We start from the raw sequence: 121,037 nt of genomic DNA on the forward strand, positions 1-121,037 counted from the left end.
TGCGTGGAAGCAACCAGGCTGGGAGCCTGCCTTTCAGCCTGGCAAAGGGTATTTATACCCGAAAGCTTGCAAGGAAGAATTTTCCCAATTATTTGAGTTGGTCTAATAAAAGAGATCGGATTTACCCAAAGAACCTTGTCCGCCTATGTCCTTAGACCAACCCTGCTACAACCCACACCCCTGTATCTCCCTCCTCACAGTCCTTGCAGCACCCTTCATAAGAGCTCAGGGTGCACAGACACCCTGCTGAGGATCAGAGATGGTGCTTGGGGAGTGCCCAGGCAGGGCTGAGGGTGCCTGGCGCAGCCCAGCTAGGCCCCGGCCCGCAGCTGCTTCCCCCTCCCTAGCTCTCCATTCCCCCTTCTCCGGGCTTCTTGCCCGCACCCAAGATGGCTCCGGGCGAGCCCAGCGCCAAGACTGGGCATTCTGCCCACACCCAAGATGGAGGCCAGCTCGGTACAGTTCTAGCGGCGAACGGCGCCGACTCGCCCCTCCTCATAGGCTGAGCCTGGCCCCGCCTCCACCCCTCCACCCTTCCTATTGGCGGCGGGGAGGCCCTGCCGCGCTGCGATTGGCTGCAGAACGGTCGTTGCCGTTTTTCCCTCCGCTCTGGACTGCCCCCTCTCCCCCCGTTTTTTTTTTCTTGAGGGGAGCCGCGGGGGAGGCTAGGGGGGCGCACTCCCCCGCTGTCTCAGCCAGGCAGCGGCGGCGATGCGGGGGCCCCTGGCACAGCCGGGCCGCGGCTGAGCGGCGCGGATCGGTACGTCCCGCACGAGCCCGGGATCCGCCCGGGGGGAGGTACGAGGCCCCAACTGTCCCGGGGCGCCCGGCGGGGGGAGGGGCGGCGGTGCCCACCGGGGCCTGCAGCTCCCCCTGGCCCGGGCTGCCTCGCCCGCCGGCGCGCTTCAATGGGAGACCGCGGCGCTCGGGCCTCGGGGCAGTTTGGGGAGCAGCGCGGGGGTCTGTGAGGGGCTTGGAAACCTCTTCCCGTATTGGGGCGGTGGGGAAAGGGGGATGCGGCAGCCTCAAGGAGGTGGCAGCTGGCAGGCTCCTGGCAACCATGGCAGCGCCTCCCTTACGGGAATCCTGGCCCTGAGGCAGGGGTGCACCAGGGTGGCCCGCAGCCAGGTGAGGTTGGAGGAGGAGTGCTGGGGGATGGCCCTGGGGGAGGGTTGGCAGGATTGTGGTAATTTTTTTCTTATTATTATGATGATTATCATTATGTCTGGCAAAGGGGGGGCTTGATGCTAAAAGTTTGCCCGGGACCGCTAGGTACAGTGCCGCTTCTGAGGAGGGGATGGGATACTAGCCTGGGAAAGGAGCTGCTTGGCTGGCAGGGCCTGGTTCAGGTGAGGTAGGCTGGGCTGGGCTTGGCCTCTGGGCCACTAAAGCAGTCCTGATGCAGGCAGGGCCCCGGGGCGGGGGAGGTTGTGGCGTGGAGAGGGTTTGGGTGACATTGTTTCAAAACAAAGAAATGCAAACGTTTCCTGAGAACTGTGCGTTTTGTTGCTGGGTCTCCTTTTCAGTTGATGTCTAGTAGCCAGAAGATGGATGAAGGTGAAAAGGGAAAAACCTGGGAGCTTTTTCATGGGTTTTGAATGTTATGCAGGAGACCCAAACTGAACTGTCCTCTTATGGGCTGCACAGGTTTTGGACTCTTACAAAAATCTTGGAGCTATTTAAGTCCCCTGGGTGTTTAATCATCATTAATGACATTTGTGTAGTGTTGAGTTTTTTAAAATACCAACTAAAGGAAACGAGACGGTTTTGGGGCACTTTTCTGGTATTCACCCTGTGCTACTCTTCTATAGTTACATGTTGGATAGTAAAATGTTTTACTTGAGTTTTAGTGCATTATAATTTGAAATGTAGTATCGACAGTTGTTTCATTGTAAAAATCCACTAATGTGATCGGACTTCAAGTCAGCATTCATAAATGTGTAGAGAAACAGTTTCAGACTTCCTTTACCTTTTCAGGAAGCTAGCATTAATTCAAACTTTAGTCATCAAAATGGACAGTGGAATACTAAAAATACAGATAGGACCCGATACCAGGTTGAAGTCTGTCCAGGGACTGGAGTCTGCTAGCATGACACTTATTGCAGGATCAGCACCTTAATGTAGCTTAAGGAAAGCATTTTTTTTTTTTTAATCTCTAAAGAAGTTCATAGTATGATGACATGATTCCTGCTTTCCCTTCTTATAGAACTGGATTTATGCCAATGCAAAAACTATGCATCCAGAAACAGTATTTACTCATGCAAAAGAGCCTTCATAGTTCCATTTTTCTCCCTGATGCATAATGTTGTTTGCAAGTAAATTAGAAGGTTGCCAAAATGCCTGATTCTCCTAAGCGTAGGGGTGAACTGTCCTTTCAGAAATCAGTGATTGGTTGGGAAGTTGGTTGGGGCTATGATACTAGGCCCTGTCCATAAAATGTAATTTGTCGTTTTCATTTGGGAGGGACTCCTAAATTTTCTCTTTAATTTAATTCGTAGTATATTTAACAGGGCAACTACAGCAGGGGTGTCAAACTCACCTGGGGCCCTGTGCCCAAAAAATACTGTTGGGGTAGTGGATTATTCTAGTGAGGGCTTTCTACTGTTCAAATGTTCTGCTGCTCAAAGTTTAATGCCAAGCTTTGTTAGCTGTAACATCCAAATTTGGTGAGGTTGCCACAATTGGGAGCAAAGAGAGGCAGCCTCCAGTTTGATATTCAGGTGTTCATAGGTTTTAAAGGAAATTGGAATAGACTTGGACTCTGGGTAATAACATGCATTGTCTGATGTGCTTTCCTATGATTTATGATTGACAGCTAGTGGGTTGCATATCAAGCAGCCTGTAGTTTGTGGATGCCTCTGTGTCAACCCAGGGTAGAATGCAAAGAATAGAACACTGAAACAATCTTGGGGCCCAGCATACTGAATTGCTGAAATTCTCTTCTTGGTATTTTCTGATGTTTTGCATCTGCTTTTAGTTTTAGGAATGTAGTAAAAGTTGCAGCCCCTACACAGCATCTCATGAAGTAAGCTACTGCTTACAGAAGCTTATGCATCTCTGATTTGGTCTATAAGGTGAAAATCTACTCTGCCTTCTGCAGGAATGTTGTAGCAATACAGCCAGCTGGCATACAGGGTAGTGTACAATTGTTTTGTGTGACTTCATACACCCATGAGTATTGAAATGATGACTCTTTCAGTCTTTGGAGAGTTGCATTGTGTTTCACTATAATCGGCCTTCTAATGGCTGCAAACATAGCCAAGAAAGAGAGCTAATGGGGTTAGGAAAAAACTCTTTTCTACATCCAAGTTACTTCATAATTGCAAGTTATGGCATTTTAAAAAAAAATGTCTTCTAAACTCTGATACTTTTCACTCTTGGAGACAGGATACTAAAATAGATGCCTATAGGTGCTTATCAGTATTCATACGGCAATTCCTGTTTTTCTAATGAATGAATAGTACAGTGATGTACTGTTCATCTGCCTGTTGTTCTGATCTTATTCATTCTATTTTAATTTTATTTGAGGTTCCTATTATATATGCTAGTAGGAAGAGTATGCAATTGGGAGATGCCAGCAGTTACCGTGTACTAGTAAGAGGTGTAGCCATAAACTAACTTGGTCTGTTGTGTTGTAATACTGAGTACCTAGAGCCATTGAAACTCATTGAATTAATTTGTACAAATTCATATAGTTTTCATATAACATATTTTACTCTCTAAATGTATTTCTCTTCATTCCATTTTAATTAAACTAGTGAATGATCTAAGTGGGAAAGGAAAATGTCAAGTCTAAAAGGTGATATTTGTAGTTCTTCATTGGAAAGTTTACAGTCACTTGAGTTTATATATCTGAAAAGTAATTTTGGGGAATAAATAAAACCAATTGACATTTGGTTTGACAACTTTATCAAACTACTAACAATTTCTTTCATAAAATAGGATGAATGGTTTCTTTAATTTCTATATAATATCCCAGTTGCTATACAGATGTTTGAGTTGGGTTATTCCCCTTCCTCTGCTCAAGGCCTTGTAGTGCTAGGCAATGGGAGGAAGTACTTAGAATATGTAGAGGGCATACACTTCAAAATAGTCTCAGAATGTGATGAATTAAAATGCAAGGCTCCCGTTATGATGTATGGAATATGGAAAGAAGCCTCACCTAGTACAAGAAACTGAGGTGTAATATGGTGGTAGGTTGCTTGCTGTACATATTGTGTTGTGTTAAGTAATGATATTGGGAACTTAATGGGAGGCCTTCATTATTGAATACTGGCATTTCATGTAGTAAGCTTCTTTAAAAGCCATAAAAGCAAATTGATAGTTTCAAGGATATCTATTTGAATAAAAAGAGCATTTTGACTTTTGCCTTTTTCCAAGGAGTATACTGGCAACTTCTTAAACACTGTCAGTATGGTATTTTAATTTTAAGGTCAGTTAAAATATAATTTTTCTTTTTATACTGAAAAAAAAAATTATATGAAGTTCATAAAATGGCTACTTCAAATAGAATTGCATCTACATTCCCAACCTTCTAATGAGACTTTAAAGTATAAATAACTGAATATTGTCCTAAAATTATATTTTGATATGTGGCTTCAAGTACCAGGCAGCTTGCTTTTAGGTTTTTGAGCTACTTCTAATTTAAAATATTATATTTGAAATTTAGCCTTCTGGAACTTTTATCATTTGTCAGCTTGTGTAAATTAATAATGACAACTCTGAATATTTTTCACCAACTTGTTTAGCTGTTTTCTGAGTTAAATGGAGAAGAAAAAATGTGCACATTCTGGACATAAATTAGACATACTCTGTTAAATTTTTCAACAAAATGAAATTTTAAGAGTAGATTTTAGAGATTAATTCATACATTAACAGGTATTAATGCATACTTCTTCCAAAAAGGCTTAAGTCATTGAATACACAGTTTAGCTTCAGAAAATATGAAATGACTTGCCTAGTTTCACAGTTGAAGGATTATCCAGTTGCTTTTGGGGGGGGGGGTTTGAAGACCAAAATAAGAAAATGTGTAGTATCAATTTGCTGTTTCTGGCTGTTTCTGTTGGAGATTTTGGCTAGAAAGTTGGAGTTGTTTTACATAATCTGTGCTAGTTTGTATGGTGCATATTTCCCTGAAGACCTTCCTATTTTTTTAAAAATAATTCATTTTAAGGATTAAATCCATAGGTTTTATCTGCATTTTGGAATTTATCCACACTTTGTTAAAATAGTTCACATGCAAAGGGTTCTTCTGTACATGGGGTTGTCTCTAAATTCTCAGAGAACAGTAATATTCATTTCAGTGCTTTTATTTAGCCATGATTGCTAAACTGTTCCAACGTAAAGATTGGGATAACAGCAAAACAATTTTTGGGTCTGCCTTTTAAAGACAGCTTTGAAGCTTTTGCTGAGTAAGAATAGGGGGACTTCCCAACTAAGAATGCAAACTATTATGGAGCATCTCATGTCTGTACTGTAGATCAGTATTTCCCAACTGGCGTGCTGTGGCGCACTGATGTGCTGTCAGGCATGTCCAGGTGTGCCACAGCATTTTGGGCTGTAACCACGCCCTCTGCCTGCTGCGGACACAAACAGTATAGTGCCGCTTCTCAGGAGGGGAGGGGATACTAACTTGGGAAATCGCATGTAATTGTATAAGTGGTGAAATATGCATCAGCGCACAGAAAATGGTGGCAGTGCAGTTTTGAACTAAAACATCTTTGAGGTGTTTTAGTTCAAAAGTGCACCGCCTCCATTTTCTCAGTGCTGATGCTCATTTTGCCACTTATGCAACCGCACACACCGCAGCACCAGCAGCTTTTAAAAGGGCCTGGTGCTGTGGCACAAACATGTATACAAATGCCCATGTAGTCTGGGCCTGCCTCTCCTATTTCACCGTGTTTCACCTTACCAGCTGAGGTGCTCAAACTTCATTTGAACTTTTGGGACTTCAAAATAGATAGTTGGTAAAGGATCACCAGTTTGAGAGTTTGCTTGCTTTGCTGATTGGGCAAAATAATATCATGAACTTCAAGGCAGGGTACAAAATGGCTCTGTCCAACCTGTAGGCCATGGGTTACATGTGGCCCACAAGTGGTTAAATTGTGGCCCATGGGTCTAGTTGGTGTGGCTGCCAGAGCTGGTGCATTGATGCATCTCTGGAACCAAGAAGTGAACATTGCCACCATTTGTCCCTCCACCCTTCTTGTCCTCTGCTGAAGTCAGGAACTTTGGTTACTGTTGGAGACTAAAAATCAGTGGTAGGGGGAAAAAAGGGTGGGGAGCGGCAGTAACGTTCACGACAGGGGTTTTGGAGCCTGACTCTGGCAGCTGCATCATCAGGCTGGTGTCATGCTGTCAGAGTTGGGGTGTCTAGTGTGCAGGGCCAAAAGAGTTGGACACCCCTGTGTAAAGTGGACTTAATTACTTGAGAGTTTTATCGAAGAACTTCTTATCCAGTTGGGTGCACAATAGCTTTTGGCTATTGGGTTGTTTTTATGCTTCCTGTTACTGCAAGCAGTAACTTCCTGAAAGTGACACTTTTAATCTGTGTTTTCTGGGACACTACCCAGTATGTACATAACTTAAAAATTCTCAAATATTTTATATTAAATGTGCAAGGTGAATCAGTATATTGGGTGAAATACAAGTTTATTGATTTTATAAATCTCTTATTGCTTACTTAATTTTTCCCCTGGAATAAGCAGCAATATAATGGACAACCTGTCACTTCTCCCACCATTTTGTCTCATTTGCTAAATTTTTACATATATATCAGTTAGAATTTTATTTTAACAATCCAGCAAATTGGTAAGAAAGTATCTAGAGGGATGGAATAAATTTACTTTTGTGGGCTACGGACTTTGGTATTAGTTATGGTAAAATTTTAGATTGGTGTTACTTTGATATGGGGAGGATAAACCAAGCCCTATAGATCCCAGTGTAGATTTGTTTTAAGCACTATTGGATGAATGAACTGTAAGGTGGATAGAAGACTGACTGGATCATCGGGCCCGGAGGGTAGTAGTCATTGGCTTAATGTCTACTAGTTGGCAGTCAGCATCAAGTGAAGTGCCCTAGGGCTTGTTCCTGTGGCCAGTTTTGTTCAGTATCTTCATCATGGACCTGGAAGATGGATTGGAGTGCACCTTCAGCAAATTTTGCAGATGACACCAAGCTGGGGGGGGGGGGGGGGGAGGGGGGGTTAGTAGATACACCGGAAGGTAGGGGTAGGATTTAGAGGAACCTAGACAAATTGGAGGATTGGACCAAAAGAAATCTCATGAGGTTCAACAAGGACAAGTATGAATTCCTGCACTTAGGATGGAACAATTCCATGCACCGGTATGGTCTGGGGACCTACTGGCTAAGCAGCAGCTCTTCAGAAAAAGACCTGGGGCTTACAGTGGACGGTAAGCTGGATATGAGCCCACAGTGTGCCCTTGCTGCAATGAAGGCTAATGGCATACTGGACTGTATCAGTAGAGGCGTTGCCAGCAGATCAAGAGAAATGGTTATTCCCCTTTATTCAGCACTGGTGAGGCCACATCTAGAGTACTGTGCCCAGTTTTGGGCCCCCCACTATAGAAAGGATGTGGACACATTGGAGAGAGTCCAACAGAGGACAATGAAAATGGTTAGGGGGCTGGGGAACATTACTTCTGAGGACAGGCTGTGGTAACTGGGCTTATTTAGTCTGGAAAAGGGAAGACTGAGAGTGGGATTTAATAGCAGCCTTCAACTACCTGGCAGGTAGTTCCAAAGACAATGGAGCTGGACTGTTCTCAGTGGTGACAGATGACAGAACAAGGAACAATGGCCTCAATTTGCACCAAGGGAAGTTTAGGTTGGATATTAGGAAAAACTCTCTCGCTAGGAGGGTAGTAAAGCTCTGGAACAGGTTACTCAGAGAGGTGGTGGAATCTCTTATCTTTGGACCCAGCTAGACAAAGCCGTAGCTGGAATGATTTAGCTGCGGATGGTCCTGCTTTGAACAGGGTTGGACTAGATGACCTCCTGAAGTCCCTTCCAACCCTAATTTTCTATGATTCTGTGATTGAGACTGACCCTGGTAGGCATCTATGTCCAACTCAGATTGAAGGCCCTTGCTAGGTTAAGATCTGTGTCCAGAGAGCTTGACTTCAGGAGGTGATTGCCTGACATGAAGCCAAAAAGTCTGGTCATTCAATAACCCTGGATATTAATTAGAAGTTAGCTGCCACATCTTGCATTCCCATCATGGGTCCCACTAAGATTACAGGATTTGTAATCCCACCACATCCGTAGTTCAGGGCTGTGGTTGGCAATTTTTAATAAGCCACAGACTGGAACAACCTGGTTTAGGTGCGACTCAGGCTAGGTGGCTTCGATGGGGAAGCAGGGTGGGTTTCCCCATACTCACACTGAGACAGATGGCAGCAGCATGGGCACAGCTCCCAGCTGCTTCCACCCCTTTTCCCTCCCCCTGCCCGCCACAAGTCCTGGGCAGCCTGTGGGCACAGTTTCCAGCTGGTGGGGAGTTGTGCCAGGGCTGTGGAGCTGCAAAATGTGTCCATGTTGCCACTGCTTCTTTCCACTCACTCATCCTCCTGCCTGCCTCCCAGTTGCAGCATGGGCACAGCTGGAAGCTGCACTGCCCTGACACAGCTTTGCCCCAGTGTGAATGCAGGCAGAGGAGCTGTTTCAGGGCTATCCAGCCAGTGACCCATGCCACTGCCACATCTCCCTGCTCCTCTCCCTCCCCTCCCAGCTGCTGAATGAGCACAGCTTTCAGCCTGTAAGGAGCTGTGTCAGGGCCATACAGCTTCCAGCTGTGCCTGTGCTGCAGCTGGGAAGGGAAGCAGGGGAGCAGAGAGAAACAATGACCACACAGATGCAGTTTGCAGCTCCGCAGCCCAATGCAACCCACCCCCACTGGTTGGAAGCTGAGCCCACACACAGGGAGTGGGGTAGGGTTAGGAGAAGCATCAGTGGCTTGGGTGCAGGCCAGATTCATAGATGTTAGGGTCGGAAGGGACCTCAATAGATCATCGAGTCCGAACCCCTGCATAGGCAGGAAAGAGTGCTGGGTCTAGATGACCCCAGCTAGATGCATATCCAACCTCCTCTTGAAGACCCCCAGGGTAGGGGAGAGCACCACCTCCCTTGGGAGCCCGTTCCAGACCTTGGCCACTCGAACTGTGAAGAAGTTCTTCCTAATGTCCAGTCTAAATCTGCTCTCTGCTAGCGTGTGGCCATTATTTCTTGTAACCCCTGGGGGCGCCTTGGTGAATAAATACTCACCAGTTCCCTTCTGTGCCCCCGTTACTGACCCCTTCAGTTTTAGGAGAGGAGCTTCTGAAAGATTATATTTATTTTGTAGCTGTATTTTCTGATTTCTGGTGCTATTAAACTGTGAGCAGGGCAGGTGCTTGAGAAATTCCACAGTTGAATATGTAGTTTGTGATAAGAAATAAGGATTGACACTGTTCCTGCACAGCTTTTTAAAAAATTTATTTATATATATTTTTTCATGATGTTACTACTAGCAGCTTATCTGACCACCCCTCTATCTTAAGCCTGACAAACTCTGCAGGGAGAAATAGCATTGCTAATCCTCTGGGTTTGTCAGCAGGGCCTTTACTGCATGTTTTTGCAGAGCTTACACCTCCACACAAGACATCCTTTGTTTTGGGAAGGCAAAATGAAGAAGAAAAAAAACCTCATTCCAGAGTCATGGCTGAATTTTGTCCACATGGGAGAAGGGGCAGTTTTTGCTCTTCAGTGTCACTTGATTTCCCTTTTCTGCTTAGCCAAAAGCTGCTTTCAATTTGGCAGCAGCTGTAACTGTTTGAAACTTGTAGCTTAGTGATTCTCCATAGAGGGACTGTGGCATCCTTAGGTGTCATGAGATCCTCTCAAGGGTTCTGCGGGGTGCTGAACAGTGCTAATGTTGTGAGGGATGCAGATATAAATCACAAGCTAGACCCAGAGTTTTCACGTAGGAATCCATAGCGTTAAACACATTCTGACCCGTTGTGGCCTTTCTGAGCTCTTTGCAATAAAAGAATTGCTCTATTATTTTTCTGTATATTAAAAAAAAAAAAAAAGTGTGAAAACAAAGAGCTGGAATTTTCCAAAGGGGACAAGTCTGTTGAGGGGTGCCTCCAGTCTACAAATATTGAGAACCACTGTTCTAGCTTTTAACTGAGCACCAGACTCTGCCTCTCCTCCATGTGGCCAGCCCTGGCAGCCATTTTTGTACGCTGTGCCTCCATTCTGGTGCAGCAGTCACCTTCTTTGCTTAAAATAAAACCCCTCCCCAAACTTTGGATGGCTAATTTTGGGGGGAATGATGCATGGGGTGTCCAAGTAAATATGGTAGTTTGTTGCCTTGTTTAAAAATAATTTTCAGAGTCATCTCAGAAATTGAAAGGGGTTGAGAGGATTCTTTTGGGCATGATAAAGTGCTGGGGTGCTATTCCAAAGTTCCACTGTTCATAACTGTTTACCAAAATATGGTGCTAAATAGGGATGCACTGATAAAGATTTTCTTGGCCATTACCAATAGCCACTTATTAACCAGGCGTACTGGCTGATACCAATCCGATAACCAGCTTACAGGAATGCAGCGTGGAGAACAGTGCCCTGTAGGTAAGTCTGTGGAGGGGAAGAGGCAAGGTGGGGGGGCAGCACAAGGCCCCTATGGTGAGGGAAGGAGTGGGGCAGAAGCTGGGGCTGGTGGTGCTGCCCAGCCAGGGCAGTGAATGGGACCTGGGACCAGGGTGGGGAGCGGGGCAGCACCACGGGCAGCTTGCCAAGGGGATCAGCGTTCCAGTGGTTAAGAATGGTGGTGGGAGCGCTTGAACTAAAGTTCAGCAATTTTTAATCACAGGGATGCTTTTAACCAGAGCTGAGCAGGGCAAGGGCAGATGTGGGCTGCCTGCTGTGGGCTTGAGGCTCTCCGCCCTGCTGCCTTTGCCTTGTAGAACCTGTGCTGGCCACGCATCCCCTGCGTATCAGGCAGGTACAGCTTGCTGCCCCCACTGCTACTAGGCAGGCAGGGGATACGCAGCCAGTGCAGGGCTCCCGAGGGAAAGGCAGCAGTGTGGACAGTTTTGAATGAATCCACCCCACGCACAAATCTGGGGGGGGGGGGGCGCACGTGGTTCCCCCCCCATGCCTCCCCTGGGGAGGTGCATGCAACAGTGGGGAGTTGTCCCCTCCAACACACACCCCCTAGCTGAGCCACCTGTGGCTCCATCCTGCTCCCCACCCTGACCTTGGGTCCCATTCACTGCCGTAGCTGGGCATCTCCCCCCCAACAGCCCCTGCTCCACTCCCTCACTGTGGGGGCCCCGATCTCCTCCTCTGCCCCCATGCCCCTTCCCTCCTCGATGCCTCTTCCCCTTCACAGCTACTGAGCACACTACCCACCTTCATTCCTGGCTGCATGCACGTGTGCAACTGTGTGCATGCACGTGGCATCCGGGGGACCCCCACCAGAAGGCATATTATATTAATTGGTTAACATTATCAGCCACACCAGCCAAAAAACATTGATAGCCAATAATGTTAATTTTCCTTTTATTGGTGCCTATCTGATATGGCATCAATATATTGGTGTACCTGTAGTGTTAGATATTCCTCCCAGTTTCGAACAGCTAGACTTAGACAGCCTCTCAACAGAGGGTCTAGAGGAGCAAACATCCCTTAGAGGAGCAAACATCCCTTAGAATATTGCTGGCTCCAAACAGATCTCAGGTTTTGTAATGTAGGAGTTTTTTCAGTTTAGTCTGGATTTTCTTCAAGTAACTTGGTTAACAACAAAGTCAATTTCTCCCCCATGCTGTGGACCTTTTTGAATAGAAGAAAAGAATGTACAGCCTTCTAAGAAGTCAGACCTGTAAGTTAGCCTTTTACTTTCCATTACAAGTTTTAAGTGAACATCAGGTAACGCCTGTTGCCAGACCTTCAGTTCTTTCTTTACAGCTAATACTGAAAACTAAAGCTTCCTGAGATTTTACTTGTCTATCTAAACCATTCATTCATTTGCTTGTGGAAAACTTGTTTTAGCAAGACTTTAATGTTAGGCTTGGTTCTAAGGTTCTTAATGTTTTTACTGATTTGCTAAAAAGTGCCATTCTGATTATACAATTTATGGACAAGGTGTCTGCGTTGGGTTGCAAATTTTCTGAAATTTTAGCAAAATTTGGGTCAGATGTTGCATGCTAAAGGATTCAATGGAGGCCGTTTTAGTTTACAGAGAGCACTGAAACAGATTGACCAGAAATGCAGCTCAATTTTATTTATTTATTTTTTAATTTTATGGCAGGATAATTTTAAATTGAAGTAATTTGTAATGTTTACAATCTCCCTAAAGGGGGAGTGATTCTCATTATTTGGTAAGACTGTTAAAACATGTTGATTTGTGACTACTAAATATTGCCTGTACTCTAAGTTTATACTGCTTCCTGCTAGCTAAGAGTACAAACTATATCTAGTCTGCCTATGTCCTTAGACCAGCATGGCTGCAAACTATATCTATGCACTTATTCTATCAATTATGTAACCTAATGTATATTATACATATTTTTTTAATTTTATTTCTGTTAGGTGGTGAATGCATTTACTTGTGACTTGTCAAATTAATTTGGAAAGAAATTAGAATTCCATGCAAATGTACAAAAAGTGCATTTTTAAAATTGTTCTTGGTGAAAAGGCCTTAAGTGTGCCACATATATAGGAGGAAAGGTAAGTGTATCAAAACACTTCTTGCATTTAGGACTCATTCATTAGGCAAAGGAAGGATCATCTGTTGCTGAGGGCCAGAAACAACCTATTCAATCACTGTCAGGATTTTAGAACTAGTTGACTTCATTTTCTTATGCTTTTTTTTTCCTTTTTCTTCCATGCTTTGGAAGAGAAAAGTAAGCATTTATGCTTCTGCCATAATTGGTTTCTCAACTTTGAACTACCTGAATAAACTGAAATGATGAAAATATTTTCTTTGAACCCACAAAAAAAAAATGGTGCTGCTGTCAAAACCTGTGCACTTCAAACTCTGGTTCCAAGTATTCATTCAGACCCCTTCTACACATTACAGATATTGCACATCTAACTGGTTAATTGAACAATTAACTGAGTCCAGCTATATGTGCAGAGCAGCAATCACACCATGGAAAGGTCTAACCAGTTATAGACTCAAAATTGTGTACTATATAGCTTGTTGCTATCCTGCTCTAACTTGTACATGTGCAGCTGGGAGACCTGTCAGTTGACAGGGTTTCCAGCTGTTGGGGTACGGTCAGGGCTGGGAGTCTTACTGCTGAAGGGACTCACAGTCCTGGCAGCTGTGGACTCCGGGTTCAGCAGTACTCCGTGATTGCCAGTCCCGCAGCTGCATTGTTCAAAAACCTATTGTTTTTCAGCAGGCCAATGCATTTTAAGAATAAATTGCATGTTTTTTAGGGTTCAAAATATTCTGTAATTGAATAATCAGTAAATACTAAGGAGGCATCTTTTCATATCGTAAAAAAAGTCTGATAGGCTGCAGGTTGCTTGAGTGTTTATAAGAAGAAGCTTCAGATTATGGCCAGGACAGATTAGCATGCAAATTTAATCTAGGCATTTGTTATTTTTAGGAAGGAAAAAAATTGATTATCCCTTTGAAAGGAATTTGAACCTACTGCTATTGAAAAAAGTCTTGCTTTGGAATTGGGTGGTAATGAGCAGTGGTAAGATTAATGTAAACATTGAAGGGCTTTATTTCTTTGAAAATTACTGGGATCAGATTCTTTATAGTAATGATAAGCTAACCATCAGTCCTCCAATATGAATTTTATTCTTCTCTTACAGAACGTCTGTCTGCGTCGTTCATCTTGTTAACTTCCCAATTTTTATTTTCCTTAAATGGTCCAGGAAATGCATGAGTGGCGCTCGGCCCAGGAATGCATGCAGTAGTGAGGAGCCTCCCCACTCCCCAGATGAGCTGTCCATGGCTCCATCCTGCTCCCCCCACATTCCTGCCCTGGCCCTGGGCCCAATGTACCAGCCCAGCTGGGCAGCGTTCCCAGCTCCAGCCCAGCCCCAACACTACCTCTGCCCCCACTCTCCATGGGTACTTCAGTCTGCCCCCCTCCCCCCCATAGACTTACCTGGAGGGAACCGTGGGAGCTGCTGTCCACGCTGCCTGGCTACCACATGCATGTGTTGCCTCCAGCCCCAAGTAGCCCCTTGTGTGCTAGAATTCTGTCAGCCTGCGAGGAAAACCTGCCATTTTTCCGCTTTTTATTGTTGCAGTCCCAAATGGGGTGTGACCTCAAGGTTGGGAACAGTTGCTTTATGCTCTCACTGGGCCCTTTATCCTAAGCCCACAGTATCAGACCTGGCCTCTGGGCTCCAGCCTCCCTGCCTGTGGGCCCCTGATCCTTTCAGTCCCTGGTTGTGGTCACTTATGGACCTTTGACCCTTCCTGGGCCCTGACCCAGCTCCTGGACCAGCTGGGACCACCCAGATTCCCCAGCCCTGGGGGTATCTGTCTAAAGCTCCTCTTAGGCTACAGGCTCTCTGAGTAGGCCTTGAGCAGGGCTTAAGGCTAAACCACCAGTGTGTCAACCACCAGTTGTCAATTAACTTCACAACAAAATGCCTACGCCCTCTGGCAGACATCCAAACCTTCTAGGGGCTTAAAAAAGGGAGCCCCCGCCTGCACATGCAGGCCTTTCTCTGCCACCGGAAGCTTTCTTTTGCAGTCACTTTTTCAGTTTCACAGTGACTTCAGGAACTCTGTTGCCCAGAGCTCCTTTTTTCCTGGCTGCCAGGGCTATGCTGTCTGACCAGCTGAAGCCCTGGGCTTGTAATATGTCCAATCAGAGCTGACCCTAGAGGTGTGCGCCCCAGGCTGTGCGGGGCGGGGAGCAGCCAGAGTGTGGAGCTGGTAGTGCATGGTGGCCAGCAGGGCCTGTACGGCACTGCCTGCAGGGCCCCCCAAAGTGTAGGGCCCAGGGCAGTCACCCCGATTTGCTCTACTTCCCGCCCCCCCCGGATGGCTCTGGCTTCAATCCTGCCCTCTACTGGTCGGGTCCAGTTATCTCTCTTGCCACCTGCAAGCTGCCTCCAGCTGCTTGCCCTCTTAAAGGAGCAGATGTACCCCGGCATCCTGCTACAGTGGATCTAAGAGAAGTTATTGCAGGGGGGTGAATTTTGACTTAAAAGAATTCCTAGGCTAGCACTTAGAAAATATTAATAGCAGTGGATTTGTGAAAGCTCTTTTATCCTTTAAAGCAAAGAAACTGTTGAATTACTTTGAAGAAATGTAGGTGTTCTAGTATTAGGGTATAACAATATGTGCATTCCTAGAGCAGTTAATTTTTCCTCCCCTCTGAATTTAGAATGCAGAAAGGCTTATTGGATGGACCTTTTTTCTACTTCTAGGTAGAATTTCTTGCTCTGGTACTTTTTCTAGTGTGCAGCTAAAAGTTTTAAGAGGTGCCTTTTCCTCAAGGGAAAACTGTTTTGCTGTTTTTCAGGTCTTGCAGAAAGTTTTCTTGGATGTCCCCTTTATAATTGCATTCCGTTATTTGTAGTTGCACCAGTCCTAAAGGTTGATGTAAATTTAAAAGTTTTGTTGGCACAACTATGTTAGTTATGAGTCTACAAGGGAAGGAGGGGAGGAGTCTCACTCTTAACAGCCGTGACAGCAGAAATCCTAGTATAGATGTAACTGCATGAACAAAAGAATTTTTCCCCACCTTCTGATATTGTTTGTTGAATATAGTAAGCTGAGTTTAAGCTACGCTGGTTAAAAAAAAGTAGTTGCAGATGTGAGGTGAATCTCTAATGGAGCATTTTTCTAGTAAAGGTCTACTAGTATGGCTATACTAGCAAACTTTTAAGCATACAGAGGCCCTAAAAAATGTCCTAATCTCTCTTGATATATACACCTTCAGTTTTGTAGACAGTTTTACAACATTTTCCTACCCATCACTAATTTCTTATTAACCTTTCATACTAAATTTATGGTTTAATGTGGATATGTAGTACAAGATTGGGGTTTCATCTTGCTATGATTATTTTTTTAAAATAAATGTGGCATGGTTTTTTGGAAGCTGTTGACAATTGTTGTCAGACCGAAGGGATACTGTGTATTCCATGATCCATTACGACTAGATTAGTAGTTATCATCTCAAGTGTAAAGCCTCCCATTTTCTAAACTTTGTATGGTTGCAATGTATTGCCACAGGTAGAGCTTTTCAGGGAACTGTCTGTCAGACCCTGGTATCTTGCCTTTGTTCAAAGAAGCAGGAGGACTAGGGCTTTCCTGTTGGTATCGGTCTTCCATTGTGTGTGTTTTTTTTTTGTCTTTTTTTCACAGTGCCATCTTTGAGAGAGGTATTTGAAGAGAGACCTTGGCAGTATACCAGGACCAGCTGTGAACAAAAGGGCTTTTATGCAGGGCCCATTTATACAAAAGTAAATCATGAGGTTTTTTTTGTTTTGAAATGATGGCTTTGCAAAGTTGTGTAGCTTTTAGTTCCCAGCCTGGTGCTCCAGGCCAAAGTAATATTACATTGAATTCATCCTTGCTGCTGTATGACAGGTGAAAACCTTGACTTATCTGCATGGATATTCAGGAGGAAACCAGGTTTTGGAAGTGGGCCTTGGTTGTGCTTTTAAATCTGAACTGCAGGACAAACCATCAACCCTTTTAGATTGCCAGTGTAAAAAGCTCTTTTTGTCCCACTTGTCTAAGGAGCCTTGTTGTACTTGGTATCTTGAACTCCTACCTTCTCTGGTTCTGTCAGCCTTCATTTTTTTGAGGATTCTCAGCTGCACTATTATCTATTACTCTATTTTTTCACATAGGATGCAATAGAGTGGTGCTACCCTAGGTAATGGCAGTGGACCTTTACTTTTGTTTGGACAGAATAGTCTCACTAGCCTTCATTTTTATGACACCTGCTGATTTGTTGTTGCTATCCATGTGGTAGAGTAACTTAACATGTACTGCCATCCTGTGTGTACTCAGTGGACCAGTGGTTTTCAAACTGTCCTGGGGAACCCTGGGGTTTTGTGATGGGCCATCAAGGTTTCTGCAAAGAGATTGGGGTGTAACGGTGGGAGGCACTGTGCTGCCATTGCTGGGCTGAGGCACATGGCTCCATGTTGGCTCACACAGCCAGCAGAACCAGGGCTAGGGATTTCACAGCAAAATTTACATGAAAGGGTTCCATGATTTTAGGAAGTTTGAAAACCACTGCAGTAGACCATCAAAATATGTGGAATCCACATCTACAAGTCCCAAAACATTGGCAATCTCTTCTCTGTCACATTAGAAATAAACCATTTTGCTTTCCCTTTCAGAAGTGTTCACAGTCTGTTGTGTTATCTTTCATACAATCCCAAGAGCTAGGCCCATCTCTAGTCAGCCTGTGCCTTCAGTCAGATTTTTTTCAAACTAGTAATTTTGTACTTTCTGCCTTGCTGCATCTCATGTCTTATGCATCCACAAAATTGTTTTATGTTGTTCCCCTTCAGATCACTTGCTATTAAAAATCTTTGTGGTAATGCCTACAAAAAACATGAAAGTTTAGGTTGCTAGTATACTGAGATTTGTCTGTTGTGCTGACTGATTTTTGTGTGTGTGTTTCTGTCTGTATTAACCTGTTGCTCACCGTCCAAGGTGGAAAATTCTTTGTTGCAAGGGGCATGTTAGTACAGCATTTAGCACAGTGGGGTCTCAATCTATGACTAGAACTTCTAAGTGCTACGGTGATTAAAAAATAAATAGTAATTTGAAGAAAATTAGATGCAATGTTAGGATCAGATGGGGGCTTCCTCAACAGATCAGAAAGAGTCAGCATGGATTTGCCAAGGGCAAGTTGTGCCTGACCAACCTGATTGCCTTCTATGATGAGATGACTCGCTCTGTGGATGCAGGGAGAGCAGTGCCCATGAGATGCCTTGACTTTAGCAAGGCTTTTGATATGGTCCCCTACCACATTCTTGCAAGCAAACTAAGGAAGGGGTTGGATGAATGGATTGTAGGGTGAATAGAAAGCTGAGTAATGATCAATATCTCAGTGTCTATAGTTGGCAGCTGGTATCAAGTGGAGCGCCGCAGGGGTCGGTCCTGGGGTCAGTTTTGTTCAATATCTCATTAACAATCTGGAAGATGGGGTGGAGTGCATTGCTAAGTTTAGAGATTACACCAAGCTGGGTAGAGTACCAGACATGCTATAGGGTAGGGCTAGGATTCAGAGGGACATAGTCGAATTGGAAGGTTGGGCCAAAAGAAATCTCATGAGGTTCAGTAAGGACAAGTGCGAAGTCCTGCACTTGGGACATAAGGATCCCATGGACTGCTACAGGCTTGGGACCAACTGGCTGAGAAGCAGCTCTGCAGAAAGGGACCTGGGGTTACAATGGACAGTAAGTTGGATATGTGTCAACAGTGTGCCCTTGTTGCTAAGAAGGCCGACAGTATACTGAGCTGTATTAGTAGGAGTGTTGCTAGCAGATTGAGGAAAGTGTTTGTTCCCCTCTGTACTGCAGTGGTTAGGGCAGATCTGGAGTATTGTGTCCAGTTTTGGGCCTTCCACTATAGAAAGGATGTGGACAACTTGGAGAGTCCAGCAGAGGGGAACGAAAATGGTCTGGGGGCTGGAGCAGATGACATCTGAGGAGATGCTGAGGGAACTGGTCTTATTTAGTCTGCAGAAGAAAAAACTGTGAGGAGATTTGATAGCAGTATTCAAGTACCTGAAGTACACCCCAGGGAATTATGTCAAGAAAAAATTTTTTGCAGAAAAATTCTAAATTATGTAAAATTGATCACATTTTTTAACTAATTAAACAAAATATAACACTATTTGAACCTTCTTTAGAAATATATGCAGATACAGGTGGGGGATGGGTGTTAGGTGTGTGGGGAGGGACTGTGAAGGTGTGGGGTTTGTGGGGGAGGCTGTGAAAGGTTGTGGGTGTGTGGTGGGTTTATGGGTGAGTGTGGGTTGCCCTGCCACATGCCTTCTCCCCACCACATGCCCCACCCCGTGCATAGCCTGCCCAGTACAGCCCCTGCTACCACCACCACCCCCCCACGTACCAACCCTGCCGCCACACCTCCCTAGTACAGCTCCCACCCACACTCATAGAACCCGCTGCCACACACCTCCCTGGCACAGTCCCTGCCACCGGCAGGCCTTTGGGGCACTCCTGGCTGCAGCAGGCAGAGCTCCCAGTGGCACATGGCTCTGGCAAATCCTGGGGGGCTGCATATGGTAGCATGGAGCCAGCTTGGTTCAGCCTGCTGGTGGGTGGCTTCCGGCAACACTTGGCTGCTCCATGCCAGCACATGGGGCTCATGACACTGCAGGTGGGAACCATGTGCAGCCGTGTGCCACTGGGGGTTCTGCCTGTCCCAGCCAGGAGTGCCCCAATGGCCCACCTACCAGGTGCTGCTGCCAGCAGCAGGGGCTGTGCACCATGGGGTGGTGGGGATGTGGTGGGGGTGACCCACAGCCATTCACGAACTCCACACACACACACACACACACACACACACACACACACACACACACACCCTTCTTCTGCAGGCAAAAGCTCCCCTTCCCACTCACCAGCTACCCCCCAGAGAATTAAGCAATATTATGTGGAGTTATGTGTTTTACATGCAAAATTATGCAAGTGCATAATTGCGTAATTTCCTGGGGCATACTGAAGGGTGGTTCTAGAGAATGGAACTAGAGGTGCACCGATACATCAGTCCAATATCGGCTCAGTACTGATATAAAGAAAACTGGCTGTATCTGATATTAGACAGATTATCCGCCCCATCGGGCCTACAAATGCCTGTGCTGTGCACAGCCGCAGTACAGCACTCGGGCAGTGAGAAGCACAGCTGGCAGCATGGAGAGCTGCCTCCAGCTGGTAAGTCTGGTGTGGTGGAAGGGAAGGGGGAAGGGAAGAGGTGTGGGGGGGATGGATCAATGCCACCCAGGTGCTGCCCAGGCAGGGGTGGGCATAGACATGGTTTGTGGGGTGGGGGCTCCCGCTGCTGCTTGCACCCCGGGAGGGTGGGTGGGGGGGGCGTGTGCCACCTGGATCTGCATGGGGTCGGCTATAGCCAGGGCTGCATGGGGCTCTTGGCGCCTGCTCTGAGCCTGGCCCCTGCTGAAAAGAGCCCTGGCTGCAGCCTGCCCTACCCTGTGCAGATCCAAAAGGGCACCCCCATCCCTCTGTGCCCTCCTGGGGTGCAAGCAGCAGCGGAAGCCATCTTTCCCCTGCCTCTCCCACCCTGAGCTGCGGCTCCACCCCCTCCCCCCTGCCCCACCTGGGCAGCCCCTGCCCCCTCCCTCACTGTGGGGGCCTTGATCTGCCACCCCCAATGCCCCTTCCCTCCCCTTCCACCACACTGGACTTGCCAGCTGGAGGCAGCTGTATCAGAAATCGGATTGGTATTGGCCCCAAAAATCTGCATCAGTGCACCCCTAGATGGAACTAGACTGTTCTTAGCAGTGGCAGATTACAGAGCAAGGAGCAATGGTCTCAAGTTGCAGCAAGGGAAGTCTGGGTTGAATATTAGGAAAAACTCTCACTAGGAGGGTGGTGAAGCAGTGGAACAGGTTACTTAGAAAGGTGGTGAAATCTCCATCTTTGGAAATTTTAATAAGGCCCAGCTTGACAAAGGTCTGGCTGGAATGATCTAGCTGGGGATGTTCCTTGGAGCAGGGGATTGGGCTAGATTACCTCTTGAGATTTCTTCCAACCCTAATTTTCCATGATTCTATGAAATGCATCTCTGGTCAGTATTTTCAGGCCTAGAACCTGGTTATAGCAATTCCTCCCCCCCCCCCCTTCTGTGAGGGTTCAGGGTAGGGGGAGAGAATGTGCTGTTTTTATCTGGCTTGACATTTAGGCACGACACCTGATATCTAGACAAAATTTGCCCCTTTACTCTGAAGGAAGGGCAGCAGCTTCCTCCCCCTCACCCTGTGATGTTCGGTTAAATTTTTGATATTTAACTCTCCCTCTTGTTTATGGACATCAGTTTTGCTGCTGCTTGCTTCCAAGTTGTAATGGATCATAAAGCAGCTGATATTTGTAACGGGAGGAAGCAAATTTTACCTACTTAATTATATTTTTCCTTTGAGGGAAAGCTGAAACTCAAGGAGTTCTTCCTTTTAGTCAGTATAGTGAATGACTTTGAGTCTCGCTATGTGAAACTTTTGTAATATATATATATAAGTTAGCAAGTCCATGTTAATTAGCATTCTGTAGATGAAAATTAAACTGAGGTAAGAGTGTTATACTTATGGTTCTGGGAATATGTGGGAATATATTTTGGATAGATTGTATAGTTAAGGGAGATGGTGTGCAACCTTTTTGGGTGCAAAGTGACCAAAGAAATCTTGCTTCTTGAATGATGCAGGAAAAATGGGCCATTTTTTATTTCATGTTGACTTAACATTTGGGAGTTTTCTTGTAGTATAGTTTGTGCCAACCTAAGATAAATGACATTATATAATGAGTCTTGTTACTTGTATATACATTGTCTTCAAGACTTGAAAAATTTGAAAAACGCAAACATATAAAGGGAAAATAGGTATTACAAACTGCTTGCTGTGGATTCCATGTTTACTCTAAGCAATATCTGCTTTTCAGTTTACATTATTTATAACTTTAATTTTTTGTGGTTGAATTCTTAACTTTCCTTTTTGAAGCTTTCTTCAAGGCTAAGTTAAATTATCTAAATTCAATTATTTTAACTATAGACATAGATTTCATAGACATTAGGGCTGGAAGGGACCTCAGAAGATCATCGAGTCCAGCCCCCCGCCCAAAGGGCAGGAAGTCAGCTGGGGTCATAGGATCCCAGCAAGATAAGCATCCAATTTCATCTTGAAGGTGTTCAATGAAGGCGCTTGAACAACCTCCGGTGGCAGGCTTTTCCAGACCTTGGGGGCTCGGACAGTAAAGAAATTCTCCCTTATGTCCAGCCTGAAACAATCTTGTAGTAGTTTGTGACCATTCGACCTTGTCATCCCTTGGGGCGCTCTGGTGAACAAATGTTCCCCCAGATACTGGTGGTCACCCCTGATAAACTTGTAGGTGGCCATCAGATCACCCCTGAGTCTGCGCTTTTCTAGGCTAAAGAGCCCCAGGGCTCTCAGCCTGTCATCGTAGGGTCTGCTTCCCTGACCTCTGATCATGCGCGTGGCTCTTCTCTGGACTCTCTCAAGCTTCTCCACATCCTTTTTGAATTGTGGAGCCCAAAACTGGACACAGTACTCCAGCTGCGGCCTCACTAAGGCCGAGTACAGGGGGAGAATGACGTCCCGGGATTTGCTTGAGAAGCATCTGTGGATGCAAGCCAGCGTTTTGGTCGCTTTACTAGCCGCAGCATCGCACTGCAGGCTCATGTTCATCTTGTGGTCAATGATGACCCCCAAGTCTCTTTCTTCCATAGTGCTAGCCAACATAGCACTGCCGAGCCTATAAGGATGCTGCGGGTTTTTCTTCCCAAGGTGGAGAAACTTGCATTTATCGGCGTTGAACACCATCAGATTCTCATCCGCCCACTTGCTGAGCCTGTCCAAGTCAGCCTGGATCATCCGCCTGTCTTCTGGTGTGGATGCTTTGCCCCAAAGTTTGGTGTCATCGGCGAACTTAGCCAGTCCGCTTCTGACTCCAGTTTCCACGTCATTAATGAAGATGTTGAACAGTATGGGTCCAAGGACAGAGCCCTGGGGGACCCCACTGGTCACAGGACACCACGATGAGTGACTTCCATCAATTACTACCCTCTGGGTCCGACCCCAGAGCCAATTTTCCAGCCAGTGGATCGTGGAGGACCCAAGGCGACAATTGGCCAGTTTCTCCAAGAGACGATCATGGGACACCAGATCGAAGGCTTTTTTGAAGTCAAGATATATGACATCAATCTCATCTCCCTTGTCCAGTTGATAGGTCACCTGGTCATAGAAGGAAATGAGATTGGTCAAGCAAGACCTACCTGCAACAAACCCGTGCTGGCTATCCCTTAAGATGTTGGCGTTGGCCAGTCCATTAAGGATGGCCTCCTTAATAAACTTTTCTAAGATCTTCCCTGGGATAGGAGTCAGGCTGATGGGCCTATAGTTAGCCGGATCCACTTTCCTCCCTTTCTTGAAGATAGGCACCACATTGGCCTTCTTCCAGTCTTCGGGCACTACATCAGAGCGCCAGGAGTTTTCAAAGATCCGCGCTAGAGGCTGGGCTATGATGCTCGCCAGCTCCTTGAGTACCCTGGGGTGAAGATTGTCAGGACCGGCTGACTTGAAGGTATCCAGCTTCTCAAGATGTTCCTTCACGAAGTCAGCATTAATGAAGGGCAGGGGATCACCCTCACCCGGACTTCCCGGCCCTGTAGCGGGCATGGGCGTCCCATGGGGCTGATGAAAGACTGATGCAAAGTACCTATTTAATAGGTTGGCTTTTTCCTGGGTGTCAGTTGTCAGTTGCCCCATCTGGTTCAGCAGGGGTCCAGTGTTGCCCCTGCTTTTCCTCTGGCTCCCCACATATCTGAAAAAGGACTTTGTATTGTCCTTGATGCTCAAAGCTAGCTGGAGTTCAGTTGCAGCCTTGGCTTTCCTGGTCAGCTCCCTACAGGACCGGACCAGTGCAGAATAATCCTCCTTGGAGGTGACTCCCATCCTCCATCCTTTGTAGGCCTTTCTTTTTAGCCTCAGGAGGTCTGCTAGGTCCCTGGAGAGCCAGGGGGGCTGCTGTGCCCTCTTGCTGCCTTTCCTCCGAGATGGAATAGACTTAGTTTGTGCATTGAGGATCGCTCCCTTGAGGAGCAACCACTCTTCTTGAACTCCCCTCTCCCTGTGGTCACTGGGCCTCACTGGCAAGCCTCCTGAGCTTGTCAAAGTCGGCTTTCCTCAAGTCAAGGACTTCCGTGTTGCTGACTGACTTGCCAGCTTTTCGGCGGATGGTGAAGGTGATCAGCTCGTGGTCGCTGTCACCCAGCTTCCCATCAATCACTAGGTCGCTGACTAGGACATCCCCAGTAGCCAGTACCAGGTCGAGCAGCGCTTTGCCTCTCATTGGCCCATAGACTTCTTGAGTCAGGTAGAGGTCATCCACGCACGAGAGGAAGCTCTGCAACCGCTCAGATTTTGCTGAGCGATCCTCCCACGAGATGTCTGGGTAATTGAAGTCACCCATGACAACCATGGTCCTGGAGCAAGCTGCCTCAGCCGGTTCCTGGGCAAACTCCTGGTCAAGCTCAGGACTTTGGGTGGGAGGTCTGTAATAGACTCCCACCATTGTGTTCCCTGTGCCGTGTTCCCCTCAGATTTTAACCCAGAGGGTCTCCAGCCGTCCACCCTGGTCGCCAATATCGGCTTGCAGGGACGCGTAGCTTTCCTTAACATAGAGAGCTACACCCCCGCCCCTTTACTCTACATGATCCCTCCTGTACAGGGTATAGCCATCTATCCCCTTGGTCCAGTCAGGGGGGGAGTCCCACCAGGTCTCCGTTATCCCTATGACATCATAATTGTTTGCACTGAGCAGGAGGATGAGCTCCTCCTGCTTATTCCCCAGGCTCTATAGTTACTATAGAACTATAGTTTTTTTATTCAATTATTAATCGGGTGTCAAACAGTTAAAGCAGGGGTTTTCAACCTTTTTTAAGGAGTGTGTACTCCTTCTAGGTACACTTCTGGTGGAGTGAGGTTGGGGGGCTGGGGGTGGGAGTGGTGGCTGGATGTGGGGGGTGGGGGGGCTTGCGCATGGCGGTGCAGGGTGGTGGATGGCAGCGGCGGCCACCTCTTGCGAACTCCTTCTCCCTTGGTGTTTGGCTGTCCAGGCAGAGCCTGCTGCGCAGCCTGCAGAGGAGAGCCACTGCCCTTTTTTTCTCGCAGCCCCCTCTAGCCCCACTCCTGGGAGACAGCAGCATGGGGTGGTGGGTGGCGGTGCTCCATCCCTGCCTGCCCATGCATACCCCCTAGCCCTTTTTCAAGTACCCCAGGGCGCACGCATACCTCTGGTTGACAACCCCAGAGTTAAAGGAATGATATAGCTATTTAAGTAAATGAGTCAATTAAGTTTCCACTTCATTTGGAGAAGACTGCTACCGGTAACCTCAATAGTTACGTTCACAAAGCATTCTTATATAATAAAGGGCTTAGTCCGTTTGTCTGACTGTGTGTAGCACTCTGATTTGGTTAGTGAAACAACCAGTCAGAGTGTAAAACTCTGCCATGATAGCAGGGAGGGAGCAGGGGGGAGAGGCTAGCATCTGGCCTCACCCCTCCCCCACTCCCTCCCCACTGTAATGGCAGCACTTTGCCAGCTCCAAGAGTTGGGGGGGGGAGGCCAACAGTGCTGGAGGCGGCAGCAGCATGTGGTGCTGGCGGAGGGGGTCAGAGGGGATGGCAGGGCAAGCTTCCCCCCCTCCCCCCTGGGAGGTGGCGGTGGCTTGGGGTGGTGGGTGGCGGTGCTCTGTCCCCATTCCCCCCGCCCCCCCCAGTCATTCTTGTTGGGCAAGAAGTTGGTTATACAATATTTTTATTGTAAAACGTGTTCACAGATTGATCAGTTGCCTTTGTGACAACTTCTCGTACTCTGTTTCTACCTAAAAGTAAGTTTCATTATGGAAAGTGGAGTAAAATGTCTCCAGTCTTTTTGAGTTATTGGAGGCTACATGTGTCTTGTATGATTAACAATGAATTGCATGTAGGGTTAAAGCAAAGCTGTTGAATTTTGAAATTTGGCATACACTTAATCTCCCCTTCTGAATGCTGGCTCTCGGTTTGCTTTAAAGAAAATTAATTCTGACTTGCCAAAGTTATGAGCATTTGAAACCTGCCTTACTAAGCCCACATAATATAAAAACTTCTGAAAATTACTGATGCAGCATGCACTTAGGTCGACATTTGCTGGGTCAAAGAATGTTCAAATGCTGCTGGCAAAGCTAACGCAAGGGGACTTCTCTGTTATTCTTATTAGTATAGTTCTTCTTAAGAAAAAAAAAAAATTCCATGTTCCCACTTTGTCTTGTTCCCCCTTCCAAAAAAAGAAATCCTGACAAATGCAGAGAACCTTGCATTAGTGTATTAAAGCTTCCTGACTCAAGTGTTTGAATTTGTAACCAAAAAACTTAAGATAATTTTGAAATGCCTTTCTTAAGTCTCTTAAAAATATAAGTCTTGTGCAAGTCAGTGTATCCTACTAAATCTTTCAAGCACTTCTGAAAAACCTATGCTGTGGTCAGTTGTGCTGTGTTAATTTATCCAGGTTGTTGATTGTGTCTCATAACTTTCTGTAGTGTGTTTTCATACTAAAAATACACAATATGCAGTGTGCTCAAATTAATGCCTCCAAAGCAAACTTGGATTCTTTCGAGTCCTTCCTTCCTCCCTCTTTCCTACGTAAAGTAGTTTCCTGTTTCAAACTTTTTTACTTTCAAGTTTGTACAGTGAAATACAATGGATTGATGGTGATTAGCTGGTCTACAAAATGAACCTCCATGGCAGGGTTTCAGCTGAGCATTGAGGTAGATTAGATTCTGTGTGCAAAACAATAAAGCACAGCTTTAGTTTCAGCCACAGTGATCAAAGAAACCCAAGAATAGTTTGTAGCACTTCATAGTCTAGGATAAAGCAGCGTACTTATTTCATGTCTTCACTTCAACCAAGTTAGACCTATTTGAAATTTCCTAGGAGGGTTTTTTTGGGAGGTCTTTTTGGGGGGGTTTCTCTGCAGGCTCACAGTTCTCACTTCTTCTCTGAAGGTTTTGTATATCTTTACCTACCCATGCCCCTCTTAAGGGAATAGATGCCTATTGCCAGTTAGCCTTGATAAAACAACCATGAGCTGCTTTTGGCAAACCTGACTGCTGACAGCAGCTGAGGTTCCTCTGTTTCAGACAGGGTTTTAGTCTCTTGCTTGCCAGACACTGGGCAGGTTAAGTTTCTTGTCTCAATCTGAAACGGCTGAAATACTCTTGCTTTTTTTTAGTAGTATTAAACTAGTGACTGACAGTCTCAGACTCAAAACACCCCTTGAAAAATGCCAGCTCTTAGCTTTTGCTTTTTTTTTTTTTTTTTGCCTCTGGAAAAATAACAAAGGAGTTCTTCTGTTGCAAAGAATGCAGGCCATAACGGGTCAGAATGTTTCTGATACTGTGGATTTCTATTTGAAATCTCTGGTTTTATTCTGTCAATCATGCTAATGTTGTGTACTACCCTTAAAAGGATTTCATGGTGTCCCAGGGTGCTGTGACATCCTGGTTAAGAATTACTGTATTAAACATATGTCTCTATAATACACAATGCACACACTATAAGTCTAATACTACTAAACAGTGGCAGGATTTTTTTAGTTTATAAAATAAAATGTTGAAAGCTGCTGATGCTCACTTTATAAAAAAGTTATATTTGTATTGAAAAGTAAAAGTTAATAAAAATCTTAATAAAAAGTGTAAGTGGCATTGTCTTCATTAGAAACAGATAGTAACTGCAGTTTTATTGTTGTTTGAACTCTGATATTGTTGAAGACTTCTTTAGACTTCTCAAATAAGTGTTTTTCATAAAGCTAATCTTCTGTCTACCATAATTCTTGCTCCCAATTTTCTAATATTGCCAAAAGTATTTCCTTATAATTTTGAAAACGGTACTAAGGGGGAAATGGGGCAGAGATCTAGCCTCTCATTTGAAACTGCTTTTATTTGGGACAAAAGAAAACTGAATTTTACAAGTTGTATCAATTTACCTCATTGCCAAATGGTCTGTTAGCTACTGAATAAAAAGTTCTATCTGATCTTGTCTAGATTCTGACAGTTAATTAATCAACTTTGGTAAGTGCGATATGAAACTTGCCTGTGTTTCGGTTCTGTTCCAATCCGCTGTTTTGGAGCACCTGACAGATCAAGAACCTGCCTTTTTGTCAGGTAAACAAAGGTTTTGAAATTAGCTATGACTACATTTGTTTTTGTTTTTGTGGGGTTTTTTGTCCTGGGATATGAAGTGTGTTTGAATTTTTATATTTTTGTAGAAAAGTGTGCATTTCCTCAGTGGTCTTAACAGAAATAGAATTGAAGTCTCTGCTGTCAGAGGACTTGAGTAGCTACTTATCCTCGGAATAGTTACAGCTTTTGAAGAGGTCATCAAAAGGGTTGCCATGTTTGACTTATAGTTCTTTTCAATATGTGATTTCTGTCCACGTGTACAATTTTTTTTACTTTTAATATTGGTAGCTTATGTGCTAGGAGATTATTTAAAAGTAGCAGTATAGAAAACACTTTGTTGAGTCATCTACAGCTTACTCTACTATGCAAACTCAGTGAGGTTTTTTTCCTGTTTTTTGAGTAGTCATAGAGGTACAATTGCATGGAAATTGGTATTGCAAGGTTTAATACATAAAAATCTTACTGACACCAGCACTGATGTTCTCCATGACTGCATGGTGTAAAATTGGATTCAACTTTTATATTTCATGACTGGCCTATTATGGTGAGGTCAGTTTTGGTAATGATCTAAAGCCACAGTATGCAGGGTCAGAGTTGTATTTGGCCCTGTCACTCCACAGCTGCAAATAAAACAAATCTCAGTTATGGAATACAAGCCTACAGTACTTAAAAAATATCTTTCCCTTGGTTATCTTTATCATGACTTTATTAGTAAAGGCTCACAAGCAAGACAAATCACTAATTCCAGGCATCAGTTTTTTCAATGGGTAGTGCAGCGTTCAGATGACAAGCTCATCCTAGTAGATTCCAGCAGAGAGACCATCCTTCCTATTTCTTGAGGAGAGGAATGGAGGCTTGGTCTGCATCAGTCCTTTTGAAATACTTTCTTCAGCTAGTTTTTCTCTCCCATGCACTCCACTTTTTAATTTTGATCTCTACATTGCTTCCCCTGGCACACCATGTTCCTTTGTTTTGTATCTTTGTTGAGTGGTCGCACCTTCATAGGATTACTAGTGACTAGATTTCAGCTAGAGACATTTTTCTCCAGAAATGTATTTTACTCTTAACAGAAGAATTTGTTTTTAGTTTTTCACTGTGGGGCATTCATTGCTTATAACAGTGGTTCTCAACCTTTTTTTAACTTAAGGCACCCCTCGATACCTGGGAAAATGCCAGTTCTTAGTTCTTTGCTTGTTTTTTAACTACAAAAAAATAATAGAAGAATTCTTCTGTTTCAGAAAACTCAGAAATATTACAACAGGACAGAATGTTTTTTTTTAATGTATCAAATTCGTATATGAAATCTCTGTTTGGGACCTTGCAGCACCCTTGAAAGGATTTCAAAGCACCCTGGTTGAGAATTACTGGTTTTACGTTACCATCATTGCCACATGAATAAGTAAATCATAGCTCAGCAGATGATCTGTGTCCATCACAGACTTTTCTAAAACATCATGTATGTCTTATTTTGTTACACACACGATGCTTACAGATGCGAGGGGGGACACAAAACAAAACAGTACTTGACTTTTAAGCTCTGTGCATCCCCATACCAAGCGCAGCACATGTCCAGAAGAGGCATCGCATTGGTTTCATCTGTCTTGCCCAATATCTGTATAGACTGCATGCTTCGGCGGGGCTTTTTGGCACTTTTAAAATCTAATAACTGATTTAATCAGCTTTAGATAAAAGCACCAAAAAGCCCCGCTGAAGTGCATGATGTATACCAGGAGTTTTCAACCTATTTTGGATTAGTGTACCCCCGGTGGCCAGATGCAGAGCAGCGTATCCCCAACGGCTGAACGCAGAGCTGGTGGCGGGGGAGAGGGGTGGCACACAGCCGAACGTGGAATGGCGCAGCCGCCGCATGTGAGCTTCTCCTGCGGCTGGGTGGGCGGCACCTGTGTGGCAGTGCAGGGTGGTGCGTAGCGGCACTCCGATCCTGCCTGCACACACATACCCACTAGGGCCTTCTCAAGTACCCCAGTTGACAACCCCTGATCTATACAGGCACTGGGGAACCAGGTTGAACTTACACAGTGCCTCTTCTGGTAAAGTGCACTTTTTGTTGTTGGGTTGGTTGGTTGTTTGTTTGTTTGTTTGTTGTTTTTTCACATCTGCCAGCAGCCACAATGTCCCAGGTATTACCTCTTTCTGATTCTACATTCCTGGAAGTAATTAAACTAGGCAAAAAACAATTGTTATAGGAATACCTTTTTTAGATTTTCATTTGTCTGAAAAATTAGGTGACAGCATTACAGGTTAAGGAGTACAAGTTCAGGAGAAAGTGGGCACCTAGTCACTGCTGATCCTGCTTTGGAGTTAGTGTCAAGTAGTCTAGAAAGGGGGTTTTTTTTGTTTGTTTTTGTTTTCTGTATCTTGTTTTGGTATAGTTTAATTTTTAGGTCTTGGATCATGTGATATTGATTACTTATGACTTGCCTTTTTTCCGTAAAGTTTCAAAATATCTTAATGCAATCCTGAAACTATAGGTCTTTGATATCCACACTAGAGATCCCACTCCATTCCAAGCTGCCCTTCATCTCCACCGCCTCAGCTGCCCTGCAGCTGCTCTACAATGTCACTGCTGCCACACTAGGCAGCCCAGAGGCGGCGGTGACTGTGGCAGAGCTGAATCTGGTGGCTTCACCAAGAACTGCCCAGCAGCGGTGAGGGAGAGGGGCCTCTTTTCCCCCATGCTGAGAAACAGTTTCTGCTCAGCAGTTGCTGCTGCTGCCACTGCTCAGTCTGGATGGGTGAGTCTGGAGCAGGCATGGGGTGTGCCAGGTCAGGGCTGTGTGCACAGGTGCCCGCTGGTACTGTGGGGCTGGGGCCAGCAGCTGCGGCAGCCACAAGGAGTCACCCCAGCCGCGCTGCATGCTCAGGGGGCAGTAGGATGTGCCTTGGCCAGACGGTACAGGGCAGGCTGAGGCTGTGCGCTGTTGGCAGTGGCAGGGAGGCGTCGCACGGTGTGTGGTCTCTGTGCTGTTGTGGAGTGGGGGCAAGTGCTGGCCAAGGGGGTGGGGGCATGCATGGGGGGCTCCCATGGACACCCCACATACCCTCAAACCATACCCCCCTCACACACACCCATAAACACTGCACCCCCCCCCCCACACACACACACACTGGGGGGAAGCCCTGCTCACTGCTACACGCACCCCACCACACACATGCACTCACACAACCACCCCCAGCCACCCTTCCACATCCCTCCCATACCTACCCACCCACCCACATCCACACACACCACCCCAACAGGTCCCATCAAATCCCATAGCCACCCACTCACTGATTACCACCCCCAACAGACCCCTCTACACCCTCTGCAATATACAAGAGTAAACTTCATTTTGAGCTGTTATGCAGTCACCTCTATATACACACAAGCTCACACAAATCAGGACAAAAATATATTTAAAAAATAAAATTAAAATGTTGTTGTGGATGTTTGATTTTTAGTATATAATTTTTTTTTTTTCTAGTTCCAAGATGGCAAACCCCCTTCCCAAAAGTAGTACATCTGGGAGCAAGGGGAGGGACTTTCAGTGGCAAAGGTCAGGGGCTAGGGGGGCAAGACTTCCAGTCCCAAGATGGCAACCAGGGGGCAGGGTGCTTGTCAAGTGGTGGGGTCACCTTTGCAGCCCTTGACAGCTCACCAAAACTCGTTAAGTAGCCCTCCAGCTGAAATAATTGCCTGCCCCTATTTTAGTCTGTCTCTACACTCAGGCTCTTTAGGTAAAGAATTAGTTGGAAAAAAGTTTACATGGGACAGTCTGTCTACTGTCTCAGTGTCCCAGGATGTCCTGCTGACATCTAAACCCCTCAGCCACCTAGTCATAATATTCTTCAAACTGGTTAACATGATTCCACTAGTCAGAGAACCTGATCTTAAGTGGATTTCAGCTTGCTGCTGACAAAACTAGAGTTTGTTTTTCTGCAACTTTGAGAGCATACTCTTAATTTTCACCAGCTGTGCTTGAAACAATATTGTTACTAGTAAAGTGAATTGCAGGCTTTTAGGACTGATCATCTCCCATATTCTTCAAAGCAAAAGTTGTTCTGTATCTTTGTCCTGAGTCCTTAGCAATCTGTCTTAAAGACAGTATCTCTTAGTTCTTGCTATTTGAAAGCTAGGCTGTAAACTCTCAAGTTTGTCAGGACTGTGGTTTTTAAGAGGGTACCTTAAGGGTGTGTGTGTTGGTCTTTGGGGATCACTGTAAAGAAATTGTTTCCACTTAGCACCAGCTGGAGTGAATTAAGTTATATGTGGAGACTACTGTCTGACATGATAGTACCTGAGGGATTTCAGTCTCTTTTACCTAGGGTTAATGGGACACCAGTAACCTGAATCCATAAGCTTCCGTCATAGATATCCACATGAGGTTTTTTCATATACAGGCAACCCCCACTTAACACTGTTTCACTTAGCACTATTTCGCTATAACACTCATTTTAAATTGATACCTGATTTCACTTGGCACTCAGCAAGTTTTGTTATAACGCTGGCATTGGCATCTTGGGTCATTTAAAAACATTTGTGGTCACCATCTTGAATCGTCAAATAGTTTCGGTTTCGCTCAACGCTCAGTTTTTCAGGAGCCAATTAAGAGTGCTAAGCGGGGGTTGCCTGTACTTATGCAGAGAGCTATTCTTGACTTATTAGTACTTGCATTCACAGAACACAATTCTGCAGTCATTGTTTAACTAGAATTTTTCAGCTGACTTTTATAAGGGGTTGTACTCTTGCTAGACCTGTGGTGTTCTAGTCCCGTGAGCCAGATATGTAGCACAGGGCTGGTTCGTGGGTCAGATCCGGCAGGCATGGTTGGCCTGTGGGTTGGATCCAGTGTGGGCGCAGTGTGTGGGGTCAGATTGTAGATGTGACCCTGCATCCCAGCATGCTCCCACATGTAGGATCTGCCCAAAGAGCTGGATCAATGTACTACTGCAGTCCATGTCATCTGGCCTACAGGGCTCCCCAGGGGTCTGGAAATTTGGCAGTGGGAGAGCAATGTTAATTGCCATACCTCTGAATGAGCTTCCAGAGCTGCAGTAATTAATGGTGCCCCACTGCTTTCCTAGCACTGAATTTCTGGATCCCGGGGGAGCCTCATTGGCCAGATGACAGCCCCACAGGGCAGGCTGAAGGTTGAATACCACTGCACTAGACTAGCAGGTGGGAATATGCAGATACTGCTTCAAAGATGGGTTATGCTGCTTCTTGTTCAACCCAACCTTGTCTACACTTTATTCAGAGTTTTTTGCCCTAAAGGAGCCTGAGTTTAGCAGATGGAAGTGAGGTATTGTGTGACTGTGATCTCTCATGACCTTGTTTCTGAACGTTTGGTGTTGTGAGGGAAGGCTTATGTAGTCTTCAGGTTTTTTTCCCCCTAAAAAGTCCCCCAAGTCTTATGAGTACTGGCAAGGGGCCTTCCACAGCCTTGAATATTTCAGACAGAATATTCTTAAACTGGAGTTATTGGCATGTAACTTCTTAGAAGGAAACATCTGACAGGGCATCCGATATCCAGGACAAGACTATTTTTCACTCCTTGTGAACTTTCAGAATGAGAGGGAGGTGATCAGCTGCCCACAGTGAGATAACCGTGTTTTCTCACAACTCATGCCTTTTTCCCCAAAGCCACTGGTGGAAACTGAGGTGCACACTATATGCGTTAATGCTGCCACTGCTCCCCTTGCACCAATTTCTGGATCTGTAGGGGGCCCTTAGCCAGGTGATACAATCCCATGCACCAAATCGAACCAGTGCATGGGGACAGTCCATGGCCAGATGTGGTGCCTGGGGTCAGAATCGGCACATCTAGTCTGGGACCACATGCTACATCTGATCTGGGAATGGTTACTAACTTGGCATGCAGGGTCAGTCTGCATCTGAACCCTACCCATCCCTGTGCCATTAGAAGGGGAAAGTGGCTTTGTGCCTGGAGTTGAATTGTGGCAGCCTCTGCCTGCCTCCCCCTTGGGTCTCTCACCCCCGCAGCTAGAAAGAAAGCTGTAGGCAGCTCCAGAATGCCAGTCAGTGTCCCTGTCTTGCATTGCTCCGTGACTTGAAGTTGGGTCTGTCTGCATATTTGAGGGGAGAGGGTAGGGGAACAGAGAGAGGAAACAAGCAAGTTGGCTTTAGGAGTTATTGCCCCTTCCAGCTATGCTGCTGTGCAGAGCCAGATGCTGTCAGGAAAGTTTAAGAGGAATCCCTCCTCCCTTTCCCCTAGGTGCTGCTACTCAGTTACTGTAAGACCTTTTTTCTTCATGCTGTCTTTCAAAAGCAGGATTCTTATTATATTCAGGGATATGTTATATTTGAGAAATGATGGTACTTCCTAATATCTTGCAGCTTGTAACAGTGTAAAAATACCCTTATTTTCTTCCAGGTCTTGTTGTCTCTGGGCATGGATATTTAACTTCCTGTTTCTTATTAAGAAACCAGCCCTAATATAGTGTTCATTTACCTTGTTGCTGCTTCCTCATTGTCAGTTATCTGAAAAATATGACGTGACATCCACAATCCCAATCATTTCTGTTGATCACATAAAACAATCTCTGAGTTGAAATGTATATATTGTATACTGTCTTTGCAGGACACCCTTATTTAACCCATTCTTTACAGTTTTGAAATGTACTGTCCAACGGACTGAAAATTTACTTTGAATATTCTTAAAACTAGTTAAATTTTTCTACCAATCTTGATTTCCAAAACTAGAGCATTCGAGGTACCCACATATCCAGTTCTAGATAGCCAGCCCATGTGAAATTTTCTTGAAGTACCTGTATTGTATCTCTTAATTTATTTGGCAAGCTTCTGGGGATCTTAAATTGCTAAAGGCATTAGAATTACGTCTTCCATACTTCAGCACGTCTCCAGTTTATTCAAAGGGTACTACAAGGTCCTTTATGAGACTGTGAAATCTTGCCTCCATAGCAGTTATGGTAGTTAGGAAAGTAAGCAAGTTAGTTTTGGAACAACTAGTAGGGTTGGTAATCATTAGTCTCTACTTGAAGTGCTACTTTTGTTCCAAAGTTCCACTTTTACCAGCTAGTTCTTCATTTTTAAAATAAACTAATTTAGCTTGTATGTTAGTATTTCCAGTTTCGGGACAGTGATTCATTATTTTTGGAATTCATGTGGGAAGAGAGGAATTGTTGCTTTAAAAGCTTCAGGTTTTCCCTTGCTCCTTTTGTAAGGTGCATCTGTGGTTCCTCTGTCATCTTTTTTCTCTTCATTTATGTCTCCTGCCCCCTGTTATTCAAGATCAGTAGGATGCTTCATGCAAATCTTGTGTGAAGGAATTTAGTCTTGTAGGGTTGTGCTTTCAAAGTCAAGGACCCAAAGAAGTCGCCCTTTTTTCATGTCAGTCCTAGCTCTTAACCTTGTTCTGTGGGCCTCTACTAAATTCGAATTGGAGCTTTGATTTTACACAATTTGGGGAATTGTGGAAGACAGTTGAGCAATTCCCAAATACTGCTTTAAGAACAGTGGCTAATGAAGGGAGTGTTCTCATTCTTCATTCCCATTCAAGAAATAAGGAAGCAAAACTGACATTTCAAATTTAGTAAAGTGTCCTTTGTAGGCAATTTACAAACCTGGGGGGTAGGAGAAAAAACAACTGCTGTGGTCACCTCTATCTTTTGCAATTGATAAACAATTACAATTCCCATATGATATCAACACAGTATATTATCAACTAACGAATTGCTTGTCAAGAATGACGGATGAATTTCAAATAATGCCAATGCTCACGGTAGCCAGGTAATTGCCTTCTCGCAGTAACTGGGAGCCTGGCTCCCGCGTTTCCTCAGCTGGCCCCTCCTTCTGCCCTCCCCACCACACTGGGCTCCCAGCACCCTTAAAAAGCGTTACGGACAGACAGATGGGGGGGTGCGCGCATGCGTGCGTGCGTGCATGCGCATACACACACACACACACACACACACACACACACACACGTGCAGTCCTTGGACTTGTGACACAATTGGTTCCTGAAAACTGTTTAAATTGAAACATTGTAAATTGGAACCAATTTTCCCATAGGAACAATGTTATAAATGGGGGATTGGTTCCTGAACCAAGGCCCGATACCCTATTTTCACCAAAAAATACCCCAGAATTTTGTACTCGATCAATTATAGATGAGTAATATAGCTACATTAATGTATTTATATTGTAAATAGCAATCGTATTGATTTGGAAGGGCTTCTTTGAGGTGACTTTGCTGGACTTTTTGAAGGGCTCTTGGTTTGACTTTTTGAAGGGTTCTTGGCTGGAGTCTTGACTGCAGGTTTTTCTGGAATCTCATCTGTTTTCTTAAAGAAAAGGAAGTTTGGACCGATATTCTCCAGAGTGATGGGCGACACAGTGAACTTGTTCGCTGGCATTGTGTCACTTAGGATCAAGTGTTGTAAAGTCAAAACTGACATCAGAAAATTGAAACGGTGTCAATTTATAAATGTTGTACGTTTGAAATGTTGTAACTCAAAACGTTGTAAGTCAAGGACTGTGCCTGTGTGTGTGTGTGTATAGAATATTGTTCAAGATTCAAGGATAAACTTGGGAGACCATTGAACACTACCTATCTGATAGTAACGTGGTGCATCATACAGAAGTTATGTACTGTGTATATACTATTCTTAATATTGTGTTCTTTGAGCTTCTCCACATCAGACACTTGATTTTGTTTTGGCTGTTATTATTGGGTTCCCCCCATCCCGTCCCTAGCACTAGACATTATCAATTCTCTGAGGACCATAGGTGCAGGAGTAGAATAATACTAGCTCGTTTCTACCTTAACAGTCCTACCTTTTTCACCTGTTTTGTTACTTTCCCTTTAGGGGACTGATTTTTAACTTGTGAAAAGCTTCTTCTTTTTGAAACATTCAGTGCGAAACCACAAGACTCTATTTTTTTTTCTTCAATTTTTGTAACAAATAGTTGTGTAGGAGAGGTTTTTGGAGGTGAGGTGCATTATTTCGGCTTTCATAGGCCAAAACTTCTATACAACATTTAAGGATTTAATGTCTTGAACTTTTTTTCTCTGCATCAACTAACTTTTAAGCCTGAGAAATAAACCCACTGTGCTATAAGATTTGTCTCTAACATAAAGACAAATTTAGCTCAGAATGTTTCTGCCAGAAGTAAGCAGCCCTCTAAGCAGAAGTTCAGCTGTTGTGCTATTTTATTAGTGGAAATGGTTGTCAGAACTCAATCCATAACAAGGCATGACTTGACAGAACTAAATGGAGGAAAAAAATAAAATTTGAGTCCTATTTTAAAAATGTATATGCCACATTTCACTAATGCAGTACATACATGTATTGAAGAGACAAAAATCTACTGTGTTGCATTCAAAACATTTTTTTTTTTTTTTAAAGATTCCCTTGAAAGGAGTCAGATTTCCCCTGTTCCCTCCCACCCTGGTCTTTCATCTGCATATTTAAACTTTACAACTTAAATAAGAAAAAGCCTTTTTAAGCCTAAGAGCCTAATAGATTTATTTTTCTAGTTAGGAAAAGCTAGTTTGGGGGTGTTCTACAGCTATCCCTATGCTGAAATGAAGACACTCCTTCAGTTAATCAGTGGTTTGTACTTCTATCAAATTTGGCAGTGTTAGGGTTTTTTATTGAGCTGGCTTTTGAGCTGCTGCAGAAGTAACCCATATTTTGTCAATATCGTGCAGCCACAAGAAACCCTGAACTTCAAGTTTTGCACTTCATTTTAAAGCAATCTGATGCTCTCTGGAATGGTTGAAACCTTGTTCAAATGTGAGGCAGGGAGCTGTAACTGCGATACTTGCCTGAGCTCAAAAAATGTTTTCTTCTAACTTAAATGGTTTCTAAAGCAGACACTGCTTAATGGAGCCCACTCCGTACAAAAGGCTACATCAATCAACCAACAGGGTTGACAGATTCTGATTGGAAATGACTTGGCCTTTCACCTTTTATGGAGCTGGTTTGAGGGATAATGGAGTAAAGTGTAAGGCTTAAAAATCACTCAGTTAAAAACTTCAAGATAACAGTGCATGTAGTTAATACTTTTTAAAAGTTAGAACAGTTTTCAATCGGCTTGTCCTGTCAAATGTGTTTAGAAAGTGAACATTTTAAATATCAGTACCATTTTCATTTAGAAGGTATATACCAGTTCTAGTCTAGGTAACACGCCTGCTAAGTGAGTATTGTATTGAATTACGCTCAGTCTTTATTCTTTTGATTCTTGCAAATTTTATCTTCCAACATAAAGTTTTTTCCTTCATCATTACTCAGTCATTCCTTTGCATTGATTAAGGCCTGCATGTATTTAAACATTGTAATTTTATTTTGTCTGTTTTTTTCCCCTTGTACATTTGCTGAAAGCAAAAATGTGTGGTGCTGTGTAAAAGAAGTAAACATGCAAAGTTACAGTTCTGTCTCCTAGTTGAATCCACATTTCAACACTGCTTTGCATTTGCAGTTCTGTTTGCTCTTTGTAAGAGTTTACCCTTTTTGCTGAAAAACTTTCTGTAGTTTATAGCCTGTTTTTAAGATGTATTGAGCCATCTTGGTTCTGATGGAAGTGAATAGAAATTGAAGATGTTTAATACTTTGCAAATGAGCTGTTAATCCCATCTGATTGTCCTGAAGCTGCCATCTATGAAAATGCTTCCTTCCATCATATTTCAATAAACACACATCTTGTTCAGATAATTGCTTTGTGATTTTTAAGGTATAGAGAAGTTATAGAACTTTCAGTACCTAAATGAACACTTAACCTTGCAAAAGGATTTTGACATAGGGAAGCAGTAGTTTAAATCCTTCAGTTCTCTTCTTTCCTTCTGCTATTAAAACTCTGACTGCCATCTGAATATATTGTAAGTAGTGTTCTCCTGAAATCCTCTTAGCTTCTTGATTTCTAAAAGGCAACATAATCATCATTTTGGAGAGACACTGACCTAAACATTCATAGTAAAATCTGTTTAAGATCTTATCTTTCCCTCCCATTCTTAAACGCATAGATCATGTTCCCTTTGCTTTACAATCATATAACATCCCTGTGGCAACTACAGCAGTTGCTTACCTGGAAAACTAATTTTAGGAAAGTGTATATTTTTAGCTGCCTTTTGATGTGATGTAGCAGCTGGAAACAAGGAGGGGAGCCAAGCATCAAGTGATCTGCCAGCTCTTCAGACCACCAAGTGCTCTGCAGGCCACAACTTGAGAACCACTACTTTACACATTTGGCCTGAAGTGCAGAAACCTTTTTCATGAGGTACACCAGTATACCCACTGCTTCAGGAATATCAAGAATCCACATGCTTCTAGCTTTGGCCTAACTACGTACAAAATTTCGTTCTGGCATCTTCCACAAGGTTCTTTCACTACAGGGGTTAACAGATTTAGAAATGAAGAAAAGCTGTTTGAGTTCCTTCTTGCCACAACAAATTATCTGTCTGATAATTACTGTATATGTAACAGTTGAAGTACAGTTTTCAATGAAGTGGAAATTCTTACCTTTGTAAGTAAAGGTATATTTTAGCTTTACTAAAATATTGTTTGTCTTCCTTTTTATAGTAATCATGTCATCCACATCTTGGACAAGGAATCCAGGAAGTACATCTTGAGGTAGAGTCTCAAGACAGGACAGAGTGGCTTATAGGCCTTTTTTGGGTAAGAAAGGTACCATATTTATTTCACAGTTCAAAAAAGGCAAATGTACTGTACATAATCCTGAGAGAGAGCAGCATCTGTTCAAAATAGTACACTTCCTGCATTCCTCTTTCATATGGCTATGGTGATGAATCTGCAGCCTATATAGCATTTACAACTAAAATGGAAAAGAATGGCTAATTGCCTTACAGGGAGTAAAAGATGCCAGTTACTTGTGTGTGTATTTGCATCCTTCAAGATCTCTTGTCTGTGAGTGATCTTTGAGTCCAGAAAGTGATTCTGATTGATTTTCTCCACCCAAATATGTACTTACCTCTCCTTGAAGTGCTTGGCCTGGAATTTAGGTAAGAGAAGTCACTTTAAAAAAAGCCTTTGAGGCTGGAAAGTATTGCCTCCTCTTGCGTTATGTTTTGTGTGTGTGTGTGTGTGTGTGTGTATAATATAAGGGTAGAGCATTCATAGGATCTTTTAAGAAAGGAGAGGTTCTGTAGCATCTGCTAAAATTTTGTTATGTATAGCTGTAACAGTAAAAACAGATGACTCTCTTTCTTTTCAGGGCCCTTCTATTTTGTGTCCTCTCCCCCCATTATTATTATTATTATTATTATTATTATTATAACATCCTTTCTGTTCTTCCAGATAGTTGGCTGTTTTAGTAATCTCGAGTTAGTCTCTAGGCATTTAGGGCACCTATACACATGACAGACCTCTGCTCTGACATACGCTAATCAGCATGCATTGGAGCAGACTCAATTAATCGAATCTGCTGGAGCATGCTAATTAACATGATTCAGCAGCCTCTGTGTTGTGTGTAGTCAGTGTCCCCACATTTCAAAATGGCGGCGGGGGCACTTTAATTAAAGCTCTAATTAAAGTGCCCCCCTCTGCACCCCAAGGCACTTGTATAGATGCTCTTAGTCTTAGCTCTAACTTGACTTTTTTTACACTTCCTCCTTCACCCCAAACTCTGCACTCAGTTACTGATATCTGTCTTTGAGGTTGTATGAAGACTTGTGGTTTACCCTTTTTTGTGTTATATTGTCTTAAATGTTTTATCAAAAGCTGCAACTGCTTTGGTATGAAAAATTACAAAATAATTTTCCTGCTAACACTTACTGTATTCCTCAAAGTTGGGGCAGGCCCAGTGTTTACTAGGTGTGCTGCCTTGTTCTCATCTGCTCTTACCAGGCCCTTTTGCCATTGGACTTTTTTTATTTTTTTTTTATCCCAGTTTTCCTATTTAGATCCCCCACCTCCCTTGGAGTTGCTTGCCAGATGGTGTCTCCAGCAAAGTAAAATTGTTCTTGAATACTGGCAGTAAAGCTTATTTGAAGCTATTGTCTGTTTTCTGTCTGTTGTAACAGGAATTCACTTCTGGTAGCTGCTTAGAAAATAATAGAATAGCAGTCAGATAACTAGATGAACATATGCTAGTCATAAATTGTTCCGGTAGCTCCCGTGTTTTTCACGCCTGGATTTTAGGTCATCAGATTCCGTTTCTAAAGAAGTGATTGCAGTTTGGTTACTGCTGATGTTGGCAACACTTTCTGATAACAACTTGGAAACTCACCGTGTCCTAATCTCTTACTGTAGAACTAGCTGTATACAATGCTCTAGGTAGAAAATAGGCTTCCTGCTCTAACACTGGTTCTTTATTTCCTCCACCCTGCCCCCTTAAATAATCATGTGGACTGCCTTTTTCTTCTTAAGGCATTGCACACTTGAAGCTTTACTACAGTATCTTCAACTTTTGACATCTTAAGCTTTCGTAAGTGTCTTTCTGCCTCTTTCTGGTAAGGCTTTCTTATTTCCTGTCTGTTCAGATGAACCTTTCATGCTACTTATGCAAAACTTTAAATGAAGGGGTGGGGGAGGTGGTGTTATAGCTTGAAACCTGAAACTGTCACACATTTTTCCTTTTTCAAACTAAATGCAAATACTTTTACCGAACGAGCCCTTGCCCATTTGGGGTAGGAAGGAAGTAGATTTGCAATTTTTTTTTCTGGGGGGAGTGAGAGGGGCAATTGCTTTACTGAAGTTTTCCATGCCCTTCTCTTCTGTGCCTCTCCCCCCCCATATTTGTTTTTCCTCCATTATGATTTTTGGAAAAATCAGGTTTATAGAGAGTCATTTTATCTTATGTATAACATTCAGAACAAAGCAATTGAAATCTAAGTGATTCACTTTTTTTAGCAGAAAGTGCAACTTAAGAATTAACCTCTGAAATAGTGTTACTAAAAGGGTAGGCAACCTTTTTCCAGGCTGGATGACCCACCCCAGGCTGCAGGTTGGCAGGTGCTAGGACTTGGCAGCAGCCAGTGCTTATTCCTCTGGCAGTGTGGGGACAGCACCTATTGCCTTATCTTCCCAACACTAAATGCTACCGAAGTCCCATGTAAGCTGTAGTTTGCCAACCTCTGCTTTTGTGGGTTGGTTTGTTAATTTGAGGTGAAGTGGTAGGGTTTGTGTGTAAGGTGAGAAGATGCTACATATCATAGATTCTGATCTGTTTTTGAAAAGTAGTTTTGTGGGTTTTTAATACTGTTTATCTATATTTGTTTTCTAAGGATACCAAACTGCAATCTATATATATTAGTGCTGCAGAATGGTGCAAGAAGTAACATAATGTGTTTGTCTTTTAATTAAATGCCTTCTCCATACCTCTGACTTAAATCATTGACGCTAATAACTTATTTTCCTAAAAATAAAGAAGTTGAACTTAATTAAATTTCTTTTCTTCTCCTCTCTCAAATGTAGGTAATACAATCCATGGATAAGGTGGGAAAGATGTGGAACAACTTCAAATACAGATGCCAAAATCTCTTCAGTCATGAAAGTGGAAACCGAAATGATGATGTAGCTGTGAAATCCAGTAGATGTTTATCTGTTAAGGATAAAAGTGTCAATGTACCTGATTTGGCTCAGCAGCAACCCAGCAGCCCTTTAAGAGAGAATGTTGCCTTACAATTAGGGTTAAGTCCTTCAAAGAATTCAGTGAGACGAAATCAGAATTGTGTCACTGAGATCCCTCAAATTGTTGAAATAGAAAACGAGTTATGTGTTCCCACAGGAGCTAGACTGGCACGAAGGGACTCTTACTCTCGGCATGCTCCTTGGGGTGGGAAGAAGAAACATTCCTGCTCTACAAAAACCCAGAGCTCCTTGGATAGTGATAAAAGGTTTGGTAGAACACGCAATGGCTTGCAAAGGAGGGAGAGAAGATATGGAGTGAGTTCTATGCATGATATGGATAGTGTATCAAACAGGACAGTAGGCAGCCGTTCCCTGCGGCAGAGACTGCAAGATACTGTTGGATTATGTTTTCCCATGAGAACTTACAGCAAACAGTGCAAACCCCTATTTTCCAGTAAAAGGAAAATCCATCTCTCTGAACTAATGCTTGAGAAATGTCCTTTTCCTGCTGGATCAGATCTAGCCCAAAAGTGGCATCTGATCAAGCAACATACAGCTCCTGTGAGCCCACATTCAACATTTTTTGATACATTTGATCCTTCCTTGGTTTCTACAGAAGATGAAGAAGATAGACTGAGAGAGAGACGTAGGCTTAGTATTGAAGAAGGGGTCGATCCCCCACCCAATGCCCAAATACATACTTTTGAAGCTACAGCACAGGTTAATCCATTGTATAAACTGGGACCAAAGTTAGCCCCTGGTATGACTGAGCTGACTGGGGACAGCTGTGTGACACCACAGGGAACCTGTGACTCTGAAGAGGACACAACAACCCTCTGTTTGCAGTCACGTAGGCAGAAGCAACGGCAGGTGTCTGGAGAGAGCCATGGCCATATCAGCAGACAAGGGGCTTGGAAAGTGCACACTCAGATTGATTACATACACTGCCTAGTACCAGATTTACTTCAAATTACAGGTAACCCATGTTACTGGGGTGTGATGGACCGTTACGAGGCCGAGGCACTTCTGGAAGGGAAACCTGAAGGCACTTTTTTGCTCAGGGATTCTGCACAAGAGGACTACCTCTTCTCTGTGAGCTTCCGTCGTTATAACCGATCCCTACATGCACGTATTGAGCAGTGGAATCACAATTTCAGTTTTGATGCTCATGATCCCTGTGTATTTCACTCCTCCACTGTTACAGGGCTTCTAGAACACTATAAAGATCCTAGCTCTTGCATGTTTTTTGAACCATTACTTACTGTATCCCTGAACAGGACCTTTCCCTTTAGTCTGCAGTATATCTGCCGGGCAGTAATCTGCAGGTGCGCTACGTATGATGGAATTGATGAACTCCCTTTACCGTCAATGTTGCAAGACTTTCTTAAGGAATATCACTATAAACAAAAAGTCAGGGTGCGATGGTTGGAACGGGAACCGATTAAGGCAAAGTAAACAGAATCCAGAGTCTCCAATAAGCTTACTAGAACCTGCTTTTTTGTGTGTGTTACAGTTTAACTGCAGCAAATGCATCAACAGTGTTTAGCTTTTTTGCAATACCGTATTTAAGTCTAGTGTTAGTATCCTGTCAGATGCTGCCTGCTGGTAATCAAACCAAGTTGTGATGCCTCTTGAAACAATAAGCTGACAAAGCTGCACGTTTTTTCATTAAGGCCAATATTAAAATACTTTTGCTAATTTCTAAATACATTTTCCTTTTTTATAGCTGTAGTAATTGAGTGAAGCAACTATGGGGCATTTTCTATAAGGCATCCAGTGTAATGCTAATGAACAAAAAGTTTTATTGGATGAGCATTTCCAATGTGATCCTGAGGTCTCTTCTTTTTAAGTAACTTTTAAAAAAATCTAGTCTTTAAGACTAATCTATACTTTTATAAACAAGTTTCCAGATGCCAGGAAATAAAGAAGTATTTTCAAGTGTGATTCATTAGCAGCGGAGAAATCGGTGGGGTTTTTTTATGCCAACAACCAAAATTCCCACTTCTGTTAGTGCATCAGGTTTCCAAATTATGAGCACTTAACTATGTTGAATCAGTGGTGTAATTATATTTACAACTCTTTCAGTGTTAAGTGGCACTGTTAGCAAGACTAATATTAACGTAACCTTCCAAATTTAAAAAAAATCTTGAATCCAAAGCTAGTTTAAATTGGACTATTGTTATTGTAAATTAAGCAGTTTATAATTTTTGACAAATAAAATGTAAGAACTGGTTACCCAACAAAACGTTCTAATTCACAATGGAAGATTATGTTGAAAGAAGTAAATGATTAATGTTTAATGAAAACTGTATTTAATACTGTTTATAGAGAAATGCATCATAGTTGAATAATTTAATTAAAACTTATTCAAGCAAGTTTAAAAAAAAAAAAGTTAGACAAATAAATCAAGTTTCAAAGGTACTGTTACTTATAGATACTATAACATTTTTCCATTAGCACTTTCTGTAATATTTAATATTGTGCACTGATACTATTTCAGCAGTCTACCTGGGGAAAAAAATCATCTATTTTTTTTATTTTTTTTTTTGCGTATTTAATGTTGGACAGAACTTAAACTGTACTGTCAGACATTTTTTTGCACTAAAATTTTATTGGCATATGCAGTACCCTGTTTTTAGATTTTATACCAGTTGTGAGCTCCCTAGTTTCTTTACCAGTTACTACAGTATGTTACTTACTTCTCTATGGCAGTGATTATGTGAGGTAGGGAACCTTTTGGCTGCAGATACAAGAATAATAACTTTTCTTGTATGCAACACTAACCCTTCTATTGATGTATTTTTCTGCTTGCTGTGCCTTGTTCTGCCTTTTTGTGCTAATAAAGTACAGTATGTTCAGTGTTATACTTGTATATCTGCTCTGTTTTTATATATTTGCATAACTTGTAGCAGTTAACTGAATTTTTAATAGGCTTTTCCTAGTAATTAGTAGAGTTAACGCACAAATTCTGTGCAGTTAAATATTGGTTTGTCAGAGCACAATATCTCTGACTGTCAAATGTTACATTTTTTATGAGAACCCAGACAGTGTACACTGTTGAATAATGTTTTGACGGTCACTGAAAAATAATTGTATGTCATGAAATTTAAGCAGTTTGAAGTATTTACAACATAAAAAAATAAATGGCAGAAAAACAGGTAAAGTTTTTAAAGATACTTATAGTCCCCTGTAGAGGTTGCTGATGATATTTCAACCTGTAGAACTGATTTACTAGATGAAATCAATATTTTGATATTCTCTGCTATATCAGGAGTAGTTCTTAGGCTGCGTAAATTGGCAGTGTAGCAACATCATTTGTTAAGACCACTTTTAATAAGCACACACACATCTGAAATCCCCAAATATTGTGGGGGTTTTTTTAACCAAAGAATCCTGTCAATTTGTCCCTTTTTAGATCAAAGGGTGGAGGGATGTGATTTTTGTTTCATCAAATAATTATCCCAAACTAAGGTTAAACCAAAGTATTTGAGAATTTCATCTAAATTTGTTTAACACTGTATATGATTATACTGGTAGAGAATAAATATTGTGTATCAGTAATAGGTCATCAGTTTTTTCTGGACTTCACAGTGCACCTGAAAAGACAAGTAAAATTAAACCAATTATGTAATGACTGGAAGAGTGCTATACAGGATCATATTGAATGGGGTTAATTTGAAACACCCAGAAAGCACTTTAAAACGCATATGATGCTTGTGGAAACTTGGTGATCCTGTTTTGCATTTTTTTTGTATTAACTGATATGCTTTTTTGTGTTATGAAATATTTCAACTGTTAAAATGAACGTTTGTTTAGAACATGTATATACTTCTCACTAAGTTTTATGTAAGCATGTGTACCAATGTGCTAATAGTCACTTAAGTTCTGAGTCGTGTGTGTGTGTGTGTGTGTGTGTCATTGAATATGCAACTTCTGGTTTAAAATCTGTGCTAAGCCTAGCTGCTTACATTTAAAAAAAAAAAAAAAAAAAAATCACCAGCGTGAAATTGCACCCAAGTGTACCTTCACTGTCTCCTTCTCTGTATTCCCTCAGTTGGATTCAGATTCTGGATGTGTTCATTTCATAGCTTCCTCTTAGTAGTGATACTCTACTCTGAAGTCGGTTCCTACCCAAATTTTGCCCCAGCAGAGGGGATCTGGGACTTGGGGGTTGGACATTTTAGGTCTACTGCAGGCTTTAGACAGAGAAACCGGCTTATCAGATTTTAGCTGTAGCCATACCCACATGTTCAAGAGTACGCTCCTTTTAACTTACTGCCAACTTGAGGGTTTTAAAAACCTAGTATTGGAAAGCTTGCTTGTGCATTTTTTGTAAGCTGTTGTTTTGGTCTAATATGGAAAGAATTTCTTGCCCCCTTTAAATTTTAAACCATATAAAAAAGAAACCATCTCAACTTATAGTTTTTTACCTCACAGGAAATATCTTTAGGAAACTAGTCTGCTCAAGTTTTAAAAACACAGTTTTCAAAATTGGCATGAATTATGACTGCTCTAAAAATATTTTTTCCAGATTTTTTTCATTAACCCTTGAGTTCCTTTATTCTCAGCTTTAAAGGAACAAAGCTTTTGAGGTACTGAATGCTACAAAATTAGGCTGGCACAAGATGACTTAGGATAAAGTTCCTGCTTTATACTTTGTCATCTTATATTGTGTCTGTATGAAAACTTCACTCTTCAGAAATAGGGCACAAATGACCTGTGACACTGAAGAGTATGTCTCTGGTTTAAAATATGCTGGCATAATTTAAAACTGTCCTGATTACTGGGCCCATATGTACTTGGGGGGTTCTGCAACATGAGTAGGTAATATTTGGTAAGAGTCATTGCAGTCAGAGTTTTAGCAGTATAGAATACAATCTTATGAATACCCCCATAACTCCTATTCTCTGCCTTGGAATAAAACTTGTTTTGATTCCTCCCACATCTAAGGCTCCATGCAAGTTTGACTGAACTTGTTTATATCAGTCCTCCTAAAAATATTCTTATTAGTATCTGTGACACTTCAGAGGTCCAAAGCTCTTCCTGCATTAAAGTGAAACTCCCCGCCCCCAACTTTTTTCTTTTTTTAAAAAAAACAACAACAAAAAAAGATGTAAATTATGAAGGCAAGGTCTGTGATAAACTTCCTGCCCCTGAGAGTAAATTGGAAGCTGTGTAGCCGTGACCATACAGGTAGCCTAATTAGCTTGGGGATGGGCTGATAGGCCCTGTTGCTCAGCAGTAGTAATCTACGTCACCTGAAGTACTCTTTCACTGCTTCCGCAGATGGGAGGCAGCATACAGAGAGCAAGGGACATGCTTTGAGGCTGGTGTTGGCAAGGATGGTAAGTTTACTGTGTGGACAATAGCAAGGGTCACTTCTTTCACAGATCTGCATTGAACTGCCAGATATTAGGAAAGGGTCACTTTACCCCTGTTATGCTATCTTATCTATTTGCATATTTTTGTTAGTGTTCCCTTCAGTTAATGGGACTGAAGTAAAACACACTTGAATATTATTTGCGTTTCTATTGGGGAGGGGGAAAAAAAATACCTAACTAATGTGTTTTATTTTGCACTTATGCTCCTCTCCAATGCCACTTTAATTTTCAAATGATTTCTTACAATAATGTGCTACAAAATCTAGCATTTGTTTCCTCTGGTAGTCATAGCTCTCTTACTGAAAGCCAAATAATAGATCCAGAGACTGAATGTGGTTAGAGTGCACAATGGGTAAATAATGTCAAAGACAACTTGCAAGGCAGTGTTAGATGCTTCTGACTTTAGTCTTTGGAAGCTTACTTGTATATTATTTTTGTTTGGTACCAGTAGTTGAAAACAGCACTAGACTTCCTCCTGACCTTCTTATATTCCATTACTTGATTAAATCAATATTTAACTGAGTCTGCACCTGTTGGGAACAAGAAAAAAAGCTGAATGTATTTTAATGAGCCAAAAATATTTTGGTGCTTTCGTCTCCTCATTAAACTGATTTGCTACTAAGGATTTACTGAACACTTAGTAGTCATAACAAATATTAAGATTGCATATAGGGATCAATCCTGCAAAGAGCTGGGCAACCATAAAAGATGCTGAGCACCTTGCAAGGTTGAAACTCAAATGAGCATTCTTAGGTGATTTTATTAAGCTCAACTGCAGCACAGTATTAATACAACTGTATTTATTTTTGGAACCATAATTAGTAACTATTTCAAATGTGTGCAGGTCTCCTATAATCACAGTACTGAGGTTTTCCATGACTGCATATGCTTTAAATTATAATATTTCTGTTCCATTTTAGACCACTCAAATTTTAAGTTATGAAAATGTCTCTTTTGGCTTGAACTATTGATTGAGGTTGTCCATTTCTCTGTAATCCTTCATAGGAAATCTTATGTTGGTAGGCTTGTAAAAAAAAAAAAAAAAAACAACAAAAAAAATGTTTAAAATTTATTAATGATGGTACCTCCAAAAAGAGCTTAAAATTTCACATATGTATGCTAATTAACTTTTAAAATCTGTTCCCTATTTTGTATGCCTGCAAAAAAAAAATTCCATAAATAGGAATAAATATTCCTCTTTATTCTTGTTGTCATTCCCCTGATTTCAAGCATTGACCACTTGGAAGGGAGAGGAGGGGCAGAGGGCATCAGTTTTCTCAAGTTGCAGTTATGTGCTGTAGATAATCACATTTTTGTTATGGCCAAGCATCTCTCGATCAGTCCATGTGTCTTCTGTCCATGACTACTAGAGAAACCTAAATAAGTTGGAAAATCAGTTTCACTACAGTTTGACTGTAGTCCAGTAAACAAAATCACTTTACATTTCAAATCTTACAAAGCTGAGAGAAACTGTAGGGACACTTGCAAAAATGTGATGTATTGCAATAAATGCTATGGCTTTTTCATAATTGCAGGGATATACAGAGAACTTGTCACTTTTTCATGTCCATCACACAAGGTTACCTTCAAATGCCTTACCTAGTTTGGTGCAGTTTCTCACTTTTAAGTTATAATGAATATTTAGAATTCTGCTGTGATAGCTTTAAAAGAAACTAAGTTGATGTTATGTTGTCATGGAAATATGTGAGAGTATATAAAATTTTCTTTTGTGGAAAATTAAAGGGTTATTGTCAGGTTACAATTGCATACATTAGAACAAGTCTCCTCTCCTGTTTTTAGATTTGGGGATATTAGAACCTTATGTGAAGATCTAATTTTATGCTTTAAAAATTTTTTAGGGTTCATCATATTTTCAGTTGAAAATTAACTGGTCACTTTCATTCAACTCCTTAATTTGCATACTGCTTTGATTTCTGTTAATTAAAAAAAAAATCATCTTGAAATTTTAAGTACTGAAATATTTCCTTTGTTTTCAATTTTGTAAAACATTTTCACAAAACTTAACATTTTGGGTCTGTTAACCTGACAATTACGCTTTAAGGTTATTAGTATCCTACAAATTTTATTTCTGTATATATGTTTTTCCTGTTTTTAAGCTAAATACATTTTCACTTTGAGCTTATATAACAATCATGATAATTACAAAACTAGCTTCTTAAGGTCAACACACTTTCTTGATATAAGCTGAAAATCTTGGTGCGTCATACTTTTTGTCTTAAATACAATAAATATATAATTGTATACATACAATGTTGTTTTCATGTTACAAATTTTACTTGTTATGCACAAATTTAGTGCTAACAAACTGAATTTACCTGGTTAGCTTGTATAAAGTAAAGAAGCTTGAACTTGTCTGTTACAACATTTTTCACATTGGCCCGAGAGGAAAAATACACCAGTAGTTGGACTTTCTTTTGTGAGATTTTCTTGGATGTAATCCTCCAGAAAAAGTGTGTAATATTTACAGGTTCTGTTTTTTGGAAAATGAGGCAGCATATATTTTATTTTTAAACTAAACGTATAGGGCAGTGATTCTCAACCAGGGTGTCACAAGATCCTTTTAAGGGTGATGCACAATACTAACACTGTTAGGTGTGTAAACACCTACACATAATTTACAAGATAAACCAAGATGTGTCAAATGGAAATGCATAGCGTCCAAACATTCTGACCTGTTATGGTCTTCCTGAGTTTCTGCAACAGAAACATCCTTTCTTATTTTTTTCATAGACAAGAAAGGAGTGAAAGCTAAAAGCTGGCATTCTCCGAGGGGTGACTTGAGTCTAATGACAAAGAGAACCACTGATAGAGAAGCTTGAGTACTTTGAGAGCCCTTTTTATAAAACATTCCTAATTTTTTTAATGCTCATACTCTAAATTGTTGGGAAACGAAATATTGGTACTGTACCGGCCCATTGTTGCCTAAGATTAATTCAAATACCAACTGAATATACTTGCCAAAAGCCTTTTATTCTTACAAGACTATTTAATCATTGTAAAAAAAGACTCTTGCTTCAGTGATGCAGTACTTGACACATGTCCAGAAAAGTGGCACCCATATGGTCTCTTGGACCTGTTCCCAACATCCCATTTGAAACTGCCACTGGAAACCTCGTGTGGCACTCAAGGAGCTGGCTAACAAGCATATAATACATACTTGGATGAAGTGAGCTAGAGTCCTCGAACGCACTGCTTGGAGCCAATAATGGAGCTTGCTTGATGCCAGCAACTTGTATAACTTCATGCTTTGTTAGTTTGAGGCGTCACTGGCATCTGTGGTTTTAACCCACTGCCGCTTAAATGTTTCTTCACCCAACTAATTTGTATTTGTAACTGGGTGCCAAGGTATATCTTGTATTTTAGAGTAAGGAAAATTTACAAGCATTACATTAGCCTTAATTAGGGACCTACCTAATTTTCAGGGGCTGCCCCCCAATTTTTGTAGTCCAAGGGCAACACTGGTTGCCACTTTTGCAGTTGAGCATGCTGGCTCCCCTGCCACACCCCATGCCTCTGGCCGAGGAGCCCCAGAAATCCCATCGCTCCCTGGAAATTGGTGGATGGCCATCTGTCAATCTCTGAAGGGGGCAGGACTTCTGGGGCCCCCTCAACCAATCAGGTATAGGGTAGCCCATTTTGCTGTGCTGAAAATATCCCCCCTCCCTCCCCTGTGCTTCAGGATGCCAGGGCTTTCCACCTGTTTTCAGCTGACACCCTCCCCCCCCCCCCCCCCCCCCCCCCCCCACACACACGCTTGCTGGCTGTTTTCTAGCATTTTCATGATAATCCCCATGCTTGTTCACTAGGGACCTACCAAATTTGCAGTTTCTATGAAAATCACAAAGTCGCAAATTTGGTAGCTATTACCCATAGCTGTCCTATTTTAACAGATAGGCATAGTTTACCCCACTGTTTCTTTTGCTATATATACATATACATGCACATGCAAGCAAACCATACAGGAAACAAACTGCATTATAAGCACCAACTAGTAAAAGCGTTTTGAGATGCACAATCCCAGGATGAAAAAAGTCATGGTAGCTAGTCAAATTTATTCCCAATCTGCTACTCAGTTTAAAGTATGTAAATTAAGAGATCTGGAAACAATTTTATTTCTCTAGATTCCTCACCTTCTTCAATTCTTCTAAAACTTTTAGTAAATGAGTTTCTATTTGTACTAGTTTCAGATATGGTATCCTGCCAATACTATCATTAAGTGCTGAACATGAACATCTAAACCTTATTTAATGTAGTATGTAATGAACACAGTGCACTACAATGCAAGACTAAACAGAGATTTAAAAAAAAATGAAGAGTTGTTTCTCTGAAGTGTTGGGCTTTATTTCTGCTGATCATACTTCTAGTGATCTGTGGGTTTCTCTTAAACTTAGTGCAAGGAAATTTGTCCCTGTTTTGTAACTCAAGGCTTGACCAGGTTTCTCTCCTACCTTACTTAGTTTTGCCCACTACAGTAGTGGAAGGGAACCATCATTATTACAGTGTCAAATGGACTCATGGAATAAGTAATGAAGAGCTCCTATAATGGCCACTAGTACCTGAAATGATACAAATTTAGCCCAAAAGAAGAGACCCTAGTATTAGGTGATCTAGACAACTCTTTTTGTTGACTCTTGGCATCAGAAGAGAGGCTGACCATGAAGCTCACAATGCTTTAATCTGAATGTAACAGACATGGAAACGTGAACCTGGAATATTGGTACCATTTGACTTCTGCCTTATGCACCTGTTTGTGCAGGAATAATGACAACACATGCAAACTCCCTAAAGGTTGGTTGCAGGGAGGGCCAGTGGGAACATAACTTGGTAGTCTGTAAGGTGCATCTCTACCCCAACTTGTTCTAGATAGGCCCTGGTGTGAGTAGCATACGAGTTCTTTTTCACCTTTACTGTCAGTGTCTAATGTGTGTTTGGGTGACATCTGTGGACTGAAGCATGCCTAGGGTTATGCACCACCCATGAGATTGGGAACCGCTGCCCTAAAGTCTAACTATAACAAACTGGGTCACGACCACAAGCGGGGTCACAAGATCAGCAGATGTGGTGGCAGACTATGCATTGGCAGTGAGGGGCCATGCTGAGGAAATGGGATCGTGCTGTGGAAAAATTTGGGAAGCAATGTTTTAGGGTATGTTACCTAGGACAGGCTGTTCTAGAGCCCATAAAAAATGAGAAGTAGGTAGTTATGGAGTGCTGCACCTCAGTGTGCTTTATATATATAATCCATGTCAGGCCACTCTGGAAAATAGATAAGCCTATTTCAATATCAAGCATGGGGAGCGGGTGCATAAATTTGCCGAAGACATGAAGGGGGAATCAGTCGACACCAAGATAGCTGTGTGGCCCCCTTGATAGTTAACTGGTCTTGGACACAGGAGACTTGGGTTGTTTAGGTTTCTCACTGACTTGTTGGGTGGTTGAGGGGGAAGTCTTAAATTTAATCTCCCTGCCTCAATTTCCCAATTTGTAAAATAAGCAAAATCCATTTACAAAAGCACATTAGGGAACATACTGATAGAAAACACTTCAGGATTATCTAGCTCCATCCTTTGGCTCGTTCCCACAGTCTGTTCAGTGAAGTACTGTAAGTCATACATCTGGAAGACTATAGTCTAAAGATTAATAACCCAGAGGCATTTTAGGAAGTTAAAAGTTAATTATTTTAAGGCTATATATTAGTTTAATATTTGGGTAATCTGGGCTGGCTGCACACTCCAAAAAAGGCTTGGGGCAGCTTCCAATAAGTCATAAAAACATAAATTATTCCCCAGACAATAACCTAAAGCTTAACATCTGCCTGGTAATAGCTTGTCTAAGCAAGAAAGTCTTACTCTGCTCCTGAAATCTGTCTAGGCTTGGGCTCTGGTAGGCCTCAGTGGGAAGAGTGTTTCGGAGCTGAAGAGTGACTACCGAGAGACGCATATTTTTGCCAAGCAAACTTGACGCACAGATGGTACTTACAGCCAAGTGCACGGCTTGTTCCTGCGGTGGTGCTGGGGCACTGCAGCTTGTTCCCGCCGCGGCAGGCAGGCACTGGGTGAGAGCAGCAACACTACAGCCCCAGCAACGCTGCAGAAAAAAGCATGGTATCACAGGTGTATGGCTCCTGTTGCAAGAGTAAGCCACAGTGCCGGGCCTGTTCCCACAGTGCTGATGGGGCTTCTGCCCTGCAGCTCTCACCCAGGTGCTTGGCTGCTGCTGCAGGAAGGTCTCTGGTCACAGCCAGCGTCAGGACAAAACTTGCAGGCCGGATGACCCAGCTCTGTGGGCCAGATCTATCCTGTGGGCTGTGTTCTTGAAAATTGCCAGCTTTAGAGAATTGCCAGCTGAATACTTTCCCCATTTTTTAAGAATTTTTAATATCACTTGTGCAGCAAAAAGGAGACTCTCCACCACTAACAGGTGTGTGAGAACAACTGCTTACAAGTCCCCTGAACATATCCTCCCCTACATGTCGATCTCTGGGTTATGACTTCAGGTGCTGTACTTAAAATGCCTTGACACACTCTCTCACACAGAAAGGCAGAGAGGAGAGAAAGGGGGTGCTATTTAGGAAATACAAGTAGTTTACTGCCATTTATTTAATTCACTAAATAGTTTATTTTAGCTATTAGTGGGGGATGCTCTCTGCCTGGCTTTTTAAAGTACATCTTCTGCAGTTTTATGTAGGATGCAGTTGTCCTCTATTAAAATGTTAAATGGAGGAAAAGAGGTGACACCATAGAAGCTAGATGTTTCTCCAGGTTAGGTACCTTACCTCACCTGTAAAGATGAGGGTTTGTGAACCTGCCAGGGGTATGCAGAGGCATAGCAGAGAGTTGTGTAGGACCACGGGGTGTTCCAGCTGTGTGTACTGGTTTTCTCATAAGGTGCTGCTTCCCGCAATTAGCTGAGCATGATCACTGATGACCTCTGGCTGACTGGAGAGCCGAATCCTTTGAAGTGAAATGCTGCAGCAAATAGCTGAGTAGATCTTCCCAAATTCAGCAGCTGGCTGTGAATTAAGCAGGTTGTGAGCCATCCCAATACCAATGATCTGGGTTCCACTGTATTTAATGGGTTTAGAGTTTTAACCGTTTGGGATACGAATGATTTGCTGTGACCTCAGACTTTTTTTTTCCCCACTCTAAATTTGGACCTACCCAAATTTCTGATTCTAAGTTAAATCACTGATGTATTGAAATCTGGAAATTATTGACTATCTGTTCATCACCAGCCTTCTAGCCCTGAGCCTTCCTCAGCCAAGAGAGAGGCTTCTGCTGTCTCGTCAACTTTCAGGATTGGTGAAGCTTTTAAGAGATTCACCTTCCTTTGCAGGCTTTTGAGCTCTTGCCTAAAGATGACAAACCAAAAGACTGGATCTCCTGGGTTAGCAGTGCTATTTGTATCTAGACTTTGCCTGGTCAAACAACTTAGAACTTGTTCTAGAGATGTGTGGGCTATCTCGCGTCACAGTAGTAAAGGTTCAATGAGATGTAAGTATTATTGCTGGTAAACCCACTTTCCGCAGTCATCAAGTATTGCTGTAGATTGCTGGGTGGGGCAGCCAGGGTAGGCAAGAATTTCCCTAAACAGCGCATCCTTTTGAGGAATCTTTATATTCCTCCATGTCCATTCGTGCAAGCATTTCAGTGATCACCTCAGTCTTACCTGCGTACCTGGGATTTTTTCTTTTAAACTTCCTCCAAGTTGACCTTGCATTGTTGTTTAGCTTCAAACTAGCTTTCTGGTCCCTTTCAAAGCTGTTTGCAGCCTTTACTTTCTTCCTCAAATGAAATGTTATCTAGGTAAATGTTACCACATTTTTATACCATGAAAAGTGGGGGGAAAGGGGGTCCACACATGCGTGCATGCCTGTGTGCGTTCTTCTCTGAAGGGGTGTAGGTTGTACCCGTGTTGGTCTAAGGACATAGGCAGACAAGGTTCTTTGGGTGAATCTGATCTTTTACTAGACCACGGGTGGGCAAAATGTGGCCTGTGGGCCAGATGCGGCCTGCCAGGCCATTCCATCTGGCCCGTGGGACCCCTAAAATATTTAGAAAATTAATATTTATCTGCCCCTGGCTGCCTGTCATGCAGCCCTCGATGGCTTGCCAAAACTCAGTAATTGATCCTCTACCCAAAATAATTGCCCGCCCCTGTACTAGACCAATAAAAGATACCAGATTCACACAAAGAACCTTGCTTTCTTTCTCTGAAGTGCCTTAACTGTCAAATGCAACCTGAACAGTAGCCTCAAAAAAGTGTTCCCCCAGAAGAGTGTATGAGTATACACAAAACGATGCATTTTTCTAAGGCATCTGACAGAACTGTGCTGACCAATCAAGTGGTGAAATGGCTGATGCCAAATATTTTTCTACAATTCTTTCACTGCGGAAGTGGAAAATACTCTCATTTGACCTATTTATTTCAGTATTCTAGCTCACTCCAGACATATTTTCAGCAACGTCCAACAAGCACACGTACTTGAGTAGTTTTTGCTCTTTAATTTCCAGAGCAATTAGCCTATCAAGCTCCCCTCTCACTTTGGACCTTAAACAGGGGAGTGTGTGATTTGGAGGGAGCAACTGGACTCTTTTGGCACTTTTTCCTGGGCGCTGTTCTGATGAGCTGAAAACAGCTTTCCAGAGCTGCCCACTCATTCTGATGTTGCAATAGTTTTTGAAATAAGATTTTAATCAGTTAAACTTTGTTGTGTGATAGAGTTCAGTTAAATGTTCCCCATAAACTAAGTGGTTTCTCTAGCTTCTTACTATTATCCAGAAAAAAACCCCCCCAAACAACCCAAAAAAACCTCTCTCAGAATTTTATAATCTGAATATTTACTTTATCAGACGCCACAATCACTCAATTCACTTCAAACAGTAGAAGTACTTTGGCCCAAGACCAGCCCTCCTAATTTTGAATTTTAGACCGACACATTTTTGATGGATTTTTCAAAGTGCAAAATTTGGCCTTGTATTAGAAATTCACTTGCAGTAAATTGCTTACACCAGATGAGTAGAGGTTGTCCAGCCTGTAATCCCTAGGCAGTGTAGGATGTTCATTTTGCATTCAGGATTAACCTTTTGAGTTTCAACAGGCCTAATGTCAAGAAGTTCACCATCTACCCATGTTGCCATTGTATAAACCTCCAAGAGGTATGCTAAAAAGAAACTTTTTTTACGAAGTCCTAAGTTAAGCAGAGAGACTAGAATCCATCAAAAGAAAAGGAAATCAGGTAGTTGAACAGAAAACAAGATCCATCTGGCAAACTAGAGTTTCCAACCAGGGATTTAAGGTTATCAAAGAACAGTGGACATTTCTAAGAGATCATTTTGTCATCAGAGGAAACTACGGTTTGGAGTCTTGCAGCACAGTCACATAAGGTATTTCACGCCAATCCTCCATTTGTGTTATATGATTCTACTGCACGCTATACCATGCCTGGCTCTTCAAAAATACTGATAAACGGAAACATGAGAGTAAATGTATGAACTCATATAGGCCAAACAGGGGTTAGCTAACTCTAATGGCAGTCTCTAAGGTTAACTGAGTTTGGGCTGCTCTTTACTCCTGACCATCTTCCTCAATGTCCTATTTCAACTCATAGTTCTGATTTAATCACATCTGTGTCAAAAATGACCTTTTTCAAATATTTGTAGTGGTGCACTGAATATTTGGCAACAAAGTACACTTTAAGTGCATTTTCCTGTATTGAAGTTGGTATTTAACCCTTATGTCATGGGTCTCCATTGATTTCGTTCCCTGACATATGGAGTGGTGAATGGGTCAGTGAAAAGCCAGCATTCGTTCTCTGTCACTTACTTGAATTTGAAATCACAATCAGTGCCCAGAGAGTTCTCTTGGTTTCTGCTAAGAGCTTATTTGACAGCTATTTGCTCCCACAATGAAAGCATTACTTGGTTGTACTGTCCTATTGATTTCTTCTTTTCTTACAAAAACTGAAACAATACAAAGTTATAGTTCCAACATGGAGTTTTGTTGACAGACTTCATGGTATACTTCATCCTATATTCTACAGTCCTAACTAGAGGTTAAGGAGCAAGAATGTACCATATCTGCCATAGCTTCTGCATGAATAACATCAGGCCCATGTGGATACTTCCTTTTTCATTTACAACAGACAAGGATTAAAGTAGTACAAGCATTATTACCTCATTCACCATTGTCATCTTGCACTTTCTTCAGAGACTGCTAAGCGCTGAATCAACACGGAGCTTAAATTTTACTCTTGGCTCTCCAGCAGGTCTTTCTGTGTCGGCATTGAAGCAGGCGTCTGCAGAAGCAGGCACTGCTGTTTGCTTTTGCTTTGCTTTCCAGTTCTGTCAATCAGAACTTTTCATACTTGGACAATTATTATTTGCTACAAATCAAAAAAACTAAATACCGGAGGGTTCCGGGCTCTGTCATCAGACACCAGTTTAAAATTTCCTTACACTACCTTGTAATAGAAGGTATGTAGCTCTCATCAATTGCCTTTCAAAAGACCATTCACATAAGAATTGTTACTATCCCTGCTTGTAGACAGGAGAAAACAAGACACAGAGAGGTGAAGTGACTTACCTGATGATATCCAGAACAGGGTCGGGGAAGAGAGGGGGGGAAAGATGAAGGTGAAGAGTAAGAGTGTTTTGTGTTTTTAGGACAGTGTCCTCTGGATACGATGCAGAACAGGATGTGATTTCTTAAACAGTGCAGAGATTCTTGCAGAAAATGTGGGCGGAGGGAATTTCTTTTTAGTTACTGAACATAGTATTATATATTTATGTGCTTGTGCAAGACTCCACTCAAAAGCCCATGAGAGCATAAAGGTTTTACCCAATCCTTCTAGCCGAGACCAATTCACTTGAGGTATCCTTCGACTGCTTGTGTAAGTAACAAGCTTTGTCTTCTGGAATAAGTAGGTGCTGGAGGAGAGGGGTGTATTTAGACAGGCTCAGAATCCATGCAGGCTCCCATGCCCTGACTCCAAACTTGCATATGTAAATCCCAGTGCTTTGATGTTTGATAACATTACAATCTCACGTGCCGCTGATTATTTTTCTATCTGATTAGAAATTATATAGTAAATGATGTGACAAGATCATGTCCAGAGCAAACAAGGTTGCTGTCAAGGATTAATGTTGTTAGATACCTACTGTATCACTTTGCTACTAAAACCCTCTTGGTTAGAGTTGCCTATTCCACATGAAGGGATGTGTCTCACAAACATGGTTTGACTTCTCAAATTTCCAGGCAACTTTATGTTTAATAATAAGTCATTTCAATTATATTTCCATGAATCATACAGCACATGCAAAGAACAAACATCTCCTTTGCTATAGTTGTGTGACATCGTTGGTCAAGCTGGTTGAACCCAACTGTCATGTTAATAGACAACAGAGAAAAGGGGAGTTTCTGCATTGTATAGAGCCAGAGTGCTCAACCCCCAGCCCACAGGCTACGTCCAGCCCACAACACCATGTCATCTGGCCCATGGGACTCTACACAGGTCTGGAAATTAAGTGACAGGAGAGCAGTTAAATTACTCCCCTAAATTTCTAGACTCTTGAGGCCCTGCATGCTGGATCATAGATGTTAGGGTCGGAAGGGACCTCAATAGATCATCGAGTCCGACCCCTGCATAGGCAGGAAAGAGTGCTGGGTTCAGATGACCCCAGCTAGCTGCCCATCGAACCTCCTCTTGAAGACCCCCAGGGTAGGGGAGAGCACCACCTCCCTTGGGAGCCCATTCCAGACCTTGGCCACTCGAACTGTGAAAAAGTTCTTCCTAATGTCCAGTCTAAATCTGCTCTCTGCTAGCTTGTGGCCATTATTTCTTGTAACCCCCAGGGGTGCCTTGGTGAATAAAACTTCACCAATTCCCTTCTGTGCCCCCATGATGAACTTATAGGCAGCCACAAGGTCGCCTCTCAACCTTCTCTCGTGGAGGCTGAAGAGGTCCAGGTGCCCTAGTCTCTCCTCATAGGGCTTGGCCTGCAAGCCCTTAACCATACGTGTGGCCCTTCTCTGGACCCTCTCCAGGTTATCCGCATCCCTCTTGAAGTCCGGCGCCCAAAATTGCACACAGTACTCCAACTGCGGTCTGACCAGCGCCCGATAGAGGGGAAGTATCACCTCCTTGGTTCTGTTCGTCATGCGGGACCCCACTGCCCACACCCTTCCAGGTCGATACCAACCCATCCACTACGACTCTCTGGGTATGACCCTCTAGCCAATTCGCCACCCACCGGACTGTGTAGTCATCCAAGTCACAGCCTTTTAACTTGTTCACCAGTATGGGGTGGGATACTGTATTGAAGGCCTTCCTTCGATCAGGTGCCCAATCCCAGCATGCAGGGCCAGACAGGGATGGCAGGGCCCAATCTAGATGTGAGTGGCATCAGGCCCCTGGGACCCAATCCAGCCATGCTGGGATGTCAAAGGGGGGTGCTGCCAGGCCCCCAGGGACCGATACTGGCAGGAGGAGAATGGTACCAGGCCCCCAGAAACCAATCTCAGCACTTGGGGCAGGGAAAGGGGTGGTGCTGGGCCTGATCCTGGTGCATGAGGCTCAATCTGGCCAGAAAACTGACCCCAGGCCACTCATCTGGCCCACGGGGTCAAAAATTTGAGCACCACTGCTGTAGAGAGGGCTGGGCTGGGACTCAAGAACCCTGCATTGTTCTATTCCTCATTCTTCCGTGGATTTGTTGTGGGATCTTTTGCAATTGTAATAAAGACCTGTCCCAGGGGTGGCTATGACACCTGCTAGTGTCTACTCAGCCCTTACTTTACCCTGATTCTCCCCATCTATTTTTCTGCCATGCCTTGATGTGCTTATACCTTTAAGAAAAGTGAAGCTGCCTCAGATTCCCAAGCAAGCACTCATTCGCTCCTGTCCTATTCCCAGGTCTTAGTTTGTTCTGATTCTGTCCTTGAGCCCACCCTGGCTCCTAGGTATTATTCAGGAGCTGCAGCAATCATGCGCCCAGGAGATGTTCTGTCAGCAGCCTCCAGGGCCAGGCTGCCTGCCCAACTCAGGCCTGGGTTTATATGCTGCAAGCCCAGTCAGTCTCCTTTTGGGTCAGGTGGCTCCTGCCACATCTGCCACCTGCTTTATCTGCAGCTTGTCTGCTCTTAAAGTAGTAGGAATGCCAAGCTTCCTGCTACAGCAACTCACTTGGCTTTGCTGTGTCTCTGCTTCCCTGTCTATGAAATTAAGATAATCAGTTGATCTCAAAGTGCTTTACATTTAAAGCACTATATAGGAGTGAAATATTAAGGATGCAGCTTGGCTCCCCAGGAGAGCCCTGGGAAAAAGTTGTGACTTAGAGGCATTTATTCCTGAGAATACTGCCTGCACAAGTTGAAGATGCCTCTGTAGGCTGCAATTTGTTTTCCATCTCATACCAGTTCTTCCAGTTCCCTGCCCACTTGCTTACAGGTGGGGATTTTTTCATTCCCCACTTCCTAGAGCTGCAGCACAAGGAGCACTAACCTTACCTGACTGCAGGGTTGAATGTTGATCCATCCCATAAATTTGACTAATGGAAGATGAAATGTAAAACTTTAGAAGTCTTGGTTCAGAGATGATACCTTTTATTAGACCAACTAAGAAATCTCAACAAAAAAAAATCTTTTTCTGCAACCTTCTGGGCGTGCACACCCTTCCTCAGGCTCAGGGAAAATTTAAAGATGGTAAAAAGTCCCCATAGGTAGAAAATAAACTTCATTTTTGCATAGAAGAAGCCTATCCACAGTCTTGAACCTTCTCCAACAGCAATTGTCTTGCTCTTTGGTCTCAAAGGGTAGGAGCCAACCTACCAGTTAATCATGATGCTGCTACTACCAGGAATTAGGCTTCCTGAGCTGTTCACATGCTAACATTTAAGCTCTGTGATCTTTACTAAGGTGAGACTTGATTAGTGGACGTGCTTTTTAGAAAGCTGGGAAGGCAACAAAGAAAGAGAAAGCTGCTTTATTTACCCCTTACTGGGGGTAAGTAGCTAGCAGTGAGCCTTCAATAAAGGTAGGGCAGGTGGTGGCTCCTTCTGGAGGAAAACTGGATGATTTGTAGAAGCTTCTGGTATACAGGCTTATAAGCACACCTGGAAATTGATTTTGAGGCCTTGTATCCCCATGCTCTAACATGAAGACATAGAGAGGCATTAACTGTATTCTATCTAAAGCCCTCTTAGTAGGAAGACTATGACATAAACTTTCCCATGTTAGAATGAGATGGAGGGGATTTAAGAGATTGCATTTTCTCAAAGAATTACACCATAAATGCAATGTATCCTTTATTGTTTACTGATCTACTAGTCACAAACACTATCTCCTTGGGATGCGATTGATACCAAAGTGGCTTGAATAACTGGCATATAAAGTGCTACTGAAATTTTTTTCCCAATGTATGTACTCACTGATGCTTTTAAAAATGTGGCTTTGACTCTGCAGTGAAGTCAGTAGGTTTCATAGATTTCATAGATTTCATAGACATTAGGGCTGGAAGGGACCTCGGAAGATCATCGAGTCCAGCCCCCCGCCCAAAGGGCAGGAAGTCAGCTGGGGTCATAGGATCCCAGCAAGATGAGCATCCAGTTTCATCTTGAAGGTGTTCAATGAAGGCGCTTGAACCACCTCCGGTGGCAGGCTGTTCCAGACCTTGGGGGCTCAGACAGTTAAGAAATTCTTCCTTATGTCCAGCCTAAAACGATCTTGAAGTAGTTTGTGACCATTCGACCTCGTCATCCCTTGGGGCGCTCTGGTGAACAAACGTTCCCCCAGATACTGGTGGTCACCCCTGATAAACTTGTAGGTGGCCATCAGATCACCCCTGAGCCTGCGCTTTTCTAGGCTAAAGAGCCCCAGGGGTCTCAGCCTGTCATCGTAGGGTCTGCTTCCCTGACCTCTGATCATGCGCGTGGCTCTTCTCTGGACTCTCTCAAGCTTCTCCACATCCTTTTTGAATTGTGGAGCCCAAAACTGGACACAGTATCCTGTCTGTCTGTCTGTCTGTCTGTCTGTCTGTCTGTCTGTCTGTCTGTCTGTCTGTCTGGATCAGGGCCTAGATTCATATTTATTTCAGGGCTTCTTTCCACATTACCCAAAAACTACATTAAGAGTACATTACTTAGCTTGCAAAATCAAGCCCACAGAAATTAGGAATAGCAAAACTGAGGTTGCCTATGCAATGTTCATTCATCCATTTTAATGCATGTCTTGCAATTCAGTCTTTAATTACATGATCTCATTTCTTTTCCCTTATGGGACTTCTGCCTCTTTTAGTGCCAGGGACAGACCTACTTCAAGAATGAATCATGGTTGTATAGCAACTACAGCCTATAGGACTCCTGTTCCAGTCGTCCTAGGAGCCATCTGTCCAGGAAGTCAGGAAGCTCTGGGATCCCTGTTCCTGGCACCGCAGATCATGTGAGCTTCTGCAGCTGATAACTGCAACTGATGCTCTTGGCAATGTCATTGTGGTTCCTTGATCCAAAGCTCACTTCCCTCACAAATTTCATGTCTCTGATGCAAAGTTAGAGAAGCTCAAATGAAGGTTGCCCAACTTTTTTTTTAAATGTGTCAAAACCCTGAATACTTCTCTGGTTTTCTTCTCAGATATAGATAAACCATTTTGGGTGATTTTTTTTTTTAAATCCAAAATGGTCAAATGATTGCAGATATCTGGCAGAGAACATTTCAGCCCAACAGGTTCAGGAATGTTACAAGTGACTAAAAACTCTTTCTTCTAGTGGGAAGAGTTGGGCTACTTTAAAATAAGTCAGGATGCCAGCCCTGCCTAGGAGCAACCCCTCAGAAAATTCTAATAAATGCACTGCCTTGAAGATGATTTTACAAAATGTGTCTGCACTTGACGTGCTAATTCACTATTCCAATAACAGCCTTTAACCTATCAAATAATTTACACAGATTAACTACAGCCAATCAGTTCTCCAGGAAGTCTAGGGTCCTGTAGTACACTATTTTGGGATACCCAGTTACCCTTTGTAGCATTGAAAATTTGCCCCTTAATCTTTCTGAGAGTACAGCCTGATCTGCACTTGAAAGTTGTTCTGGTAGAAGTATGGTAGTGAGGGTGTGATGTTTGTTTGTTTACTGCTACACAAGTATGGACACATTTGGGGCCTTTATTCACAAATAGCTACATCCATATAAACCACTTGTCCCAATCCTATTGTGCCCACATCAGGTGTTTCACTACCTTAACTATGCCAGTACAATTTTCTACTGTAAATGAGGCCCGAGTCTCTCTTTCCATGATGCACTGCTTTCAGAATTCTGGACATATGGATAACCTCTTCATTATTAATCAGGATCAACCTTAAGACTGCTCTCAAACTCAAACCTTGCAATTGTTTATACTGCAAAGCCCTTTGCTCAACCCCCTGCAAAAGTCTAGCTGGACCTTGGAAGTCTGGATTGAAGTCTCCTCCAGCCTGCACCTGCGGTGTATTTGGAACTCTTGCAGGTGTCACAAGCCTGGAGCAATTTCCCAATTCCATTTTCTAGACTTCCGCACCCCCACTTCTGGTCTTTACTAGCTATAATTAGAGCCAAGTGCAGGAGAAATGAGCCTAATTCCTGAAGTACTCTGCTTGAGAAACAAGATGCATAGTGTGTATGGCCTTGGTTTGGACTGCAAGGTAAGATATGGATGAGGATGCAGGGGTGGGTTCATGCTCTGACTGGTGAAGAGCAACCCCCAGAAATGATCCTAGATATGGTATAGACCAAGGGTTGTTAACCAGGGGGTACGCGTACCCCCAGGGGTACTTGGAAAGGTGCTAGGGGGTATGCACAGGTGGGTGGGGAATGAGTGCTGCCGCTACCTACACTGCCACTTCCCAGAAGCAGGGCCGGGGTGGGAGGACAAGGGCAGCGGCTCTCCTATATGGGCTGCACAGGTGCTGCCCAGCCAGCCAGACATGGGAGAGGGGAGCTTGCACACGGTGGCTGCAGCCACCATTCACCACCCCACACCACATGCAAGCCCCCTTCTGCTCTGTGTGTAACTGCCGTCACCACCCCACTCCCTGCTCCATGTATCCACAGAAGCGGCACACTCCTTAAAAAAGGATGAAAACCCCTGGTATAGACTGATCCTTTCTCACAACTGCTGTTCTATTTCTTAAATCCAAATGCATTTTAGCAGCTTTGTCTGTATATAGATTCTGAATGCTTTGGCATGCTTCAACAGCATAGTACTGTTAACGTGTATTGTGATTTTTTTTCTCTTTCGGTGAATGTCTGTTCTTTTATTGTTGCTACTTATTTTTCATGAGAGCAGTTAAGCATTATGTAAAATGCAGACAAGTATATTTTAAACTGTATAGACCTTTTAGCTTGTAGACTACACTAAAGTGTATGTTTGTTATACTTTTGAATAGCTGTGCTATTCAATTTTTCAAAGCTGATGCAATCTGGCTACTTAATAATGGATGTGGCTACTTAATGGATTCCTCAAGCCAGGAAGTTTTTGGAGAGTGTTGGGGACAACTTCCTGGTGCAAGAGCTGGAATGGCCAATTAGGGGCCATGCTCTTCTTGACCTGCTGCTCGCAAACAGGGCAGAATTGGTAGGGAAATGTAATAGTGGATAGCAGCTTGGGCAGCAATGACTATGAGATGATTTAGTTCAGGATCCTGAGGAAAGAAAGGATGGAGAGCAGCAGAGTAAGGACCCTGGACTTCAGAAAAGCAGATTTTAACTAGCTTGGGAAACTCACAGGCAAGATTCCCCTGGGAAGCGAGTCTGAGGGGGAAAGGAGTCCAGGAGAACTGGCTATACTTTAAAGAAGCTTTACTGACAGTGCAGGAACAAACCATCCCAATGCACAAGATGACTAGCAAGCATGGCAGAAGACAAGCTTGACTTAGCAGGGAACTCTTCAGTAAACTAAGTCACTGTGGCAGGGCACTGTTGGTGCCTGCCACCTTAAGGGCTCAGCCAAACACCCAGCAGGTGCTTGATTACAGTGACCATTTTAAAACTCTGACTGCCTATATAAACAGAGCAGTTCTCTGCTGGCAGGCCAGGCAAAAACAATGCCTGGGTGAAAGGCTGTACAAAACATCTTGGAAGTAAGGGCAGAAGCTTAGGGGGTTGGTTTGGAGGCTCCTGCTCCTGGGCATGACCTAAAACTGCAGGGAGCAGGTGGCCTGGTTGGGCTCCCAGTGGCACAGGAACCTCCAGGAAATACCTGACCAGTTACCACCCTGGTGGAAGGCAGGTTGGGGTGCCTCAATAACCCCTAGCCTCCACATCACTGTCAGTAGCAGCTGGGGCCAGGCATGGCTATGGCCACCTGATCCCGCACTGGGGAGGGAAGCCCTGTAGTCCCAGTGAGGGGATAGAAGATGTGGAGTCCCAGTAAGGGTAGGCCCCAGTGAGGGGGTGGGTATGGAGGGGGAACCAGAGGGCTAGGAGCCTGGTGTGTATGTGTATGGGTTTGTATGGAGTTGCCCCAGGAGGGGACAGGGCAAGCTTGGCTCCAGTTGGGTAATTGGCTTGCCACTACCCCGGTGAGGGTTGCGGGACAGGCCCAAAAGACAGTACACCTGCCACCCACCCAAGGTGTGTGCTAGATAAAACCTATGGCCAAAGGGGCCCACTCCGAGAGGGAGCAAAGCAGTATAAATTGTCAATGCATGAAAGAGACCCTGTGAGAGGGGGTGGAGTGTGAGAGGCCGTAGTAAGAGAAGGGTGGTATGAATGCATGTGTGTCTGAGGCCTGACAACAAGGGCTAAGCTCGGTTCGGCTGTAGGCCGGGAGCATTATGTCACCTGGATGCCATATGCGAGGCTTGGGCTGCAGCATAGGGGAGGAATGGAGCCGCAGATAGTGCCCCCTGGCATCAGGGCAAGAATGGGCAGCCTCCCGCCTTAGAACCAATTAAGAAACAACAAGGCGTGACAGACGAGGAGGCGGGTGGTTGGCCCAGAAACAGGTAGGCGGGCCAATGGCAGACTGACCTTGAGAAAGCCCCCTGTTACAGTCACAAAAAAGGAAACTTTTAAGAAGTGGAAACATGGAGAAATAAGTAGGGAAGAATATAAGAGCATTGCTCAGGCATGCAAGGATGAAATCGGGAAGGCCAAAGTGCAATTGGAGTTGCAGCTAGCAAGGGATGTGAGGGTAACAAGAAGGGTTTCTACAAGTATGTCAGTAGCAAAAGGAGGGTCAGGGAAAGTGTGGATCCCTTACTGAATGGGAGAGGCAGCCTTGTGACAGAGGTTGCAAAAGAGGCTGAAGTACTCAATGCCTTTTTTGCCTCAGTCTTCACAGGCATGCTCAGCTCCCAGACTACACCAGGCAGCACAGTTTGGGGAGGAAGTAAGCAGCCAACGGTGATGAATGAATAGGTTAGGGACTACTTAGAAAAGGTGGACATATACAAGTCTATGGGGCCAGATGGAACCTGAGGGAGTTGGCTGATGTTGTTTTAGAGCCATTAGCCATCATCTTTGAAAAGCCATGGTGATTGGGAGAGGTCCCAGACCATTGGAAAAGGGCAAACATAGTGTCTATATTTAAGAAAGGGAAAAAGGAGGATCCAAGGAACTACTGACCAGTCAGCCTCACCTCAGTCCCTGGAAAAATCATGGAGCACATCCTCAAGGAGTCCATTTCTAAGTGCTTGGATGAGAAGAGGGTGATTAGGAACAGTCAGCATGGATTCAGCAAGGGCAAGTCATGCCTAACCAACCTGATTGCCTTCTATGATGAGGTGACTAGCTCTGTGGCTATGCGGAGACTGGTGGATGTGGTATACCTTGATTTTTAGTAAGGCTTTTGATACTGTCTCTCTCAACATTCTTGCAGGCAAGCTAAGAAAGTATGGGCTGGATGAATGGACTGTAAGGTGGATAGAAAACTGGCTGAAGCATCAGGCTCAGAGAGTAGTAATCAATGGTAGGGCTGTGTGAAATTTTGCCAGCAGTTTCGTTTCGAAGCCGTTTCAACTCCTTTCGAGCTTGAAACAGCAAAATCAAAACGAAACAGAGCTTCGAAACAGCCTCAAAATGAAACAAGGCAAGTTAAAACATTTCAAAATTTTTGAAACATTTTGAAGGTCAAGCTGGGCTTGCCTGCAGGGAAACAGAAGCTAAAGTAAGGAGAGGGAAGGGGAAGGGGGGGAAGGAGTGCTCTCATTATTGACTGCGTAGCTGCCAGTGACTCATCTTTTCCTGAGGTCTCTTCCAATCCCAGTGCTCTGGGGGAGGGATGGAAAAACTGCATAAAAGGCAGCATTGTTTGAACTGCCCTGCTTTCTGCCTGGGTGTCAGTTGAGTGAGGGTTCACCTTAACACACACACAGTGTCACCCACCCATGTCACGAGTTTTGCCTGTCAGCAGCCAGAGGTGCAGGGCCCCAGAACCCAGACTCCCCCTGCACCTATCTCCTCAACAGATGGCAGGCTTTGTGGCTGCAGCAGGCCCTAGTAGGCCTGCAGCTTTCAATCCCCGTGCCCCAAGACAGACAGTCCCACTAGCACCCATGTCACGAGTTTTGCCTGTCAGCAGCCAGAGGTGCAGGACCCCAGAACCCAGAAGCCCTGCACCTATCTCCTCGACAGCTGGCAGACTTCATGGCCTCAGCAGGGGCTATGAGGCTTGCAGCTTTCACCCTGCTGTGCCTTAACACACACATGGTCACCCATGTCATGAGTTTTGCTTGTCTGCAGCTTGAGGTGCAGTTTCCCTCAAACCCCTGCACCGATCTCCTTGAAACTTGGCAGGCTTCGTTGCCTCAGCAGGGGCTAGCATGCCTGCAGTTTTGACCTCGCTGTGGCTTAAAACATACACGACATGAGTTTTTTGTTTTCAAGACTATGAGGTGCAGTTTCCCTGAAACCCCTGCATGTATCTCCTTGAAACTTGGCAGGCTTCATTCCCTCAGAAGGGGCTACCATTCCTGCAAGTTTCATCCACATCAGCCCAGAAATGACAAAGTTATAGGCATTTTGAGCTTCCCCATTATAGCCTATGGGCGAAACGTCCAAACAACAAAACTGTTTTGACGAAATGAAACGGAACAGCAGTTTCAAATTGAATTGAAATGAAATTCAAAACGAAATGCTGTTCTGTCAAAACGGAACGGTGCTGTTTCACGCAGCCCCAATGGCTCATGGCTAGTTGGCAGCTGGTATAAAGTGGAATGCCCCAGGGGTTGGTCCCAGGGCCAGTTTTGTTTAATATATTCATCAACAACGTGGAAGATGGCATAGAGTGCGCCCTCAGCAAGTTTGCAGATGACACCAAGCCGGGGAGAGTAGTAGATATACTGGAGGGTAGGCCTAGGATTCAGAGTGACCTTTACAAATTGGAGGATTGGGCCAAAAGAAATCTTGTGAGGTTCAACAAGTAAAAATGCAAAATTCTGCAGTTAAGGGCTGGGGTATGTGACTTCTGAGGACAGGCTGAGGGAACCAGCCTGTCCAGGTTATGCGGATAACCTGGAGAGGGTCCAGAGAAGGGCCACTCGTATGGTTAAGGGCCTGAAGACCAAGCCCTACGAGGAGAGACTAGAGAAACTGGACCTTTTCAGCCTCCGCAAGAGAAGCTTGAGAGGCGATCTTGTGGCTGCCTATAAGTTCATCACGGGGGCACAGAAGAGAATAGGTGAGTATTTATTCACCAAGGCGTCCCCGGGGGTTACAAGAAATAATGGCCACAAGCTAGCAGAGAGCAGATTTAGATTGGACATTAGGAAGAACTTCTTCACAGTTCGAGTGGCCAAGGTCTGGAATGGGCTCCCAAGGGAGGTGGTGCTCTCCCCTACCCTGGGGGTCTTCAAGAGGAGGTTAGATGAGTATCTAGCTGGGGTCATCTAGACCCAGCACACTTTCCTGCTTATGCAGGGGGTCGGACTTGATGATCTATTGAGGTCCCTTCCGACCCTAACATCTATGAATCTATGAACCAGGCTTATTTAGTTTAGAGAAGAGAAGACTGAGGCAGGATTTAATAGCAGCCTTCAACTTCCTGAAGTGGGGTTCAAAAGAGGATGGAGCTAGACTGTTCTCAGTGGTGGCAGATGACAGAACAAGGAGCAACAGTCTCAAGTTGCAGCAAGGGATGTTTAGGTTAGATATTAGAAAGAATTTTCTCACTAGGAGGGTAATAAAACACTGGAACAAGTTACCCAGAGAGGCTATGGACTCTCCATGCTTGGAGGTTTTTAAGACCTGGCTAGACAAAGCCCTGGCTGGGATGATTTAGTTGGGGATGGTTCTGTTTTGAGCAGGGGGTTGGACTAGATGACCCCTTAAGGTCCCTGCCAACCCTAACTTTCTATGATTTCTATGATGATATAACATGCCTTGTGATCCATCAGTTTTCTCTTACAATAATAATGATACCAATGCACCTGTATAACACGTTTGCTATCTACAAAGCTATAAATATTTCCACTTATTTAAACCTTGCCAGCTCAGTAGAGCTTTGCTGGACAAGCCCCCGAACTAGTACTGCTATACTAATATGAATTAGAATAACAATCTCGGAAGCCACCCAGCTTCCTCACAGGAAGTGGATAATTTCTTTGGAATTTTGTACTATTCACTGTACATTCAAACTTCAATTTAACTACATTTTGAATGCAATGTAAAATGGATCTTTGCTCAGGCTTTGCCCTCCCTTCATAGTTGTATTAGCCTCCATGGATTTCTCTGTGTTTCATAGATTTTTAGGGTCAGAAGGACCTTGGAAGATCATCGAGTCCAACTCTCTGCTCCTGGGCAGGAAAGAGAGCTAGTGTCAGATGACCCTAGCCAGGTGTTTGTCCAGTCTTCAAGGTTAGAAAGTTTGGTGCTGAAGGTGACATATGTGCTGATAATACATGGAGAAATATTATTCTAATTGGCATGGAGCTCCTGGAAGGGTGAGCAATTTAGTTGCACTTTATAAGACTGTCACTTTTGGGGACTAGGGACTATCATTTTGTTGTGTGTAAGAGCCATGGAACAAGCTGCATAGGGGAGTTAATGGAATCTCCTTCACTAAAAAGGTTTTAAAGAAGAAACTGGGGAGATCTTTGTCTGGGATGACTTAGGAAAAGCAAACCCTGCATCTGTGCAAGAGTTGAACTAGATAACCCTTGGTCCTTCCCTACTATATGATTCTACAACACCTAGCACAAAAGACACTGCTTCCCAACTTGGACCCATAAGCTTTACTACAATGCAGATCATTATGATTAGTGCAAGAATTACAAAGCAGGTTAGATGCTGGTGTATTACCCATAGCACAGTACATAAACTGAACTGGAGAATGGATAAATAGCATTTTAAAGGTCACCCATTGAAAACAGCCCCAAAGTCCTAGCTGTCACTTCTACCTAGTAGGGCACATTTATTTCCTACTTCTTCCTATGTGTAACGTACATACCATGCAAACTTAACATATTTCAGTACAACCAGGTGTATTCATATTTACAGTGTAATCCATTCATAATCTATTCACTGTAAATGAAGGCATTGTAGCATGCATTATTGTTTGTGTGCAAAACCCAGTCCAGTGAAACAGCTTATCAATTAAAAATAAGATGATTATGCAAAAGCTTTTTAGCTATAGCTATTACATATGTTAGTCAAAGAATCCTAAAGGCTTTATTATCAGTTTACTATGTCTGAACAATCTGCTAGCCCAATATGCCACACAGTTTTGTTCCCCCTCCTTTCCCCTCTCCCCCACTATCTTGTCTTCATTTGTAACATAAATAGCCGTTAACATGGTATGCCAAATAGTGTGGGGAAACGGTATGAAAGGCAAAGATAAATCTGAATTCAGTTGCTTTTGTGGGTTGGAGACATTCCAGTCTTAACTCACCACATCATGCTCATGTAGCAGAGCCTTTACAGTAGGAGAAGGCTGATCAGCAACATGTAACATATGGAATCAAATGATTAAAGAGGTTGAAAGCAGGTACTATAGGTTAAATAGGGCCTTGGTACAATGGAGTAAGCCACATAAAGCAAAATAAAACGGAAACAGGGCAGTTTTGCCTATTCACTTCCCACAGCCAAAGTTCCTTCCTTACACATTAGAAGCTGCATGTAAATAGTAGCTAATCTTTTTAAAGTATTTTTTTTCTAATCAATTTTTTTTCTCCTATATAAGGCCATGTATCTTTTTTTTTCCCTCTGGAAAGAACATGCCTTCTCTGAACATGTTAAATATTTGTTCAGTTATCATTTCATTCTGGTGGTTTTGGAAAAATAAACAATGACAGTGCCTTCCTAAATAAATGGGTGGTAAAACGGGGATTTACACTCCTGCAAAAGTGGCTCTATCTCACTAGGCTTTGAACTGCAAAGCTGCTGTACAAGAGTAAGCACCATTATCCATTCGACTACAAACATACTTTTATGTTTCTCTGTGCAGAGGCCTGGGCGCTGAATAAGTACAGTGTAAGGACTTGCACCCGATTTCTGTGGTTCATAGGCCTTGGCCTTGACTTCTGCAAGGGAGTAAATTTTAAACCTAGGAGCAAGGTACAAAATACTCACCAGAGACAGCTAACAGAGCTCTGTGACAACAATCAACAATTACTGATCCTGCGGCGGGTAACCACTTCCATGCCATCTCATACCTGGTGCTTTCCTTTTAAATACTGCTGTTCCTGTGGAGTGAACGTGGAGCATTTCCATGAGGTCTGACAAAGGCTTCCCTGCACAGTGATGTGGCAGCTTGCAGTGCTGAAGTTAATATACCACTCAATTAACTAATGCCTGTCTTCCCTACAGGCAAAATGGAGTATCATGGCATAGTGCCATCTCTTGAAAACAGGGTCTTTATCATGCCCAGTTTATGAAGGGTTTGTAACTTAGTCACTTTTAACGTACATTGAACAGGAGCCTATAGTTTCTCTGTCTAAAATGGTTGTTTTTTAAAATTTCCAAATTGGTTAAAATTCGACTTTGTGTGGGATAGTGCACGTTGCTGACTTCAGACTCTTGGCACAGACTATTCTGCTAGATAACATCAGTCCTTCAGGATTTCATCCGAGTCTCTGGTCACACCTACAATTACCTCTGTTATGGCTTCATTTTTTTCATGGAATGGGCCAAGGGTTTTGGGTTCTTCTTAAAGCATTTTTCAGCCTGTAGGCCTAGAGGGACTAGAATAGTTTTGTCCACATTCTTTGGTGATGCATTCAACAAGAATTATTACAGTTATAGCAATGATTAATCCTACTTAGAAAACACAGGATGAAGAAGCATAGAGGAAAATGGAAATGTGCAGGAACCACATTGGCAATTCATACTCTTAAAAAGCTTTGTGATCATCCTGTGAGATTTTCTGTGAAATTTCCACTTTGAAGAGCATTGCACAATCTACATGAGTTTGGCCACAGTTGGTAATTAATATGATTTTATAACACAGAAAAAGTGGTGAGGAGACTGCCCAAAATGAGAAGCTGTAGAGTCCTGTTTAGAAGTGTGTCTCATCAGGCTGGTTTTTAAGGGCAAACTAGGCTGTCTCCACAGGCAAAAATTCATGATGATCAAATGTAATAGATCAGTTCTTCAGTCAAAAAGGTTTTGTTCAGATGTTGCATGGCTTTGAATGATATAAATGAAGAAGGGCAAGAGACAGTTTTAAACTTCTTTTCCTATAACCAGTCCTACGCAGTGACTACATGACTCATAAATCCAAACCAGATATAAAACAGAGAAACAATGAGCTACACGAAAAGACCTGAATCAGATATACCCAGCTCCGTCATGGGTAGTTTGTGGCTTTTCCTTTCACGATCACTTCTACTCTGGGGGTCTTCAAAAGGAGGCTAGACAATCACCAAGCTGGGGTCTTTTGACCCCAGCATTCTTTCCTGCCATGGCAGGGGGTCAGACTTGATGATCTGCTCAGGTCCCTTCCGACCCTATCAGCTGTGAAATTATGAACATTGAAGGCAACAAGAGCTATTGAACTGTAGACCTGAGGGGACTTAAACATCCCCTTTGTCATTTAGAACCGTCTGTTTCAGCAGCATAGAATGAGGGTCCCTTTTTTGTCTGTCTGTTTTAAAAAGCATTCCTTTTCTTCAGCTTTTTCCAAAAGCATCCTACCATCTTTTTCAAAACCAACTTAAGCAGTATTTTATTAAAGAATATTGTGGTTTATATTCTATTCAATGTGAGGAGTACTGGGTATATTACCATTGTAAGGTAATATACCATCCATATCTCACTGTTAGAAGATTAAATGCTATGGGGAATACCTTTAATAAATCAACTTACCTAGGAGTCTGGGACTGTCTAGTAGCAAGGACAAAATGTTTCAAGTATCCATTCATGGTTTTTTGTAGTGTTGCGTCGGGTATCGGCTTTGGTATTGAAATCCCTTTCTCCTGTATAGCTTTCCTATTCTGTGTTTTGGTCTGCTTAGGCTATTAAGATTATTAACTCCTTGGAGCAGAGAACTTTTGAATTCTGAGGTGTTGGTAAAGAAACTAGCATGCCTACAAAACAAATTGTAATTAGGATTTGAGTTCCTTAGACTGCTAGTCACCATGAGGCAAGTGCAGTCATCTATTTTGTTGTTTTTCTATTCCTTAGTCCATGGCAACTCCTGAGATTGTTTACAGAGTTTAAAAAGCTACTGGAGGGATCCCATACTGAATGGCAAACAAACATAGTTCTCATATTAATACACGATAAGAAAACACTGTTTAGACATAAAGGGCCCAATCCTCAGTTAGGGTAAATTGCCACACCTCCGCTTCACTGAAGCACTTTTTCATAAGCCTGCAGAAGATCAGGCCCAAGGTGAATTTTTTTTCCCTCCTATTCACAAGAACACAAACATTTGTCAAGCACTGTGAAATTCATTGTTTGCTATGTCAAAGGGAAATGACAAAGGATACGAAGGAGGAAGGGTTTTCCTTTCCTCCAGCTATGGTTTTGGTCTGCAGCTCACCCCTTTGAATGAGTGCTCATTCTTCATGATGGGGTGTGGGCTGTACAACAGCATAAGAAGAATAAAGCACTAATATTAACCTTGTCAGTGCCACGCTCTGGAGTCATCAAGTTAAACCCTTTGGTGGAGCTTGCTTTCTAGCTGGGCTAGAATCTTTACCGTGAGCCACACTCACATGCTGTTTTCTGCTCTCTGCATATCAACCTACCCTTGGTCTTGTGGGTTTCTTAACAACATCTAGATTTTTAGTTAATGAGATGAGAGCTAAATGTGCACGGTTATTTGCTCTGGCACTTGTTTGCTATTTACTCTCAGCAGTATGATAGCCAGGAGCAAAACCAGTATGATAGCTTATCATAGCCCAGGGCCTCTTGTTTTGGGTGCTGTTTAAACCCCAAACAAAAATGCTTTTCTAGTTGTGTTTGTCCTGGGTAGTACTGATTTTTTTTTTTCTCAGTATGAACAGCAATTTGTGAATGAATAATCCCATGCTGAAGCTTTCAATATTAGGTAGCTAGTGCAAATGTGACATGGGTCATACGACTGCAGCCTGCATGAGTCTGTGGCCTTAATCCTAGTGAGTGACTCAAAGACAGCCACAGAATGAGTGCTAAATGGTGTCTTTGTTTGTGGGCTTAGCCAAGAGGCCCAGAACTGAGTGAATGTGGTAATCGGAGGTAACAGATGCAATAATCGGAGGGCTCCTGCAGTGGCCTAGAGGTCCCCAGGCCTGTTGTGCTAGGTAGGCCCTGTGCAAAGATCTGGCAGACAGACAGCACTTGTCTCCCAGAACTGGAAATTGAAATATAAGTATAGCAAGCTCACCTTTCAGAGCTTGGGTTGAGTCCTCGGCTTGAGATCCTGTTGTTTTGATTGGTGGAGCCCAGGCTGCAGGAGAGGCGCTCCTGTAGAGGAGACCCCATCGAGCTGCGCCCTGACCACCACCACCTGAGGGAGCGTGAGTCATTGGGCCCTTGGGTCCCACAGGAGAAAGACGTTTGGGGCGGCCAAACCCAGAGAAGGGGCTAGGTGAGCAGCCCCCAACCTAGTCGAGGCCCTAAGGGGAGGGGCCCCTGGTGCTTCCTGGATACCCCCCAAGGGACCCCATTGGAAGGACTATCTCTTGCCATGGGTCAGGGACTACATTAAGGCATAGATGTTATTAAGATTGTTCATGTTTGTGCCTTATATTTTGTAATTGAAATGTTGTATTGTGATGTTATAAATAGTGTTATTTAGGGTTTGACCTTGGTTATTGGTTAATGTTTACTGTGTAAATATATGTAAATAATATTTAGTTTTATGTTTATGTATATTATAACTCAATAAATTGTATACAGTTAAGAACTTTGGGCTTGGGCTAACTCTATAGAGGAAAGAGGGATCAGCTCGAAATTCTGGCATCCCTCTCACAGCACCCCTTCCTGCCTACCCATCCCATCTGATTGAGAATAGGTCACACCCTTGGGTGTATCTGGGTTACATAGACACTGAGGCCTGAAGTTGCAGGGGACAGCTTGTTACCTGCAGCTGTAAATGACCTGGAGAAGGAGTGGACTGAGGCTACTTCTAAAGCTATTTACCTAAAACTCCACATGGACAGATGCTCCGTAGGGGAAGGAGATCTCTGCCAGGGAATCCAGAAATCCTCCAAGAAATGATGCAGGGAGCTTATCAAACTACTCACATGCTCTGAAATGGTGGCTACTGAGACTGATGGGGTGGGGTCCGAGAGGAGATGCAGTGAGTTCGTTGAGTAGAGTCCTGGTGCACCCCTGATAGCAAGGACTGCTCAAGGAGCTCTCTTAATCTCCTCTACTAAAAACGTTGCCAGCAAATAATGCAGAGGTGACTTTGCAAGGAGAGACTATGCTAAAGCAGTAGAGCAGAGGTGGCTTTGGTGGGGGAGGGGACACAAAGGTAAGAAGCCGTGCAGAATTGGCCTCACCCCTAGAGGTGGTACAAAAGTAGCAGAGTTGATGCAGCCTCACACTGGGAGATGATGTGTGTGTGCCACGAGAGTGGCAGAAGTGTGCTGAATAAAAATGATACTTTATCAGTATCAGGTCTGGCCCACAGAGCTCCCTACACATCTGGAAATTTGATGGTGGGGAAGCAATGGCAATTAAAACTGCCACCACTCTCCCACCAACAAATTACCAAATTCTGCATGGTGGGATCAGGCCCCAGCTAGGGTGGCTTTGCATAGCAGGATTAGGCCCATAGACCAGATCCAGCCTGCAGTCATATCTGGCACCACTCAGCCAGCCTGTGGGTTACAACATTGGCCACCATTAACATGTAAGCCATTTGTGAGTGTATACACACATACACATTATCTTTTTGTGTGTAAGAGGGAAGGGTGCCACCAATTTTAATCCAGAAAAAAAGGGAGCCCCAGGTACCGGAAGACTGGAAAAAAATTATGTAGCGGCAAAAGCATAGAGGCACCTTTTGTGTGAGAGGGAGCATAGAAGCAACAGTGTTGAGCATCTTTGCAATAAGAAGGCAATGCACAGGGAGCTCGCAGAAATTGTAAAGGGCAACAGTGGAACTGAGGAACTCCAGTGATAGATTTCTCTTACTCCAGAGTGTCATAACCAAATGAGTTGAGTGCCCCTGTCACAATAGAACTGCTGAATGACCACAGTTATTAATACCCTTAGTTGGTATTTTACTTTGTATTTGTATTAGATGTTGTATTTTGTATGTTTCAATTTTGTATATACCCACTTACTCGCTATGTTTGAGCCTGGCATTTGGTCAAGGGGACATGTGATAAAGAAAAGAAAAAAAAAAAGGTGACCAAACGCCAGTCCAATATAGAACACGAGGGTGAACTATGCTCGGAGTGTGAGGGAGTCATGATGAATGCACGATCAAATAACCTCAGCAAATCAGGGGTTACATGAGGGGCATGACCGCACGGCCGGCAGTCACAGCCTCCTAAAAGTCAGCAGATACATGGGGCGCATTTTGATTGGCTCTGTAGCTTATAAAAGGGGCAGAACACAAGCACAAGGAGGGATCCACGAGTCAGTTTGGAGAGGCCTGATCACCCTTTCCAGGATCCTGTGTCCACGAAATCCCTTCCCCCCGGAAGCCCCCATTACAACTGGGTATACCATCCGAATGTGTTTAGAGCTCTCGAGTCACCAGCGAGTTTAATGGTGAAACAGCTGTTAAGAAGTTTTTTTTCTGCCTAAACTGTGAGTAAAGTGTTTACTTATCTCACCGCCTCCTTGGTGTTTTTCTGTCAACAGAAGGAGAGACAGAAGAGGGAGGAATAAGGCCCCGAAACCCTTTTGTCCCTGGCCTGCTCGCATTATCTGGGTCCAACCACCTATTGTTAGGTTGAACACAGAGAAGCCAGAAATCACTGGTTTTCCAAAAAGCAAATGGAGGCTGAGCTGGACAGCAGAGCTAAGAGTCCAAGAGAACACATTGAAATCTGGATGAGTCGTTTGTTCATTATATTTATTGGAAGACCCTTGCCCCTCATCCCCCAGGCTCTGAATCATACATCAGGACTTAACATGGCAGCATCTTCTACTACATTACCAGATTTCAGCATGTTCTCATGCCCACATAGTTCTGGTTTTCAGCTCAGTCTCCACTTATTTATGTTTTTGATGACCAGTGCTGATGTAGCATTAAATGTCTTCTACCACAATTACTTTGCTAAAATGCCATCCGTCAAGGTCTCCATTGCTAGTAACAATGCGATCAGTCAAAACAATGGCTATCATTTGTTTTAATTTTTTAAAGCTGAAATCAATCCAGCCTAATTAAAAGTAGGTGATGCTGAAAGGACACAAGACTGTTCTGTAAGCATTTTCCCCTGGGGTCATGCTTTCTCATTGAACCCTTCTCCCAACACCTGTGTCACATTAGCCTATGCATAATGTGTTTGAATGATCAGAAGAATACAGCAAGCACTTATGCACACTACATTGTGGTGGGCCCTAAGACCGTCAATCACAGATCAGGACTCTAGTGTGCCTGAAGGTGTACAAACATGGCATAAACAGAAAAGAGTTTATTTGAACACACAGGTTAGGCTTTTCACTGTGGGGAATCTGACTCAAAGCAAACCTGCTCCAAGGGATTTGCGTGATAAACAACCATTAAATAAGGCAAAGGATTTTTGCTTCATTTGGCCCCCAAATTGGACCCTGAGCTTAAGTAAATTATGCTCACATCACTACTTCAATGGAGTTATGCTGATTCAAACCTGTTGAGAAAATAGCCCATAGTTTCCCTAACTCCGTTAGCCATAGAGGCAACCAATTTGTCTTTCTTTGCTTGAATACTAGGCAGATGCAGAAATATGAAATCTGCATGGCATATCCCTATGTAACGCCCCCCAATATTCCAAGAGTGAAGGACTGAGTTTGGAACCAGTGCTTTAGATCAGTGATTCTCAACCTTTTTAGACTCAAGGCACCCCTTCATAGGCTCAAGGCACTCCTTGGAAAATGCCAACTCTTAGTTTTCACTTATTTTTTTTATTACAAAAAATAGTAGAGCAATTCTTCTCTTGCAAAGAATTCAGAAAGACCATAACAGATCAGGATGTTTTTAATACTCTAGATTTGTCTTTGAAATCTCTCTGGGTTTATCTTGTGCACATACTTGCACACCTAACAGTCCTAACATTGAGTGTCACCCTGTTACACCCTTGAAAGGATCTCAAGGCACTCCAGGTTGCCATGGCACCTTGGTTGAGAATCACTGCTTTAGATTCTAGGCACCAGTTTTTGTTGCCATTTCTTAAGTTCATGCGTCCTGATGGAGTATTGGGTTTTTCCCCTCCTCTTCTGCTTTTTTAATGTGACCTGACTCTGAACTTCCACTGTCAGGGAGAATGAGATGTGCTGTGTGACAGCTGCACTGAAACTGGTGGCATTGTGGAACCTGTACTTCTTTTGCAGCCGGATGCAAGGCACATGTTTCTTAGTAGGTGGTCTTGTTCCCACTGCAGCATAGCAAAGCATGCATAGCCGTGCGTGTGGCCTGTTGCTCTACATGTTGCTTTGTTGTTGTTTCTCCAGTGTAGCACAGCATCAGTCTGTCAACTCTCTTGATAATTTTCTTGATAGCAATAATTATTCCTTATAGTCTCCATTCGTACTGGTGTTTTGCTCAGCAATTTCCATTTAAGATAGATGAAGGCAGTGGAATGAGTCAGAGAAGAAAAGACCCTGTAGGTAAGGAATACTCAGTCAGGGACATCTAAGTGCTTCCCCAAGGCGCTTACAGTCTCAGCAAAGGAGCAGCATGACTCTGGCATAAAACTGAAGAATTGCAACACAGCTCCCGCCTGTCTATAGGCTCAGCAGTGCTATGCTGACTAGCACTATGGACGAGAGCAACTTGGGGGTCAGGATTGACCACAAGATGAAGATGGACATGAGCCTTCAATGTGATGCTGCAGCTAGTAAAGCGAGCAAAACGTTGGCTTGCATCCATAGATGCTTCTCAAGCAAATCCCAGGACATCATTCTCCCGTTGTACTCAGCCTTGGTGAGGCCGCAGCTGGAGTACTGCGTCCAGTTTTGGGCTCCATAATTCAAAATGGATGTGGAGAAGCTTGAGAGAGTCCAGAGAAGAGCCACGTGCATGATCAGAGGTCAGGAAAACAGACCTTGTGATGAGAGGCTGAGAGCCATGGGACTTTTCAGCCTGGAAAAGCGCAGGCTCAGGGGCGATCTGATGGCCACCTATAAGTTTATAAGGGGTGTTCACCAGGACCTGGGGCAATGTTTGTTCACCAGAGCGCGCCAAGGGATGACAAGGTTGAACAGTTATAAACTCCTCCATGACCATTTCAGGCTGGACATAAGGAAGAACTTCTTTACTGTCCGAGCTCCCAAGGTTTGGAATAGACTGCCGCCGGAGGTGGTTCAAGCACCTACTTTGAAGGCCTTCAAAAGAAACCTGGATGTTTTTCTTGCTGGGATCCTATGACCCCAGCTGACTTTCTGCCCCTGGGGTAGGGGGCTGGACTCGATGATCTTCCGAGGTCCCTTCCAGCCCTAATGTCTATGAAATCTGAAAATGGAGTACACAGGAACAGAAATTTTACCTTCAAGCTGTTTCTCTGAATAGTCACTTCAGCACAGTCCACCTTGAGGGGGATTTCAAGGCAAGTCTTATATGGAGAGTGAGGAGTCTCAGCATACATCTGTCTGCCTCTGGCTTTACAAATGCTAAGAGACTAAAGCATTTGTTCTGGAACCTTCAACTGAAACAGTCCCAGAAATAGTCTGTTAGAGGACACTATAAAGTCCTCATTACTGCTTGCTTCCTGTTGTTGATTAAAATAGAGACATTCCCACGCGCACCCTTTTTTTTTTTTAACTGAAAGATGGAAGAACAGAGTGAGACCATTAATAGGCAAAGTTAAGAAGCATTTCACTCCTAATTGAACTGCAGTGTGAACAAACCGAAGCCCATCTCTCATTTTTTTGCCTTTATTACAGATCAGGGGTATCAAATGCAACAGGCCCTTGCAATATGCAGGCTGGTTTCTGGTATACCACATATGGCATACAGGTCCAATCTGAGACTGGTAGCCAGCACTATGGGCCAGTTTATAGGGCTCCCTGCTCTGGATCTGGCCTGTAGATCATATCTTTAATGCCCCTTTCATATACTGATGGATCTGTACCCTTTAAAATTAAAATAACTTATGTTGTCCTTATGTTAGAACTATTGAGAGTTGAAGCCTGTATGGCAGGGGCAGGCAGTTATTTTGGGCAGAGGGCTGCTTACTGAGTTTTGGCAAGCCATTGAGGGCTGCATGACAGGCAGCCAGGGGCAGATGAATATTAATTTTCTAATTTTGGGGGGGCTCTGCAGGCTGGATAGAATGGTCTGGCAGGCCACATCTGGCCCCGCGGGCTGCATTTTGCCTGCCCCTATTGTATGGGGATCAAAGTAGAGATTAGCCCAAATCACAGGCCTGAATATGGTCATATGTCTATACTTTTGTTTCAGGGCTGTCTGAAACTGGGATGGCCTCTTTTCCCATTGTGTGTAGCTGAAATCTCATGAAATATACGGTTTGTCAGAGTATTTGCCTCATATAATCTCATAACAACATCTTGCAAGTTTTGAGTGATGTCGTACTCTAGCTCTTATTCAGTTGTGAAGTAAAGCTTATTGTCAACCTGAGTGTTTGCATTTGCTTCTCTCTGATCTCACGTTTGGAACCTCGCTAAGGAACTGTGAAGAGAGAGTATATAATATTAAACAATGGCAGAAACATTGCTAGGTAATAGATCTAGCCCAACATATCCTACCTAGGTAATAGATCTAACCCAAAAGCTCTGTTGGCAAGGAATCTTATTGCCATTAGGAATTTGTTTTTAGGTGTTATTCATACAAAGGGCTTAGAGATTCTCTGGAAGCATCTCCATTGCATGGATAATACATGTTATACAGATCTGAAATCCTGTCAATGTGCAATATGCCACTACTTGTTGTAATTGCTTTGACTGCACTCTTGAGGATATTATGCAGGATAGTACTAGCATTTTCTAAGTCTCAGTGTTCTCTCCCTCTCCCGTGTGTTTTATACTTCTTCATTCTAGCAAACAATAAAGCATTCTCAAAAGCGTTTAGCTGCTGGGTGTGGGAGGGGAGGGCGTAAAGCCTGTTCTGTTTTTTGTTGTTTGGTTCTTGGGTTTTTTTAATGCTTTGGTAAGGAATTGATATGATATAATGCCCACTACACCTAAAAAATACTGAAAAAAATGTTGATGTGGCAAAATGAAGCCCTCAAAAGCTAGGAAATGCCAACATTATGATGAACTTGCCTAAAGGGTGATTTTTATTTTTTTTTCAAAGAATCATAACTTGGTTAGATTTGGGAAATTTGTTCAGGAAAGTGGAAAAAGGCATATCCTTGGTCCCTCCCCTCCACCGGCAATGTCACATATCAAGTCCTTGCTATGCATTCTCAATGGCTGTGTCCATTTTTAACGTGCAAAATAATAACATACATAATTTTGTGGGAAATGGCCAAGCCATCTTAGTTAAGATTGTAACCTGGGTACACCCAAGAGTGTGCCGTATTCTCAGTCAGATGGGATGAGTAGGCAGGAAGGGATGCTGTGAGAGGGATGCCAGATTTTTGAACTGATCCCTCCTTCCTCTATAGAGTTAACCCAAGCCCAAAGTTCTTAACTATATACAATTTATTGATTTATAATATACATAAACATAAAACTAATTATCATATACGTATATTTACACAGTGAACATTAACGAATAGCCAAGGTCAAACCCTAAATAACACTATTTACCCATCGCAAACAAGTTCAGCAGCATCAACACCATACAACATCACAATACAACATTTCAATTACAAAATATAATGCACAAACATGAACAATCTTAATAACATCTATTTCTTAATATAGTCTCTGACTATAGTCCTCTTTCCAATGGGGTCCCTTGGGGGGTGGTATCCAGGAAGCACCAGGGGCCCCTCCCCTTAGGGCCTTGACTAGGTGCGGGGGCTGCTCACCCAGCCCCTTCTCTGGGTTTGCCCGCCCCAAATGTCTCTCCCCTGTGGGACCCAAGGGTCCAATGACTCACGCTCCCTCAAGTGGTTGTGGTCAGGGTACAGCTTGGTGGGGTCTCTGCTGGAGCACCTCTCCAGGCCTCTCCCGTGCTGCTGGGCTCCACCCCACCCTGTGCCCCAGTCTAGGCACCAAGGGCTCAACTCCTCTCAGCTGCTGCACCACTGCTGCTGCCTCGTGGGTTCTCGGCCTCACGCTGCAGCACTACTGTTTATTTCCCTGTGCCCTGGCTTGGCACTGAGGGCTCTTTTAGCACAGGCTGGGCCCTTCAGGCTCCAGCCATCTGTCCTTACACCAGGTGGCTAACCCAAGTGCCTCCACTGCTCCCTGGCTCCGCTCTTCTTGAGTCCCTTGCCACATCTGCCCAGCATGCTGAGCACGCTGGGCTTTTATTTACACCAGAGGACCCGCTCCTGAAGTCTGCCGGACCTGGAAAGCACAGTCTTCAATCAGGTCCAGGGGCTCCTCGCATCCCTCCCCCTCCGAGCAAGGGCGGGGCAAGCCCCTCCCAGCTGTTACCTGATTGGTGAAAATGTTCCACCAGTCTGAAGTGTCCGATAAAAGACCTATGGCATAGAAAGCTTCAGCCTGAATGTTTAAAATTTGTCAAAATTGTAACCAGCTGCAAACAGGATGCTAAAAAGGGCAGTGCCAGGCAGCTTAATATAAGGTGGCACTTCTAGTTCCATCTATGATAGTAATCAGTACAGTACCGTGCCAGAATACTGGGATGTCATCTTGCAGTAAAGTAACTTGTTAATTATTTAAAGATACACAGATGACCAAGTAACCAGACAAAGGCATAGCCAGCAATTTCAGTGCCCACCCTGGGCGGAGATGCTGTTGAGCACTGGAGGGCAGGGGAAAGACCTGGAGAACACGGATATGGCACGCTACAGGATACCTCTTAAATTGGTGCCCACAGCTAGTGCCCTGCTTCCCCGAGTAACACTACTTTACCCAAATGTGCACACACAGGAGCAAAATCCTGTGGCTCTAGCCAGTGAGAGATATGTAAACTCTCTTGCCAATTTTGTAGCACTTAAGCTTCATATTTGTTTTGGCCTTTAACTGAATTTGAATTAACTGTAGTTCATTGGAGCCCTGATTCAGGAAATATTTGTATTCGATAAAGTACTTACGACTTTCTGTGAGCTAGGAGCCGAGAGTGATAATTACTGTTTGTTTTCATTGATACCAATGTGACTTAAACATATGCCTAAAATTAAACATGTACCCAGCTCACATCCTTAATACTAGGCCTGCACTTTGTAGTCTTGCTCAACTGAATTTGTTCTGAGGTTTTTTCCTATTTTGCTACTGTTGTTACAATTTCATAGACCCTAATGAAAGTCGTTAGATACAAAATAATTTCTTTATATGATCTATTTTTGTAGGAACAGAAACATCTTGGCTGTGGGAGGATTTTCTTTCTAGCCATATGTTTTCTAATCTTTGTATTTCTGTTTTCAGTGGAATGCCAACTAAAACCCTTTCCCTTTCCCTTATAATTTCAGTACTTTTCAGCACTACCCTGCATTACTTGTAAAAGCTGTAAGAAAATGAAATCTTTCATAAGGATATATAGAGTGGCAGAAGTGTTGCAGTTTCAAAATTTCTTCCATTCCAGAACTGAATAAAACCAAGAAACTTTACAAACCAAAATTCAGTCATAACAGATTGATGGAATTGTTTTGGTTTGATAAAATTCAAAAAGTTTTATTTTGAATTTGATTTCAATGTAATGATATGAAATTCAAGGCCTGAAACACAGTTCATTTAAAAATGGAAGACTGTGACACTCCAATCACAAAAAGTGGCACTGAACTTTTCAGTATTGTCATTCCCCATCTTTCTTCCAGAGTTAACATATCCAAGTGAATTTGTCCAAGGTGAAACATTTCATTTTCTATAAATCAATTTTTTCCAATAGAAAAAATGTTCCATCAGAAAGTTTCTCATCAGTTTTAGTTAATTGCCATACAAGCCACTGTAATAAACTGTAGGAATTCTGAACTAGCACAAAGTAATATAGTATTGCTCACTTAGTTAGTCCTTAAACTTTGCAAAGTGGTCAAGATCATAAAACAGGCCATCACCCAACAGGTCTTCCAGCTCCTACATGTCTATTTAAAAAATGTCCTTTCAAGGGTTTAATAAACTGGCCAAGACTAGCTGACCTCTCCTTATTCTTCCCTCAACTTTGGGGGCCCTCTGTGAAATATTTGTGATCATTTTATTTCTAGTGAAGTAATTGTAGATTATGCATAAAACAAATATTGCAGAGAAAATTATCATTTTTTTAACATGCATGTTTCTGTGCATTTGAATGTATTTTCTTTTTGGAATGAAGCCATGTAACAAATTCAGGATCCCTCCATGAGTAATTGATGCTATATATAGTGTTGCAGAGTCAAATTCTCAGTGGACATACAAAACCAGAATAAGAGGTAGCTTAGTACCATCTCAGGAGAAACTGGTCAAGGAGAAATTTAGAATGTGATGCCAGAGCTTAGATAAGGTGAGTCTTAATTGGCTAGCCATATTTCTCTAATAAAATTGTATCTTTTAGGCCCTGTACTTCTAAACAATTCCAATATTATAAAAGCCTAAGTCTGTCTGTCTATCTGTAAAGCTTAATCGTGCTCTGATTGGCTAGCAAACAGCCAATCAGAGTGCAAACAAGCGTTGGAACAGGAGCTGGCGGCGGTGGAGACCTGCCATGCTGGTGGAGACAAAGGGGACAGAGTGGGGGGCGAGGCCAGCTGTGCTGCTCCCCGGAGGCAGGGGCAACGGAACGGACAGAACAGGGAGGGCGAGGCCAGCAGTCCTGACCTCCCCCCGCTGCCCTGCTCCTTGCACGTGGCGAGGATGGAGCGGGGGTGGGGGGGGCGAGGCCACTGGAGCTGACCTTGTCCTGCCCCCTCTTGCTCATTTCAGGTGACAGCAGCAGCGCTGCAGGGGGGGCAAGACCACCAGCACTGGCCTTGGCCTGTCCCTCCCCCCTTACATCTTCACTGCCACCTGCAGGACCCGGCATGGGGCAACATGATGGCAGTGGGGGGAATAGCGGGTGTGTCACCACAGCGCTGGTGGGAGGGGAGGAGTGGGCCCGGGCCCGATGCAGGGGAGGACTGGGCCCAAGGGTGGGCAAAAGGTGGGCCACCATGGGGGGAGCAGCGGGCCCAGGCCACCCCAGCGGTGGCAGGGGGGACGGGAGAAGTGAGCTTGGGGCCGATGTGGGGGGGTGGGCAAGGAGTGGGTCTGGGCCCAAGGGGGGGAGAAGCTGGCCCGCCACGATGGGGGAGGGGGAGCAGCGGGCCCAGCCCGACGCAGCAGCGGTGGGGGGATGGGAGGAGTGGGCCTCTTCCCCCCTCAGGCCTGGTCCCACTCCTCTCCCCACCTTCTCCCGCATCAGCTCCGAACCCACTTCTTCCGTCCTCCCTGCTGCCGCTGCTGGGTTGGCCTGGGCCTGCTGCTCCCCCTGCCACGATGGCCCGTCTTCTCCCCCGCATTGGGCCCGGGCCGACTCCTCCCCTTCCCCCACTTCCACCACCACGGGGTGGAGCAGGCCCGATGTGGCAGGGGAGTGGGCCCATCTCAGGGAGGGAGCAATGGGCCTGTCCTGACGCCGACTGATGCAGCAGCAGCTAGGGGAGGGGAGGAGTGAGCCTCTTCCCCTGTGTCGAGCCTGGGCCCACTCCTTCCCCACCCCTCTCCCCTGCGTCAGCCCTGAGTTCACTCCTCCTATCCCCCCACCACCACCAGGTTGGCCCTGGCCCACTGCTTCTCCCCCGTTGTGGCTGCCCGGCTTCTCTCCACCCTCAGGCCTAGTCCTCCCCCACATCAGGCCCAGGCCCACTCCTCCCCTCCCCCTGCTGCTGCGGCAGGGAGTGGGGGAACAGGCCCGGACCCCAAGCAGCAGGAAGGAAGTGGGGAATGGGCCTGGAGGAGGGGGCATGGGGCTCCATCCCCACACACTGCCCCCTCCCCCCATCATTTTTGACAGGTAATTGACTAGTTTCATATAAAATGCCTACCTTAAAATCATTTGAGCTGCATGCCCATTGGAGTAAGAGTGTGTATGTGGGAAGGAGAGAGGAGGGGAAGGGGTGGCAAAGCATGACTTGGCTCAAATACATGAAGCTCTTAAAACCAGTCAAGATAGACCTCTTCTAGGAGTCCTAACTCATGTGTGACTTCCTGTACCTATATCAAGCCCTGAGTACCTCAGTGGGTATGGAAAGGGGAAGAAGGAAAAAACATTATTCTGCAGCACTGTTGTCATGCTTTCTCTTGCTTAATGCTTCTTTTATTTATTTATTTAGGTTGGAAATTAGGAAGACTGCTCTGATGATGAAAGTGGTTAAGTATTGGAACAGGTTACATAGGTAAGTTGTGGAATCTCTATCCTTTGAAATTTTCAAGAGCAGATTGGATAGATGCTTGGTTGGGATAGTTTAGTCAGGAATGATCCTGCCTTGAGCAGTGGCTGAACTAGCTGACTTCTGAGATCCCTCCTATGATCCTAATTTCATGGAGCTGTCTCCCAAGTCTGTGGAATGACTTTGGGAGTGGCAGTGTTTACACTGCACAATTCAGGGCCAGGTAGTATACCTACAGTATGAGCTACCTACAATATGAGCTACTTGGGGTACTAGAAGCTGTTTAAGCACATTAGCATCATGCTGAACTGATTTACCCTACATCTCTAAGGGAACATCTACTCTTCAAATGTATTGTGCCAGGCAGCAGCACCCTCAGACACTCCATGTGGGTTACTGCCTAGCTGGAAGCAGCATAACAATAACCATTACTTATCCTTGTGTGTCTGACACAAGCCTGTGGCATAGATGCACCCTAACTGAAGAAGTTTGGATATTTCAGTGCCCCATGTAAACAAGCCCTGTTTTACCTCTGGTGACAGGATTATTGGTCATGTCTACAGCATCCATCCTCCCCTTCTTTTCATGCTGGAAGTTGGAGAGGATCATCAAATTCTCAAGAAGCATGTTTGAGAGTACTCCAAGAATTCTCTAAAACTCGAGATTAAGGTCTTTACAGAAATGTCCCTCTTTGAGTGGGCCATGTCTGTGGATCCTATCCATTGATATTGATAGGATCACTGAACCCCGAGGCAGCTTTATCTCATCATTAAACAGTCTAACATATATATCACTATCTGAGTCTGCTTAATAAAATGATTTGAGATTATTATATAGAAAGTTTTTATAGGTCTTGGGACCAAGCCATATATCCTTTTGCAATATACACAGCACTCCCAATTCTTGTCAAAGATGTGGCTCAAGAAGAAAGATTTAGTTTCTGGTACTGTAACCTTAACAAAGATTGCAGTGTTCATTCAGACTGGAACATGGACACACATCTGGAAGCAATTATTCCTTTAAAAATGTCTTCTGTGGAGTCAACATTGAGAATGTACTCAGCACCAAAAAATCAAAACTAATAAACACTGAAACTTCCAGTCTTCTCCCCCTCCCCCTCTAGCTTGAATGACCAGAATTGAAAGCAGAGTCATTTCTAGAAAACCAGGGAAGGGTCGGGACAAAGCCTGCCTTGAAGCTTCCAACCCATGCTCTTGAGAGATTAAGAGAATTTTTGTGGATAACAAAGGTTCCAAGGAGAATTATCTTCCGAGACATTACAGGAGGAGGAGAATGCAAGTTAATTGGCCTACTAAAAGAAATGCACAGCAAGATATACAGAATAATTATATACAACATATATGGATTTAGGCCCAAATTCTTCCCCATCAGAATTCTGCCCCCAAGACCAGGTGGGGTTTGCCTGATCTGCAAGGTAAGCCCTGGACTGACACAAACCCACTGTAGTTGAAACTAGTTAGGAGCATGACAGTGTTGTGGGGCTGGAGTGCAATGTTTTCCAGTGATCTGCAAGTCAGGCAGAAATTAGGGAAGGCTTTAGAGTACTGTGGCTCTTGCCAATGTGGGTTTCATTCCACAGCCAGTCCTTGGGAGTGGATTTGTTTCCCCATGCTGGGATTGGCTGGAAGTTGTAACCCATGCTTGGGGTCAACTTTGCCTCTCTTCCTCCCCTCCTTAAGGGGAGTGAGCCCTTAATATCTATGCAAATAGATAGTAATTTAGAATGACTCTTGGCCTTAATGATAAAACCTGTCTGCCTTTGCTTATTATAAGTAGAACAGTAATTGCATTGGGATTTGAATCTATTTACTTGTCTTTGAAAACAAATCATTCACTTGTAGGCACCTTTCCAAACCTCGATGTAATAGGAAAACCATACATTGCACTCAACATGGACTCACTATCCAGTATTATGCAATGCTTTCAGTAGAGTTTAAATGCATAGCACTCAGGTGGCTCCCAATGAAGCTAACAGACCATCAAGAAATATTTACTATGGCTGTGCAAAGCTTCAGTATCTGATTCAATTCAGCGGAGATTCGGCCCAATTCGGTGGCTGAATCTCCAAATTGAATCAAGAGACCCTTTAATCTCTCTGAATTGAATTGGTACCCTCCGAATCGATTCGGAAAGATTCGGAGATTCGGACATAGACACAGCTTTAAATGTTTTTTCTACATACCTTAAGGTACCAGGTGGCTTGTGAATGCTGTGATGCTGGGGCAGATGGAATGCCCCCCACAAGAGTGCAGGGGGCTCCCCAGCGCGCTTGGCAGCAGACCCAGAAATGGACCAGAAGCGCTTCCGGTCCACTTCTGGGTTCAGCGCCAAGTACATGGTGGGGGGCCCCGCGCTCCTGTGGGACATTCCATCTGCCCTAGCATTGCAAGCCACACCTGGTACCTCAAGGTATGTAGAAAAAACATTTAAAAGCTGTCCGAATCACTGATTCTCCAAACCAGCATTGAATTTTCAGAGTTGGATTCAGCCGAATCGAAACAGGGACAGTGATCCGAATCAACAAATCGAATCACTGTCCCTGATTTGGGCTGAATCCTCATCTGAATCGAATATGGCCCATTTTGCACACCCCTAATATTTAGTAACGTAGAGCCAGAATAGCTAGGTCTACTTCATATGCGCCTGGGTGTAAACAGTGCTCCTGTGAGAGTTAGGGACGTAGTCTGGTGATCTTTGGCAGAAGTGCAACAGTCCATTTGTTTAGCTCCCAACTGGCCCCAGGATTAAGTGACCAGAAAGATGATTTAGAAGCACCTTTCCTACTTTCTGTGTCCAGTTCCTGGGCTACATTTGACAAACACAGATGAAGGGGTGTGGGTGACAGTGAGATGCACTAAATCTTTTTGCTAACAGTTGGTTTCCCTCAAAAGGCATCAGGCACATGTATCTTATGCTGCTGCCTAGGCAGGAGTCTGACACCATGCACAATTACTGGGTTGAGTCTTAAGATATTTATTGCTAGAGAACATAGGATCTTAGCCCTTATATATATATATTTAAATCTATACATTGCATTACTATTGCAAATGCTATTTAGGTAGGTCCTCCTTTGGTTTGCTTCCCATATGTCCTAAAATGAGCTATTGAGCTCACATATGCACATAGTCTCCATTTTTATAAGAATTCCTTTCTTGTCTCCCTGTGCCTTTTTTCCCCTCTTCCTTTTGCTCCTGTTTAATTTGAATCATTCTTCTGACTTCCTGCACTACCATGACTCCTATTGGGTGGTAGAAGCTAAGAAGAGTAAATGTTTTGATCCCTTGTGGCCTTTTCCATTCTGATAATGTGAATGACTAAGCATCCATACATAAGACTTTACATCCCAATTCACTTGGTAGCGCCACAAAATGCACACAGCTCAAAAGGTTCTCCATGCTGCATATTTGCAATGCAGAGCCAAAATTGGATATCGGGGAAATCTCGATATATCTAAAAAAAACGCTCCAGAATAAAAAGGGATGGCACACATGGCTGCAGTGTACAACACCCTGGCTCACCACACTCTAGCTACCAGCCAAGCTCCACATGCCCAAATTGCCATCACTGCAGCTCCAAAAGGCCACCAGGACTCCAGGTAAAACTGCTGGGGTCTGCCCAGGTGCTGGTCCCAGTCTCCCCTACCCCACCCAGGGTAATTTGCTATGTGCCAGAGTGTGTGTGCAGGGGTATTCCTTGGGGACAAGTAGCAGTGGCACAACTATGTGCTGCTGCTATTTATGCCCAGGGAAACACATGTGCACGCTTGTCTGGATGCGCCTAAGGAGTTCTGTTTTAGAGTACAATTTGCTCCACCCAGCAGCGGTTGCCATTAAAGGTGCACCAGTTTTTGTTTGACAGCAATCTGCAATGTTTGATTACTTCCGGCATTTGAACAGGTTTGCAGGGCGATCAAGGACTCCACATAGTCAGCAGAGAGAACATCATTGGCAGAGACTATTTTGGGGGCAACCAACTAGTTCCCTGGGGCCCCATGCCATGGGAGACCCCAATAGGCTCAGTGAGAATGAGAAGAGGGGAGAGTTAAGGTGTAGACCTTAATCTTTGCTCAGAGCTCCTTTTGAGTTTCACATCAGCTCTAGTTACTGGCTCTGATGAACCAAACTATCGGAGACAAGTCATAATCCTATGTAGGTCAGTGGCCAGGATTTCACTTCCAAGCTTTCACACCTCACTTCAGAGCATTGTTTCTGAACTGATAATGAGAGAGGTAGTTGGCCATGTTAGTTGGAAGTCAGGCAAAAGGCAGGGTAGAGATGCACTTGAAAGACTAACTGAATCAGAGATGCTTAAACTGATGAAACTAGCTGTTGCTCAGAAACGTTCATGCATCTCTGATTCAGTTAGTCTATCAGGTGCATCTCTACCCTGCCTTCTGCCTGGGAATGTAACAACATTGGAAAGAGCCCTGAAGAGGAGATCTAACAACAAGGAACCCCCGCTGCTGGGACTGGGGTGTTCAGAAGGGAAGGCTCGGGGATGTTGCTGACAAGTACCGTGGTGTGATTCTCAATAGCCTACAGTCACTTGAAGTCATTACATGTCCCCTTTTAATGCTGTTGTTGTACAAATACCATTAATACAGTTATAGTACCGAAGCTGATAGCTGGCCTCACTCTTTGATGGATGCAGAGAATTGGGAGGTGTGCACTGAGGCAGAACTCCTGACTTGGGAAGCACACAAATGCAGTCAAACTGAACCTGTGCTTCATAGTAATTTCATTAGTTCTTCCTCTTTCTATAGGCAGGGCTGTCTTTTCCAATCTTCTTTAGCATTCGCCCACTCTGGACTGGGCTTGTCTAACTATCCATTCTAATACTGAAGGCCCCGTTTCTCTGCCTCACACTCTTACTAACCACTGTATCTAACTTCCCTTCTTTCACCTGCCTTTCCACTTTGGGCTTGATGGCAACATCATTCTCCCCACCATGCACACCATTAACATGCTTCCAAAGTGGCTCTAGTTGGCCCCCAGCCATGAACAATGCACCTCACATGGTCACACTTGGAGTTGTCTCTGTCATATTAACAAAGGCTCAGTGGATAACATACTCCCAGCATATGAAAATCGTCACATACTACCTCCATAAATATCTACCTCCAGAGTATGAACTCAGTCTTTTGCAGCCTTATACTCATGCTGTAAAATAATAGAGGCCTCCATGCTGCAATTCCTGGTATGGTACTTGGTAAACCAGAGGTATACCTGGCCCTTTCAGCACCCTATGCGGAGATACAACTGAATGTTAGAATTGGTGTGGGATGTGCTGAGCACTGAGGAGCAATGGTACAGGGTACTGTGGAGTGCTACTGATGGCACCTCTAACTTGGTTCCCAGGGCTTGCGCCCCACCATAGCTATGCTACTGCAGCGGACTGCTAGGCTGCTGTGTCCCATGACAGGGAAACCTGTTGGTAGGTGAATTCATTTCAGAGCGTTAGTTCTTTCCTTGGACTTTCTTTCCTTGGTCATTCTCAAGCTACCTGCAGGCCAGCTCCATTACTCTGAAGGAGTCAGGGTAGCACAGACTGGGGCATGGGCAGAGCAGGAGTGTCTGATCCAAGCATAATTGTGATGTTCAGCTACACATTTTTGTACCCTTTTCCCCTATTTACATGTGCAATTTTAGCTGTGCAGCAGGCTCTCAGAAGTGGGTGCTACAGCACTCCATGTCCTTCTCACCATTTCAAAATAGTCAGGACCCTTTGCTGTGCACTGTGTAGCCCAAAGCCTTTCAGGCAGTCAGACTTTCAAAGGCATGCCTCCACAACTGCAGCTGTTGGGGACCTACCTGGACTCAGCACCTCTGCCCAGCCTCCCTTTTGTAAGAGCACATACCTGGGAGATAGGAGACCTTGGTCCTAGTCCCAGCTCTGAAAACTGGGCAACTGTGAGCAAGGCACTAACTGTTCTGCCCCATCTTTTCCCCACATGTACACTGGGAATGATATCTAGCCCTGGAATTGCCCCCCATCCCCACAGAGTCTGTGGCCTTGCAGCATATCTATACCAAGAGCTCCAAAATAGTCCCCTGTGGTGGTGGTAGTGGCAGCTGCTGCTTTAAGAGCAACAACCAGAGCAGAGAGAGCATGAGGTGGTAGCAGCACCAGCTCAAACAGGGACTGTTGAGGTGTCCTTGGCATGGGTAAGGCTGCTGCCTCTCCCCGCCCCACACTCTGTCTCAGACCACTCTCCCAAAACTGCCTGCTCTTCCTGCTCTCCCACAGAGTTTGCCCTGGACACCAGCTCTGCTTGTTACGTCTCTGGGTATAAGCACTATAGATGTATCACCAAACATCTTTGTGCTGATCTGTATCGTGCCTGCCTTGCACACCATCTGGACCAGCTATTTTCCCACTCTTCTTTTTGAGATTAGCATTTTTTAATTATAAATATTTTTCAGGCATACTCCATCAGGTAATAGAGCCTTACTGGCATGTCTATTTGAACCAGCTTGTCTTTGCAAAACACTGAGTTTGTACCAAACAAGCTGACTTTGTATCCAGTCAAGTGGCTGTTTCCTGTTTCCCTTAAGTCTACAATCCCTTTCTAACTGCCTGCATCGTGGCTGCATGGAAATCATAGCTGGAGCCGAAATATTGTGCCTCCACCTCCACTAATTATGGAAACAATACTTTATCTAATTAGCTGGTGTGTAGTGCAAGTCCTGTATTTTTGTCCAGTGAAATATTAGGTCTTGAAAATAATGGGGTTTGGTTTTGTTTGTCTATATTGATTTGGGAACTAGTTCTTAAGGCTGAATCTGTTTGTAGTTGAACCAAAATCTCAGTGTCCCATAGATCTATAGTAACCTACAGCATTAAAATCTACAGATCAGCATGCATGACACTGTATTGCATACACTTCTGTACAAAGTGCCTCTGTAAAGAGTCTTTGCATAGAGGAAGCACTGTAGAGTTGGCTACAATTATTCTGCATGATAACGTACAATGTGGGTTAAAAGAATGGAGAAGACAGCTGAAACTGTTAAGTGATAAGAACTCCAGAAGACATCCTCACTATCCTGCGGGGAAAGGCAGTATGCAACAATGGCAGAAGAAAGTATTACTATAGACATTACAATAGATAGGGGTCTACTCAGTCTGTGATTTTTGCAGAAGCTGTGAAATCCAGGTTTGTCTGTGAAATCAACTTAAAGAAAAACTTAAAAATAAAGTTCTGGTTCCCCAATGGGAGCCAGGAGTCCTCGCTGCCATGGCCCGGCCTCGCAGCCCACCCTTGAAACTGTTTAGTCTCATTGCAATTTAAGTGGGCCCCTAACAGTAGATCCTTGAGACCATAATCATAGCCCCACTAGCTAGACAAGATAGGCAAAATGGAAGTGTTGTTGGCTTTCTTTTACAGACTGGGACTAAGATAGAGGGCACATCTACATATTCATTAATGCGCTTTTGCTACTGCACATTAAATTTTGTACCTCTCATGCATGGTACTAAGTAAATGTGCATTAGGCTGCCCTAATGTGCAGTAGTGAAAGTGCATGCTTTTTTAGTGACACATAATGCACAGTAGCCTATTTTTACTGCACATTAGTGTATTAGCATCGGTTTTGACATGACACTTTAATGCACAGTAAAATAGGCTGCTGCATATTAAAGCACACTCTGCTGCACATTAAAGCACATGTGTAGACGCGCCCAGGGCTAGCTGCAGGAGACGACTTAGACCTCTAATGAAGGATTTAGGGACCCAAGTCAAACTTGTAATCCAAATATTCCTATTCAGTGGCTGACTAACTCTGGAGGTCCCTAGACTCTCTAGGTATCTTACTTTTTCACCTTAAAGTTCCCTACGCACCTAGAAAGAGGGACAGATGCTGTACCTCTGCATATGTCAAGAATTGCCCTAGTTCAGGCATAGGTAACTGACCACATGGATGTCCCAAGCGGCGCGGGCAACCTGTGCGTGGCATCCAACAGATTGGGGAAAGGACAAGTAGCCCAGTGCAGATAAGGCAGGACACAGAAAGCAAAAGTATCAGATCAGGCAAGGAGCACAGGTTAGAAAGCAGAAAACAAAGCAGCAGCTTGGTTGGGGAGCACAGGGCAGGGAGCAGCAGATCCAGCAGGGGAAAAGGGCTTGAGTGGCACTCAGGGAGAGTGCTAGACTAATTTGTGGCATGCCTGCCAAAAAAAGTTGGCCCCCACTTCCCCAGTTCAAGCAACCTAGTGATTGACAGATTCAGGCCCCTAATTCTAACTGACGCACCTGAGGACTTTGGTAGAGGTGTGAATTGAACACAGGTCTTCTGCGTTCCAGTCTGGTGCCCTGGTCACCCTGGAAGTTCCTTCTTGGTGGACAAGAATGCTTTTAAGCCAAAATAAAAAAAATAGTTTAAGTTAGTTGTTCAGAGGGAAAAAGGAAATCCTAGCAGATATGAAGTCCAGTGACCAGCATGCCTGCTTCCCCAAGCATGAGGAATCACGGGGGATGGGAAATGGACAGTGGGCCAAGGCTAAAGGAGCAGCTCATGTACTCAAGAAAGCAGATCATGAGTTATGAGTAAGGTAGGGCAAAGTGAAAACAGCAGGTTGTTCCCAAAGGTCAGTACTGAAGCTAATTGACGGGGCCATGTGGAGACAGTTTGGGCTTTAGTTGCTTGAGCCGTGCTTGGCTAAATTGAGGAGGTCACTGTTTTGAACAGCTGAGTCAGTAACACCAAAATCTACTGTTTAACAGGCTGCTCCAAGCAACATGCTTCTGCAACTAGGCTACTCTTGGTACCTAGCTGGCTCATTTAAAGGTAGCTTGGGTATGTCTGTATTGTGTTGCAATCACAATGATGATTATTACAGCATAAGCATATCTTAAGATGGCTTGAAACAATATCAGGCTAGTCCAAGTAAGAAAGTCATAGTCAATTCCTCAATAGACTTACTCCTCCCTGTCCTAAGGGGAGCTTGAACACAGAGAAGAATAGATAGCATTAAATGGTATGGTAGATAACTTGATCAAAATATGAGTTCTAGAAAGTCAATGGAGAAAGGTTCAGAAAGTAGTGGTGAAATGAGGCTGGAGGAGGTAGGTGAGTGAATGTGGAGAAGAATTCCAGCATCTCAGAATTCACTGAAGAAGATCTATGGACATAGTGATCCAGAATTTAACCTCACATATTTCTTACAGAGAGCCACAACAGGAACAGCTATGCAGGGACAGGGCATTCCAGTTCAATGAACTGGCAGCAGCCAACTGCAAAGCTGTCCTTGGCATGCTTTTTATCCCAACGACCGCAGATGCTGCTATATATTGCGCAATAATAAGAGACTACACTGTGTCTTCTAGGAAGGCAAATCAGGTCAGAAGTTCAGATTCAGACAGAATTCAGATGTCTGGCTGCTGAATGAAGCCAGTGCTTGGGTGGCACAGTGTGATAATTTCTTTATCTGGAGCTAATTTAACAGTCTTGTCTAAGTACAAGGTAAAATCCTGCTGGTGGCTGTCCTAGGGTAAAATGGATTCAGCAACGTGCTGATCTGCTATGCCAGAATTCTTTCATGTAAGTCAGAAGGAAATTTGTTTCCTTTCATTACTCAAGCAACCAGTTAAAAAAATTAAGGAAAGGGTCAGATTTTCTGCTGCTATTTAGTATCTGAATTAGACCCTGATTTTCAAAAATTCCCAGTGCCCAGCATTTCCCATTGTGACGGTGGCACATTTTCAGCAGAATTCAGTAGGTAGTGCTATTTGGGGAGGGGCTGAACTGAAAGCCCAGATTCTGTAAAGACAGCCCAAATTTAAGGACTGAACAGTTTTGACCATCATGATCTATTTTGTGCTGTTGAGAAAATTGTACCTGAAAGGCATGCTCTCCTTCCCAATGTGTGCCTTATCAGTACTGCAGGAAACCTTTATCACTTTGTATAATGTCAATTTCCTTGGATTATCACTTATATATATTCCACATACTCTTTACTCTGCAAGGATAACTGGTGATGAAAGAGCTTTATTTTGGTGTGCCAATTTACATACTTCACTAAAATAATCTCATAGCATCTAGAGGACATGATGAAATAGCAGTGGTGGCTCTAGCTCTACATTATAGGGAGGCCTGTTCACACATTTTAAATCTTGACCCTGTTGAAAGCTGGTTTGTAGTCTGAATTCGCTGTTGCTGCATTTGCCAAAGTGCAAAATAATACAGCTGAGAAATGCTATGCCTGTATCATTTTTTAGATTATGGCTGCAACAGAGAAACAGCTCATCCAGTTCTAAATATACCTCGCTGGACAGACCTGCAATAAGTCCACTGATTAAAATAGAATCCTAGTTCCTAGTTCAAGATCTTACTGTATAACATCAGCAGTTGGCTGCCCTTCTGATAAACTTGGAGAAGAACTGATTACTGCTTTCAAAATGAAGGACATTTGAGGATTGTCATCCACTAAGAATGTACTGATTCAAACAATTTCCAAACAAGGCTGATTGTTATAGTGATTGACAGTGGAAGCCTAGACTTCTGGCTAGATGATTTGGTTAAACGTAGCCTGAAGGAATAAAAATGAGCAGCCTAAGAAAGAAAAATTGTTGAACATCTTGGCAACAAAACAATGCTGCCCAATTTATTTGAAACAGTGAGTTATCTTTCTGCAGACAGACTCCTCAGAATTATTTTAGATGCACACGCTTTGGAGGGCCAGCTGTTAATTAAAAGAGCATATGGCTTATCTATTTCTCATTAAAGATTGTGGGATAGAGTCTCTTCCTCATACGCTGTTCTGAAGTCGAAAGCTGCCTTAAGAGGGCTGTTGAAAATTCCCCTTACTTAGGCTTACAACAAGGTCATTGCAGAGAAACATAGGTTTTGGTAGGGGACAGTCTACATAGCATCTGATAAAGTAGGTGGTCACCTACCAAAGCTCATGACTCTGAACCAGTTAGTCTCCAAGGGCACATCCACACATGCAGGCACTTGTGCTTGCAGCAGTTCAAATAGGAGTGGCACAAATTTGTGCCGGGGATTTTTGCCTCAGCGCATGTGCCTGAACATGTAATATGGTGTGGGTCAAGTTGTGTCACTTGGGGCAGAATGACCCTGCCCAGCTCCTCCTGGATTTGCAGGGGGAGCTAGATCCTGGGGCCAGCACAATTGCTGGCCCCAGCAGTATAAAAAGCTGCCCTGGCAAGCAGCTCAGGATTACTTGTTCTCGGGAGCTTTTGGGGGAGGCTGGCCCTGGGTGGTGTCACTTGTATCGGAGACCTCCTGGACTACGATAGGCAGGCGAGAGTGGACCCTGCTGCACTGGCCTGGCACATGGGTTTACCCAGGACGCATGCAACCTGCCGCCTAGTCCAGGAGGTGAAATCTGCCTTAACACCCAACGCCCGTGCCTGTGTCAGCTAGGTCCTGTGTGATGGTCATCCCTGCCCCCCTGTATCCTCCTCCCCGCTGGAGTTTGTCGTAGGGCCAGCGCCTCACCTGGCCTCACAGCACTCCCCGCTCCACCACCTGGGCTGGAAGTCACCAAATCGGTCCGCTTCTCCACTGTACATCGCTGCCACCTCTACACACTCATGCACTGCACAATCCACCATACCACCCGCACATCCTGGCCAGATACCAAGTGGCGGGACCTACTCAGTGAGGGTGTAGCTGGGGCACCCCAGTGGCTGAGCCTGTACCCCACCCTCAGCCCACAAGCCACTGGGGACCTCAGCTGGCAGCTCCTCCATGGAGCTGTCACCATAGGCATGTATGTCGCAAGCTTTACCAACACCCCGGTTTCCTGCCCCTTTTGTGGGCAGAGGGAGACCCTGGTGCACAGACACTCACGTGTGCCAGGCTGCAGCCCCTCCACCTCTGGAACCTCCTTCTGAGGTTCTGGATGAACTTACCCCCCACCTTTTTATTTTTGGACACCCCATCCGTGGCCCCACCAAGTCCCGGGACCTCTTGGTCAGTCTCTTCCTGGCCCTGGCCAAGTGGGCCCTGTACATGACCAGGGAGGAGGCTCTGGCTGGGAAGGTGCCCAGGGACTGCGGGGCCACTTTCCTCTCACTGGTCCGCACACACCTCTGAGCAGAGCACGACTGGGTGGCATCCACTGACTCCTTGGACACCTGTGAGAACCAGTGGGTGTGGCCAGGGGGGGCTCTGCTCAGTGTCTCCCTCAGGAGCACTCATTTCATGTTTTGACCATTTGACCCTCACGTCACTCTTGTCCTGTTTTTTGCTTTTGTTGTCCCAAGTATTTAGTTGTTCCATTCATCCATTAGCCCCTGTACAATAGGAGCTACTAGTTAGCTGGGTGGGCCTTAGAGCTCACGGTAATTCAATGGCCAAATAGACAAGAGCTTCTGGGGCCTGGCCACAATTAAAACAAATATATATATATAGAGAGAGAGAGAGATCAGTTGGGCAATGTTTTGTTGATATATTTACAATTTTAAAGCAATTTGGAAGCTTACTCGTGTCTCTATCATCATAATAAAATAAATTCTGAATACCTATATGTTTTGCTGTTTGCTTTTGGTTTCCTTACCATAGAGCAGTTAGAGCTCCCCCTGACCGCTTCAGTAACCAGGATGTGGGGACAGCTGCCCCTCCAGCCACAGCTCCTGCCAGCAGGTCTCATCCTGTCTGGCAGCTAGGCACACTGGATGTGTGATGGGGGATGTGGGGTTTGCAGGAGTGGGGTGGGAAGGGGTATAGGGAGATGTGGGTGGGTGTGTGGGTAGATGTGGGAGGATTGTAGGGGGACTGTGGGTATGGGAGCACTGTGTGGGGGCAGTGCTCAGGAGGGCTGGGTTCCCTACCCCCCCACAGGGCACAGCCCCCCGCCCACAGCACATGGACTACCCCCCTGCAAGACTACAGCCCTGCCTAAAGGGCCACAGCCCCACCACAGAGCACCCCCCCACCCTCTTGCAACCCCGCAGGACCCACATGCTCCCCCACAGGACACACAGCAACCCCCCCCCCGCATGGCCTGTGGCCTCCCCTCCCCCACCCCCTGCCCAAAGATGTACGGCTCCACGCTGAGTCCAGCTGGGCCTGTGTGATTTTGCACAGGCAGCACTGGATGCCAGGCAGCCGGGGCCAAGCTACACTGCCCTGCACCGCTGGGGGCGCTGTGCCAGGAGGGCCCTGAGTGCCCTGATGGCCACCGCTGCTGTGGGAGAGGGGCAGCTGTGGGCTGTGCAAGGGCCAGGCAGGGAAAATATGCAGCACGAGGAACATTTTTTTGTTCCCAGCGTGCCTCTTGTGGCTTCTCAAACTGCTTTGAGATGCCTCAAGAGGCACGTGCGGGCTTGCCTGGACATGCCTGGAGAGTGTGAATCTGTTATGTTGTGAGTTCAGCAACAACACTCTGGACACTCCTGTGTTGAACTAACAGTTATTTATTATTATAACGCTCTGGAATCATATCCAGGTCGGATCTTAACAATTGCCCTCACTATACATATGCAGAACTTATACTTGCTCTGCTTCTGAACCCTGTGTGTGTGTGCGCGCACAATCAGACTGGGCTGTGGTTCAGCTTGCTGTACACACAGACCCATGAGCTGTATTTTCATCTGCTGGCTGAAGCCTTATTGCCTTGTCACTCAGTGCAATTTGCTCTCACGTTTTCAGTTCAGGTACACGTACAATTCTGACAGCTTGTACTTCTAGCCATCTCCTTTACATCCTCATGAAAGTACAGCCCAATTGTGTGAGATACAGGTGGGTGTGCAGGCCGGGCCTTGATCCCACCGCCAAGTGCGAGTCGGGAGGGGCGATCCGCGGCCCGTCTTTGCGCACGTGGGCTGTGGCCAGCAGCCCGGGCACGCGGGGTCAGAGAAAACCGGTGGCGAGCTAGAATTAGTCACAAACACGTAGTGGTTGATTAAAAGATTATTTACTTACACCCAAAGATGGTAGTGGTGTAGGCTGGACAGCTTTCCAGGTGCAGCTCTGCTTAAATCCTCGTTGGAGGACCACGACAAATTCTTTCCCACGGAGTTGTTTAGGCTCCACAGGTTCGGCAATTCTTTCCCACAGAGTTGTCGAAGCTCCGTGGGCCGTCCGGTTCCCAGGCCCCAGAGTTGTTTAAGCTCCGTGGGTTCGAAAACTGGGTTCGGTTCCCTGGTCCCCTGGAGTTGTTAAGACTCCGTGGGTTCGAAAATTGGGTTTACAGGAAAGGGATACGTCTAGGATTGCGCTCGGCGACGGGGAGAGGCTAGAGGCGGTTCGTTCTTTTGTTCCCCCCTCCGGAGTTGTTAAAGCTCCGTGGGTTCGGTTATTAAGCCTCTATTGCCTGCTTAAAAGAGGCGCGTTGGGTCCGCAAGGGTCCACATCGCTTAGAGATCTTCACACAGCGCAAAGTCTCCTCCTCCTGACGAATTCTATATCTCTCCAGTTTTCCTCCCTCTCCGGCTTGGGCGGAAGCTACCCAAGCCTTTTATACGGCTAGCAAGCCAATAGCTAGCTGCCACGTATGCCTACATTTGGAACTGGCCAATAATGTGGCGCGAATCTAAATACAAATGGCGGGAACTCCTTTGCAACGTGCATCACTAGTATGTAGCAAAGAAATGCACCCTGCAAAGAAGCTACAAAATGGTGGGAAAGCCTTTTGCACCCAGAGCTCCCCTCCACAGCAGAGAACTCCACCATGCAAAGAACTATAATTTGGCGGGAAAAATAACGTAGCGGTGCCGAAGCACACACAAACAAAAACCACAACTTTGGGTTGTGACAGTGGGTAATGTTCATTCACTAAAATATGAGCCAAAAATTTGGAACAGCCCAAATTTTTTAAGGTTCTCTTTTTAAAGAGAATCTCTCTGCAATGCCAAGGCTCAATCCCGCAAGATACGAAGCACTAATCCAAAGAAGTGCTTAAATACATGCTGAATTGAAGTCAATGGAAGGATTAGTCATGTGCTTAAAACCATGCTTTTCCACATTAGGGCCAAATGCTCAGGATGTTGTAAGTTCATGACCCATGTTTCCAGGGAGCTGCACTAATTCCCACCTGCTGAAGATCCGGCTCTTTCTTTTCTAAAAGTGTTGTTTACCCTTTGGTTCTTGCCAGACGTGTTTGCAGGTGGCTCAGGATATTTCTTAAGGCTTAAAAATACTAGATTCAGGGTAATCTAGCCTGAATAGATGCTTTTTTTTTCTCTAAACCCATTTTCCTAATTATGATTGGTTAATGCAGGCATCCTGGGTCAAAGAAATGAAGCAACATCAGACGGTACAAAGAAGTCAGTGAAGCTTGGAGTTGGCCCAAATTTTAACATAAGAAAAAATAGAGATCCCCTGTGGCTTTTAATTCGTTTTTATTTAGTCACTTAATTGAACCTGCCCTGTTCTTTGTTTGTAATTGATTACCCACAAAAAGAAGTAATGAAACTGAAAACTTTATTTTCTTTCCAGTGATTTTTATGGTTATCATGGAAATGCTTTTACTGCTTCCCTTTCTGACATAAAAATTCTAAACGACAAAGGGATGGGAAATCAATGTTGTTTAATTGGGGGCATTTACATGGTGAGAGGATTAGAATTCTAAGTTGTCACGTTCTAGGTAACTTGAGTCACATATTTCCAAATAAGAAATGCTTAGGCATTTTTAGTTCTCAAATAATACAGCTTATCAATGGCTTGGTCCAAAATCCACAGATGCCACCAACTTCAATAGCTTTAGAACAGATCTTAAATGCGCACCTCATACATATTGTTTCAAATACATAAAAATTACCACTTATTTCACATATGTATGAAAGCACACTATAACTCCTAATGGCTGATCTCTGAGCAGGATAAGGAAGGTCAGAGGGTAAAATCAATACCAGCTGTGTTCGTTTTTAGTGGACTTCTTTAATACAATAACTGAGAAATCCCTCCCAGTCTGTATTTCCTGTATGCTGTACCCCTTTTCTCTGGTGATAAGTATCAGTCTTCTATTTCTTTGTTCACTCCCTCATTTTTGTATGTTACACTTTTACCTTTTCACCTCTACTACTCACCACATGCATCAGTCAGTTCCAGCTGGTAGAGGGCACCACAGATCCGCTTCTTCTTGAAATTCTATTGGTCAACAATGCATTTAGAGTCTTTTATTCCCATGAGCACACAGGAACTCATCAAGTTTAGGCATAATTGGCTCAGGGCCTGAGAACCTGAGCTAAGTGGGTGCCAGTTTCTTTCTCTTTCTTGACCTTTAAATTTTTCTCAGTGGAAGATGTTTTAAAAATGACTGTGCAAATGTCCCAGTATTGGCACAGCATAAGCAATCTTCTTCCATCCCTTTATATATAAAATGTAAGAACTTGTGTTTGTCAGAACTGATTAGTTGAGTGCCTCGGTACAGTAGAACTTTCTAGCACAAGGCACGGTGAGACAGGGGAATTCTCGGCACGGTGGAGAACCCCGGCGTGGAAAAGTTCCTGCCGCTCATATGCAAATGCGCATACTCTAATTGGCCGGTTTCAAATTATTCCTACGTGGCGGCTGGCAATTGGCTCGCTAGCCGTATAAAGGGTTGGAGTCGTTTCCGCCCAGGTTGGAGAACTCCGTGTTCGTCTCGGAGTGGAACCTGGCGGTCTGATCACCCGCCAACGACTCCCCGCCGACGACCCCCCGGACCTACCCCCATGTCCTGCATGCTCGAGTTCAGACCCGGTTTAAAGATATCTCATCTTATAAGAGCTCCTTGGTTTGATTGTAACAGAAGTTGGAGTTTGAAGTTAACTTTCTTCCTACGCTGTACATCGTGACAGTGTAAGTAAAGCCATCTTTGTTTGAACCAGTACGCGTTTGTGCCTAATTCTACTCCAGCGGTCGCAAGTACCCATCTGTACGTGCCGGGTTTGTGGCTACAACCCAGCCGGCCCCTTTCCCGGATCCCAAGCTCAGTCACCCACAGTGTTAATGGAGCATTAAGGTTCTAACTGTCAACACAAAAATTGTAGTTTCAACACAGAAATTAAGGTCTGTGATTTTTTTCAGAGAAAATTATGCTCTTTTAGGAGCCCCAAGTCTTGGGTGCCCAACTTGAGATACCTTCAAAAGGACATGATTGTCAAAGTGTTGAGCACCCAGCCTCTGAACTTAATGCCCCAGGCAAGTGTCTCAACTCATGCATCCAAAATCCCTGGGCGCCACTGGGTTTTCATACAAGTCACTTTAAATCACATTAAAACATTTTTTAAAAGACTTTAGTATTTCTCTTTAAAATCTTTTTTTCTTTAAAAAATAAAAAAATGTGATTGATTCATAATTTCTGCATAGGTTTTTATTTTCCGGACATGTCCTGATGCCAGCTGTTTAAAGTGTGTCTGTGTTTGTGATCCTGCATCCAAGCTTGCTAACCCATTTCCAGGGTTGTGACCTCATCTCTGGTGCAAGCCTGAACTCCCATAGGACTCATAAAGTGCCACGTCCCCTAGTTTGGTACGCACTGGTCTTGCCACTGCCTTTTGGATGGTGCATCTCTTTTTCCATCCCTAAGTCTAGTCCAATACATTTCTGTCAATGAGCACCTTCATTTTGTGCACAGCTTTCATAGAACTGTAAAGAAAGGCTAGAAGGGACCTCTCTGGTGCTCAGAAACTTTCAGTGCTCCTGTGAAGGTTTTCAACACTAGGGACTAGATATTACTTATTTCTCATCCAGCCGCAAACTGAAATGACACTCTTGGAGAGGTAAAATTCCTGTGTTCTCAAACAACAAGAATGGCAGTGGTGCTAAAAATGACAATCTCTGGCACTCACCAATTACAAGTCAGTTCCCCCCAAATCTCAAGATTGATTAAAAATAATTTGATTTATTATTTGTTAATGTCGGGGCCTTTTCATTTGCCTTCCAGTATTTTCACATTTTCAGGCCTTTCCCTCCAACATGAGAGCTTGGAAACATACTTTTCCTTTTAAGTGAAAACTGGGAATCTGATGCAACTAGTTACTAACTACCTGGCTCTGGGAGGTGGGCCTCTAAGAAAAACACGAAATATTGCTAGCTTTGCAATTAAATCATGACAGTTGATTACATGGCTCCTAAGAGGCTTTTAAAATGTTGTTACTGTCAGATAAGTAAATGAAAAAAATGCACCTTCTTACTCAACATACGAGTATTTATTCTATAATAAACTTTAGTTGCTTGCTTTCTCGCTTTCAGATGAGTCATGTAGCAGAACCCACACAGCTTCACTCATCGTTCAAGATGGATGGACACAGCAAAATCATGTTTGCAATCATTAATACTGCATGAACTCTAACCGTGTTAGGCCTTGATTCAGCAAGAGATCTAAGCACATACTTGAGTGTTTTTCTCAGTATGGATGGCCTTAAGCATATGTTTAAAATTAAGCAAGTTTTAAGTGTTCTGCTGAATCAAAAGTATTTGTGCTCATGTTCTGCATGCTTTTCCCAGATACTCAAGTAAGTGATTAAAATGGTTATTGAGCTTTTAATAGAGCACTGAAGTTTAAATAGCAATTAGAAAATATCCTGAAAGCATTAGTGTGCCTACTTGAGACAGAATTCTCCTTTTAAGAGTTGCATAGTTTAATTGGGGAACAAACATAACATGGGACCTCCTGGGATGTGCCCAGAGACAATAGCTCTCACAGTAAAGGTTGTGAGCTTAGAACGTTATTCAGCGAGGGGCTCACACTGACAAACATGACTGCATGAACGAGTCAGGTACTAATTTGGATCAAAGACACAATTTGTGCTAATCATGATCTTATCCTAGATGGTACTGTGAACAGAGAAAGAGATAAGTGCTGTGGATGAATTGTTTGCTGCAAACAATTCTCTTGATTCCAGTTAATAGCAATTAGCTAAATTAAAGCTACAGAATCAAAACAGCTTAATTATCAGGTCCCAGGCTGAGTTTCTAGGCACTTTAGGAGAAAAATGTATTTTTTGATTTGGAAACAGAACATATTTGGTATTGATGACACAGAGAGAGTACATATGCACCATTTCAAGGACAGTTTTAGAGTAGCCCAATGCTTCAAATACTTTTTGTTCATATGAAGTTATTTCCCTGCCAATTTAGGCACTAATTTAGCACTCACTTAATATGACTGACAAAGCTTCCAGTGACTTAAAAGGCAGAGTGAATCCTGATTCAGCATAGTACTTACTAGTTTAGTAAAATACTTTATCCTGTTCTCACTGAAGCCAGAAGAAATGCTGACTTCAATGTATAAGGATTGGGTCCTTATGAGCACTTAACTTTAAGCATGTGTTAAAGCCTGATTGAAGTCAAATGACATTTTTAAAAAATATTTTTGGAGGGAGGAAATGAAAAGCAAGGAAAAAGGAAAAAGAAATAACATTTCATTTGAAAAATCTCACCCAGCTCTACAAAGAGTACATAACAGTTTCCTGAAATTCGTGGTAAAAATATACTATCCAGCATGTGTTGTTTGTTGGTGTCCTGTTTAAGTTTCAGTCATCAAACCAGGAAGCAGAGAAGATATTATGAGACTGTACAGCATTAATATTGAACAACCTGAATAGCAAATAAATTCAAAACAGCCCATAATCTGAAAATGTCAATCCACTAATGAATTAGTTAATATGTTAATCTGAATATTTACAAATGCAAATTTATCACAAGAAAATACAGGCCCATTTTGAATGCTCAATAGCTAAAGCCAAATTAACTTTATTAGTGATTAATAGTTCTATTAATTCTACTGTTGACAGCTTTGTTTCATCGTGTGGCACTGACTGTGGCTATAGTTTTCATCCTCTACTGCGAGAATCAATGGCTGTTACATATTGACTTCAATTGGAACAGGATCAATTCCCAGTAAAGGACCCCGGGCTTTATAAATAACAGCTGAGGTAGACTTCCACTACCTCATTATTGTTGTCTATACCTCATATTGTATGTCACTTTGTGTAATTGTGCAGTGGTCCCCATTAAAAAAGTCAATGCTTGTTAACTGCTGCCAGACAAAGGTATATGATACATTTTCCCTCTCTACCTAGAAAATAACAGCTACCTATCAGATAGGATGCAGCAATGTTTTTTAACTGTGATTATTCTGCTTAATTTACATGATGGCGATGAGTAGCTCTACGTTATGTTGCTTTCCCAAAGCCATTTATACATCTTGAGGTTCTGATCAGTGGGGTTATTTTTCCTTGTTGGTTTGTGTTTGTGTTTTTTTTTACTGTGGCTGCTCTGCTCTCTCACAGGCTCACTTGTGAACAAATACAAGGATACACTAAGGTACAACTTCCCTTTGTTTCTCTTCTTCCTTCCTGTGGATTGTGGTACCATTTGCACTCTTTGCCCTGTTGAGCTGTAGTCCCAATTCCTAAACCAGCTAGTATCCCCAAATTCTGAATATTGGCCCTCTGAGCATAATAGAGGCTCCATTGCTGACCTTTGCACAGTATTAATCCAGCATAGCAGCCCCTGGAGACTCCTAACCTATAAAACAACCCTACCAATAGAATGGGCTATTTTCAAATCTTTTTTCATGATGTGTGACTCATCAAAGCCATAAAGCTGTGACCTCATAAAATAGCTTTACTAGAGCCATAGAAACCACAAGATCCCATTACAAGCCATTTCACTTTCAGCGGCCACTAATGGAGGGTCAGCAATAATCGGGCAAAATTAATCTTTAACTCTTTCCCACATTCTCTGTCTCCCTCTGGGGAAAAAACAAAAATTGCTCATTGTTAATGCATACTTTTTGCCTCTAAGGGAAATGGCATTTACACAGGATGCATCTATGCCTGATTATTTTGGTAGATTATATTGAGATTTATGATTTTTTATGGTTTTGTTGCTGCAGAAATATTTCCTATTTAGAATGTTTCTTATGTGCTAAAGCCTTGAACAGATGCTTTGTTTCCACTTATTTGTGAAAGGAAAAATACTTTCTTGCTTTCAAATGCTATTGTGAGGCAGGGCCTTAGAGACCAACTGATTCAGAAAGGTACGAGCTTTCATGGACAATAGCCTACTTCATCAGGTACTATGAATTCTGTTATTAAGAGCAAGATGTCAAGGCTGCAAGTAGGTACTTGACCATAAAATCGGATGGAAGGGGGCTGACCTAAGTGGAGCTTAGCCCATGTGGTTTTAATTGCAGGATTGGGGCTCAAGTGCTTTTGCTTGCACATGTAATTGTCAGGTACCAGAAATCCAGGGGAGGAGAAATAAGACAGACCATTCTTCCTCCTTGCCTCCCAAAAAAGCTAATAGGAACATCAAGATACAAGGTAATGCATGCTTTTAGCCCTGATTCAGCAAGTTGTTCTGCACAGACAGATTTCTAGACCTATGCCCTACCCCTGCTAAAGCTAGCATGCATTGAAGGCAGGAAATGAGAAATGCAATGGGATTCTGAATAGATCCAAGGGCCCTTCCTTATGGAAACACTTAGGATTCAGTCTTTACTGAGTAACTAGGTGATCTCACTGTCACCCCTGTCCTCCTCCTCCCATTCAACTCTGCATGACCCTCACTTGATGGATTTAGCCCATACTTTCTTAGGGGTGAATAATTGTGCCTTTATGTCTTTTGCCAAGAACATAGCATGTTCTAGGTGTTCAAAAATTCTTATTAAAATGTTGTTTCCCCTGTAGTTTTTTTGTATATGTTTTAAATTGTTGTTACTGATTTATATTTATGAAGCACCTCCAGTGCTCATGACCTTTGCATGACAAAGGTATTGAGCTTGAGACTTATAAATTAAAGGTTCCCTTCTGCTGCATAGGCAGGTGTTTGAAGGATCTAAGCTTTAATGCTTCCTAGTATAATCTTAGCAAAGCCAGCTGAATGGGGACTCCTTGTGGTAGTAAGCAGAATGCCCCCAGTTAGGGTGCAGGCAGAAGTGACAATTTTCATTTGGTCTAGCCACAGAAAGCAATTTATAGCTGTGACTAAACACAAGTGCATGGAAGAAAACAGCTTCAAAAATGGCCAATTAGGTGAAAATCTGACCCCTCATTGCACGAGGTATTGGATAAAGATGTTTTAAAATGTAGTGTTTTTTGTAACTCGTGTCTGCGGAGCTCCCAGCTTGTTGTTGTTTTCAGAATGGAAGGGAAGAGAGGGAGTTCAGTCTGGGAGGCTTTCTGGAGGGTGAGGCGGGTGTCCTAAGGGGGCGGAGGGTGCTCCAATTCACCCACCCCACCCTTCAGCACCAGCTGGGGATACCTAAGAATGAGCTCTGTAAGAATGAACTCCATCCGCTGCCTTTCCCCACTCCCATTCTGAAAACAGTGAGCGCTGGCAGAAAGCCTGGCCCTTGCTATGGGAACCTGGCTGCAGCTCCCAGCTCACACCTAGATTCCCCTTCCCCTGGAACCAACAATGAACTTCTGTTTGGTCTGGAGTAATGTTGTAACTCGGAACACTTTCAAAAAATGTTCTGAGTTAAGGCTGGGAGCTGCACTTCTGTTTGTACCCTTATTAAAGGTCCAACCTGCAGACACTTAGGGCATGACCAGAAGTGGAGAGGGTAGCATTAGGAAAGTAGATAGCTGGGGGGACACAAGGGTGCAGACAGCATGATTATGATCAGGCTTTTAGTCTTAGTGGTCTCCAGTGCGGTGTCTAGACCTGGCCAAGGTGTTTTATATATATATATATGCAGCAAAAAGTGCTATTAATTGAATCACTACTACCATTTCTTGTAGTCCGTAAATTTTATGGATGGTTGCCAAGGCAAATGTAGAGGCCAACAGAAAGCTACCTTCCATGATAAAAATTATACCATGCACATGAAAAATTCATGGGTCCTTCCCAGTCATTCGTACCTTTAAACAAACAGAGAAAGAGCACTATCAGAGGCAAGATTTTGCCCCTTTAGGCTGACATTTTGTCAGCCCTACATAATATTTCTTGTTCTCTTGTCTTAGCTTCACTAAATAAGAGACATAATGGAAATCAAAGAAATGAACTAAGGTGACTCCCAAATAAATCGACTGAAATTAGTAACAGACTAGAGGTGAATATTAGGCATGGTGAGTATCATAGCATACAACTGATGGGTGATGTGAGGAAATAGGCTCTTGTCCTATAGATTGTGCAACAGCACAAATAGTTATCCTGTGTGATAGGTGATGAGAAAAGACTTTTAGATTTCTGACTGGAAACTCTTTCATTATTCAAGTGCACTTTCCATTTTCTCTAGTGCTTGGATACTGAGGCATTAGGTAGTTTTTACATGCCCTATGGACAAATTGCAAGAAAATGAACACTAATTCCCTACCTCATAAAGATATTTTTATTGGTCATCTTAACAGCTTCTATTTAGATGAGTTTCCTCTTAGCTTATCAATTGTACATCAAGTAAGTATTCCCTTACAACTTTGGTTCACAGTTTCTTTGTCTCAAGTTGAATATAATTCTACTTCTGTTGGCTTAATTTTGTTGTTATGCTTTCCATTGAGTCTCTTGGAATTGGCACTTTCTTTAAAAAGATTATTAAAATGAGTAGCTTTGCCTAGACACTGGTGATAGATATTATACAAAAACCTTAGCTAGTTGTTAAAACAGCAATAGCAATTAAATTGCATTGACTTGGAGATGGCAAGATACACTATGACGCAGTAGAGGGAGAATTAATTCATTCCAACCCAAGAGGAAAGAGGACTTCTCTTTTGCATTAAGCAAGGCTTAGATATTGAAGTCAGCATTCTGCTTGGCTTTAAAAGTATCTGCTGTCAAGGGCAGTGCAATATATTCTGCAATGAAATATGTAATAAAACATCCATTTGAATCCTAAAACAAACACTCAGCATTTGAATACTTGCAGTACTTGACATCCTGTCAGCTATAGAAAAATGGAAAACATCAATTTGGGGAACACAAATGGGATCTTTTCTTGGGATATTTATTTACAAGGCTGTAGTTTGCATAGTCAGCAAGTGTGATCTACCTCTTAGAAATAAATGAAACAACTTTCTGATGGTCCAAGGTGGGTGGGTGGGTGGTGTGTGTGTGAGACTGACTGCCTATATCCACAAGTATCTGTTAAACTATGCAAGGATAAAAATGTCTGAAACATCAGTTTGAAGACTCCAGAATCTGGTTTGAAAATTGATCACCTTGCAGCATGTGCAACAACAATTAAGGGATTTTAAACATTTATTTTCTAAAATCTTGTCTTGCCATTGACCTGCACACAGACCTCTAACTTGCTTCTATGGATAGAACAATGACTATATTAGTTTCTATCAGCAGTCAGTGTTGGAGACATTTCTCATTCTAGAAGAAAGGCTCATTGCAGGATGTAGCAGGATGCTTCATTTGATGGAATTGTATTTACTTATGCCAGCAAGGAATTGGTTGTAAAGACTTATTCTGAGTAATAAACTTTACATGTGCTTGTGTGACTGAAAATAAAGAAAGAAAATGGGCATGGCCTCCAACAGTTAATTTTTGCTTTTACATTGGGTTTGTAGCAGAATAGCTGAGAGCACAGTTATACCCTGACAATGAAGAGTATGAAAGAGTCATCTTTAATAGGAAAACTGCTGGGAAAGTGGACATGTGGACCTGTGAAATCTAAAACTCTTAGTTCTGTTGCCATAGAGCTTGTAATCTCTTACATCCCTTTTCCAATTTTAAAATAAACTGGTGTGTAGTTTGTTAAATCTATGGCCTAGATCCATAGCCCCATTATCTATCCTTCAGTGCTCCATGAAGCTGTCTTAACTTGATTCCTTAGGATTGCCCCAGCGTAGCACAAATCCTGGGTGGCAGTAACCCAGTGTAAAAGCTCTTCTATACTATCTCCATCCTGCCCCAGCATTGGGTATGTGCCTGGGAAAAAAGGAGCAAAGCTGAAACACAGCCCTACCTCTATGCTTATCATACCTCAGTCATAGGCACAATTTAGAGGAACCATGAAGTTTCTCAAGCTTCAGCCTGGAGCCAAACCAGCATCCCAAAGTAAGGAGGGACAAAGGGCCCTGGCAGATGTTATACCTATGATATGATTAACATATTAATTGCTTCATAAATAGTAACGCTGCCACACCTTCAGGCAATTCCTGTTGCAACAGAATGAGAAACCAACAACAAAAATGTTCCACAATATATGTTCCATTGTATGTAGAATATGTTTGTGCAGAGATCCCATCACATCTTAAATTGAACAGGTAGTAAGGTAAAAAAAACCCTGCCTTGAAGCTGAAAACTGCCTGCATGGTGGGATTTTAAATTTACCAGCTGGTCTGGGGCAATATGAGGCATCCCCAACCCCTGCTGTCTGTGCTCCAGGTCCACGGTGCTGGCAGCTGGGGATGGGGGAGCTGTAGGTGTTAGGGAACCCATCAGCTGATGGGGCAAGTTGAAAGAATATCATGAGAAACAGGGACCAGTCCCAGATATCTTGCTTCCCATAGCACCCTCTGAATATCCTGGTGGGTGGGGAGCCCAGCAGTGGGGACAAAGGCCCCAACGCCAGGTTCCTACCTACCTGTTGCCCAGTTAGGATCTGACAAATTTTATCCCAGATGCCAGAATTACACATACATGCACGGCAGTATGGCATGGCAGGATGCACAATTTTCTGGATCCAGGTTAAAATTAGTTCAATCCCCATCACACAATTAAATAAACACCTGTCAAGAGCCAAAGGTGCATAAAGCTAGGTTTGCCCATCACACCTCAGGCCTTGTGTGGAGTATAACTTGGACAGATCAAACTGTAAGGGCCTATGTATCAATGTGTGGTATGGAAGTCGTTTAGAATATTATTTACTTTAAAATTCTGAAGCCATCATGGCATAAAGACTGAAAAAGACCTAAAGAGCTAGCATTCACTTATGGTTAAAATGGCCTCAAATGAGCATGCATCACACGGTATGCTTTAAAAGATGACTTGTTATAGCCAGAGTGCATTTGCTTTTGGGAGGAAAAAAGAAATATGGGAGCTGTAATGGAAGGATTTGCATTCCAGCTCTGTGCCGGCTGCTGTGAGAGTGACAAATATTTATTTGGGCTCTACATATCTCTGTGCTATATATGTCTATGTACTTGGAACTGAAACATTCTGGAAGTTTACTATTTCTCTTGGATAAGAAACACCTCTCTCTCTCTCTCTCTCTCTCTTTGTCTCTGTGTCTCTGTCGCTCTCTGTCTCTCTCAAGTTGCATTTGTTTAAGGAGGATCACAGGCCTTTGTTTTTGCCTCATAGTCCTGAAGTTTGTAGCCAAAATCCACCTTCTAAACTTTTATTATGTGTGGAGTTGTATATACCTGAACACACCATATAGTACTGAATACCCAAGCTGCTTCAAGGTAGACCCTTTATCTATCAGTGTCAAAGGGCTAGACTGTGCTGCACAGGTCAGTCCTGCATATAGGGCAGCAGATACCTAGACTGCCTTAGGCAATGCCCTGGAAAAGAAACATCAGTCAGAGGCAAAGCTCCTTCGCTGCTTCCTTCTTGCTCCTGGGAAGAAGAAAGTACCATGAACCCAATGCGTGGCATACTTTATTTTAGGCTGGCTCATCCCAGCTGGTTGATGTACTGGGAGGCCAGAGCCCACTTCACATCTTCATTGTTCATCTCTGCCCAGTTGCTTTTAAGGCAGAGAAAAAGAGGTAAATAAAGCACGGTGATTGTGCTCTGCTGAAGACTCTCACTGTAATATATAATATGATGGTGCAAGGGAATGGTGGGGTGCAGAGGAGCTTAATCCTCTGTATAATAATAGGGGAGAAGCATACCATCTAGACTGTACACACCAGGTGAGGCAACATTAGGACCTTGCCAGCCACATTTTCTTACTCATGACTGATGAGGGTGTGTTGTCATTTGCCTTACAGGGACATGAACAGTTGCTAATGTCTGAATTTCTCACTCCTATTGCGGCTGTAAAAAAGACCCCTATTTTTCAAAATTGTGTATCTGTGGACAAAAACAGGTAATGTATGGCCAATCTGTAGTCAAGCATGAACACTGAAAATATCTATGAAAAATGCATAATTCCATGCAAAATTTAGTGATTGTACACAAGCCTGGGTGTTTGTACTCATGTGCATGTATTTTCCATCTGCAGCTTTGGCACTCAATTTTGAAAAATTGGCCCAAGGAATTATATTAAAAATTGATTTACCTCTGTGTTGTGATCTGTAGAAGTGAATTGTGTAAACAGGTGTTATATGACATGAATTGTAAACAGACAACTTGAAGCACCATGTATCAATTGTATTAGACAAAGTCAGCCAACTATATATTTAATAAGATCTGTCCTATGGCATTTGCACGTTCTGCTGGAAATAGGTCAGATGGCAATTTGGAGCTTTCAGCACTACAGAAGAGATGTATAGCCAGCCCTGGCTATGAAAAGAAAGTGTGTCATTGATGTCTTATATAGTGGAAATCACAGAAAGTTTTCCTTGTCATTGTTTTGGCTTTGTCATTCTTCTTCAAGAACTTTAATTAATCTTGCCTTCTGTTTCCCTCTTTAGCACAACTGTCTGTAATCATTGTTTAGAATAGACTATTCACCTTGTTGAAATGAATCTTTCATCCAACAGCATCTTGGGCATTGCTTTATTATTATTATTATCCAACTACTATTCCCCAGAGGGTCTATTCATTACTTGAATGATCCAATGTTAGCAATGTGAAATAGAAAAATCCCATCAAATCCTCTGCATACTGTATCATCATCACTTCCTTTGTGGTCCAGCCATGAAAGCTGTAAGTGATAATGATGATGAAAATTACTTCTGCTATTTTTTTTTTAAATAGCTCCTATAAATATACATGAATGTTAAAGTCATATATGAGAAGCTTAGAGACCAAGAAGATGGGCCAATGTATTTGGAGTGGTGGAGAGGAAGTAACTTTAGAAGTAAAAATTTAAGAGAGGGGACATATGAGCTGTGGGTAGGCTGAAGCTGGAATGGTCACTCTAATCCAAAAGAAAGAGAATCAGTGTATGGACAAGATTTTAGATATTAGGGACCCAGAGAAACTGACAGAGCTTGAAGATGTATTAAAGAGAAAGAAAAGACTGGGCTTAGTTGAGTGATCAGGTGTGAAGAAGCCAAGAGAAGAAAAAATGTCACCAGTTCAAAAGCTGAAGGAATGAATGGAGAACAAAATTGTTAATAAAAAAGGAAGTGGAGAGTGATTTGGTGGAAAAAAATGGAATAAATATTGTGATGGCAGTAGTGCACTGCACAGGACATGTTTGAGAAATGTTTGGAGTTGTGAGACTGGGCTGAAGGCTAGTGATTGGGAACAGAAAAGTATATCTGAGAGCCTTCAGCCTGGAATCCCAGCAGTTGAAGATGTCGATGTCCTTTTAGATGATCCAGACCATCTTCCTCAGCCAATGGGGATGGATGTTCAGCACATCTATTATTTTGAACAGTCTGGTTTTAAACCCCAAAATATGAGGCATCCGCTCCATTCTTTCTGGCACAGCCTTGCATATCTGACCACCAGGAATTTTTTCCCCCCCTCTGCTGTCCTTAGATTTCTTTATCTTATTTTCCTCTGATACCAAGATTCTTCCACTTATTGCTATGTTTATGGGGTGTTTTCCTCTAGTTGTCTATAAATGAGCCTCATTTGCCTCTTTCTTTATTGTGTTTCTGATTTCTCTAAATTCCTGCGTCTTGATCCTGAATAAAGATCCTACTCTGGTATCCTCTACAAAATCCATTAATATGATGGTTACCTCCTCCTTCTAAATTATTAATGATAGTAAATACATATCCTAACACCCACCCTCAAACTGCTACATTGCTGTTTATCATTACCCTTGAGGTGATAGACAACCAAATGGTAAAAGACACTTTCAGGTTAGTCATCTCTGAGGTCATTAGGTCTAATGGCCTAGACAACCAAATGGAAATGGATAGACCACTAAATAGTAATAGAATTGTTCATAGGCATTGAACAGGTTTTTGGTTAGACTTCCAGATGGTGTTCTCATGCAACCAAAGTTAAATTAATTCCATAAGATTTGTTGAGACATTATATTGAACTCTGATTCAGGACAGTATCCCTATGCAAAAGACCAAGTAAGTCATTAATTTGAAGTGTGTGGTTAATTCCTTGATTTAAGGTCATGCTCAAAGGTAAAATACAGAGACAAGTGATTTCTTCAAGGGGGACAGAGTATAGCACAATGTTTAAATGCTTTCTTGAATTGGGGCCCTTATAATGTTCAGTCCAAATTTACAGAACTCCCTTTGTGTATTTATTGAATAATTTTATCAGCAAAGCCATCTTGTTTGTGTGACAGGGCTGTAAAACTCTTGCAGCCTATTGCTTAGGTTTCCACTAATCTCTAGTCACTTATTTTACTCTTATTTCTTTCCTCAAGTATCTGAAATGATGGAAGCAGAAGAGTTCATCTAGAGAGCCCATAGAGGCGAAGAGGAGGGGCAGAGGACACATCTTGAAGGATTCTAGGAGGTGGGATATGGCCGGAGGAGAGCAAGAGAAGGCGATACTAAAGGATGTAATCAGCAAGGTGGGAGGGCAGTGATAGTATTTCTTCCATTCTTACCTCAATGTCAGCTGCCTCTAACAGCACTGACCTATGTTTTCCTCCACCTGCACTTCATCTCCTTGACAACCTGCTTCAGACAAGTTGCGGTAAAACATAGGAAGTACTCATTCCAGTTCAACTGAGAGAGTGCTTGTTCAAGCAAGGAAAATGCAGCTGGTGACCTCACTGAGAGTGGTTTTGGCTAAGTGGAGGAGACAGAAGCCTCAGTGGAGAGTTCAAGAAGTTTAAAAAAAAAAAAGGAAGTCTAAGTATAGGAAGTAGACAACATGCTCATAGGTTTTGGAAGCTGTGTGACAGATAAGACAACTGTTGGATTTGAGGGAAGGTATTCTCAAGAGAAAGTATACTAGCACATGTGTGTATGAGCTAGATGAACAATATCCTGCTGCATATAATAGCAAATAGGTGGTGTCTTTTCTACCACCTGCAAAAGTCTTCCCTGGGCACCCTTTCCTGCCCTGACTATGTGGCATTGCCCAGCAGTGGCAAGGGCCCTTTCACAGGCCCTTGCTTCACTACCATTCTGTTCCCATGCCCGAAACATGGCTTCCGACATTCTCTACAACCATTTCCTTGCCACCCAGTGTTAAAAAGCTTTCTAGCATTAACAGTTACAGCTTGATATTCCCCACATGCTTCATTCACAGGTACATTAATTGGTTTTGGACATATTAGATAGGAAGGAGAGCAGGGGAGCAGGAACAAATCAGAGGCTAAGACCCTGACATAGGCTCAGTTTAGTGGCCAGCCCTGGAGGCCAGGAAGATTTTGGTGCTTGCTTTTAAAGTACCTGTAGGCATGCTTCTGCCTGAGAGAGCAGAGATGAACATGAGGAAGTCTTCCAAGACTACTAAATACATTTCAGCGGTGAACTGTGCAAGACAGTATCCTGCAGGGACCTTGCATGCAGACAGAGCAGACTTTTCTGTGCCACATGCAATCTAACTCCGGATGTGTCTAGGAAAACCAGCATCAGTTGTCATTTGGTGTCTGAGGCACACATGAAGAGGAAGGCAGCTTTAGAGGCTAAAGGTCAGAGCACGAAGCAAGCGACCATGTCCTCCCTGTTTAAAAGGACCACAGAAAGCAGCTTGGCAAAGTGCCATTTCCCTTGTGGAGGCTTTTGTGGTGGTCAAAAACATTTTGCTGGAGAAATTTGATCTCCCAAGTTAAAGGACTACCTGAAATAAAGCAGTATTCCATGTGCCAACAAGCTTCACTAGGACTAGCTCCCTGCCATGATTGCTTCATATGTACAGTCCATGAAGGCTGCTTTGGCAGAGTATCATTCCTTTTCCATTGTGGCTAATAAAGCCACTAACCCTCAGACGACTACATGCTGCACGTTTTATTTGTACTGGGGACCTGGACCAACCAGAACTCGCCTGACAGCATTCCTGTCCGACAATGCCACATACATGTGCAAGGCTTTCTTTGATGTGCAAGAAATGCTGTGCAATACTGTTCATGTCACCTGCAATGGACACATTCTGTCCCTAGTAAGTAGTATCTGGCACACGCAGTTCCTCAAGGTGGATAGTCTGGTGTCTTCTTTCGAGAAAGCCTTCAAGCACTGTCCAGGTCATAAGGGAGTCTGTCGCCAGTCAGTGGGGACTCACATGCCACTGATGCTGCCACCAGAGCTTATGCTCACACAGTGGAATTCCTGGATCAATGCAATCTGTTACCATGCCAAGCACATGCAGCACTACCAGCCGTTTGAGTGAGGTGCTGGAAATCACACCCAGCACACAGTGCATACTCAAGCTTCATGATCTCTTAGGGTGAGGTGACATTCAAGTTTGTGGCTGATAGTGCCATCCAATTCATGGAGCTCCTGACCTGGTTTGCAGGCTGGCAGGCTGTGGTCCACCAAGCACATAACAAGCTGATGGATTTGATAAGCTGGGCTGAAGATGGGGCATTGCAGGAACCGTCAAGCTGCCTTCATGAAAACCAGCACACAAGGGACTTGCTCCAGGCAACAGCTGTGAAGCTGAACAACTACTACAGATATGATCTGTCACTGCCACCATGGTTCAGATGGCCAGCTGCCCCTCTTCCTTAGTGCTGTTTGTATTTTGGACCCCAAGCAGGTGTCTTTGCTGAGTTGTGACCCTCAGCAACTGAAAGCAATTCTGGGATGGAGGAAACAGCATGACAATGAACGTGCTGCCTATGTAAACTTTGTCAAAGACTGCCAGATGCCTGCGTCCATGCCTGTGTTCTGGGACTCTCTCTGTAACCGGTTTCCACATCTTTATGCCCTTACAAGGTGCTACCTCACCATTCCAATGAACTTGGTGGACGGTGAGCATGCCATCTCAGTGTATGGACAAGTGTTCACCCCACAGAGGCAGAGAATGTCTCCAGTCACTGTGGCTGGGTGCAGCATGCAGTATTTAATATATAGACTGAACTAACTGTCTTAAGGTTAGCAGTCAGTTTCAGTAAACTCCATTTTATAATGTCTTTTAATAAAGTGTATATAGTTGGTATTAGTTACAATTTATGTTGTGCATAGTACAGCTTTATTTTCATAAGATATTTCAGTTTAGAATTTGATTAATTACTTGGATGGTATTATTTAATAAAGTGTCTATAGTTGGTATTTATTAAATAATGCCAAGTATAGATGCTTTATTAAATAATGCCAACTATATACAGGCAAAGTGTATAAAGTTGGTATTACTTGCATTTCATGGTGTCCATTCCTTTATTTCAATACAGTATTTCATTTTACATATTAAGTGCTTAGACTGCTTAACAATAATGCAGCAATTAATGGCTTCCCCAAGCTTGACGCCCTGATCAAGCACAGGAAAGCCTTTAATTGCAGTGTTGTTATTAAACAGTCTAGGATGTGTTTAATGGCTTCCCTGGGCTTGATCAAACCTGTAGATGCCACTAACCATGTCCTAGGCTTAATAACATGGCACCTAATGGGTTCTGTGGGCTTAATTCCCTGATCAAGCCCAGGGAAGCTGCCACGTTAACAAGTTTGGGGCCATCTTTCAATCTCTGGGGAGGGGTGGGACTTCTGGTGCCTCTTAGCCAGAGGTGTGGTGGGAGCTGCTGTGCTCCACTGCAAAAATGCCACATAGGACTGCAAAATCAGGAGGGAGTTGCCCTGAATTCAGTAGGTCCCTGCCCATTATTAATCTTAGCTATGCTGGCTCTGCAGGGCAGTGCTGTTGTGTGACATTGAAGTTACTCTGACATGGCCAAGAACCATGGTTTAAGCAAATCACTGTGGAGGGTGGCTCTTTTGGATTATAGGTAATGTACAGTATACATGTTGGTTTGCCAACAGTTGGTAAATCAACTTTTTGTTGCCACCTTCCTATTGTATAGAATATGCATGCTGAGTAAGATCGAGCTTTTCCGAAAAGTTGCTCTTCTCTTATCAGTATGAATTTCTGCAAAAGAATGTTTGCAATAAACTTCTAAAGTGAAACAGCCTTTAGGTATAACTTCATCCTCCACTTCTGAAAAGGAATAACAAATGATTCATAGATTCATAGATTCATAGATGTTAGGGTCGGAAGGGACCTCAATAGATCATCGAGTCCGACCCCCTGCATAAGCAGGAAAGAGTGCTGGGTCTAGATGACCCCAGCTAGATACTCGTCTAACCTCCTCTTGAAGACCCCCAGGGTAGGGGAGAGCACCACCTCCCTTGGG

The 121,037-nt window shown here is 43.6% G+C and overlaps 1 protein-coding gene across 8 annotated transcripts; it reads left to right on the forward strand.

Moving 5' to 3' along the window:
• The first annotated feature begins 556 nt into the window (after positions 1-556).
• Positions 557-120,162, forward strand: SOCS5 (suppressor of cytokine signaling 5). 8 transcript variants are annotated; one of them, XR_009457559.1, is made up of 3 exons: positions 557-760; positions 87,783-87,845; positions 117,165-120,162. XR_009457559.1 is itself a non-coding variant. In XM_019485345.2 (3 exons), the coding sequence occupies exon 3, from the start codon at positions 42,368-42,370 to the stop codon at positions 43,964-43,966; it is 1,599 nt and encodes a 532-aa protein (XP_019340890.1). In that variant the 5' UTR covers positions 618-798; positions 39,503-39,598; positions 42,356-42,367; the 3' UTR covers positions 43,967-45,375. The 8 variants fall into 8 exon arrangements, 6 of the variants coding, with proteins under 6 accessions (XP_019340890.1, XP_006272239.1, XP_019340894.1 ...); XM_019485345.2 differs by lacking the exons at positions 87,783-87,845; positions 117,165-120,162 and adding exons at positions 39,503-39,598; positions 42,356-45,375 and having other exon boundaries at positions 618-798; XM_006272177.4 differs by lacking the exons at positions 87,783-87,845; positions 117,165-120,162 and adding exons at positions 39,503-39,598; positions 42,356-45,375 and having other exon boundaries at positions 618-760.
• The last annotated feature ends 875 nt before the right edge of the window (positions 120,163-121,037 follow it).

This window comes from Alligator mississippiensis, chromosome 1 (genome assembly GCF_030867095.1).
Source record: "Alligator mississippiensis isolate rAllMis1 chromosome 1, rAllMis1, whole genome shotgun sequence".
NCBI classification, from domain to species: Eukaryota; Metazoa; Chordata; order Crocodylia; family Alligatoridae; genus Alligator; species Alligator mississippiensis.

Coding starts and splice junctions, on each gene's coding strand:
- SOCS5 (XM_019485345.2), top strand. CDS start 42,368: ATGGATAAGGTGGGAAAGATGTGGAACAACTTCAAATACAGATGCCAA.